This window comes from Cynocephalus volans, chromosome 4 (assembly GCF_027409185.1).
Source record: "Cynocephalus volans isolate mCynVol1 chromosome 4, mCynVol1.pri, whole genome shotgun sequence".
In the NCBI taxonomy this organism is placed as follows: domain Eukaryota; kingdom Metazoa; phylum Chordata; class Mammalia; order Dermoptera; family Cynocephalidae; genus Cynocephalus; species Cynocephalus volans.
The window spans coordinates 110,087,101-110,190,235 of NC_084463.1; the positions used below are offsets into that span (position 1 = coordinate 110,087,101).

At 41.6% G+C, this 103,135-nt stretch overlaps 1 protein-coding gene across 1 annotated transcript; it reads left to right on the forward strand.

Annotated features, from left to right (window-relative positions):
* Window positions 1-10,008: 10,008 nt before the first annotated feature.
* SWAP70 (switching B cell complex subunit SWAP70) lies at window positions 10,009-80,138 on the forward strand. The gene is made up of 12 exons (XM_063095354.1): window positions 10,009-10,209; window positions 28,609-28,749; window positions 45,329-45,502; window positions 55,382-55,609; window positions 57,604-57,750; window positions 59,008-59,116; window positions 60,828-61,009; window positions 67,217-67,324; window positions 68,806-68,972; window positions 75,858-76,056; window positions 77,038-77,134; window positions 77,563-80,138. Exons 1-12 carry the CDS (start codon window positions 10,111-10,113, stop codon window positions 77,667-77,669), a joined length of 1,758 nt encoding a protein of 585 aa, XP_062951424.1. The 5' UTR covers window positions 10,009-10,110; the 3' UTR covers window positions 77,670-80,138.
* Window positions 80,139-103,135: the final 22,997 nt, after the last annotated feature.

Sequence of the window (103,135 nt, forward strand, 5' to 3'; positions counted from 1 at the left end):
TTTGTAGTTTTCATTGTACAAGTCTTTCACTTTTTGGGTTGGGTTAATTCCTAAGTGTTTATGCTTTTTGATGCTATTGTAAATGGCATTATTTTCTTAATTTCCTTTTCACATACTATCCTTTTCTGATTGTTCATTGTTGGTGTATAGAAATGCGACTGATTTTTGTGTGTTGACTTTGTATCCTGCAACTTTGCTGAACTCATTTATTAGTTCTAAACAGTGTTTCTATGTGGAATCTTTAGGATTTTCTACACGTAAGATCATGTTATCTGTAAACAGAGATGATTTTACTTCTTCCTGTCCAATTTGGATACATTTTCTTTCTTTTCTTGACTAATTGCTCTGGCTTCGACTTCCAGTCTACATTGATTAGAAGTGGTGAGAGTGAGCGTCTTTGTTCCTGATCTTGGAGGAAAAGCTTTCAGTTTTTCACCATTGAGTATGATGTTTGCTATGGGTTTGCCTGGCTTTTGGAATCAGTTTCCCCTTAAGAAACTCTCTCTTGGATCACCTTTCTGACTGCAAAGACCAAAGAATCTTAGCTAAAATACCAGTCTACATTCCCCTTTTTCCTTCATCTCCCACATGCTTATTTTGTTTTTGGCTTATGCACATGTAGTTACCTCTCTCTGGAATGTCCTTCCTTCCACTCTACAGCTATCTGTGGACTTCCACTAATTCTCAAGACTCAACCTCCACTTCTTTTTTTTTTTTTTTTTTTGTCTTTTTCGTGACCAGCACTCAGCCAGTGAGCGCACTGGCCATTCCTATATGGGATCCGAACCCGCAGCGGGAGCGTCACTGCGCTCCCAGCGCAGCACTCTACCAAGTGCGCCACGGGCTCGGCCCTCAACCTCCACTTCTGATAAGCTTCTCCAGACTCTTCTCTTATCCCTATCCTCAATGGGTCACACTGACATGGATTTTCATGCATTCAGTGTGGCAGTGGATCTGGCCTTGGTCCCAGTGGAAAACCATTAAATCAGGATTCTGCATGGAATGTGTTGTTCGGCCTAAGCTCCAGCAAGTGATGTCTGAGAAGTCTTTCAGAGTTAGCCCTGTCACATAGTTCTTACTATTAAAAGATCAGATTTTGCTGCTTTTGCACCTTGAGCAAACCATCAGGCCTCCGAGTCTTTGTCCTTGTTGGCATCAGAACGTTATTCTTCTCCTTTTCCTTGTTCATCACTATCACCCCTCCCATTTGGATGGGCTATAGTGAATAGCTCATGCTTTCACAGCTGTTATTATCTTATTCATTCCTCATAATAACCCTCTGAGGCAGAGAGGGATGTTATTTTTGCCAGCAGAGGAGCCTGCAATCTCACCTGGCTCTGAGGACATGGTGTAGGCCTGACTCCCTGCGGCTCTGCTTAAATAACAGGTCTGGCTTATGAAACCTGCCGTGGAACCAGAAACTTCCTCTCTGCCCCACAAAAGCTGTGGGGTAATGGCAATAATGAAGATGTTATCAGCTGCTGCTGGACCCAGTGGACTGGGACTGGACAGCACTCCTACACTGGCCAACTTCAGTCACAGACACTCAGCATTTTTGCTTCCTGCTGCCAGATTGTAACCACTGATTACAGAGTACTTCAGGCCTTTGGGGACAATAAGAGCTCTATAGAGCTAACAGCCTGGCGTTCCTAGCTTATTAGACTCAGATGCCAGCCTCTCCAATTTCTCCTCATGTCTCAGCTTTCTTTCCATTGTTTGCTACACTCCAGCTACACTGGCTTTCACTTGGGTTTCTTGACTAAACCATTCTCCTTTCAATCTGTTCTGTCTGAAAGCCTCTTAGCCCATTTTTTTTGTCCAGATAACTGCAACTCATCCTTTTGGATTTAGACTCATTGTCAATTCCTCATCTGCAGCCTTCCTTGATCCCAGTAGGCTATCATGTTCACCTGTACACACTCTCCTATCAACCCCTACTTTGTAGCACTTAGCAGGAAAAGACAGCATGGTCTCGAATGCAATCCAATGCGAAGGAATGCCATTTATTTGTAACACTTAGAGAGCCATGAATAAGTGTCAGATATAACTAAGCTAAGCCTGAATAAAAGAGCACAGTCCATGTAGCCAAGATTAACTAAAAAATCTTTCAAGTCCTTTATTTGTACTTCTGGAACACTAAGGAGACATGTGGTGTCCTATGAGACTTCTTAGAATCCCCCCTTTAGCCCTTTCTCATCCACTGCCTTCGCATACTACAACTGCTTTTATTTTTTGCTCAACAACTGCCCTTTCCCCCAAAAACCACTGCACTGTGGTCTTCCTTTTTTCTTTCTTCCTAAATAAAACAGTTCAAGAACCAATCTGGGAAGGCAGGTCCCTCCTTGGAAGACAGGGGAGGAGAATACTCTGAGTAGGCCAAGACAGAATCCTCTCTGGTGGCCAGGAGAAGGAAACATTGTCTTGTCACTGCTGCTTGGTTATCTAATGCTACATAACTTAGTGGCGTAAAACAACCACAATTTTATTATTCGCATGGTCCAGTGGGTCAGAAGTTTGGGCAGGGCACAGTGGGGATGGCTCATCTTTGCTTCCCAATGTCTGAGGTCTCAGCTGGGTTGGCTCAAATGGCTGGAGATAGCAAGGACAGCTTGACTGGGGTCATATGTCTGAGGCTTCAGTTATTCTCCACATAGAATTTGCTGGGGCTACCATGCCCAAAATGGCTCCTTCACTCACATGTCTGAAGTCTGGGCTGGTATAGCTGAAACAGCTGGGAATGACCAGCCTTGTTGTTTCTGTGTAGACTTTTCATGTGGCTTTAGCTTCTTACAGCATAGCAACAAGGTTCTGAGAGGAAGCATTCCAACAGTGAGAATTCTAAGAAATCCAGGCGAAAGTTGAAAGGTTTTTTATGACCTGGCCTCAGAAGTCCTGGGCTGTCACTTCTGTCATATTCTATTGGTCAAACAAATCATTAAGTCCAGCTCATATCCAAGGGGAGGAGAATTAGACTTCATCACTTGGTATGAGGAGCAGTATATGTCTATAGGGAGAGATGGACTTAATGACAGCCATCTCAGGAACTATCCACCACAGTCCCCACCCCATCCCAGCCACCACAATTCATGTCACTTTCATGGACTTGGCTTGAAGTCCAGGATGTCATATAAATTAGGTTCAGGTATGAAATGGGTTTCCTTGTTTGCAACTCCTCTTGATCTGGACAACTGTGAATTAAAGAGACAAATGCCTTGGTGGTCCCCAAGACCACCCCTAGATTCAATAATTCACTAAGAGGAATCACAGGACTCAGCATATAGTCATATTCATGGCTAAGATTTATTATAACAAAAGGATAAAGAGCAAAGTCAGCAAAAGGAAAAAGCATATGGGGGCAATATCCAGAGAAAACCAGACACAAACTTCCAGAGCCCTCTTCCAGTGGAATCACATAAGACATGCTTGAGTTGTGAAAACACATGTGAAATGTTGCCAGCCAGGAAAACTCATTAGAGATTCAATCTCCAGGGTTTTATTGAGGATTAGTCATACAGGCAGCCTCTGCCTGGCATGTACATATATTGCAGACTCCCAGAAAGAAGGCAGGTGTGCAGCAGAAACCTTATTGTTTGTACAAACTGTTTAGGCATGGAGAGTCACTTTTATCAGTTAATGGTGGGAACCTTCCCAAAATCTATGTTCCCAGTTGCTAGCCAAAGACCAAACTTATAGGCAGACTTTTCTAAGGATAAGCAGGCAGGCCTGCTATGTTAACTTTTTTTTGCACACTGCCAACACGTAACAGTGATATAATGACAGTAAAACTACAATAAACTCTCCCATTCAAAAAGGTAGAGGGAGGAAGGATGAGAAGCACATAGTAATCACTGGCCCATAGCAATTCTGAAGTCCATCTAGGTACATGTTTCTAGTTTCTTCACCAAGGACCAGTCCTGCTCTATGGGAGTGTTTCTCTGTGGTTCTTGACTCTTCCCTTTGGTTTCTTGGCTCTGCATTTAGTTATTCTTCCTTTCCATAAGAAATAGCCTGTGTTTGCAAATGAGTTGCTTTCTTATAAAGTTGGGTGCTCTGAAGCCTCTTTTCATTTTAAACTATCTCTGTTCTTTTCAATCCAAGTTGGTGGTGCTTTTACCAATACAATTCTATTAAAAACATGTGGGTTTTCTATTAATAGTATTGCAGTTCACTCTTAGACAAAAGCCACACCCTACAGTCTCTTAAAGACAATCTTTTCCTTGTATGTAGAATCCAGGTACTCTGAGATAATGCTCTAAAAACTCTTTGAGCCTTTTTGTCTAGTTTGCAGTGCCTCTGAATCATACCCTTTAATCTTACAGCTTTTTCCAGAGCTGAAAAAAAAATCCTGAGATGATTTTTTACTGAGGCCATATTTCATTTGAAGTATGCTTTATTTATTTATTTATTTATTTTTTACATTCTATGATGTGAAACAGTTGGGAAGGAGGGGGAGAGGGTAAAGGGGAAGGAAATAGGATGGAAGGAGGAAGGAGGAGGGGTGGGGTTGAGGCTTGTGGCAACCCCCTCATTCCCACAGGGGAGATCGGGGGGCTTCCAGAGGGGGCTTGGTCATTGCCAGGCTGAGTGCAAATGTCAGGGTTGTGTGGCTAAAGCCCTAGCTCCCCACCACCTCAGCTTGGGAGCCGGGGGCACTTCTTGTGGCAGCTTGGTAGTCATCATTGGGCTGCTTGTGGGTGTTGGGGGGGGGCATGGCTGAGGCCCAAGGGCCTCCACTCCTCTGACCCAGGAGAGCCCAGGTGCTTACTGTGGTGGCTTGGTGGTTGTCTCTGGGCTGCTTGTAGGTGTCAGGGGGGTGTGGCAGAGGCCCATGGCCCCCCACTGCCACAGCTCAGGAGAGCCCAGGGCACTTCCTGCAGAGGCTCAGTGGTCATCCTGGGCTGCTTGTGTGTGCCAGGGGGTGTAACCAAGGCCCAAGGCCTCTGCCCTTGGGATTGGTTGCGGGTGTCAGGGGGCATTGTTGAGGCCCCCAGCTCTCCCCTCTCTCTGGCTTGATAGCCCAGGGGACTTCTGGTCCTTCTAGGTGTTATAGGTGTTCTTTGGTGATGTGAGACCTTTACTAGTTAATATCAAATTTTGTTTCTGGTTCTGGGTATTTTGTTTTTTCTTTCAGTTCTGTATTGGGTTATTTGCTCTTCCCACCACTTAAACTCTGCACTGGAACTAATCTGTAGTCCTTTGCTTACTTCTAAAATGGGGGAACTTCCTGTGGGGATCAGCACTTGAGCTCTGTGGTTGAGCTAAATTGTTGCTTTGCTGCTGATTCCCTGGGGAAGGCTTTCTGTGCAGCTCAGGTTTTAATGGTTGACTTTATAGGTACTTCTGGGTCTCATGAGAACCAGTACACCTGGGTTGTGTAGAAACTCTGGTCTGGGCATGAGTCTTTCAGCAAACTGCATCCCCTGCAGTTCTATATTCCTGACCAGTCTCCACTGAGTGGTCCTATGCTGAATGGGGGGTGGGGGGGCAGATCAGCTGTCTTTGCTGTGCCCCAGTGTTTCCCCAGTGGGCCCGTCTCCCCCACCACCTGCACTCTAAGCACTTTCCATGGGATGAGCTGTGCACTGGTCCCTTGCAATGACTCACAGGCCTCTGAGTGGCTCCTTTTTTTTCAGTTGTTGTGGCTCCTTGTTCCTAAGTGGGTCCATGGGTATCCTATTAGTGGTCTTGTTTGCCTGGGGGCCACCAAGGCCTTCTTCTCCTCTGCTGCCTCCAAGCAACTTCATCTGAAAGGCACAGCTGAGGCTTCTGCCAGCTCTTGCTCCATGTGCTCACCAGTGCCAGCCTGGAAGTGGCCAGGATTTAACATGGTTGGAGTAGTTTTTTTTCCTGTCATCCTGGCTTCTCCCACCTTCATGAATCCGTAGGTCTCTCCTCCTCTTCCCCTGAGCTCTAGCAGCCCCAGCTTGGCTGTCGTTGCTTTTTAATAGTTGTAAATTGGTTGATTTGTGGGAGAGAGTGATGCTGAGGACCGTCTATTCTGTCATCTTGACCGGAAGCTGTATGCTGTATTTAATCTTTACTGTTGTGTCATTTCCTGCTGTGAGAGTCTTTTGGTGGTAGAAACGAGGAATCAGAAACAGCTTTATTTTTTAACTTAGCAAGTCTTGGCTTCTTTACATTCCCTCTAAATTCTGAAGACACCACTTGACAATTTCAACATTCCGATTGGAAATCTCCTTAATCAAATCCACGAGATTGTTAAAGTGCCTTTTCCATTTTTCATTACATACCCTATTTTTTTTTACATTACTTCAGGCAACAGCGTTATTAAACTTTCTGTCACTGTATAACAAGCATCACCTTTAATCCAACTGTATTAGTATGCTAGGGGTATCATAACAAGGTACTACAAACTGGGTGGCTTAAACAACAGAACTGGCTGGCTTAAATAACAGAAATTTATCGCCTCACAATTCTGTAGGTTAGAAGTTCAAGATCAAGGTATTGGCAGGGTTGGTTCTGCCTAAGGGCTGTGAGGAAGAATCTGTTCCATGTCTTTTTCCTAGGTTCTGGTGGTTTTCTGGTAATCTTTGGTGTTCCTTGGCTTGTAGACCCATGACCCTTATCTCTGCCTTCATGTTCACATGACGTTCCTCCTGTTCCTCCTCCAAATTTCCCCTTTTTAAAGGACATCAGTCATATTGGATTAAGGCGCATCCTAACATCCTTAGTTTAACTGGATTACCTCTGTAAAGATCCTATCTCCAAATAAGATCACATTTGGGGTACTGGGCATTTGGACTTCAACATACGAATTTTGGGAGAACACAATTCAACTATAACACCAATCTTCAAAGACAATTCCCTCACTGTCTTTCAAGACTTCCCTTGAGGACCTTTTAGCTTCTGACCACCCCCTGTTGAAAGCCAATGACATATGTTTTTTTGTTATAGCAGAATCAAAGTTCACCAATGTTAGTATATCATTTATGAGCTGATCAGGAAAGCAGCACCACGATGTAATAAATGATTTATTACAGGGATTAGATACAAGGTAATTGCAGGAGAAGCTAGGGAAGAAAAGGTCTGAAAGGAGATAGTTGGACAATCAGAGAAAATTCACTAATTAGGGATCACAAAGGAACGCTGGTGAAGAAGTCTATAAAAGGCTGTTGGTTCTGCATCTAGTAATGGCCTGAAGTTGATAGGTCATCAGGGCTTGCAGTCAGAAAGAAAAGTTGGATTGAAGTGGGGGAGAATGAGGATAAACTAGATTTCATAGGACAAACTAGAACCCATGAGAACAAAATCGAATTCATAGCTATCTCTTACATCAATGAGCATGTGATCTGTAGCATAAACTGATGGAAGCTACACATGTGCCTTGCCTCAGGACTTGGAGAAGCTGAAAAAGGAAGTATGGTGGGAGATGGAGGAGTTGTGGACCTGATGATGCTTTGCACCAACAAAGTGTGTTAGTAGATCAGTAACAGCGCTATTATCTGGCCCCTACACAAGGGCCGCTGTTTTATATGCTCCTTCCAAACCTTACACAAATTTCTCTTGTGGCCAATTCTATCCTGGAATAATATTGGGAAGGTGAATTTGAGGAACTAAATTCCAGGTCAGCTATATTGACACAGTACAAAATCACCACATCAGCTGAATTATGAACAGTTGTCAGAGACTATGATGCCATGTTTCATGCATTTTAGCTTCTTATTTAAGCCTCGTTATCAGTCTTGCAAGATAAATATTACCACGCCTATTTTACATGTGAGGAAATGAAGCCTCCTATGGGGAAGCCTGGATTCTGCCCCATATTTGTGTGGTAGCCACCTTCCAAGAGTGCCTGGTATTCATGCCCTTTTGCAGTTCCCCTCCCACAATAAGTAGAGTTGACCTGATAAGGAGAACGTTGCAGAAATGATGGTGAATGACTTTCAAGGCTGGATCATAAAAGGCACTACCTTCTACCTTTCTCTTTCTTGGATCACTTGCTCTGGGGAAAGCCAGCTGCCTACTGTAAGGACACTCAAGCAGTCTGTGGACAGGCTCAAATGGGGAAGAGCTGAGCCTTCTGTGAGCAACCAGTCAACATGAGTGCAGCATCTTGAAAGTAGATTCTCTATCACCAGCCTAGTCTTCAGATGATTACAGCCCCATATTTTGACTGTAACTTCACAAGAGACCTCAAGTCAGAACTATACAGCTAAATGGCTTCTAAATTTCACTCCCAGGGGCTGGCTGCTTAGCTCACTCGGCAGAGCATGGTGCTGATAACACCAAAGTCAAGTGTTTGGAACCCTGTACCAGTCAGCTTCCAAAAAAAAAAAAAAAAAATTGACTCAGAAAATATGAGATAATGTCTATTATTGCTTTAAGTTACTAAGTTTTGAGGTAATTGGTTATGAAGCAATAGATAACTAATATAATCTGTTAAATTCCAAAGCACAGCTTTTTCCATGACATCATGCTGCTTTAAAAGTTTTTTGGATTGTGAGAATGGGGATTACAGAAGAAGTAGGAATTTAGAAGTTCAGAATGTCCTGGCCATGTGATTTAAAAAAGGCTTTGAAATATGTTTGGTGTTTCCAGATACTCAAAGAGAAGGAGTGTCATCTAGTGGTTAAGCTGAACCTTGAGAATTAGGAGAGTTTCTTTTTTGTCACTCCCAGGGTCAGCTGAGTTAGCATGAGGAAATTAGTTTTTGCTGACTGGAAGACTTAGGCTGGAATTGGGGAAGATAAATGACAGAAACTGGATTCTATTAGTGCAAGAAAAGTCCTGACACAAGGTGATGAAATGGGGTGTAACCCCCAGGGTTGTCACAGTGAGGGGCTGACTGTCTCTTAGCTTCTGCCCCTTCTCTTCAACTGGGCCATTTCTTTCTTCTGCCCCACCAGGTTCCCTTTTAACCTCAAACTCATTGAAGCAGCTTCTTTTTCTGCTCTTTCTAAATCCCCCTTCCTTATGATGACCTTTTCCTTTATTTAAAAAAAATAAGTGATATATGTGTGCATTTAGAAACTTAAAGAAGGTAAACAAAACCATACTTTATCTGAGAACCACCTTTTGAAAACTCTTGGTATTCATTCTTCTCTCCATATTGTCCAGATTTGGTCTAGTATTGGAGAGGCACTGTGCTTGGTGACTTAATCAGATCAAAATCAGCCAGCAATAGTTATTATCTAGGATGCTAGCACTGAAAGAACCCTTCCAGAACACCTTATGCAACCACGCTCTTTTCATGTGGAGAATTTGAAGCCCAAAGAGTTCAAGTGACCATTGTTAACAGATATTAATTGAACAGCTACAATCAGGATGACGTTCTTCTAGCCTTGAATAAACTCTTTTAAATAGTCCACCCATTCTGATTAGTAAGATGGGTGGATTGATTAGCTGGGGTCCTCCCGGATTTCCTATTATGCAAGCACACAAACATCAGGGACAATAGCATTACCCGGGTCAAATCCTTCCTAAAATGTGAACTGACCCTCAACATCTGGGGGTTAGAAAGAAAAGGTTGCCCGACCCTCAGACTTCTAAACCTATCTTATACCTCGACTCCGTTTCCCCGGGCCCAGTACAGAGTAAGCATCAATAAACGTTTGCGAAAGGACGAACCAACTTCCTCATAAGTCCTTTATCGCCTCTCCTCCCGCTCTGCATCCTCCCCCACTTGGGACTACGTTAGCACGTGAGCCCCTGTCTGGCCTCCTCAGACAGTGACTCCGTCCCCAGGGCAGACCCAGGGCTCCCCTTTCTACTGCGGGGCGCCAGCCAGGGCCGGGTAGGCTGCTCACCCCATCTCTCGCGCTTTTCCTCCGGATCGGGGGCATTTTCGGGGGGTGCTCGCGAGCCGGTCTGGGAAACTTTAGGGAGCCTCGTGGTGGTGGTGTTCACCGCCCCAGCTAGGAGATCAGAGGTGAACCTACCCGCGACCCCGCGCCCCAGCAGTAGCACGCGCGGCTCTGGGCGGGCGCAGAGTGGGCGGGGCCTGTCGGGGGCGGAGCCTGCCGTGGTCAGGTGACTGCGCGGCGGGCGGCGGCAGCCGAGGCTGAGGGGCGTTAGCCGCACCGAGGGGCCGGCGGAGCAGGCGGGGCAGGCGGCGCCGGCGGGTGCAGTCGGGGTAGCAGGGCCGCGGCCATGGGGGGCTTGAAGGATGAGCTGCTCAAGGCCATCTGGCACGCCTTCACCGCGCTCGACCTGGACCACAGCGGCAAGGTCTCCAAGTCCCAGCTCAAGGTGGGCGCCCCCGCGCTGACCCCCCGTCCGGCCGGCCGTGGCGCGCTCTCCACTTCCCTCGGGTGGCAGTCGGACCAGGCGGGCGGTGACCGCAGGAGGGGCGGGCTGGAATGCGGCCGGGCGGCCTGCTCTGGACGGAGGGGGCAGAGACCGGGATCCGGCGCTTTCTTCTTCCCTTTTACCTTCGGGTCGTGCTGTCAGGCGGGTGTGTTAGTGCCCTCGTGAGCGGGGAAAGGCTCCCAGTGAGCTGGGAAAGGCTGGGGTGGGGTCTGTGGGGAGCGAGTCAGGTTCCCTGATGGCGCGGGGGGCCCACAAAGTTTCGGAACTTGAGAAGGAGGTGGGACACGCCGTTACACAGCCTTCCCAGAGTATCCATCCACCTTACTCTGGGAGAGGAAGGGACTTGCCCAAGGTTCCTGGGCAGAGCCTTGTGCAGCCCACGACCCCACACCGGGGCGGTCCTCCAGACGGCCCGCTGCACCCGAGGCGCCTGGGCAATTCAGAGAAACGCCCCAGAGCCCGACTTCCAGCGTCCTCCTCCTTTGGGAGGTTTTGGCTGTGAGGGACAATTTCCGACTTGTGAAGACCTCCCCGCCCAGCGTCCTCTGGTCTAGAACTAGTCAAGAGGGTGTGCTGTGTCCTGCAGGGACCTTAGTTCCGGTTGAAGAGCACTGACAGATCTTTCTGGCGCGCGGAGTCGTTATGGTGACTGCCAAAGACCCCGTCACTCAGAGTGTAAGGTATAAATAAAGGAATGCTTGTACACTGAGTAACCCCAAGCAAGGAAAGTGGCACTCAGCCAGGAGAAATTGGCAGCTTCTTGAAAGTATAAAATATAGAAACAGACAAGAAGAGCCATTCACAGGCGTTTTTGAATATACACATTTTGGATCTGAATGTCTGGTTTTCTTAGCCTCTTCTGGGAATCAATTCCTGGAGGCTGGATTTGCTTTGTGTATTTTTTGCGGTCATCAGTTTGTTCTCGGGAGTAGAGGCTTTTATGGCAGTAGGGCTTAGCATCTCCCCTTGTCTTCCTTTTACCCTCCTCTTTTTCTCATCCATAGAATCATAGTCTGGAAGGGTCCATGGAGATTATGTTCTTAATTTTTATTTTACTTTATATTTTTAAAATTATCATACAGTAAAATTGACTTTTTGGTGTATAGTTCTGTGAGTTTTAACATGTGTGGGTTTCATCAGTTTCGTCATCCCCAAAACCTTCCTCATCCCAAAAAGCCTCCTCGTGCTGATCTCACCCCCAGCTGCTGATAAACACTGATCTGTTCTAACTGCTATAGTTTTGCCTTTTCCACAGTGTCATGTAGGTGGACTCTCATAGTGTATAACCTTTTGAAACTTGCTTCTTTTACTCAGCATAATGCCTTAGAAAATCAGCCATCTTGTGTGTATCAATATAATTCTTTTTGTTACTAAGTAATATTCCATCATATGCATGTGCCATAGTTTATCCATTCATCCTTGAAGGTTTATGTAATTTCCAGTTTCTGGTGATTATGAATAGCTGTATTTTACTTTTTAATGTTTTTACTTTTAACTTATCTATACCACTATGTTTAAAGTGGGTTTCTTGTAGATAGTGTGTAGCTGGGTCTTGTTTTTTATTGATTCTGACAATCTTTGTCTTTTAATTGGTATGTTTAGAACATTTACATTTAATGTAATTATTGCCATGGATTGATTTAGGGCTACCATTTAATTATTTGGTTTCTATTTTTTTTAGTTTTTTGTTCTTCTGTTTCTCCTTTCCTTCCTTCTTTTGGATTATTTGGATATATTTTAATGTACCATTTTAATACTGAGCTTTTGACTCTATTTCTTTGTGTAGTTTTTTTAATGGTTGCTCTAGGAATTACAATATCCACACCTAACTTTTCATAGTCTATTTAGGAATAGTATTTTACCACTTTAAGATGAATGTAGAAACCTTGTCAACATATAGGTCCATTTACCCTCCCTGCTTTATGCTGTAATTGTCATATTTATTAATGTACATACATTGAAAACCCCAACAGACAATGCTAATTTTTGTTTTCAATCATCATTTCTATTTTAAAGATTTTAAGAGAAGAATAGTTTATTCTTTTTTCCTAGGTCTTCCTAGACTACCCATTTATTTTATAGATATGGTATGTGAAACTTCTGAGATGTTTAGTGATTTGTGCAAAGTCACAGTTGTAGGCATAGCAAAGTCTAGAACTAAGATTTTCACATTTTTGAGCCAAAGTTTCTTCATTTTCTTCTTTTTCAATTGATGGCATAAAAGAGATGTTTTCCTATTGCTTTTGTTGTACTCCATTCAAACTTGTCTTTGTGTTTGTTTATAAGCAAAAGTGTCCAGAGGATTCTTGACAGCAGGCTTGGCAGGAAGTGTTAAATTTCAGTTCACAGCCTTCCCCACAAGATGTTGATAGGCAAATCTGTGATTTTATTTTGTCTCTCCCTTGTCTTTGTAAGAGACATTGGGTTTGATTTAGTTCTGTTCATCTTGCCAGTGTTTGTGGAATTGAAAATATTACAAAATATTAAAGATTTTCTATTCAAGTGTCTTCGTGTTTAACTCTGATGTTCAGTGTTCAGTTGGATAGTAGAGTTTCTGCCTTAATTTGTTCATTCATTCATTCATGCAGTAATCTTTTGTGTGTCTACTGTATGTAAGGTACCATGTAATTTAATACAAAGGTTAGTATTTTTAGGCTTTTAAGAGTTAATATCTTCTTGGAGGAAATATGTAATTGATTTGTTAGGAACAGATTAAAATATACATATCCAAAATGATGGTTAAAATTTATCACTTTGGAAAGCTATATGGGTATTCTAAAATATTTCTGACACGTGTTTTTGAATTGCCTTTACAACTTTTGATGCAGGGAATCGATACATTAACTAAATATATAGTGGACACTTCATGTGTTAGATACTGTGCCCAATGCTAGGGTGATATGGTAGTAAAAGATGGGGGAAAAGAAAGAAATACAAATCTTTGCTTTCAAAGAGTTTAAATTTTGGTAGGCAAATTAAGAGACTAAGCAACCATTAGAGAAGGCACTCGGTCTCTATATAGATATAGGTTATATTTCTCAGATACAGAAATATAGGGTAGAAGATACTGAGAGGGGCCACGAGATTTTAGAGGAAGAGGTGATTACTTCTTACTGGTGAGATTACTTCATGAAAAAATCTTTTTTGAATAAACTCTGAAGGAAGCTGGGATTTGATTAGGTAGGAATGTGGGAGGATTAAGCCCATTCTATTCATTCATTCATTTAATGGATATTTATTGATTGCTATTAGCTCTAGGTGACCCTGTGAACTATTGCAAGGGACAGGAATTAATCAGGCATTTTGGGGGATTTCTGGGTAATTTATTTTGAGAATAAGAATACATTTGTGTGTTCTTGTTGTGTAATGGAGAGAGTTATTGCTGGTGATAAAGCTGTAGAAGGAGATTGGGGTTAATGCATGGAACTTTGAATATCAGGCTAGTTAGGTAGATGCCAGGGGGACTCCAAGTTTTCTGAGGCGTGATTGGCCATGATCAGAAGTACACTGTAGAAAGTTACATGGGAAATAGCATATGTGCTGGCCGGAGTGAATTGACCAAATAGGAGTTAGGAAACTATTACAGTAGCCCAGATGAGATGTAATGGGCCTAGAGGAAGTGAAGATGGACAAAGGAGGAATGGTCCATTGGTGGGTCAAGGAACAGGCCTTAACCCATGATTGGGTGTGAGGAGAAAAGGAAAGGACAGACCCAGAAATGCCTCAATTTCAACTATGGTTGACCAAAGTGGTTTTTAATGGAAGTGGGAAAGTTATGAGAAAGAGCTGTTTTGCGAAGAAATAATAGTTTTGAATATGTAGAGTTTTTTTTTTTTTTTTCATGAGGTCCTTGATGGATGGATATTCAGCTGGAGATGATGTCCTTGGCAATGTGGGGCCATTGATACAGAATCTAGTAGTTGAAGCTTGGAAAAAGGAGAGAAGAGAGTCTTGAGAAATGGCTAGAGTAGGTGATGAGTAGAAGGAGAAAAGCCAGAAATCAGAGATAAGAACCACTTTGGGGCAACACTGGAGCTGAGGGAGAAGAGAGGTTTAAGGAAAACATGTCTCTTATCTCTGAGAGTCGATTTATTATTTTGGGTGTTGTAAAGTAATGAAATTGATTTTTTTTCCTTTCCATAGAAATTATGTATTTCTTTTCTAAAGAGAAGTTGTGAAAAGTTTGGAATATTGACATCATCTTGGAAATAAATGTAGTTTTTACATTTATACTTTTATACTTTGTAGTATAGTACTCATTTAGGTAAATGTGTTTGAGTCACCGCTATAATTAGTAAATATTGGCCTTGAGGGTCACCAGTGTAATATAACAAAAGATTATTTTTATACCTAATTTGTATTATTAACTAATAGCATATTTTTGAGTAAAACAAAAATTATTACCTAAAATAATTTTGAAACTTAAAATCCAAAGGAAAAAAAATTGACAACATAATAAAATAATATATTATTTTACTCTTTCAAACATAGACTTTCATCAAACTTATCAATATAATAAAAATATAGAACACAGATTTTAAAAACCACTTGTGATTGCATAAGCTAAACTAGAAACAGATGTTCAGTGGTAGTCACAATACTGCTTCATTGTTGAAACAACTAGGCCTAAGTTCATTGCAGGTCAATAATCTTTTTGAATCTTCATTAAAGCACCCTCCCCTCCATTTCCCCCCCAAAAGGAACCACTTCTGCCTTGCTTTTCTTACTTTGATTCTTTCTCTCCCTTCCTCTCAAATCTCTTTGATTTCCTTGGTCTTTTTCCTGGCAATCTGTGCACTCTCCACTGGGGGTGTCTGTCTCTGGCTCTAGTGTGGCATTTCCGGTGCCGCACCTGAGTTGCAGTTGCACAGGCCTTCAGCCCTGCACCCAGCCCTGTGCACCCCCATAGAAGCATTAGCTTAATTTGCAGTTGTGTTGTTTGAAGGTAACTAATTATTTTACTGTCATACTGATTTGGTGTTACCCTTTTTTTTTTTTTTTTGACCTGTAAGGGGATCGCAACCCCAGGCACCGGCCATCCCTATATAGGATCCGAACCCACGTGGCCTCGGCGCTACTAGCGCCGCACTCTCCCAAGTGAGCCACGGGGCTGGCCCTGGTGTTACTTTTTCAGACTGAAATACTGAAGGACAGTAGACTAAGTGATTGTTTAATTAAGCTTTTTCTAATTATGTAGAGACCTATTTACTTTCCAGTAGTACTGGTGAAGTATATAGCAATAGGCTAACGGTGTGGAAAGAAACCTCCAGAAACACATTCTCTACTTGCTTTGAAACTTGTATTCATGAATAGTCCCTTCTTAGAAAATCGTATTAAGACTGTATTACTCATTTTGAATGCAATTTTAGTATACTCTCTGATAACTGATGGGAGATTGAAAACTACTGAGAGATTGATTAAAACTTTTCTTTATATCTATATAGGAAGGTGCTAGGTACGATAGGTAGCTGAGTAAGTGTGGTTGAATGAATGTAAGACATTTTTTTCACCTGTTTTTTCCTTGATTTCATTTTGGTGTTCATGCTTTTTTTGTGTGTCTCTCTATTTTTTTGAATGAGGGACATTTGTATGTGTATACCATATTCTAGGAAACCTTATTAATATGCCACCTGAAGCCAACATACTGTTAGTTTTAGGGTATAGTATAAATTTGCAGAAGTCATATTATTTGAAGTAAAGGCAATAATGGTTTTCTTCTCTACTGATATTTTAAATTTATCTTCACATTATTTAGAATTTCAGTGGTCTTGCTGAAAGATACTAAATCTCCAGTGTTACTTAGAAATAAGAAGATAAAAAATGAAGGTTATTATTTAAACAAATGTATATTTAAAAAATTTTTGAATAATTCATATATACACGATATAAAATTAATAAAATTCAAAAGGGCATTTACAAAAGTGAAAAGTAAGTTTCTCCCAACCCTTGGCCCATACTAGTTCCCTGCCTTGGGGGTCGGGGGTAACCATTATTTACAATTTTTTATGTTCTTTCCTGAGGTCAAAATATGCCTTTAAATGAACACTTTTATTGTTATAGTGTTTTCCTCTCAAATGTAGCGAAATCTAGTGGTATTTTTGCAATCTCTATTATAGCTTTATTTTGCAATTATGGTTACAGTGTGAATTACATGTCAGTGCTAGGAAATGTCTTGAAATAAGCTTATTGGATGTGCATTTTTATCCTGTTGTTTTTAGAAACACAGCTTTTTTTTATTGTACCTTTTTGAAGTAAAAAAGCTTACAACTTTAGTGAGGATCTAAATGAAAAAAATTTTTTGAGAAGCAACATGAGTAGTTTGAATATTTATTATTTTCTCAGTGATAGATTTTCAACTTAATATTTTTTATTCTTCTCCTTGTAATTGATTTGTGTATCTTGTGAATAATATTGTGTGTTCTGTTCCCATGTAGACATTTATCCTCAAAAATTTTAACCTTGCTAGGTACAAAAGTAATTGAGCCAGGCGGGCGGTCAGTTGAAAATATAAAGGTAGCAAATTGCAGTGAAGGGCTTTTAGTGTGTGAAACACAGTGTACAAAGATGTGGTTAATTCTGTGAACTTGGCATGTGTAGTATTCCCTCCTTAAGCTATTGTGTTTTGTTTCTGATAATCCCTATGGTAAAAGTTGTTTCCGTTGAGGAATTAAAAAAAATCTAATTTAAAAACTGAGGTTAGGGGATCGGACTCATGAGTAAGCCTATTAAAGTCTTTGTAAATATTTTTTATGCTTCACCAAAATAAATCAGTAAAGACAGCTCTCTAAATAAAGAGAATATCAAAAATTTTTAAGTCTTAAAATTGTGATAATGAATTTTGGGTTATTTCCATTTTCCCACTTGCTAGAAACCCTTTTCAGTGAGATAACTTGGAAATTTTTGTGTTTTTTTTTTTAAATACATGTAAATTTTTGTTTTATTGAAGATAACATGTTAATATCCAGTGCATTTCTGATCTTATGACTCAGAGCTCTTAACCCTTCCTGATCCCCATATGTATTTCCTTTGGGGTCTCACCACAGTCCCAGAGGTACATAGCAATGAAGCTGGAGATGGAAGAGGCTTTGTGTGACCTTTTCCCACATACTGAGTTTGCTATCACTCAGTAGGTATTTCTCATTCCCTCCCAACATGAAGTTATTATATAGAACCTTAGGCCTGTTAGTGATAATTAATACATCAGAACTCTGCTGAGTACTCTGACTTGCCTCTTCAGTCTCTCCTGCAAATGTCTCTGTTCTTTTTCTACAACATAAGCCTAAGGTAGGCCTTTGCCTCAGCTTTATCTTCCCCAAGGCTGCATTTTGTAAAACTATTTTTGTGCTCTACCTTCTGCTTTATTTCCTTCTTATCATCCCACCTTTATGTTCCTTCTTTTTTTATTAGAAGTTTATATCTACTTGAAACTCTAGTTCTCAGCAATTGATGAAAAGGTTGGAGGAAATCTGCACATACTACTTGAATTTCATATAAGGAGATCTTGTAATTAGGGAGAGATTTCTGTAATATTGGAAAAACTAATTTTTTCATCTATGCTTTCTATACCTTTTGCTTCCTTAGGAATAATTAGCTTTACTACATTTGATTTGGACCAGGAGAGAGGTATATGTGGGCATGATGTACAAGCCAGAGGAAGTGGCACTAGTTAGGATAAAAGTTGTTCTGGTTGTATGGTCAGTGTTAAAAGATATTGTGTTTTACTGGATAGGCAGCTCTGGGAGGATGAAGCACTATCTGCCTTGCCTGGCAGTACATCCCCATCTATTCTTTCATAGCGTGATGAGCTCAGCCAGATGGCTGTTGCACTGGAGTTGCACAGGAGCTGGTGGACAGCTAATTCAAGTCTCAGTGACTTTCTTCAGTGATGACTTGAGAAATGCTCTTAGGTAATGGGACACCAAACAGTAGATAAGATTAGACTGGAATTCTGAGGTCCTTTACCTGGATAAACTTTGGGAAACTCACTTTGCTTCTTGTATTTTAAGATTATCTGTTAAATGGGGATGAGATATAACATGCATGCTTGAATAGATAGAGATCACAACCTTTATGTGTGACAACTTGCCATTTATTTACTACCAAACACTGATTTTGAAAAAAATTAATCTATGAAACATTGTATGAATTTGAATGTTTCAGTCTGCCAAGGAACTTTTTGTTGGGCACTCTGGGGAAGAAAAAATATGCAACATTGTCAGTTACCTTGAGGAGTGTGGTTTTTTAAAATATAAAAAATACACTGGATTTCAAAGACTTGGTAACGAAAAATGTGTATTAGTCCATTTTGTGTTGCTATAACAGAATACCTGAGACTGGGTAATTTATAAAGAACAGAGGTTTATTTGGCTTACATTCTGGGACAACTGCATCTGACATGGGCCTCAGGCTGCTTCTATTCATGGTGGAAGGCATCAGGCAGCTGGTGGGTACAAGCAGATGACATGGTGAGAGAGGAAGCAAGAGAGAGAGAGAAGGTATCAGGGTCTTTTAAACAACCAGCTCTCATGGGAACTAATAAAGCGAGATCTCACTCAGGACCCCCTTCCTCAGGGAGAGCATTAATCCATTCATGAGGGATCCACCCCCATGACTCAAACAGCTCCCAACACTGCCACATTGGGGATCAGATTTCCACATGAGTTTTGATGGGGACAACACATCCAGACTATCAAAATGTAAGATATCTATTTAATAATTTTTAAAATATTGATTGCATGTTGAAATTATAGTATTTTGGATATATTATTAACATTAATTTCACCTGTTTCCTTTTACTTTTTTTAATGTGGCTTTAAAAATTCTAAATTTCACATGTGGTTCACATTATATTTCTATTGGACAGAGCTGCTGTAGATGTTCAAAGTCAATAGAGGAAGAGATGCAGACAATTGTAGAAAAGGAAAGTTTCATGGAGAAGGTAGAACTTTAGCTGTGTTTTTGAGGGAATGGGGCAGATCTTGTCTGGTATAGTCACAGCAAGTCGGCAAATATGGTTGTGGCATTGTGGATAAGAGCAAGAGCCTAAACTTGGAGTATTTGTGAGCAGAAAGGAAGTACTCTGGGTGGAGTAGAATGTTTTGAGGTATAGTGGAAAATTAAGATTTAAGGGGAGATGGGGCTACATTTTAGATGTTTTTGAATGTTCTTGCACAGAATAGATATTTAACATATCCATCTGTTGACTGACAATCTATGCTAGAATGACTAGTTCAGAATGATCCTATAAAGAGGGGAAGTCATTAAAAGTTTTCGGGCCGATATCTGACAGGTATAGTTTTAAGATTTTTCTGATGATGTGGTTGTGATGATCAAAGGTGAGAGGCTGGAGATGAGGAGACAGGTTAGAGGGCTGCAATGAAATCTGGGTAAGTTGGTAAGTGCTGGACAGAGGTGATGGCTGTGGGAATCAATACAGATATGTTCCCTACCCTTATAGAGTTTAAGGACTTGTGAGTGATACAGACAAGCAATTCAAGTACAGTGAGATAAGGAAAGTACACAGTACTGAGGAACACAGAGGCAGAGAACCTACCTAGCCTGGGGCTAGGATTGGAGGAGTTAGTTCAGAGAATGCTTCCTAGAGGAGGAGACATTTGTCACTAAAGGACATGTGAAATTCCCCTATAAAAACACATGATGAAGGATTTGGAAAGTAAAACCCTTGGAAGAACAGGAAAAGTGTCAAGAGAGAGAGCACTGGTTGGGAGTTGGTAGACCTGTCTGTGCTCCATTACTTGTTTGTCCATGGGAAGTCACTTCTCTTTGCTGGCCTTCAGTTTCTCCATTTGTAAAATATGGAGTAGCAGATGAGATCTTCAAGATTTGGCCTTCTAACTGAACCTTGTAAGCTTGATGTATTTACCATGGTTTGGGAGTGTCTTTGTTAAGGGCCTTGGAGGGGAGAATGGGGCTTGGTACTGAGGGAGAGGAGCCCTTGTTTCCCTAGCCTCAGACTCTCTGATTAGCCTGAAGGTGACAGAGCAGCTCATTCAGTAGAAGAGAAGAGTTGGTGTTGGCTGGGGCTGAATTAGATCCAGAAAAAGGACAAACTATAAGAAAAAGAGATATAAGGACACGTGTTTTTCTGTAGTTTTGTTGTTACGGGAATAGTGATATGAAAGTCAGATTCAGGGTAGTAAACCTGTTTTGGGAAGGAAAGGTGATGAACTCTCCTTTGGATCTTTTGGATGTAAAGCAGATTTAAGAGTAGAAATCTCTAGTACTGGTTAGTGGTATAAACCAGAGCTTATTTGAGAGGTCAAGATCAGAAAGAGATCAGAGAGTCATTAGAATAGAGGTGACTTAAAGTTATCAGAATAAAAGCACTTTCTAAGAACAGCATAAGGAGAAAGAAGAACTCAGGGCTGAAAATTGGGCTTTGGGAAATGTCCAGATTGGGAGAATGAAGGTGAAGGATATGACTCTATAAAGGCAACTTTGAAAAACGTAGAAAATGGTGTGTCATGGGACCAGAAAAAGTCTCAGGGGGTTAGGGGGGCAGTGATCCAGACTGCCAAGTGCCAGAAACTTGGAAGAGTGACTTGGCCAGAAAGTATCAGTCTCAGTTTGGGTTCTCCATGAAATAGATGCTAAGACAGTGTTAGGAGTGCAAAAGGGTTACTGGGGAGAAACACCTGTGGAACAGGGGAGAGGAAACAGGATTAGGAAAAGGAGCTGTCAAACCATGATAGAGATTTGGCAAAACCAGGAGGTCTGGAGCAAAGATTGCCTGTTAGGGGAGTCCCACAATGGGGAGAAGTGATACCACCACTCTGCTCAGTCATTGGCTGAGGTGGACCCTGCAGGTAGTGGGAGGCTGTCGGCTAACCACAATCCTTGTAGCTGGATGACATTTCCTTTCTTGAGGGGGCACTTGAGTGGTACATCTCTGTGTCTACCATAGAATCCTTTTGAAAAAGCAATTTCAGGAGATCGATGGGGATTGAAGCCATATTATAGGGACCATGATGGGTCAAGGTGGTCAGAAGATGGGGCAGCAGGGGTAAACCTCAGATTTGTGATCTTTACCATTACCTTGAGTGATTAGACAGATTAAGGCAGGATATAGGATATCTAACTCAAAACCATCTGCTGTGATGTCCACAGAATATATACCACTGAACTACAGTATATGCTACTGGATTACATTCTAATGGAACCACCTTTAAGAAGTTTTAACATATGAATTTTGGAGGACACATTTAGACCATAGCAAACCTCCAGCCCTATTTAATATTTTTACATAAATATGAAAGCTTCATTTTTTTCTGATTTTAGACATAATACATAGAATATTCAAACAATACATATATTAAAGTATAGAGGCAAAGGTAAAACACCTGAAATTCCACTACCAAAGGCAGATGCAATTAACTTTTTAGTGAATATCTTTTCTGATGTCTCTCTCTCTCTCCTCCTCCTCCCCCCAAACCAGCACGCATATGCATACCCACAAATGCATATATACAGACATATATATTCTTTTATATAAATAGGATTATATTTCGTATGCTTCTGTAACCTATTTTCTTGGACTGGCTGGTTAGCTCAGTTGGTTGGTAAACTATTCTCTTAAGTTTTGTGTTAGGATCATCTTTCTATATCAATGTGTATAGATACAGATACCATCCTTTTATAATGGCTGTGAACTGTTTCATTGTGTTGATGCATTGTGCATTATTGACCTGTGTTCCTATTCACAGGTTTTTGAGATGTTTTGATTTTTTTTTCAGCCAGAGATGCTGCTAAACATCCAGCAATGCATAGGACACCTCCCTTTGCCTCCCAAACAAATATTCAGCCCAAAATGTCAGTTGTGCTGAGGTTAAGAAAACCTGTACCTTCTTCAGTGTTGGGTATTGGCAGTCTTTATTCCCTTATATCTGCTCCACATCAGGTATTGTTACTCAGGCAAAAAGTGTATTTGCAGGCTCTTTATATTTACATTTTTTTGATTACTAATGATGTTAAGCATATTTTCCTATATTTCTTTTTTTTTTTTTAAAGTAAAGAAAAGGATGGAATTTAATCTTTACTTACAGAACATTGCAGGATATGAAACTCCACATAGAAATAAGAGGTCCATTCAGAGGACAAGCTTTATACAGTATGTACAGTGTAAAACTGTGCAAATATAGTTTCTTTGTAAAAGGTGCTATAATAACAAACTACATTTAAAAAGAGTTCTTAGTGGAGAAACAGTAAGACACACTTATACTAAACACAGTATACAGCAAACAACTTTATCCTCAGCTTTACAGTCTAAAAGTTAAAGGTCCCAGGAGTCCCATCCTGAACTTGTAAGGCATCCTATATTTATTAGTCATTAATTTCTTTAGTGAATTTTCTGTTCATGTCTGCTGTTTATTTTTCTATTAGGTGTTCATCATGTTCTTATTAATTTCCAGGAGTGATTTGAATATTGGAGCTATTAGCCTGTTTGTTTGTTTATGGTATCTTTCTTTTTAAAGGGAAAATTTTAAAAATTTTATGTGGTTAAATTTATCAGTATTTTCTGTTTAGTTTCTGAAGAGAGCTAAATTGGTGAATTATCCAAAATAACTTATTAAGGATGGTTCAGTTAGAGTGTAATCCCATTGCAGTTATGTATTTGAGATACCACTAGCATGTGAAACAGAATACAATTAAACCCTGAATAGGAATTCATCAGAGGGGGTGAAGGTGTGGGCAATGGAGGTTTTCTAGAGTTTATGAAGAATGGCCCAGTTAAAGGATGTGACTAGGCAGAAGGGGAATGTTTCCAGCACAGGACATCACTGTGGGACAGACAGGAGACTCGGGTTCTAGTCCCTGCTTTGTTACTAATACTGTGTGATCTAAGCCAAGTCTCAGGCCTCAGTCTTTTTATATGTGAAGTAAGGAGACAGGAATAGATACTGTTAAAAAGAGAATTTTGTGAAAGAATTTATTCAGCATTTATTGAAAGCCTTCTGGATTCTGGGCAGCATCTTAAGGTGCTATTGGACTGCAACAATGATAAGATATGGGCCTATCGTTCAGAAATTAACAGTGTTATGGAAGAGAAAAATCATGTGTGGTAGTGTAACAACAGAGGTACAGACTGCTTGGGAAACACAGAGTGGGGAAAGACTATCTTGGTGTTGGGTGGTGAAGGCTACAGAAAGAAATGGTGTTTATGTTAGGCAGAAATGGAGGTGGGGGTGGTTTGAGCAAGAGCCCAGCGGAGGAATGGTGTAGGGTTTGCTTGGGGTACAGTGAGTAAGCTCATTTGGCTGGATTTGTACCATTAGTGCAGAGGGGTAGGAAGAAATAAGGCTAGAAAGGCAAAGTGGGCTGGCTTGTGAAGTGACTTAAATGCAGAGCTCAGATACATCCTTGGCTTTTCCTTCTGTAAGCTTCTGATGACTTTTAGGCAAGGGTAATAACATGATGTAAGTAGCACTTGAAGATTAATTTGGTTTAAGTGTCTAGGATAGTAATTGATTTCATCAGGGATTGAGAGAGGGCAGTGTCAATGACGACCTTGAGATTTTTTAGGCTGAATAGAATAAAGATCATTTAAGAGAAAGCAAGCAAGACTTAAGCAGTGATAAGCAGGACTAAAGGACATTGTCAGGAAGGGGAAAATGACTCCATGTGATAAGGGTCAGGACTTCCAGTAGACAATGCTCTTAAGGCACGGCATAGCGGTGGTAGGAAATTGGTCATTCTGGTTCATTGTCAGGAAGAATTTTCTGGTAATTAGCCATTAGCTTGAAATTTTATTAATCAGACAGGAATTTTCATGTTTTAAAGAAAGATTGCCCATTATAAATTATAATTCTATAATTGTGTTGATTCAGATAAGTCTTTTGGAATAGAGATCCCCACCCATTTTTTTTCAGTGTTGAATCTTGCCCATTACGCACATCCTGTACAGGGAAACTGTGTGACTGGGAGGCATGTTTCAAAGAAACTTTTAGAATCTCTGCATCTTTGGGAGGGAGGAGGGTGAACATGATGCACTCGTGTGTTACAACAGTGTTTAGTTGTTCAGCATCCTTGATTTTATTTTCATGATAGCTGGAACAGAATGCTTAAAACGGGTAAATGGCAAAACACTGAACAGGAGCGGACCACACGAGCAGAGCTCTTGCAGTTAATTAGTCACCTCTTGTCAGCAGAGGCCCTGCAGAGGCAGTAGCAGACAGCTATGAAGGAACTGGAGAGATGAGTTTCTGGCATGGATACAGATCTTTTATTGTGGTAACAATAGTTTATTCTTCCAACCAGGGGAATGAGAGCAAAGTTGCCTAGCACTCATGTGGGTGCTAAAAGAATGGCCTTTGGAAGAGCAGACATTTGAAGAGCGATAAATTCAGCTTTTTCAAGAAACCTCCAAACACTCTGATTAGAGTGATTCAGTGGCAGTCCTTTTTCAAATCAAGAACTTGTAGTCCTCTTTCTTTTTGATTGCTTTTGTCTTGATCTGCTTTTCAGCTTCCTCATCTGGAGAGGGGGCTAGTGCCTCTTGGAACAATTTCCTCTAAAGGTGGGTGCTGAGAGATGAGGGCTCCCAGGGAGAGAATGGTCCCAGATTGTTGGGTGCCCATAGTTCTTTGCCACTGGAGTTAACTTGGCTCTGTTGAATAGTGCCAGTCATCATGTTGGGTCTTAGGGAACTGACTGGATGGAGTTGGGGTAGCACCAGTGTGTCACTGTAACTTAGAAACAAGATGTACGCATGTCCACAGTGTCATCTTTTAGAGGCAGGGCTGTCTGTTTTTCCAGAAAGAGAGGTAAGGTGGCACAGAGAGTAAAGGACAACAGAGTGAGAGGCTTGGATTCTAATCCCAGTTTCACTACACATAAAACTGTGATTTGGGGCACATGTCCTAATCTCTGACTCAGCCTCTTCATCTGTAAAACAGCCAATGGTATTTACTCTCCTAGTGGAGAGACTAAAACAAACAATGGGTGGTATGAGTCTACTCTAGAAAGGATAAATTGCTGTATACACTTATGGTGCTTTTACTTCTTTTTACTAGTTTACATTATGGACATCAAAATTTTGGTTTCGTTATACATTTTATTTTTTTATTAAAAATGACTTGATATTGTCTAAGTTTTTTTAAAAATTACTGATAAAAAGTTCTAAAGATAGCATATGTTTTTTTTTTCTTTTAGAAACACTTTTTCATTTACTTTATTCAGTTTGTTTTTACTTTATTTGAGGAAGATTTCCCTTTTCTAGGCCTTACTAACTGATGAAAAAAGCTATAACAACACTAAACATTTGTTCTGAATTATAGCTTTTTTTGCTGAATTCATGAAATGAGTTTGGGTTGACAGGGGTTGGGCTCCCCACCCCCCTGTTACCCCAAATTTTAGAGAAAACTGGAAATCCTCATTTTGTAGTACGGATACTGAGACCAAGTGAGTAAGTAGCAAAGCAGGAGTGGAGCTCAGGTCTCCTCCTCCAGGACCTTTTTTGCTGTAATTTGCTGCCAACCTCACAATCTGCTTAACTAAGTCAGATGATTAAGGAAATGATCACTGAATTCAAATATCCCTGTATTTAAAAGAGTGCTGTTTAGTTATCTGATGCTGAACTCTAGAGTTCAAACATAAATCTTCCTCATTGGCATCACTGAATCACACCAAGCACCTACATATACAAAGAGCATTGTTGTTGACTTTAGAGAACTGAAAACAGTGTTTCTTATTACTAGAGAGTGCTGGACCAGGAATTGCAAAACTTGAGTTCTGATCTCAGTTTGGCTTAGTAACCTTAGTCAAGAAAAACAAATTTAATCTGTTTGAGCCAGTTTTCACCATTTACAAGATGAGAAGGATGACAATATGACATCCAAGGTTCCTGCCAGGACTTAGTCGAAGGATCTATGAAACCCAGAGGCAGAGGACATGGAGGGTGTCAGGGAGACAGTGTTTTCTTTTTGTTCCCAAGGACTTTGCATTAGTCATCTACTTCTCTCATGTTATCTCCCTGTCTGGAAAGTCTTCTAGTTGCCTCTATTCCTATGCAAAAGCTATTCTTATATATCCTTTAAGCCCTAGGTTACATTTCACTTCCTCTATGAAGTCATTGTAGCACACATTATTTCTCCTTTTTTGAACTCATTTATTACCCTTACATCTCACTTATCCATTAATCATGGTACATTGCTGTGGAACATATCTTCCTTTTATACTTCATCTATAGGCAGTAGGTTAATGTAGAAGAAAAAGAACAGACTATGAAGATAAATAGAGTTAGCTAGGTGATCTTAGGCTGGCTATTCTAAAAAATATGTATTTAAAATTTTTAATAGGTAGTACATTTTCGAATAGGTAAATTTTTTTTTCTCTAAAGCTTAATAAAAAGGGGAGGTGCAGTGAAAAGTCTTCTTTTACCCCTGGTCTGCCATCAGATTTGTTTTCCCTCACAGTTATTAGTTTCTTATGTATCTCTCCAGAATGTCTTATTTTTTTCTTCTTTTTCTTTTACACAAAAGATGGTGTACTCTCAGGTATCTTGTTTTTTTCACTTAATTTATCTTGGAGATCTTTTCACATCAGTACATAGTGAGCTTCCTCATGGTTTTTAGTGTTTTAAGGATATGCCATAATTTAACCAGTGGTTTGGAATTTTTCTTTAGTAAAGTCTCAAATGATTTTAAAATTTGAATGATCTTTGAGCCTGATCTGAGAAATATGCTCTTCATTTCTCTAAAACTTATATTTCCATGGTACATTACAGTTTTTAAGCACTTTACGTCCTTGAAATCGATCCTCAGAAAACCTCTTTGGGGTAGATAATTACTGTATAGGTTTCACTAGGTAAATAGAGAAAGGAAATGTCTGTTTAGGATTTTGCTGACTGTGGTGCAAGATTCTTCAGTAAAAGCTCCACCGTGTTCTTTTCATGTGCTCTACTGGCAAGTAGAGGGTTTGCCTGAGAAACACAGCCTGCTTTGTAGGGGCTGATGAAAGTCTTCATTACTGCATTTATAACCACTTGTGAATTTACTTCCTTTCCTTTACCTACTTCCTTAAAACCAGTAGAGCATGTAGAAAAGGATCTCCACATAAATAAGCTTTGCGAAACAAAACAAATTTAGAAAAAAGATATGCAAATGTTCTCTTTATAGATTAAAAATTTTTAGTCTTAAATCCTAAATAAAATATGTGTATGCAGAAAAATGTGACTTGCTTAATGGAATTGAAAGTGTTTATTGAGATGGATGTGGCTCCTTAAGTAGTCAAATATTTAGGGCCGAGAAAAATAGGGAATATTTTAACCTGGGATTTGACATCTAGGAAGATCCTCTGTTAAAGAAAGTACAGCCTTAGCTATGTAATTTGTCCTGTTCAGAATGCACAAATGAAGTGGAAGTGACTTAAGTTTTATTTTTAAATTTTTATTTAATATAAAGCAAGATTGGTACTGAGATTGGCCAGACTGCTAATTCAGCTACCTTGATGTTGAAGTGTTCACTTAGGTTATTGCAAGACCAGTAGCCTTTTACATGCTATGGAATGCAGCTTTTCTATAAAATATTTTCAACCATTTTGGCAGCTCCTGAGATATTTTTGCTATTTATTTTTCTCCTATTTCTAAACTGGGCCCTTGATTTCTTTCTCTTTTTATATTTATGTTCTTTTATATTCACACTAAAATTTAGCCTAGAGTCATAGAATTTTAGAGATGTTTGGACACTTAGAGATTACTAGTAAATATTTGGTATACGAGGGTACTTCAGAAAGTTCATGGAAATATTTGTGTTATCTTTCAATTCAATTTTTCCAAGAAATTTTGGAAGTACCCTCAGATATGTACATTAAATTGGCCCCTTCTATTGAATAAGTGAGAAAACTGAAGTCCAGAAAGGTTGGGACTTGCCCAGGTCAGCTACCTTATCCAGAACCCCTGGCTGCAGCTGCCCAGAACCAGGTTCTTTCTCCAAACAGCTCTAATTGGCTGACTCTGCTCTACTTTGGGAAAAGTTTAATTTTGAACACATTCTCTTGCTCTTTTCCACCCTTTTCTTTCTAATGAGGACCAATTAATAAAAGACTTCAAGGAGTATTACAGTCACAGATCTTGCATGGAGTGTGGCTCATAATAGGCATGTAACAGAGACTTGTTTGAGGTGAACCAAAACTGAGAAGGGAATGAGAGAGAATCACGAGTAACAGGTGGGAATCTGGCAGCTGAGCTGTACTCACCGTGTATTTGCTAGTTTATTTTCTGTCTTTTTCTATCAAGGGCAGAGTGCAGTATGTTGTGTTCAGACAGTGAAGGTGTCATGTGCTGGGGAGTAGATGCCTTTCACCTGTTCTCTTTTTCCCCCTTAGGTCCTTTCCCATAATCTGTGCACGGTGCTGAAGGTTCCACATGACCCCGTTGCCCTTGAAGAGCACTTCAGGGATGATGATGAGGGACCTGTCTCCAATCAGGGCTACATGCCATATTTAAACAAGTTCATTTTGGAAAAGGTACGATTCTAACCTTTTCTTGCTTATAGCATAATTTGATTTGCGCATTTCAAGCAAGCCCCAGAGCCCCTCTTTGGTGAGTTCACTAAGGAGTTGAGGTGGGAGGCATCGAGAGATGTCAGCAAGGAAGAAAGAATGAGAGACTGAGATACTTCCTGTTCCTCCCTCTCCTCCACTCTCTTCTAAAACCTGGTTTGGTATTTTTCCAACTTGTTTCATTCTTTGAAGTTAAGAACTGTTTTGTGTTAATCTGCACCTGTCTGTTCTCAGGGTGCTTTTTTTTTTTTTTTTTTTTAAATCTGGTTCCACATGTATTGGCAATGGTTTTTAAAGCCTGGGTATGATGGAGTAAAATGTGAATACTAAAGTTGATGATAATTACCTTTACTGTATAGATATCACACAGCAAATTTTTTATTCTAGACGTTTCAGGGTACCACTTGAATACTTCCTCTGGGGTATGTTCTGAGTAAGGATGCTGTAAAAACCTGTCATGTGTTTGGAAGCCGAATATAACCTATTGGCGTTTGCTGCCATGTTCAGTTTTTCCTTTGGGTTGGATAATTAAAAATTGACACAAGAAAATGTTGAATTTAATGTGTGTAAAAAGGAAATTATTTAAACTGATGGTACATTTAAGTAAATTTTAAAATTGGTGATTAAAAAATTATTAAAGGTAGTACATGCTTGCTATTAAATAGGCAATTAATACAGAAATATATGAAATAAAAAGTGAATATTTCTTTAATCTTTGTAGTCTGATTCTGTAGGAGTAACTACTGCTGCTGAGAGTTTGGCGAATATCTTTATAGACCTTTTTTGAATTACATGAAAACACATGCAAACACCCCCCCACACCCTTATATAATACATAGTGTTTTGTTTCTATACAAATGGATCATACTATACATACAGTTCTGCAACTTACTTATTTTAACTGAACAATATATTAGTGTCATCTTTCCACAGCATGTACATTTAGTTTAGATATGAAAGTAATCATTTATTCATAACAAAAGTTTGGGAATTCCTGCTTTTTGCCTGTTTATAACACCAAGCATGAAATTTTTTGGCATATTTCAAAAATCCATTTCAAAAAGTGACAGTGATACTTTTAAATTAAAAATAAAGTACATTTAAAAAACTCTATTTTCCCATCACCTACATACCACAATTGCTTACATATTTTTCTAAGGCTTTTTTAGATTTTTATTGCTAGTTATATGTATACTTTTTCTATAGTTTAACATCTTTTTACAATCGCAAAGTACAGTAATTAATGTTTATAACAATAATTTAAATTAGTAGTTTGAAGAATGACAGAATGTTGGGATTCTTTTTAAAAATCATGAAAAAGTATGTTATATTTTTCAGAAATTTTGAAGGAAAGATGGCCAGAATTACAGTGTGTTCATTTGTGTAGTACCCTTTATATCTGTATCTGTTATTCCATATCAGCCTAACAGTACAATTTCCTGATCTTTCTTTGTGTGTGCATGTGTATATATATGTTTTATATGTCATAAGTGTTTCACTATTTCCCCTGCAGAGATAATAGCATTGCCTCGATCATGCTTTTTTCTCTTCTTCATATTATTTCTTTTTTAATTGGCAAATAAAAATTGCAAATATTTATGGTGTGTAGCATGACGTTTTGGAATACGTATACACTGTGGAATGGCTAAATCAACTAAGTAACGTGCTTTACCTCACATACCTTTTATTTATTTGTGGTGAGAATACTTAAATTATCTCTTTAATAATTTTCAAGTATATAATACATTGTTGTTAACGATAGTCATCATGTTGTATGATTATGCTTTAAGAAAAAAAAAAAAAAAGAAAGAAACCACATAATAAGGGAAATGTAAGATCTACTTGAACTCACAAAAGCCACATATTGTATAATTCCATTTATTTGAGATGTCCAAAATAGGCAAATATATAGAGATAGAAAGTGGATTAGAGGTTGCCAGGGACTCGGGGAAGGGTAGGAGTGGGGAGTGACTACTGAAGGGCTTGGGGTTTCTTTCTGGGATGATGAAAATGTTCTAGAATTAAATACTAGTGATGGTCATAAAGCCCTGTGGTGAATTTTACAGAATGTGAATTATATCTCAATAAAAAAGATTTAATCACATTGTACAGAAACTGATGTGTAAGTGCTCAAAACTTCACAGTATGATGCTGTATTAGTTTCTGGAGCTATTTTTTCTGCTGCTGTTGTGTTCATTGATCAGGTAGCTCATTTGGGTTAGATAGTTGTATTGTAGGTAAATATGTCTTACATTCAGCAAATATTTGTTGACCTGCTGTCTGCGTGTGTTTAATCTTAAAAATTATAGACAATAAGCAAAATTATATCTGTTATGAAAAATTATAGAACATACTGGGAAATTCTCAGAAACCTGGAAATGTGTTTGTTTTCAGTGCTAGAACTTGTGTGGGATGGGCCAGTGGATAGAGAAACACGGTTTAATATCTTGAAGTGTTGTGCCCTACTATTGCATTTTGTTCTCCATAGTGTAACATTCTTTAAATCTCTTGAATTTTAAGTTTTAAAATGTTCTTTGTTTTAGTATTTAGATATTTTAAAGTTTCGTAACTGGGGGAGAAAATATAGTAGTATTTTCAAAGTCCAAAATGAGCCACTAAATTTGGAGAAAAACTTATTCTCGGAATGAGTGAGGATGTGATGGAACAGTGAGCCCTTGTTTATTATTGCTTAGCCACCTGGAGTGGAATTTTGCCAGTCCTGCAATCCAAGTAAAGCAGCCAAGGTTTCCATGGTGTGGGTTTAAATTGAGCAAAGATTAGTGTCTTGTTTTGAAACTTGGTTGAAAAAATGTCAGTAGTGACTGACGAATGTTAACATAAAACTTAGAAGTTGTCATCAGTTGTGCAAAGAAAATATGAAATAATGATTAAACATTCGTAGGGTATGGTTTCATATATACATACTTCTCATTTGATGGTCATGTTAATCCTGTGAGGCAGAACCATAATTATCCCCATTTAACTCAGGAGGAAACAGAGCCTAAGGTCACTAGGGGTCGATAGATTTTAACATAAGCCATTTAACTTCTCCATCAGTGTTCCTTTAACTGTACTATTGAGGGATTAATTATGCCTTTCAGAATTATTATGTTTTTTTCCAGTTCTTTGAATACATAGGGGAAATACTCGTATTATTGGTGGAAAGCAAGGATAGAGTTTTGTAAAAGCTATTCTGATAATCTTAAACCATCTCAGTTTCCATCTATTTCTCTAAGGTTCTTTCGCTAATGTTTTAAGATGATTCTCTTTGAATTAGTGTCTGGTGTTCCTTACTGTTCTTTCTTGGTCAGTTTTTTTCCCAGGTTGTTTTAGGTGTTTTCTGCCTTTGATTGGGAGAATTATTCTGAAGGGGTTAGGACCAAGATATAAATTATATCGAAACTCACTTTCCAAAGAGTAATTTTTACATTTGGTTTCTATATTTACTTCTTTATAATCATTCCTGTTGTTCATCACATTGATAGAATTTATTTTCAGCTTTCCTTAAGACTTCAAATGATTAACATGTCTGTTGCTGTTTTACCAAATATTTTGCCTCCCCTGAGTGTTAACTTTTTTGTTTGTTTGTTAAATTCCTTCTTCAGTAAAAGAATGGAATTCTATAAACATGTAGGAAGAAACTTCTGTGGGCTTTTTTTCTTTTTCTTTTTTTTTTTTTGGCAGAGAGACACACTATACCTGGATTATCTGACAGGGAATAATTGAAGAAAGTGGTATTTTGTTACCTTTCTACTATTTAGTCCCAATAAACTACATCACAAACTAGTTCTGCTTCAGCATATTTATGAGGCAATCTAATTGTTTCATGAGATTTAATGGCTGATTAGACTTGCTGGTCTGAATCATTGTCAGTTCTTTTCCTTAATTGTACATATTAAGGCTTGGTCTGGGGCTGGTCAGTTAGCTCAGTTGGTTAGAGTATGGTGCTGATAACACCAAGGTCCCGGGTTCTGTCCTTGTACTAGCCAGCCACAGCCATTAAAAAAAAAAAAGAAGGCTTGGTCTGGGCTATATGATTAAAACCAATAATCCATTGGCAACATCCAAGTTCTAATTGGGGAATCTGCTGCTTTCCAACAGATTCCTTTTGTTTTGTTTTGTTATGTTTTTGAAATGTACATGCACACAAAAGAAAAACACACAAAGAAACATTTCAGTTCAATATATTGCCTCTCATCTAGAAGCTGGCAGCCTTTGCATTTGCTTTTCTAGTCTGACATTTATGCTTTTTTCCCCCTGCGGTGTACTTTTCTTACCAGATGCTTGCTGATCATGTGTTAGTGACAGTTCTTGCATAAAATGTGGTTTCACGTTTCTTCTGTTAGTTAAATGACTATGCCTTCAGCGCTCAAAATACTTCGAATGTACGCCTAACGACCATCGTTTAATAGAAGTGGTACCACTCTTAAACACCCAAACCCATGCTTCTATTTATTTATTTACTTAAGTTTATTTATTTATTAATATTATTATTTTTTACATTCTAAGATGTTGTTGCAGAGCAGTTGGGGGGTGAGAAGAGAAGGGGGAAGGAAATAGGCTGGGAGAAGGAGGAAGGAGTTGTGGCCATGGCACCTTCAGCATGGGAGACTAGGGGGATTCCAGTGGTGGCTTGGTGGTCATCACTGGCTTAGTTGTGGGTATCGGGTGGGCATGGCCGAGGCCTTTTGCCCCCACTACTGCTCTGGCTTGGGAGCCTGGGGCACTTCCTCTGGTGGCTTGGTGGCTGGGCTGGTTGTGGTTGTCAGGGGGCATGGCTGAAGCCCCCAGCCCTCCCCCTTCCCTGGCTTGGTAGCCCACGGGGCTTGCAGTCCTTCTAGGTTTTATAGTTGTTCTGTGGTGAAGTGAGACCTTTATTAGTTAATATCAACTTTGTCTCTGGTCTGTGGGTATTTTGTTTTTTCTTTCAGTTTATTCTTCTTTGGATTATTCGCTGTTCCTACCACTTAAACTCTGCACTGGAACTAATTTTTGTCCTTTGCATACTTCTAAAACGGGGGAACTTCCTGTGGGGACCAGCACTTAAGCCCTGTAGTTGAGCTAAACTGCTGCTTTGCTGCTGATTCTTTGGGGAAGGCTTTTTGTGCAGCTCAGGTTTTAATGGTTGACCTTATATGTACTCCTGGGTCTTGTGAGGTCCAGTACACCTGGGTTGTGTGGAAACTCTAGAGAGGACCTCAGACTTTTCAGCAAACCACACCCCCTGCAAATCTTTATTACTAACCAGTCTACACAGAATGGTCCTGTGCTGATTGGGGTGCAGATCAGCTGTCCATGCTGTGCCCCAGTGTTCCCCTGGTGGGCCCATCTCCCCCATTGCCTGCACTACAGACATTTCCCATGGGATGGGCTGTGTGCCCGTCCCTTGCAATGACTCTCCGGCCTCTGAGTGGCTCCTTTTTTCAGTTGTTCTGGCTCCTCACTCCTGTGTGGGTCCACGGGAACCCTGTGAGTGGTCTCACTGACCTGAGGGCCACCAAGGCCCTCTTCTCCCCTGTGGCCTCCAAGCAACTTCATCCAAAGGGCACAGCAGCAGCTTTTGCCAGCTCTTGCTCTGTGTGCTCACCAGCACCAGCCTTGAAGTGGCCGGGGCTTGAAATGGTGGGAGCGATCCTTTCTTTCTCTCATTATGGCTTCTCCCACCTTCATGAACTCCGTACGTCTCTCCTCCTCTTCCCCTGAGCTCTAGTGGCCCCAGCTTGGCTGTTGTTGCTTTTTAATAGTTGTAAATTGGTTGATTTGTGGCAGAGAGTGACACCGGGGACAGTCTATTCTGTCATCTTGACTGGAACCGCCCCAAACCCATGCTTTGCACGGTTCTTTCTTATTGTCCTTTAACCTATGTTATCTTTTCTTTCATTGATATTTGAAAGTAATGTAGTTTTAATTTAGCACAGTGACCAAGTTGGACTCTATATTTTCATCATATTTGTGAAGCTATAGAGGACTATGAACTTCTGAGTGAATAGGAGGTTTCATGCTGAGAATAAGGATGACTTTATGTTGCTGAATACTTTGACCAACAGTATAAGTGTAACAGTCATGTAGTTTAAAAAAATATTGTTTTTTAAAATAACACCTGTATTGAGATATAATTCACATACCATGCAGTTTTCCTGTTTAACATGTATAATTTTGTGGTTTTTAGTATTTTCACTATTTTGTGTAACCATCACCACAATCAATTTTAGAATATTTTCATCAGTCCTTCCCAAAAAATCCCATGCCCATTAGCAGTCACACCTCCCTTCCCCAAAGCTCTAGGTGAGCACTAATCTACTTTCTGTCTGTATGGATTTGCCTGTTCTGGACATTTAACATTAATGGAATCATACAATATGCAGTGTTTTGTGTCTAGCTTCTTTTGCTTAGCATTAATGTTTTCAGGGTTCATCCATGGTGTTGGATGTAACAATATATCATCCTTCCTTTTTATGGCTGAATAATATTTCATTATGGATATATACTACATTTTGTTTACACATTCATCAATTGATGAACATTTGGGTTGTTTACTTTGGTGCAACCATGTTGACTTTCTCTCAATTCCTCACATTACCAAGACCCTTCCTGTCTCAGAGTCTTCAGACATGCTGCTTCCTCTGCTATAAGGTCTCCTTCACCCATAAAACGTAGCCAATTCTTGTTCATCCTTTAGATCTCGACTTGATTGTCACTTCCTCAGGGATGTGTCTCCAGATAACACCCCTCTTCCCAGAGCTAACCAGCTCTCTTATAATGTGTTCTCATAGTATCCTGTGCTTTTCTGTCATAGCACTTACCAGATGTCATCATATCAGTGGTTGGGTTGTTGCTGTGTTGTTTAGAATCTAATTCTCCCTCTAGAGTATAAGTTCTGTGATGGCAAGGACTGGCTTGCTGTTGTCCAACTCTTATCACAATGACTGGCACCTGGTAAACCCTCACAATTATTTGAATGAATGAATGAGCAAATGCACACTGCATACTAGGCAGAGGGGATGCAAAGATGAATAAAATATAGCCTTTGATTTCACAGAGTTCATGATTTTGTGTGAGCCTTAGTGAATATAGCTCAGGGAAGAGTTTGAGGTTAGAAATGTATGTGTGGCATATAAGAGCTCACCCCTTTTCCCTTCTCTGATTTCTTGGCTCTTGTATTTTTGCTCTGGTTTAAACAGTTTTATGAAACTGTTATTTTTTCCATTGAGATGTAATTCACATAATATCTACCATTTTAAAGTGTACAATTCATTGGTGGTTAGTATATTCACTGTGTTGTGCAGCCATCATCCCTATCTAATTCCATCATCCCCCAAAGAAGTCCCATATCTATTAACAGTCTGTCTCAATTCTCCCTTTCCCCAATCCCCTGGCAACCCCTAACCTGTTTTCTGTTTCTATGGGTTTGCTTATTCTGAATGTTCCATATTAATGGAATTATACAATATGTGGCCTTTTGTTTCTGGCACCTTTAATTTAACATGTTTTCAAAGTTCATCTATGTTGTAGCATGTGACAATACTTCATTCATTTTTTATGGCTGGATAATATTCCAGTGTATAGATGTGCCACATTTTGTTTACCGATTCATTGGTTAATGGACACTTACCTTCTTCTTCTTCATTTTTTTTTTTTTTTTACTATAACCATCCTAGTGGATTGAAAAGCTATTATTTTTAAAATTGGTAAAGAGTAAATGATTGACTGATGTAAGAAACAATCCCTTGCACTTTGTTTTACATCTTCCTGAAACAACCCCTTATCAACCAGCCCTTTGACATTTCTGTTCACTTTCTAGCACTGACAGAAAGATTGTAGAGCCTGACTCTACTCTGCCTTCACCTGCACACCCTTTATTTGCCCTTCAGAATTAAGCTTGATTTGTACCCATCCTCCATCCTCACCATCTGAATCAAATTTCAGGACACCCTGTATTCCAGGGTGCATTTGCATATACTGTTAGTTTGTCTTCCTCATTATACTAGATTTTATTTTATTAATTTATTTTTAAATTTTTATTGAATCATAATTAATTATACATATTTTGGGGGTTCAACATTGAGATATGTTGATCAAGTCAATATTACTAGCATACATATTTTTACAAATCATACTTCTTTTATGCCCCTTGTCTAATCTCTCTCCTTCCCCCCTCTCCCCCTCCCCGCTCTAAACATAGATTTCTTTTCTCCCTCTGAAAGAGTAATGGTTACTCTGTTGATTTGTTGCCTAGATGATCTGTCCAATGCTGAGAGATGTGTTCAGGTCCCTCAATATTATTGTAGAACAGATGCTTCTTCTGTCACTCTGGAATGTGCTTTGTGGAGAGAGACATCCTCTTCTTTTCTTTGGTCTCTGCTGGTGACTCTCCTTGTGTCAATGCACTCCAGTGGCTGGCAGACCATCTGCATGTGGTTGTGGCATCTAGCTGCTTTTGCGGCAGCTGTGGTTACTGTGGTGGCTGTGGTGGGCCACCCACATGGAGGTGATGTTTTTGGCATGCTCCTTGGCACTGGCAGTGTGCCTGGTTGTGGGAGGGGGGTTTGGTCCGCGGCTCCAAGCCTCAGGTCCCTGGGTGGGCCCTGAGGTGCTGGTGGTGTGCCTGGTTGTGTGTGGGGGGTCCGGTCCCTGGCTCCAGGACCCTGTGCAGCCCCCGAGGCACTGGCAGTATATCTGGTTGTCAAAGGGGGGTCTAGTCCTCAGCTCCATGCCTCAGGTCCCTGGGTGGGCCCTGAGGCTCTGGCAGTGTGCCTGGGCTGGAACTAATTTTTGTCCTTTGCTTACTTCTAAAGTGGGGGAATTTCCTGTGAGGACTAACACTTGAACTGTGTGGTTGGGCTAAATTGCTGGTTTGCTGCTGCTTCCCTAGGGAAGGCTTTTTGTGTAGCTCAGGTTTTAATTGTTGACTTTATAGGTACTTCCCATTCTCCAGAGACTTGGTGCACCTAGGTTGTGTAGAAACTCTGATCGGGGCCTGAGTCTTTTCATCTAACTGCACCCCATGCAATTCTATATTCCTGACCAGTCTCCTCTGAGTGGTCCTACGTTGATTTGGCGGGCAGATCAACTGTCCTTGCTGTGTCCCAGTGTTCCCCTGGTGGGCCTGTCTCCCCTACCGCCTGTGCTGTAAACCTTTCCCATGGGATGGCCTGTGCTCCAGTCCCTTGCGATGACTCACTGGCCTCTGAGTGCCTCCTTTTTTTCAGTTATTGTGGCGCCTCCTGTGTGGGTCCACGGGAACCCAATTAGAGGGTCCACCAAGACCCTCTTCTCCCCTTCTGCCTCCAAGCATCTCCATCTGAAGGGCACAGCTGTGGCTTTTGCTGGCTCCTGCCCCCAGTGCTCACCAGCTCCAGCTTTAAAGTGGCTGTGGCACAAAATGGTCGGAGCGGTTTTTTCTTTCTCTCATCGTGGCTTCTCCTGCCTTTATGCAATTCATTGGTCTCTCGTCCTCTTCCCCTGAGCAATAGCAACCCCAGCTTGGCTGCTGTTGCTTTTTTATAATTGTAAATTGGTTGATTTGTGGGTGAGAGTGATGCTGGGGACTGTCTATTCTGCCATCTTGACCAGAAACCTTTTATACTAGATTTTAGAAACTAGAAACTCTTTAAAGTAGGTACTGAGCCTTATTTGATGTGGGACACTCTCCCCCCAGCATAGTGACTAACCTGTAGTACACAGGTAATAAGTTTGCATATGCTTAGTTCTGTAGTAAAAAACAGGTTCTAGAATACATGTCTTGAGCTGCATTTCAGCTCTGTGACAGATATAGATGCAGACATTACTGCACTTTATACAAGCAGCAAAGATGGTCTGTTCTTTTCCCCATCCTACACAAATATTGTGTTCTGTATATACTCTGATAAGCACCTTGTTTTTTTCCCTGCTTTATCTTTTCTTTCTTTTTGGGATGTGATATGTACAAAAGAATATATGTAGGATATATAAAAATTATAAAGCATAATAATAAAATGAACATCTGTGAATGTACTGCTCATCTCAGGAAGAACATCACTAATATTGTTGACTCCATCTCAGTGCTCTTCCCTTTTCTCATTTCCCTGTCTCCCTCCAAGAGGAAACCACAATCCTGAATTCAGTGTGTGTTTTTCTCTCACATTAGAAAAAAGTGTTACCATATATGTATATCTTAATATATGGTTAATTTTTGTTCTGGGGACTTATAAAAGTGGGGTTGTGCTCTGTGTAGTCTTTTGTGACTTTCCTTTTTCACTGGACATTGTAAGATTCTTCCATATTATGCACTTTGCTTCATGTTATATCTTGGTGATTGTCAAATATCAGAACATGAAGAAATTATGTTGTTTTTTCCTGTTATAGCTCTGTATATGGTCAGAACATCATATAATTTAATAATAATCAAGTACTTTGTAGCATGTTTTTATTTAGCAAGATTCTTCCACATGTATTTCTTTATTCTTATTCTTAGAACTTTGAAAACCATTAGTTTTAGTTTATGGTATGTGAATAATAATAATTGAATAATAATTGAATAATAATGCTTTACGTACTGTTTGATGTTGAAAACTAATGGATTTTGTACTTTTAAAAAAATTGTGCTAAAAATCCATAACCATAAATTTACCTTCTTGACAATTTTTAAGTGTACAATACAGTATTTTTTATTATATGCATGTCGTTGTACAACAGATCTTTAGAACTTTTGTACAACAGATCTCTAGAATTTTTTTATCTTGCATGACTGAAACTCTATACCCATCAAACAATACTCCTTTTCCCTCTCCCCCCAGCCCTTGGTAGCTGCTATTCTACTGTTTTAATGAGTTTGATTATTTTAGATACCTTCTATTATAAGTGGAATCATGCAGTATTTACCTTATTTGGCTTATTTCACTTATCATAATGTCCTCAAGGTTCATGAATATTGTAGTATATGACAGGATTTTCTTCTTTTTCATTGTACATATGCTCATATATCACATACTTGTATTCTTCATCCATTCATCCTTTGATGGACACTAAATTAGGTTGCTTTCACCTCTTGGCTATATATAATCCTGAAGTGACCATGGATGTGAAGTGTCTCTTAAAGGTCCTGTTTTCAGTTCTTTTGGATGTATATCCAGAAGTGGGATTGCTGGATCATATGGTAGTTCAATTTTTAATATTTCAAGGAATTTCCACACTGTTTTCCATAGCAGCTGCACCATTTTACAATCCCACCAACAGTGTACAAGGGTTCCAGTTTCTCCATATCCTCACCAACCCTTTGTATTTTCCTTTTTTTTTTTTTTTTTAATACTGGTCACAATAACAGATGTGAGGTAATGTCTCATTGTGCTTTGATTTGCATTTCACTCAGGATAAGTGACATTAAGCATCTTTGCATATACTCACTGGCCATTTGTTTATCTTCTTCAGAGACATCTCCATTCAAGTCATTTACCCATTTTTACATTGGGTTATTTTTTTGTTGTTGTTGTTATGGAGTTATAGGAATTCTTTGTGTATTATGGATATTAACCCCTTGTCCAATGTATGGTTTGCAGATATTTTCTCCCATTCTGTAGTTTGTCTTCTCACTGTTGATTATTTCCTTTGATGCACAGAAGTTTTTAAGTTTGATGTAGTTCTGTTTATCTGTTTTTGCTTTGTTGCCTGTGCTTTTGGTGTCATATCCAAGAAATCACTGCCATTCCAATGACATGACACTTTTCCTCTATGTTTTCTTCTAGGAGCTTTATAGTTCAAGGCCTTACATCTGCATGTTTAATCCATTTTGAGTTAATTTTTGTATATGGTATTAGGTAAGAGTCTGTCTTCATTCTATTCCTAAACTGGGTATCCAGTTTTTCTAACATCATTTGTTGAAAAGACTATCCTTTACCCATTATATATTCTTGGCACTCTTGTCGATGACTGTTCGACCATATATGTGGGATTTATTTCTAGGTTCTTTATTTTGTTCCATTGGTTTGTATGTCTCTCTTTATGCCAGTACTGTTTTTATTACTATAGCTTTGTAATATGTTTTATAGTAAGGAAGTGTGAGGCCTCCAGCTTTGTTCTTCTTTTTCAAGATTGTTTTGGCTATTTGGGCTCCTTTAAGATTCCATATGAATTTTAGGATAGGTTTTTCTATTTCTGCAAAAAAAATCATTGAGATTTTGATAGGGATTGCATTGAATCTGTAGATTGCTTTGGGTAGATGAACATCTTAACAATAAATATTAAGTCTTCCAATCCATGAACATGGGATGACTTTTCATATATTTTTGTCTTTAATTTCTTTCAGAAATGTTTTGTAGTTTTCATTGTACAAGTCTTTCACTTTCTGGGTTAGGTTGATTCCTAAGTATTTTATTATTTTTGATGCTATTTTAATTGTATTGTTTTCTTAATTTATTTTTCAGTTTGTTCATTGTTAATGTATAGAAATGCAACTGACTTTTGAGAGTTGATTTTGTATCCTGCAGCTTTGCTGAATTCATTTATTTGTTCTAACAGTTTTTTTTTGTGGAATCTTTAGGGTTTTCTACATATAATAAGATCATGTCATCTGGAACACAGATAATTTTACTTCTTTCTTTTCCATTTGGGATATTTTTATTTCCTTTTCTTACCTAATTACTCTGGCTCGGACTTCTAGTTCTACATTGATTAGAAGTGGTGAGGGTGGGTATCTTTGCTTTGTTTCTGATCTTAGAGGGAAAGCTTTCAGTTTTTCACCATTGAGTATGATGTTAGCTGTGGCCTTTTCATATATGACCTGATATTATACTTTTCTTAAAGGTGTAAATGTCATCATTTAATATGCTTGTAACTTTGAACATGATTAAACTAAAGAGAAATAGTGGATTTGATTTTAGGGAAGGAATGAGGCAAACAGACAACTTACTAAAATTAAGTAAAATACAGGGAACATGGATCAAAATGCTACTACTTATTTCCTGGGCAAATAATTCATGGAGAATTTGCTTGGTTTCAGTTTGCAGACCCCACTGCAATCTGATGTTCATCCAAACTTCTTGGCTGTCTTGAAGGAACTTCAAGATATTGCAAAACCAGCGGTCTTTTCTTAAACACCTTTTCCTTGATTTCTCTGTAGCATTTGGCTACATTCTTCTTAACTGTTTCCTTGCTCAGTTTTCATTTCTTTGTGTTTTTTTGCTATTTTGACTGCTCTTTCGTCATAACTCCTCTTTTTCCTCTTGTTTTATAAATGTGGGTATCCCTGAGGTTCTGTTTTTGATCCCATCTCTTTTCTTGCTGTATGTTCTCCCACAGCTATCTCATTGACTAACCGTCATGGCTTCAGTCATCATCAGTATGCAGTTGATTCACAAATCTGTCTCTCTCTTATATTACAAATTCACTTTGGATAGCTACATCTAAATGTCTTACCAGAACGTCATGTTGAAGATGCCTATAACTAAATATGTTTTCTTTCTTTCTCCCTTGTCTTGTGAATACCATGATCTAGGTGCCTACTCCCCAAAATCTCATGCTTTGTATCCATCCCTCTGTCCTTTATTCCCAAGATTATACTCTAGTTGGGACCCTTAATGTCTTTTGCCTGGTAATCTTCTGATCTTCTTTTTTTCTCCCTGCACCCTTGTACCTACTGAAATCTACCTTATATAATTCTGTTAGTATAATTTTACTAAAACGTAGAGCTAATTTTTACTCTTAAATCAGAAACCTTTTTTGGTTTTCTCTTGTACTTAGAGTAAAGTTAATTCCCAAATGTAGCATATATCTGACTTCAGATTGCCTCTTGTGTTTGATCTACCATTGTTCCTGTACCCATGTCAGCCCAACTCAGCTACTCACCGTTCCCCAAACATGGTTGGTGTGCTGTTGCTGCCAAGCCTTTGCTCATGCCATTTCCTTTCCTGTTCTTTGGAATACCTTTCCTTGCATTCTTCAATAGCCTTTAAGGTCCACCTCAAATACCATCTTTTCTACAAAATACTAATCTGGACTGTGTGTGACTTGTTTATTTTCTGTTCTAAAATCCTTCAAGTGGTGTTTTCCTACAAGCTGTTTCTTGAAATTATAAAGGTCTTTGTGATTTGGTCTTTGTTTGCTTTTCTAGCCATGTGTCTAGCTACTCCTCCTCAGGAACCCTATGGTTCACCACACAATCCACATAGAATCAGTTCTTGTTCCTCAGAGTGAGCCTGTATGCTTTCATGCCCATGTCATTTCCCCTGTGTGGCATATCTTCCACTGAGTGTTTTTTTAGGAGTGTGAGCAGATAGAATTGTTGGTGGTGGTGGCTTTTGAACTAGTTCTGCATAGATGTCCTCCATCACATAGACAGCCTCCATCTACTGACTTCTACAAGCATTTTGGCATAGTGGAAAGAGCTGACATTTGAGCTTTAGTTTAAACTGTGGTTTTGATATTTACTAGCCATGTGAACTTGGTAAAAGTACTCAGTTTTTCTAAATGCTTTTTCCTGATCTGTAAAATAGAGATGGTAATTAAGTTGACAGGACTGATACAAAATTTAAGTGAGAACCTGTGTATAAGATGCCTAGCATATAGTAAGCCTTCAACAAATGATATTAAGGGGAAAAAAGAAAAAAACTGCTTTCCCTGCATGGAATCAGTTCTGTTTGATGGGGGCTTGGGAAGTGGTGCTAGAATGAGACAGGATGCTGAAGGCAGAGCACAAAGGATATCTTCCTACTTCTGGGGGACTGGTTTGCTAACCACAAATTCCAGTTAGAGATCAGGTGAAACTTCTCCCTGCAGTAAGCTAGTGACTTCTTCCTTATAGTACACATAACACTTTGTTCATATCTCTACAAGAAGAAATGCTTTGCTCATATTGTCCTGATGTCCACTTCTCCTCCTCCAGTACATCTTCCATATTGTCCCAGAATATGGCTTTTAAAATGAAGATTGTGTTGCTTCCTTGAACTGTTTCAGTACACATAAAGTCCCAATTCCTTAACATGAGTGATAAGGCTGTTCATTATCTGGTCTTCACCTACTTCTCTAGCCTCATCTTTCACTGTTTTCCATGCAGTGGACACTTGCCTTTTTTTTTTTTTTTTTCTGTCTAGCATCTGAACCTTTTTTCTTATGTTTGGGAAATTCCACAGGGTCTTAATGGGGAACAGGACCTGTCTCACCTCAGAAACGAAAAGTTCAGATACTCACTTTCCCTGCTCCTCGCCAGCTAGAGAACAGGAATGTGACCCAGTCTCAGCCAGTAGGACTGAGTGACACAGAGGATCAAGGACAGGGGCAGTGGTAGCAGTGGTAACAGTGGTGGTGGCTTCATGTTACACTGGCAGTGGTGTCTCCACCAGCCTGTTCCTGTGAGTGGTTTCAGCTGCAGTTCTCGCTTCCTACCCTGCTTTGATACTGGCTAGTTTCAAAGCCTAGATTTTCCAGCCCTTACACTGGATCTGTGAAGTTACCCATTTTGTAAATTCCTTTTCTGTTTAAAGGAACCCAAGGTGGTTTCTGTTACTTGCACTTATGCAGAGCCTTGACTCATACAACCCTCCAGCACCAAGTGCCCTTTTCACGTTAAACTTCCTACAGCTCTTGCCAACTGATCATGGTAGTCTCCAGTCCACCTCTGGGCTTTCTTATATTCTCTTCTACCTGGAACACCTTTTATCCTATTCTTGATCTGGTTGAGTCTTGATGGTCCTTTAGGACTCAGCTCTTGTCATATCACTCTTTCTGCAAATCTTCCCCCAAATCTCAAGATTTTGTTAGCTCCTCAGCGTTCCTACAGTTGTCCTCTGTTTATCTCTATTATAGTACTTGGCACGCTATATTGTAATAGTCTTTATGTTCCTTGGAGACATGGGCTAGTATTATGTTGAGTATCATTGCACTGTCCCTAGAAATAATAATCACTATCTAAATTTTATTTGTTGAATGGGTAAAAAGCTATTGAATTTTACAGTTATGTTAAAATTTGTCTACTTGTACATCTGTTTTCCCTAATAGACTGTGAACATTCTAAGAGCACAGAGTTGTTCATCTTTATGTCCTTAATTTATAGCACAATATTTGGCTTATAGTAGATGCTGAGGGAATGTTGAATGCATAAATTAATGAATGAATGAGTGAATGAATGAATGGCAGAGCTGTCTTTTTACAATTTCAGTTAAACAGTTTTTTCCAAAAGAAGGTATCTTCTTTGCACCGTGTAGGTAAAAATGAGGTATCTGCATGTGGCTTGCACTGAGTAATTGTCATTCTTAGCTCCTTCTGTATACTAGTATTGGTAATCTATTTAGGAAAATAATGTGTATATATGAAAAAATAACTGTTTGACTGATCAGTATTTTATGTAATAAGTGAGTGATATGAGTAGGTGTTGCTTCAGTGTCCGGCTAAGTATAACATTCTTCATTGAGCCATTGAAAGTGTAGTACCCAGAGCAAATATGAAGGACGTGGCTATTGGTTAACTGGATTGATTAATATGGAAGCCTGAGGGGACTTTGTCTTTCTATTTTTCTTGGCTTATATACTGCATATTTTGGACTGGTTCATTGGGGCTTTTCCTCGTTCCTTTTTAGGTCCAAGACAACTTTGACAAGATTGAATTCAATAGGATGTGTTGGACGCTGTGTGTCAAAAAAAACCTGACAAAGAGTCCCCTGCTCATTATGGAAGAAGATGCATTTAAAGTATGGGTTATTTTCAACTTTTTATCTGAGGACAAGTATCCATTAATTATTGTACCAGAAGAGGTAAGGTGTGACTTTGGGAGTTTTTACATGGCCATCTTAGCATTTAATAGACCTGGCTTGGAAGGATTTGGGTTAATTCAGTATAGATATGGAAGGAGATCCTTGACTGGTGTTTTTGGATCAGAGGCAAAACAACTTGAATCCAGAAGCAGCCCAAACTTAGTGATTTTGGGGGCATGTAATACCTCTAGAGGTTTGCAGAGAGGGTGAGACTCTTCTTCTCTAAGTTGCTATGATTAGAAATGAATCTCTCCTCCTGTCCAAACAGTCTCTGTTCAGTACAAGTCACAATATAATTTTCTGTCTACTTGAATATTGGCAAAATCATACTAGCTAAGTGATGTTATATGGGAAACACATAGGATCCGGAATGTTGTTCTCAAAGCCATTTTATGTGAGTAAATACTGTTCTTGTTTTCAAAGGCCAGGATGATGACTTTATGTACTTTTCAAAGTAAAACAGAACATCTGCTTGTTTGGTTCTGGGTTATTTTCCCTGAACTTCCAAAAGAAAAAAAAAAAGGAGTAAGATTTCTGTGCTATCTTACTGCCCTAAAAAGTCATGCATGTAATATGTGCTTATTACAGTAGAAAATTTAGAAAAGACTAGTAAAATGAAGATTAAAGTCAGCTGTAGTCCCCCCACTTTAAAAAAGTCATCTATAATTCCTTAACCTTGGATAAATTATTTAACCTCCTGAGTCTTAATTTCCTCATTTATGAAATAAGGCTAACAATAATGTTTACTCTAAGGTTTGTGAGGTTCTGTGTTTAAAGGACTTAGTTCAGTGCCCGGCATATAATATGTACTCAGTAAGTATATTAACTCCTATGACTACTTTTATTGCACACATTTTTGCACACCAGACTGCTTATTTCCTTAGGATAAATTTCCAGCAGTGGAATTCTGTGTCATAAGAAATGCAGATTTTCAAGGTATTAGATGAATAAGGCAAAATTGTCCTTCAGAAAGGCTGCACCAATTTACACATCTAGCAGTAGTGGTTCAGAGTGTCTGTTTTTACCCATCCTGCCAGTATTGTCTAGTCTGTGATTTCTGTGATTCATGTTCATGTTAGGAAAATAATTAGAATCTGTTTAAAAGTTCACACTGCAATATTTATTTAAAATCAGCAAGCATTTATTGATTGCCAGCAGTAAGTGAGGCAGCAAGGAGAATACAAATTGGAAAAGATGATTTCCTGCCCTCAAGGAATTTACAGGTACTGAGGAGGAAAATAAGTGTAGTGCAAAGCAAAATAGAGAAAGGGAAAATTTATTCCAGCTTGGGGCAAGTAAGGATCAGGGAGGGCTTTTTAAGAGAGACCATATAATGTAGTGGTTAATGGAAGATTTTAAACTTTTTCAGACAGGGGCTAGACAGTAAATATCTGAGGCTTTGTGGGCTGTCTGGGCCATACTGTCTCTGTCAAAACGACTCAGCTCTGTTGTCTAGCATGAAAGCAGTCGCAGACAGTATGTGGCTGTGTTTTTTTTTTTTTTTTTGTGGCTGTGTTTCAATAAAACTTTTATTTATGGATGTTGAAATTTGAATTTCATATAATTTTAATGGGTCATGAAATATTATTTTGATCTTTCCCCCCAATCATTTAAAAATGTAAAAACTATTCTTAGATCATGAGTGTGTAAAAACAGATGATGAGCCAGATTTGGCTGGTGAGCTAGATTTAGCTTGTGGTCTGAATTTGTTGAGGGAAGGGCTCTGGAGTCATGATTTCCTGGGTTTGGATTCTGGCTCCATCCCTGTTCACTAGTTGTGTGACCATGGGCAATTTACTTACCTTGTTTTTGCTGCAGTTTCCTCAGCTTTAAAATAGGGATAATGCTAATATCTATCTCCTAGTGTTCTTATGAATATTAAATGAGAAGAGTGCCTGGCCCTTAGAAAGTGCTCATTAAGTGCTAGCTATTATATTTATGGAGAAAGTAGAACTTATACTGGGCATTCAAGGATGGGAAAGATTTTGAATAATGGAGAAGGCAGAGAAGAATTCTGGATGGAAGAAACAGTGGGCAGTGTTACATGAGGCAGGAAAGCAAGGGCATGTTCTGAAATGAGTGAGGTATCCAGTTTGTCTGAATTCCCGGTCAGGATGCTTATTTGGGAACAGCCAAACTGGCTGATTTAAGCCAAAAAAGAATTTTTTGAAAGGATGCTGAATAGCTCACAGACTCACCATGGTGGCAGGAAAACTAGGTGTGGAGGCCATGCAGCCTGGTTTATACCGTCACTATACTGGTCACCCCAGTGAGGAGCCACAAGGAAAATGCTGCTGCCATTAGAGGGTAGGTGTTGCATGTGTACTGTGGACCATCGCTGGCCCTGGATATTGGGTGCTGCCCAGGAGCTCAAATCTTCTTGCACCTGTCCTTGCTACTAGGGAGGGTTCTTCATGGTGCCCACTTCCCAATTCACAGTCAGGAGATGATGCATTTAACTGGCATGGCCTAGGTCAGGCGCTGTGTGCTAGGTGAGGGAGCTTGGAAAGGACACATTTGCAATTTCAGCTTCTACATTGGGAGGTAGGCAATTCCCTGTACAAAAGAAGGGGATTAGATGCTGGGCTGTCAAAAAAGAATAAGAGATGTTTTTTCTAACTGGAACATGATGGCTATGAAGAAGAGTTGGTGATAGAAAAGGCTGGAGAGTTTTTGACTTTGTCATGTAGGCAGTGGGGAACTGTGAGCCATGGATGGTTTTTGAGCAAGAGAGTTATTGGTGAATGGATGAAATGTGGAGAGATGGGAGATGGGAAGTTGAGAGAAGGTAAGTGGCACTGAGGACTAAAGTACAGTAGTATCAGTGAGAATGGAAAAAAAAGCCAGATGAGAGGAACCTGGATGTCACAGGACCAAGTGCACAGTGCCTGGCTGTAGGGAAGTATAGGCAAGTTTCTGGCCTGGGCAGCTGGGGGTAATATAGTTTATTCGTTTAAAGCATGGTCTTTGAAGTCAGACTGACTGGTTTGAAACCCAGCTCTACTACTTGTCAACTATGTGGCAGATCACTCAATCTCTTTGTTTGGGTTTCCTCATCTGTAAAGTGGGAATAACTACTTTCTTCACTGGACTCTTGTAAGCACTGAAAAAGTTGATGTATGTGAAGCATTTAGCATAGTGCTTGGACCCATGATAAGTGCTCACTAAAAGCGATGTGTTTGTGAATGACAAGATGATGTACAAATTGGGGACATGATGCATGAAAATGGGTTTGGTACATTTGACATTTTGGGTGGAACATCCTTGTGGAACTGTCCTGTATTCAACTGGAAGTGCACATCTAGAGCTTGTGAGAAGCCAGGGCTGGAGAGAGATTGGGAAACCACGGGAGTAGGTTAGATGAAGAAGGAAGAGACTAGTAGGAGATGTGAGGGCCAGGGACAAAACTGTGGGACCATTTCTTTCTTTCCTTTTTTTGGTGGCTGGCTGGTAGGGGGTATTCAACGCCTTGATCTTGGTGTTCCAACATGGTGCTCTAACCAATTGAGCTAACTGGCCAGCCCTTGGGACTGTTTCTGTGGCAGCAAGAAGAAGTAGGTTTAGTAAAAGGAAGCTGAATTGAACAGGCGGTGAGGTAGGAGGAGAACCAGGGGAGTGTTGAGTCCTGGATGCCAAAGAAACAAAAAGTTCTAAGAAGCAGATAGTAGTTACTGGCATTAGATGCTACAGAAAAATTATGTGGTGGTGAGTGAAAAGTTGCCCTTGGATTGAACAATTAGGTATTGGTAATCAAGGAGAAGGCAATTTCACTGTAGTGGTGGGCATAGTTTCTTAATGCTTAATAGCAATAATGATGTAATTGCATACTATGTTAAAGGGAAAATAAAAAATAAAACATGCTATGGCATTTTTGTCCAAGGAAATTGTCTAGCCTAATACAGAGACGTAGGGAATGGACTATTGATAGATGTAGAAAAAAATGTACCAATGGTATTTTTAAAACTTAGCTGCTGCTTAGAAGGATTATGCAAATAAAATCTCCAGTATCGTCTTTTAAGACATTTTACAGTTGCACTCAGTGTTCCAAATTTATTTGTATTTTCTTTGGAACTGAAGGTGGGGTGGGTCTCTTACCCTTGACATTTTGGTGTTTTTCCATCACTAAAATTTTCATGATGAGCGTGAAAGTGACCTTGTTCTGATTTCAAAATTAGAAATTAGTGAGTAGGGAGACTTACTTTATTCCCTGAGGCAGCACTTGCTTAATGTGGAGGACTTGTCATTGGCTTGATTTCATCACTGAGCTAAAGCCTGTGAAGGGAGCCAGTCAGCATCAGCTTCCTGACTGCTCTGCCTAAGAAACTCAAAAGATTTCTGTTCAAGGGAGCCTGAAGACCTGGGACCCCCATGAGCCTTGACATGTGCCATGACTTTATCCTTTCTGCAGCCCAGAGCCCCGGCAGGACTCCTCAGCATGTTTACCTTCATCTTTGCAGGATGACAGGAATGTCTTAGTCCTCTTTCAAAAACAAGTTAATCTCATTTGAGAAAGGAACTACTTCTCTTTGATTTGTTAGAACAGCCAGGCAACATACCTTGTCATGTTGTTGTTTGGACTTATTCTGTACTTTGATGGCCTTAACTCACTCAGCATTTCTTCTGGTTACAGATTATTCTTCTGTGGCCAGGAATGCTTGTGTGGAGAAAGAAGGGATCATTGGGACAGACTTATGTGAAGTTTCTTTTTGTCTAGCTGCTGAGTCAGCCTCCTGAGGTTTAACACATGGACTTGTCTTAATTGAGCTCTTAGCATATCACTTGGCCTTTGACCAAGTGTTGCAAACTGAAGGTCACATTATATTATGGAAAACATATTCTCTGTTAAATTTTGCTTCCTTTCGAAATAATTTAGTAACATTAAAAAGACTGTTTGAATCATTTTACTTACATATTTTAATAAAATTTAATGTGAAAACATACATTTAAAAAATAAATTTTGAAGTATCATGTCTTAATTTTTCATGAGTATATATACCTTGGGTAATTTGTAATCTTATCAACAGTTTTTAGGCCTTATAAATTTAAATCCACCTACTATAAGGATCATTTGTATTTGGTGTAAGTCCAGAGTGTTTTTTAAGAAAGATTTTTTTCTCCAGCTTCAATTAATACTACGTAAGATAAAACAATGGCAGTAAGTTTGCTTTTCATTCAGTTTTCCGTCACCCAAAAAGTAGTGTCAAGAATGTTAAATATTTAAGTGACTTACATGGTGAAGTTAAGATGTTTCTACCACACAGATGTCAAGAAATAGTGTGTGCTCATTTGAGTTGGTTCCATGATTCTTGTCAGATGATATTCCTGGAAATGTGTGTCTGTAAAATATAGTTTTTATTTAGTATTCATTTCCTACAGAACCAAGAGCAAAACAGGATGTCTCTCTTGTGGACTTATTTAGAAGAATTGCCTTGATGTAGTCGAAAATTAAAACTGAAAGAGTTTTACTAGGCCCTGAATGAAATAAAAGCTGAATTGTTGATAAGTCAATAAATACCCCTTTTAATGATGACAGGCAAAGAACTTTTACAAAATAAATTTTGGAGCCAAAGGCCTTGAAAATCACATGCAGCTTGAAAGTTTATTCTTTGTTATTTTTGGTGAAACTTGCTTGGAAGGAGGAAGTAAGCTGCTTCCTGAAACTGAATGAGCTCTTAGAATTGTTGCAGACCACTCAAGAGCAGCACGTGATTTATTATTTGGTACGATTGAATAGTGCAGAATGGGAGAGAGAATGTCTCTCCTTGGCCCAATACAATGAATCAAAAGGTCCTATGTTATGCGGTTATGATACGTATATGATTGTGTTGAAAGTCAGCAGGAAATGAATCTAGATTAGTTGTCTGGCACAGTCACTGGGAATACTGAACAGATAGATGTTGGGTTCTGATGCCAACATCACAAAAGGGCTTGGGAGGGCACCTTCAGGAAGGTTCAGGATGAGTCCAGAAGCTGCCTCTAGAACTGAGTTTGATAGTAACAGGCACTTTCTCAATTACAGACATTATGAAAGATCATCTGATTTTGAAGAGGAAGCTGAAGCTCAGAGTGTGAGGGGCTTGGGTTCATTCATAGTAGTAGGTGAGGAAGAGCTTAGGCTGTTTCCTGATGTGTGCAAATGGTCAGTCGTCTGCAGCAGCTTGTCGTGACCACTTGTAGTCATCCTGTACATACATGTGGCCGTACACATGTGCTTCCTTTGGCCTTACTACTAATGCTTCTAGTTGTGCCTGTATTCCCTTTACCCCAAACTGTATTCAGGCCCATCTTTTTGCTCCTTTAGGGAGACTGAACTTCTGTACGTGTTAATGCCACTAAGTTATTTTACCTTGAGCAATTATTTATCTTAATGTACTTTTTTGACTCTTTCTTTTGTGTATCTCTTCAATCACTTCTTGACTTTAATCTTTTTATCCTCTTTGCTTTTCTGTCCCTTTCTCTTCTTTCTTCATCTTTTCTCTGTCCTTCTTAACCATTTCCTTTTTCTCTCTTCCACTGTCTATCCCTGTTACTTCTATTTGAGCCAAGAAAGTATCTAGTAATATCTGATAAGCTTAACAGTAGATGATATATCTCCAGCAAGAGAAAGGAAAGACCTAAGTGTGTTTTTCTCCAAGTAAACATATGTTGAATACCTGCCATGTGCTATTTTTAGTGTATAAAATAATTTCTGTTTTAGAGGAGTTTATAATATCTTATTGGATTAAATCAATAGAATTCTTGATATTTTTTGAACTTGTGGTATTTTGTGAATATATGTTCCTTTGCACACATGTATTTCCATTCTTTTTCTGTTAAACTGTTATTTTACAAACAACATTATAACCGAATTAATGGAAATGCAAAGAAGAGAAAGGAGAAAAATTAACTCACAATACTATTTGTAACAAATTAAACTTACTGTATCTGACAGATATTTGTCAAAATATTTCCATAACCTTTATGCAGTGCAAGTCATTGGTAAATTTAATTTTGCATTCTTCTTCACTTTATGTTATTTCATAAATGCTTTCTTAGATATAATTTTAAATGGTTGAATAATAATTCCACTCAGGACAGAAGGGAAGCAACATAGATGGAGTACTTACTATGTGCCAGGCATTGTGCATATTGCTCTATATTTGTCTCATTTTATCCCCATAATAGTTCTATGTGATGAGCATTTTTTTTTATTAAAGCATAGTTGGTTATACATTTTTGGGGGGTACAACATTGACTACTATCATCTGTGTACAACATGTGTTGATCAAATCAATATTATTACAGTGTTAATTATTACAAATTGTACTTATTCTTTATGCCCCTTATCCAATCTCTCCCTGTCCTTCTCTCCCTCCCCACCTCCTGCCTCTAATAACCATGGATTTGTTCTCTCCTGAAAGATTGACGTTTGTCTTTTGATTTGTTGCCTAGATGATCTGTCCAATGCTGAAAGAGGGGTGTTCAGGACCTCAACTATTATTGTAGAGTGATGCTTCTTCTATTCTTCTGGAGTGGGCTTTGTAGAGAGAGACGTCCTCTTTTTTTTTTGGTCTCCGCTGGTGACTCTCCTGGTGTAATGCAGTTGAGTGTCTGGTGGGCCACCTGCATGATGGCTGTGGCTACTTCTGTGGCATCTAGCTACTTTTGCAGCAGCTATGTCTATGGTGGTGGGCCACCCATGTGGAAGTGGTGTTTTGGGCATGCTCCTTGCCTGATTGCAGATGGGGGGATGGCCCTTGGCTCCTGCCTCAGGACCCCGGGTGGGTTCCATAGTGTGCCTGGCTGGGGGGGTGGGGAGAGGCTCTCAGCTCCATACCTCAGGACCCCAGGTGGACTCCATGGTGTGCCTCTGTGATGAGTATTGTTATGCCCATTTCATAGGTAATTGAGGCTTAGCTTAGTTCATGTCAGCTTAGCAAACATTAGTTGAGCTCTGCTATGTTCTAGGTATCATGCTGAGCTTTGGGGATTCAAAGATGAGTGGGACATGGTCCCTCCTACAGGAATTCAGAAAATGGTGGAGAAGCAAATGAGTAAACATATAATTTCAAATGCAGTGTGCCAAGTGCAGTGACATAGAGGAGGGAAACCGACCTGGATTAGGGTTGGTCAAAAGATTTGCTACAGCAGTGCTTCTCAAACTTTAGTGTGCATATGGGGTTCTTGTTAAAATGCAGATTCTGATTTGGGGGTCTTTGGTGGGGTCTGAGAATCTTCATTTTTAACAGGTTTCTGGATGATGATGCTGCTGCTGGTCCACATACTTCACTTTGAGTAGGAATATCCTAGAGGATGTATGACATGAACAAATACCAGTTAGCTGGGGAGAGAAATGGGAAAGTGCATTCTAGAGAGATGACAGAGTAGGAAAAGATGTAGAAACATTAAAAAAGTGTCTTAAGTGGATAAGCTACTTATAATATGTGGTAAGTGTTGGCACAGTACAACTTGCTAGCTGAATCCAGCCACAGCCTATTTTTGTGCAGTCCATTTTTGTACAGCCCAATTTTGTGCAGCCCGTGTGCTAAGAACAGTTTTTACATTTCTAAAGGGTTGAAAACAAAAAACAAATCCCCCCCCCACTTGTGATAGAGAAGCACAAAACCTAAATATTTTCTATTCAAACCTTTTACAGGAAAAGTTTGCAACCCCTCATCTAGGGTATTGGTGGTATTGGTGGAGTGTCAAATCCAGGTGGGGCATAATGGAAAGAGGCTGGGGTGATCATCGTGGAATGCAGAGGAGCCTGGCCTTTATCTTTGAGGACGTAGGGAACCAGGAGATTTAAGGAGAGGAGTGTCAGGCTCAGGTTTTTGTTTTATGAAAATCCTTCTGGCAGGATATAGATAAAAGGGAAGCAGCGTTGGAGGCAAAGATACCAACTAGGAAGCCTGAAAAACGAAGCCAGATGGAGTAGGAGGGATGGATTTGAGAACTGTCTGGGACAGTATTCTTCATTCTTTTCTGACTGCAACCCATAGGAAGATAAATATTTTATATCATGACCCAGAACATGTAGGCACATGCACACACAAGGCAAAACTTACCACAAAACAGTACTTGCCTTTATTGCGGATAAACTCAAATGTTTTTCATTCCATTCTCAAAATGCTGTTTGCTATCCATTAAGATGATTTAATGATGGGCCATAACTGACAGTTTGAAAAACACTGATCTAGAGAAGTAAAAGCAGCAGGATTTTCTTATTGATTTGATGTGAGGGGGTGGGGAACAAGAATGCTGGCAGGGGTGAATGTGTAAATGGTGGTGGTCCCAGCTGAAATCAGTAATACAGAGGGAAGACATTTGGAGGGTAGAGACGATTCATTTTTGGACGTATTGTGAGAGCACTGCAGGATACTCAGGTTTTCTAGAAGATTTACTAAGCTTTTCTGGCTCAGGTGGGAGATTCAACCATTGTTTGTAACATTGTCAGTGTTCTAACAGGAGGAAGCAGCGTGAATTTCAAATACTTGGCTTATGTGGAAAATTTGTAAATTGGGGAATAACTTGTACACACTACTTTGAGATGTTTGTTTAGTGCTTGCATGTTCAGTAAGATTAATGTTCTAATATATTGAAATATTTATCTGACAGAGAGTAATCAGATCACAATTAGTTTGTGTATGGTTATGTATGTGCAAGTATACTATACATTAGGGGGTCATCTGTTTTTGATTCCTGTATTTATTCTAGACTGATATAGACTAGTGGCATTTTATCCATACTCCTCTGCCCAACAGTAGGAGATTCTTTAAAGATATGCACTTTTGGAAGTGTAAAGAATATTTCCTAAGTTGACCGTATCAGGGTAAATAACATAAATATGTTAAGAAGTTATTTTTTTTAACTAAGAAATATTATTTTTTCCTTATATAGATTGAATACCTGCTTAAGAAACTTACAGAAGCTATGGGAGGAGGTTGGCAGCAAGAACAATTTGAACATTATAAAATCAACTTTGATGACAGTAAAGATGGCCTTTCTGTGTGGGAACTTATTGAGCTTATTGGAAATGGACAGTTTAGCAAAGGCATGGATCGGCAGACAGTATCTATGGCAATTAATGAAGTCTTTAATGAGCTTATATTAGATGTGTTGAAACAGGTAAGGATCCTGTAACACTGCTTTTTTTTCTCATCTTTAAAATTTGACATTTTGAAATTAATAGTATTTTCATCACCAAGATGAGCATAAGTCACTTATACTCTTACACTGATTTAGAATAGAAATAAAGTTGCATATTTTTCCAGTCTTGCACTTTCATTTTAAAGAATTGGTGCAATTTTAAAATATAGTTAAGAATTAGGAAGTTACTATTTTGAAAGAACTGTTTAAATAATCACGTTTCCAAACTATTTGTAATGTACCTTCATATCATATGCACATCCATACCCACTGATCTGGAAAGATCCCTATAGCATATTGTTCAGTGAAAAAAACAGGTTGCTGGACAGTAGTTATCCTGTAACCCCTTTCATGTAACGTGAGGTATGTGTGTAGAGCTGTCTGGAAGGATGCTCGCCAAACTGTGACTGCCTCTCGATTGTGGGATTTTGGTGAATTTTATTTTATTCTTTATTCCTTTATGTTTTATTGGACTTTCTATGTGATTTTATATTATTTTTCTAAAATTAGAAAAATACCGTTACTTCTGGAAAAAAGAAATACCTTTATTATAACAAAATTGCATTTGTCTTAATTAGACTATTGTCTTTGTTTTCTCATCACCCAGCATAATATCTGATACATGAGTACATATGGGAAGCTTGGTGCTCATTAAATAGAATTCTTTTTGGTGGATCTTTCAAACTTTGTATGTTATTATATTGAATAATAACTCTGACTTGGGATTTCCTTACTTTGCTCCTTTCTTTGTTCAGTTGGTGATATTGTTGTCTTTACTCTTTTTTCCCAGTGGAGCCTGTCAATAAACATTAATTGAGGCTTAATTTGTATAGCTTTTTGGTGCTACAAAGAGGTATGAGACATAGTCTCTGTCTGAAGAGGACTTCTAGGCCCATTACTATGGCAGGATATAGGACTACAGTTGAATTGCAGTATGAATAGTTTTTGCTTAAATGTCCGAAGATTAGGAAACTGAACATGTAATATGATTAGAACTTAGTATAGTAATCAAATGAAACCTACAATCGAGTTACTGTTATATGTTTAATGATTTGTATTGTCTGCCATAGGCTATCAGCACCTGTTGATTTAATATTGAAAGTAACAGCTATTCTCATATAATCTTGAAAGGCTTTGGCCTATAATAAAGTATAATTTTGCTAAAGTAAAAATTTGTATTCCATACCTTGGAGGCTAATATGTGGGGAAGGAAGTACAGGGCTAGTCTGAGCTTAGAAGCCAGTATCCTAACTCCTGGTCCAGTATATTTTCTGCTCATCTGGAACAGAGTTCATCCTCCAGAATAGTGAGAGTTCAGTTAGAAAGGTAGGTTGGTACCGGAGGGTGGAAATCCTCGAATATTTGGTTGAACAGATAAACTCAGCCAAGCTGACACCTTTTAGCATTTTCATTGATTGAGGTTTTAATTTACTGAGAATCACTGTTAGGCATTCTTTTTTTTTTAAAGGGAATAGACAAAATAGTATAATGAACTCCCATATGCCCATCACCCATCCCTAGTAACCACCAACATATGGCTAATCCTGTCCCATCTACTTTTACCTCTCCTGTATTATTTTGAAGCAAATCCTAGATATTTCATTTTATCTATAAATATTTCAATAGGTATCTCTAAAAGATAAGGAATTTTTTAAAACCCAAGATGCTGTTAACATCAAGGGAGTTCTAAATCTATTATCTGTGTATCACTTTGGGAAGGAAGTTATCTCTGAAGTGTCTGAAATTATATGCAAACTTTTGTCTGCATGTGTTTGCATGAATTTGACCAAATATAGTGTCCCTGGTCTTCATAGATTCTCAAAGGGTCCATGAACCACAAAGCACAAGACTATTGATATTCATGTATTCAGGACCATGTATCAAATAATGGAGTAGGCAAGAATATCAAAGGTGACATATCAGCCCTTACAAATATAAGGACAAACATTTATATCAGATTTAATCTTTCATAGGGTTACATGATGAAAAAAGGCCATAGACGGAAAAACTGGACTGAACGCTGGTTTGTACTAAAACCCAACATAATTTCTTATTATGTGGGTGAGGATCTGAAAGATAAGAAAGGAGACATTCTCTTGGATGAAAATTGCTGCGTAGAGGTAAGTCTATTGTTCTTTACAAGATTACCAGGTGCTGCCCCCTGCTGCTGAAGTAGTTTCTTAACTTCTTCCTTCTAGACTCTAGATCCTTAAGATAATCCCAAATTTTACATTTCCAAAATAATATAGTCACACAGTTGCCATAGTTTCTGAACCAAAAATTAAAGGGAGCCGACAAAATTTTTTTCTAATGTGAATTTATTTTCAGTCTAATACTCATGAACAAAGTATAGTGATTAAGTCTAATTTATTTGAACATTTAAGGGATCATTTACTGAATAAAATGAAGTTAAAAAATAGATTATAAAGTAAAAAAAAAAAAATTCAGTGAGACAATATTTAAAATCATTAATATACCAGAAAATCTGGGATATTTGACTACAGTAAATAAAAGAAGATCGGCTCAGTTGGTTAGAGCACAGCCTTATAACACCAAGGTCAAGGGTTTGGATCCCTGTACTAGCCAGCCGCCAAAAAGAATAAAAATATAAAAGAAGATCTGAACACTACATTTGAATATTTTAGGTGATTTTCAGGACACTTTATTTATACCTACTAATTCTGTAAAGAAGTAAAGTTTTCAAGAATATACATTTTTGAGTTTTTAATTTTTACATGAACTGTCCCTCTGTATTTGTTGAAGAACATTTGTCTAAGATCACATAATCTATAATATATTTTGATGAATGAAATGGTATAGATATATTAATATCTTGGGGTGTGCAGTGCCCATGAAGCAGTCTTCTTAGATTCAACTAAACAAGGAGACCTACAAGATTACCATAGGCCATACCAGTCTACTCATAAAGATAGAGGACAGGAACCACAGGTTGCCAGCAATAACACCCCAGATGCACAGAGAGGAAGCTACATCAGGCAGGTGTAGAAATCACCCTGGCTTAGAAGTCTCATGTTCCATAGGAAACAATTAATACCTCTTGTAACAACTCCGCAGATGTACCTTCTAGAGTTCCTACAAGGGACGTGCTCAGATTACAAGAGTTGCTGCACTCAGGAAAGCCCAGGGCCTGGCATCCCTGTCAATTGTTTATAGTTCTCCCAGTCCAGATGTAGTGTACCAATCTGGGGTCATTGTTACCATAAATAATGCTGCCTAGCAGACAACATTAATAAATCAGTAATATGCATTTATAGGTATTTTTCATTAACATTGCGTTTCAGTCAGACTTGTATAAATAGTTAAGATTAATTTAAATACTAATAGCTTTAAAGAACTGATTTTGCTTCCTTTTTTAGTCTTTGCCTGACAAAGATGGAAAGAAATGCCTTTTTCTCATAAAATGTTTGGATAAGACCTTTGAAATCAGTGCTTCAGATAAGAAGAAGAAACAGGAATGGATTCAGGGTAGGATAATTTTTATTATTTACTGTGCTATAACTTGAGAGGTCTGACTTTCTATTTTTAGATCTCATGAAAGATGCTAAGGCATTGTTTCCTCATTGTCTGTAGTTATTTCTGTGTGTGACATACATAGTAGCTGAAAGAAAAGAGTTCTCAAAATTTTCATCAGTTTCATTTGCATAATGAACTTGTCTATGGTTATTTCTGTGTGACATACATAGTAGCTGAAAGAAAAGAGTTCTCAAAGTTTTCACCAATTTGATTTGCATAATGAACTTGGGAAATTTTCAAGGCGAGATTTTAGTTTTATTTACTATTTAGAGAGTACAGAATTTCCCCTTTTAAGGATAGTGAAGAATGTCAAAGTGACCATCTTGTGTTTTTTGTAATACGTAAAACAGGAGGAATTATGCAGTTGCTTTTGAATACTTCAAGTGATTTTAAAGTTTCATTACTTCCACAAGAAATCATTAGTTTCAAATAAGTATCTCAAGAACACAAACGTTTGAGTTAATAACTTTTAAACTAAAGTTTTACCTTATTCCAAAACTAGTATAGAACTATATATGAGATTTTTGTTTTTTAATCCTGAAAAGGGATTCTGAATATTCTATTCTTAAACATAGATAAAATTATGTTATATTGGATTTTGTGGTCATTTTGATGTAGTTCAAGAGTTTGAGGCAAGTCTACCTGGGTTTGAATCTTCTTTCGTGGGTCACTTGATTTGAGTTATGATTCTGTAGCTGCTTTCTTCTTCTGTGAAATGAAGATAATAATAGTACTTACCTCTCAGGGTTGTTGTGAGGGTTAAAAATTAGATAATTACAGATGTATTTGCACGTTTTCAAAATGACATATCATTGCAGAAATGTTTGTGATAGATTGCAAATAACCTAACTGTCCATTAGTTGGGAAATGGTTGAATAAATTATGGGATATAGTTACACAGTGTCGTACTATGAGGTTCTTTATGTGCTAATATGGAAAACTCTCTGAGATAAATTAAGTGAAAAAACTGAAGCTCAGATATCCTTTCATGCTTTTCAGATTTGAATGTGAAAATATTACCTATTCAAGAAATTAAATTTAAGTAATGAAAAATATCAGGAAAAAAGATTTCATGTGAAAGATAATGCATGTAAAGGATATACATATTCTATATCCTTTAGATGCATAATAGGAGTCTGTATGAGTGTTTTCAATAAATGGCAGCTACTGTTGCCTGTTATCTTCTCAGAAAGGGAGTATATAGGGAGGTGGTTTCATAAGGCGTAGATGAGGGGCAGACTAAACTCAGCAGGTCGCAAATCATATGTCAAGAAACTTTAATTTCTGCCCTTACAGTGTCTTATTCTTATTTGGCTTTTTGAGAAGTATAGAGAAAAGAGTTGAAAGTGTTGTCATAAGTTCTTAAAGTGTGTGCAATATTTCTGAATCAATTGTGTCACTTTAAGCACAGATATACAGTTTTAGAATTTTGGAGTTGGAAGAGACTATAGATTCTCTCTTTCATTTTATAGAGGAGGAAACTGATGCTGCAAGAGGTAATGTGACTTGCCCATGATCACACCACTATTCACTGGTAGAGTCAGAATCTATACTGGGTCTTCTGACTCCCTGCCTGGTTTTCTTCCCACTGTACCATTTGCATGATAGACTTACAAAGAATAAAGAGCAATTCCCATTTTTTCTGAAACTTCACTTTTTATAGCAATTCATTCTACTATCCACCTGTTGAAGCTGGGAAGCCCCCCACCACACAAAGAAGCCCGCCAGCGTCGGAAAGAACTCCGGAAGAAGATGCTGGCTGAGCAGGAGGAGCTGGAGCGACAGATGAAGGAGCTCCAGGCTGCTAATGAAAACAAACAGCAGGAGTTGGAGACTGTGCGGAAGGTGGGAATGGGCGCTGGGCTGGATGAGGGCTCTCCATTTCATTTTGGAAGCTACAGCTACTTTGATTTTACCAGGACTAGGTTAGTGCAATTTTAGGGAGATGTTTTTGATGAACTGTGTTCTCAGGAGTATATCCGGACCACTAGGTGAGACATACTGGTTTTCCAGCCTGAAAGTGTAAGGATCTCAGGGCAGCAAAAACATCTCATTGACTAGGAAGGCTATTTATATGAATAATGAACATATTTTGTCTGAGAAAGATGGGAAATCTCGTTTCCCCGAGAATGTTAAGGGCATTTTTGGTGATCGGGGCAGGGTCTGTTGCTTTTTTAGTTTTTTCCCTTTAGCTCCTATCTTCATTCATAAGACTCATAGTGCAGAACATGGGTTTACTTACTATTTGGAGTCAAAGATACAGTCTAGGTCTGCTTCTCCTTCCATCTCAAGGCTAGGAGGTCAAATACCATAGGCTGTGTAAGTTTGTTAACGTTCACTAGGAAACCTTGCTCCTTGGTTATGTCATGGTTCTGGGGGTCGTAGTGAGTCTCCCAGTGTGTGAGCCTGGTCTTTATTTGGGACACCTCTAGGCTGATCCTGTCTGCCTTGAATCAGTAAGCACCTGCTAACCACAAGCTCAAAGACCCTTTTGTGCCCTTCTGTGTAACACCTTTGCCTTGGGATGTGGGAGTGGCTCATAGTCCGAGACGCCACAATACTGATGGGGTTCAGTCTTTGCAAACCATGGAAATGCCACACTTTGTGCTGAGCTTCCTCTGCGTAGACTCATAAAGAAAGATTTTAAAAGGTGTGGCATACAATCTTAGAAACAATTGTTATTATCCAGCACATGTACTGTCTAAAAGCAGCTCCTCAGTTCTTATTGCTCTTCCCCCCCCAAATCACTCTTACATCTTGCCTCTTTCTGCTGCAATATATTTTCTTTAAAAACTCTCGACAGGCTAGGCTGAGCACCTGCAGTATGTGATCACTGCTTCCTCCCTCCATTGTGCACACATCAGAAGTAGATATTATGTGGGTGGGGGTGAGGTGGGGAGCTGGGGCTTGGTGTCCTTTTTAATAATTTGTTAAAATTATGAAATAGGTCATATCTGCAGAGGAGAGAATGAAATATGTGTATACAAATAATCATACGGTGAATACCCATGAAACTACTACCCAGGTTAGGATAGAATATTGCCAATATTTTAGAAACTATTTTTTCTTTCTTTTTAACTTTTTAAGATTTGCAAACAGTAAGATTCACGATCTCTGTATAGTTTTATGATTTTTTGTATGTGCCTAGATTCTTGTAACTACTACAAGCAGAATATAGAACAATTGTGATATCCCAAAGAATTCCCTCTTGCTTCTCCTTTATGTTCAGATTTTCCCCTCATCCCTGGAAATTGCTAATTTGTTCTCTGTTCTATATTTTTTCCTTTTGCAAATTGTCGTGTAGGTAGTATCATACAGAATATATTTTAAAAACTGGATTCTTTCACTTAGCATCATGAATTTGACATTCATCCATCTGATGCCCTTTTACACTCTTAAACTCTTTTAAATTCTGCCTTCCAGGAGCATGTAAGTTACCTGCTATGGGTAATGTGAATGTATGCGTGGTGTTGGCAAGGAATATACCCAGATAACTTTCCCACTACCAAGGATTATAGAATTATTCAAGTGACAGATCTAGGATTCTTGGTTAAGTGCTGATATTGATTTTCTTTTTATTGTCAATAAATACAGTTTTCCAGTTTTTCATTGAAGCATTCTTAGAAAAACACGGCTTAGATGAATATTTTAATCACCTGACATTAGATTACATATCTGGGTTTTTAAGACTTGACAGACTTTATTTAATCTGAAGGAATAAGAAATCATGGTAGTTTTTATAAGTTAATAAATTTGTTTAAAGGGTTTGCCCAAATGTTTATTATTTCTACTTTTGTTTCTTTTAAAAAATATAATCATTTGAATAGGTTCAAAAATTAAAAAATACAAAAATTTCTCTTTGTAGAGAGATCTTTCACCTCCTTGGTTAAATTTATTCCTAGATATTTTATTTTTTGGTAGCTATTGTAAATGGGCTTGCTTTCTTGATCTCTTTTTCTGCTAGTTTGCTATTGAAGTATTAAAACACTACTGATTTTTGTGTATTGATTTTGTATATTGCAGCTTTACAGAATTCATTTATCAGCTCTAAGAGGTTTTTGGTAGTCCTTAGGTTTTTCTATATATAGAATCATGTCATCTGCAAACAAGGACAATTTGACTTCATCTTTTCCAATTTGGATGCCCTTTCTTTCTTTCTCTTGCCTGATTGCTCTGGCTAGTACTTCTAGTACTATTAAATAGGAGTGGTGAGAGTGGGTATTCTTGTCTTGTTCCTGTCCTTAAAAGCTTTTCCCCATTCAGAATAATATTGGTGGTGGGTTTTCATATATAGCTTTTATTTTATTCATATATTGAGATACTTTCCTTCTATACCTAATTTTTTGAGTCTTTATGATGTATGGATATTGAATTTTGTCAAATGCTTTTTCTGTGTCTGTTGAGATAATTATATGGTTTTTGTCCTTGATTTTGTTGATGTGGTATATCACATTTATTCATTTATGTGTGTTGAACCATCCTTGCATCCCTAGAGTGAATCCCACTTGATCATGGTATATAATGTATATATAATACAGCAGTATTCTGTTAATTTTTTGTTGAGGATTTATGTGTTTATCTTCATCAGGGATATTGGCCTGAAGTTTTCTGTTTTTGTTGTATCTTCATCTGATTTTGGTATCAGAGTGATGCTAGCTTCATAGAAGGAGTTTGGGAGAATGGCCTGTGTTTCATTTTTTTGGAATAATTTTAAATGGATTGGTATTAGTTCTTCTTTGAAGGTTTGGTAGAATTTAGCAGTAAAGCCATCCAGTCCTGGGCTTTTCTTTGTTGGGAGACTGCTTTAATCTCATTGCTCATTACTGGTTTATTCAGATTTTCTATTTCTTCTTGGTTCAGTCTTGATAGTTTGTATGTGTCCAGAGATTTATCCATTTCCTCCAGGTTTTCTAATTTGTTGATGTGTAGTTGTTCATATTAGTCTCCAATGATTCTTTGTATTTCTGTGGTATTGGTTGTAATGTCTCCTTTTTCATTTTGGGTTATTTGGGTCTTCTGTCTTCTTTTTTTATTTAGTCTAGCTAATAGTTTGTCTATTTTGTTTATCTTCTCAAAAAAACAAATTTTTGTTTCATTGATCTTTTGTGTCTTTTTTTTTTTTTTTTGGTCTATATTTCATTTATTTATGCTCTGATCTTTATTTCTTTTTGCCTACTAATTTTGGGATTGGATTATTCTTGTTTTTCTAGTTCTTTGAGATGTAACATTAGGTTGTTTATTTGAAGTCTTTTTGTTCTTTTGATGTAAACATTTATTATAATAAATTTTCCTCTTAGTACTGCCTTTGCTATATCTCACAGGTTTTGGTACAGTGTATTTTTATTTTCATTAGTTTCAAGAAATTTTCTGATTTCCTTCGTCCTCTTTAATTTCTTTCAGCTGTGTTTTGTAGAAATAAGTAAGCATTGCAATGAAAACAAGCAAAGGATGTGAACAGGCATTTTACAGGAAAGGAAATATATATAGTCAATATACATATATGAAGAGATGGTCTACCTCATTATTGATCAGGGAAATGCAAATCAAGAGAAAATTAGATACTATTTACACCCGTTCAAGTTCTCAAAAGTTAAGAAGTCTGACAATACCAAGTGTAAGAGAAGATGCAGTTCAACAGGAGCTCTTCTGTATTGCTGGTAGGAGTGGAAATTGGTGCACCACTTTGAAAAATAGTTCAGCATTATTTTGTAAGGTTTAATTAACATTTACACAGCCTTTGACGAGTAATTCCACTTCTAAATGTGTACATGTGTGTATGTATATGTACTTTTGCATCAGAAGACATATGCAAGAATATTCATGGCAGTACCATTCATGATAGCAGAAACCTGGAACAACAACCCAAATGCCCATAAACAATAGCAAGAATATAAAAGTTGTAGTTGCATTTACCCAAAGGAATATTACTATTAAAAACAACTACAGACACACACAGCAATATGAATGAATTTTAGCAATATACATTGACTGAAAAAAATACCAAAATATTATATATGACAAGGCATTTTTATTGAGTTAAAAACAACTAAAATTAAACAATGTGCTTTTTGGAACATGTATAGACAAAACTATAGTTTTAAAAAAACAAGGGCTGTTAAACACAAATTTTGGTTAGTGATTATCTCTGGTAGGAGAAAGTAGAGAATGGGGTAAAAGAGCAGCTCATAGCTAAATACAAGTTATTGTCAATATAGTAATTCTCAATTTGGGTGATCATTCACTTGCGTTTATTATTTTAAAATAACTAAATGAATGAATTAAAATATAAAAATAAAATAAAGATACAACAAGGCATTCAGTGAAAAGATTTCCTCCTGCTTCTTTCCTCTTTCCGCATAGTTCCCATCCCTTGCCCAAGGTAAGCAAATATGAGTATACATTCTTATTTTCTCATGTTTTATTTTATTTTATTTTTTAAAAGATGACTGGTAAGGGGATCTTTACCCTTGGCTTGGTGTTGTCAGCACCACACTCTCCCAAGTGAGCCACAGGCCAGCCCTTTCCCATGTTTTAAACACACAAAAGTACATACTCGGGCCGAGCCTGTGGCGCACTCGGTAGAGTGCTGCGCTGGCAGCACGGCGACACTCCCGCCGCGGGTTCGGATCCTATATAGGACTGACCGGTGCACTCACTGGCTGAGTGCCGGTCACGAAAAAACGACAAAAAAAAAAAAAAAAAAATGTACATACTCACCTCACTCTTCTGCATCTAGTTTATTTCACTTAATATATTTTTGAGTTCTTTTTATATCAGTATAAAAGTTTATAATGAGGGCTCAAAGAAGGGCTCTTCCCCTAGTTCTTTCTGTCAGACTTTTGGCTGGTATATGGTTTACTGTGTTGCTCTCATAGAGCTACCATCCTTTTAATTCCTTACAAAATCTCCACTGTTTTTGAGAGTGCCCTTAGGCTTGTACTTCCTCACACTTTCAAATAAAGTCAGTTCTTTTTGGGAGAGCAGCAGAGCCTGACTTTCCTCCTATGCGAAACCTCTGTGCCGTGTTCTAGAGCTGGGGATGGAGATAGTGGTCTGCTTCTCTTGGAGTGATACTCCTGCTTTATGAGCCTGTCACTGGGTGGACGTGGTAGGCTTTGTCTTCTCCACTTGCCTCTCCCTGTGTGGAACTTCTGCCTCACAAGCGAGTTGGGACAAGGGTGATGAGGCCCAGTATTCTCCGCCTGTCATAGTTGGGGTAGAGCTTCCACCCTCTGGGTGGTGTGTGGGGCTGGTGGAAGAAGAGAGCCCCAGATCTCTCAGACACCCTGGCCTGGAATAGAGTTTCTGCAACATGGAGCTGGGCAGGATGAGAAATACCGGCAGCCTGCCCCTCCTGGGGAGATACAGTAGCCCTAGACTGTGAGCTGAGAGAACCCTTGTTCTTGGTTCCATCTGCCAGGAGCAGAGCTTCCTTCCCACTGACATTATGTGGAAGAAGGAGGGGAGTGCATTGTGCCTCAAAGCATCTCACTATTCTTACTGAGATTTAGTAGATTTTCTTATATAAATGTTCTTTATTTGCTGTATGCCCTTAGGATAATTTCTAGAGACTTTAAATGGTTGTTTTTGGTTTTTTTAATTAAGATATTTTTCACCAGTTATTGTTGTTTTGCTGAGGAAAGGGTCCACAGAGCTCCTCATGCCACCCTTCTGGAAGTTGAGCTCTGGTAAAAGTTTTAAGGACTAATGTGTAGGATGACAAAACTATATAGAAAGAGCTCAAGAAATAGCTCTCAGACCTCATGAATGCAGTTACAAATGAATTTAACTCAATGACCATACTGAAATCTTCTTTGCGAGATGTTGTCCAGACTTATCAATCGTCATTCACTTACCTAATTTGTTTTGTATGTTAACTGGACAAATTGTTGGAATGGAAATCCAGTGGATCTAAAAGTTTTTATTCTGTCTTTATTGAATGTTAAAGAGTGTTTGGCTTCTCCCATATGCTTAAGTGTGACCATCTCTCTCTCTGATGTACTTCCACTGTAACAATCCTGCTTTTCTGTGGATGGGTTTTTGATTGGGTAGAAACTGGAAGAAGCAGCATCTCGTGCAGCAGAAGAGGAAAAGAAACGCCTTCAGACTCAAGTGGAACTACAAGCCAGGTTCAGCACAGAGCTAGAGCGAGAGAAACTCGTGAGTACCATGTGGCTGAGAAAGCTGCTGCACTAGCTCCCAGAGCCAGCCCAGGTGGTAGAAAAAGGCCGTTTTATCAGCTTGATGCTGACCTGCGGTGGACCACTGGGGAAGTTATGTGTTTGCTCATTCATTCGTTACTTATTGAGTACCTTCTATCTATAGGCACTGTGCCAAAGATGTAAAAGACATAAATCTCCTAAATAGAAATTTATAGAATGGGGTGATAAATGCTTGATTATGGTAACTGTATGTCCTGGTTTGCCTGAGACAGTCCCTGTCATCCTGATATAATAAGCACTAAAAATGTCTCTTTTCATTCTCAGAAGAGTTTTGGTTTAGAGAATATATAGCTATGGAAAAAGTAAACATAGGTTCCATGACATTGCTCCTTTGTAATGAGCAAAGTGGGGGTTCTGAAATCGTGAGGACATCTGGATTCTGGTTTGCTGCTCTTGGCAGCTCTGATTCATCTTAGAGGCTCCCATTCCCAAAAGACCCAGGATCCTAAGTTAGCTGGTTAATTGGAACACAGGTCTTCTCACATTGAGTGACGCTCTGTGGGAGAGTGCTGAACCCAGTACCTAAAGAGATGCTTGTGACATTTCCTTTAGTCACTTTTTGTTGCTTAGAGTTGAGAGAGATGTGTTTGTGTTATGAGAGAACAGCACACAGAGGAAGGCAGATGTGATGTAAAGAAGCAGTGCTACACACTCACTGCCAGAAGATCTGGCCTGTTCCCTCTCTGCTTCTTCTTACTGAGCTTTAGTTTTCCTTCTTTAAATTAGAGGATTATCATATGATCTCTCCTGACTCTTATGAGGATGAAGTGAGCTAATGTGAGTGAAAATATTTTGTAAACTGCAGAGACATACGTTAATGTGTATGATATTATATTTAGGATGTCCTTGCCTTTTAATTTTTAAGGCAGGGGTTCAAAACTCTTTCATTCAGAAGGGAAACCATAAACTTGTTAAGACACTAACTTAAGTGCATGAGTTCCCCCAGGGCTGGAGGTGCCCTAGGGAGGGAGAGAAGAAGGGAGGCACCCAGGTAAGTGGGGAGTGCAGGCTAACCTTTCCTTTTCCCTTTATTTTAACACTTTGCTGCTCTGACTGGCAAAGGTTCATTCCTTTTAGAGAAGACTCTGTTGGTAAAGAGGTTGTAGCTTTAATACAGAAAGAAATTTTTAAGAGAAATTATACAGAGGAACTTTTTTTTCTTGATTTGAGTCTTAAAATGTGGAGTGGAAGGGATGGAACATATACCAGGGCAGGAACACAGCATTTGTATTGTGGTTTGTTTTCCCCAGACTCTTTTATGGTTGGTCTTGGGTGTGGTGCTCTTGAGGACAGGGCGCCACCACCGTGACAGGCTGCAGCCATGGGCTGTGGGCAGCCCCTCAGGATGGAGGTAGAGGGGAGGCTTTCCCTGAGGGAGAAGTTAACCTACGTTTAAACGTGACCCTTTTATACCATCAGATCAGACAGCAGATGGAAGAACAGGTTGCCCAAAAGTCCTCTGAACTGGAACAGTATTTGCAGCGAGTACGGGAGCTGGAAGACATGTACCTGAAGCTGCAGGAGGCTCTTGAGGATGAGAGACAGGCCCGGCAGGATGAAGAGACGGTGCGGAAGCTTCAGGCCAGGTGCCAGATCGGATTGCAGACTTTGCCCTTTTGTACTTTGCTTGATCTGATAGTTTCTTGGAATGACTAACACCCGGGTGGAGGGGGAGGAGTGTCTCAGCCCTGGCTGTGAATGAGCTTGAGGTATTGTCCAGACTAGGGAGACCCTGGAGACTTGGCCAGCTGAGGTATTTATTCTCATTCTGGGGCTAAAGAGGGGCCTTGTATCTATTTTAGAGCAGTCTAGTGGGTATATTTTATGGGGTACCCTTAATCATATTCTAGAATGTCCACAGATTCAGGATCAACTTTGGTGAGAACTTGGCTGCTACAACATGTTCCACATCAGAGAGGGCCCTTGGTGTGGAAGCAAGGACCTGCTCAGACTAGAGTTGCAGCCACATTTTGGGGTTAAGGAGGAAATATGCAGTTTCTATTTGGTCATTCAGGACTGGCAACATTCCTTCAATGACTACTTGAAATACCAAGTTTAAAAGTTTTTAAAACCTAGTGGTTTTTTTTTTTTTTTTTTTTTTAAACCTTAGAGCTTTTAAGGTCATATTTACTGTTTATGGTAGTCTTGTTCTCAGATGAGAGCTCTCAATTTTGGGTCTTCACAGCACCATGGAGGACAAAGTAAAATGAAGACCCCAAAGGGAAAATTTGAGCTGTCCTATTCCAGTTTTTAACTTGCTGCCGCATTTGCATTCTTTAAGATGTCTGTCAGGGGGGCAATACTAAAAAATATTTTAGTATTTAGCTAGTAGCAGCAGCTGGTCAATGCAGATATACCTAGGCTTTGAGCTGTGACCCCCTGTTGTGAGAGTGGTTATGAAATGAGCCCTTCCACATGTGGAATAGCAAAAGGTGTTTATTTAATCTTTAGGTCAGAAGACTAAAAGTGACTTCAAAAATAAATTAATTTGGTTTTGAAAATTTAGATTCTATGAAGGAAAAAAATGATCTTCCAAAGAGAAAATTAGGTGCTTAGCATGCTACCTGGCATTTATAGGCCCCACAGGTGTGTGTTCATTTCACTGTGGTGTTACCAGATTCTTGAAACTACCTTCCAGTGCCATTGAGCAGTGAGTGATGTTGGCGGAAGATCCACTGTATGGGAAGGTTCGAGTCCCATATGACTTCCAGAGAGTGCCATTCTAAGTGACACTAAATATTTTTTGAGCCACTTGATAATATATGCTATGTTGGGAGCTTACAGATTGTCCTTGTGCAGAGAATTCACAAGTGAGAATTCACTGCTATATGTATTACTGCAGTTTTGAGGAAATTTTATTATAACACGACAAAGGGAACCAGATAACTCTAGAAATATACTAAAGTGTCAGTTATTTAGTGTTTATAGAATGAGTGATGTTTTGAATAAGGGATAGTTTTGTATAATTGAGGCCAGTAGTTTTTAACCAGTGATATATGTCAAAATCACTTTATAAAGCTTTTAAAAAATACAGTGTGGGGTCTCTCCCAGATTTGCTGTATCATAATCTCTGTGGATAGGATACAGGCATGAGTATTGTTATTTAAAAAGCTCTGGCTAATTATTTCGTACACTCTGATTTAATCAAATAGCGAAATGGCTTCAACCTTTTGAATGCAAATATAACTACTACATATAGTTCTATTCTAATAAGCTGAAAGTACTGCACAAAAATTTAACTTTTTCTGGGTGTGCAAAGGCCATTTCATGAATATAAGTATTTTACTGTTATAAATCATTTTTCTTCTAGGTTTTTGGAACTTGAAATGGACAAATTTGCCCCCTCTAGTGGTCATTTTTAAGTGTGACAAATTTCTCTCTTTCCCAAAGTCACTGAAGGCTGGGCCTGATTCAGAGAGACATTCTGTCAGATTGGCAAAGGTGGCTTGCTTGTTCCTTGCTCCTCACGATAGGCCTTTCTGGGTATAAAAAACAAGGGAAGTTATTGTTACCAACAGACCAGGCTCAGCTTGCCCTCTTGCACTAAACGAATGACTCGAAAATCCAAAAGTTGGTGCAAGGATTGGAAGGTTTATGCAGAATTCCGGTACTCATCTAAATGTCTAACCAAGCAAACAAACAAAGAGAAAAGAGGAGCAGTGGGATCCACTTTATCCTAGACCCAATCGGGAGGGCCAACCTATTCCACTGACACAGTAATTGATGAAAGCAGTTGTCCCCACTGTTGTGGCACAAACAAGAAAAGTACCTACTAGATTTAAATCAGAGAAACAAAGCATAGCCAGGAGCCCTCCAGGGTGCACCTACATCGTAGCAGATACAATCCAACCAAGCAGCAGAAGAGGGCTCAGAAAATCAGAGACAGGTAAAGAGAATTTTAGTAGCTTCTGGACTGCCAGTCACTGTGCGGCGTGGGAATCCCCATCACTCTCATAAATCCCCTGTCGGGGAATCTGCTCAAGCCAGATCTTCATGGTATAGGACTGGCCTTCCCACCTTTGCTAGTCACCTGTCAGGGCAAGCCATTGCTGGCTGGAGGGAGCATGCTTCTCACAGGTTGAGAGGAGTTTAAGTTGTAGTTGTCTGGCAGTCACTTTAAAGAGGAAGAAAAGAAAAGGGGAAGAAAGGAGAGTAAAAGAGAATAAAGCATTGCCTTGTCAGAATTTAGGCTGGGGCTCCAGGAGAGACTTACCAGCAGCAGAGACAGGGGAGCAAAATTGTCCCAGTGGCCACTTGCCTCTTGGAATTGGAGTCCTCTCTGGTGCCCAAAGCTTTCCAGTTTTCACTGGTGACTGAATTAGGCTCTTGGGTCCCAAAGTCATAGAAATGAACAGTGTACCCAGCGGTAAGGCAAGCGGCACTTTATTAAAAGAGGAGAAAGACTTATGCATAAGGCATGTAGAGACAGTAAAGCTAGCCCCCTGAGGGGAGCTGTTTAGAGTCTTTTATAGGGAAAGGAGTTAAGGGGTACAGGCCAGCCTCACTGGAGGTGGTCCATTCTGTTCTTCCTGGCTGTATCATGGGCGCATGCTCGTTTAGGGCTTTGGTCCTTGAGCCTGCTCTGTAGGTCCAAGATGGTGGTGGTGTTCATCATTGTCACCCCAGGAGGGTCATTGTAGGGGTCACCTGGAAGCTTTGCTCGCATGCGGGAATTCCTAAAGGGGTCTTAAGGTTAATCTGTAACTTAATTTTAACAATTACAGTAAAAAAGTCTTGGGTAGAGGTTTTGCAACTCAGTGAATATCTGTTTCTTCGCTTTTCTCTTAGTCTATTTTATCAGGGTGGACCATGGGGTAATCATTTGCCCTGGGGGTCTTATGACTGAGGAGTAGAAAAGTAACAAAGTGTCCTCTGCAGGGAAAATGGAGTCACTTTGGTTCATAGGCCTAGCCTTACTCAGTTTCTTTATAATGGAGTTGATTTAGAAACATAGGCACTAATGAAATGAAACATAATCTTAGGCCAAGGGTATAGGTAAAGGGCTTTTTAGTTAACTCTCCTTCGTCCTTTCTTAAAGCAATAGGAAGTCATTCTTGGACTATTTGACATCTCATTGTTCTTCTAATGGATGGTCCATTATCTATCAGTGCCTTAAGTTTCCCCAGAGATGGTTTTTAAGGTAAATTATTTAAATACAGGCACTTTGGTTTAAGCCATCTGGGTCTTGTAATTTTTGTTATTAAAATTGAAGTTTATTTTTTGATGTGTTATTTATCTAGCCTCTTCTGAACTCAGAAGAAACCATTCATTTAACATTTGGAAAACTCAAGTTATTGAAAAGTTCTTGAGGCTGAGCCATAATCTCCATTATAGCTTTCACCCACTAAAGTTTTGGATTTGTGAGGCCCAGGAGCACACCTTAGTCGTGTCTGTACTCCTAGCCATGTAGTGCAGTGTCTGACACACAGTAAGTGCCCAGGGATTTGAATAAATGAATGGATCCAAGGTCTCCTCATTGGGGCCACATGGAACAACAGTCTCTCCTCCATGTAGTGTGATACATTTCATGTGTTTGAAGGCAGTTAGGCGCTGGGCTCTGGAGTGAGGTCTGGGTTTGATTCCCAGCTCTGGTATTTCTAGTTGTGTAACTTCAGAGAATTTGTTTCACTACTTTGAGCCTTCAGTTCCTTATCAATAAAATAGGGCAATTGCCAACCTTGTAAGGTTATTGTGAAGATGAAATGAGATAATGCAAAGTGTTTACTGTAATGTCTGGCATTTGGTAGTCAAGAGTGTGTTGCTTTCTGTTCTTTTATCTCATTTGCAAATGAGCAAGTTATATAATGTATAGAATGTCAAAATAAGTATTCAGAAAAGATGTTGATAGGCAAGAATGTTTTTAGACCATGAAAATAATTTAAAGTATCCACAGAACAAGTACAGGGTCCAGGAGACTTGGCTGAATAGCAGTTCATTTGAAAAGATTGAAGGTTTCACTTCCATGTGATGTGAATGGCAAAAACCTCATACACTCTTACGCAGCCTTAATGAATGTGACGTGTCCAGAGCAAATGAGGTAATAGTCCCACTGTAATAATATGAGCTGTTACTTACTCACCGCTTGCTATGTGGTAGGCATGTAAGTACCTCCTTACACACATTATCACATTTAATACATCAACAAACCTCTGATGGTAGGTATAGTCTCCTATTTCTTTTTTTATAAGTGAGGAATCCAAGGCATGGAAAGAGAGTGAGGCACTGAAGTCTTTAGACAGAGGTCATGTTTGCAAACCATAGAACCCAACTTGGATTAGCTGAAGCAATAAAATAATTAATGGGAAGTTTCTTAAATAGTTTACCAATTCCACAGAAAGTTAGTGGCCAGGCCTTAAACACAGGCAAGAACCAAAGAAAGACAAGTAGCCCAAACTATAGCCCAAACCAGGCCATGGGAAGAGTCCAGTGGAAAGAGAATGCCACTGATACTAGCCTTGGTACTGGCTGTCACTCGACAGTGGATGTTGCTGCTAACAGCAAGATAAAGTCTCCACTGTCTCTGCTCCTTTGTGTCAGTTGCTTCAAAGTCAAAGTTCCAGAAGGGCCATCTGCTTAACCAAGCCCAGCTCATGCTTCTACTGCACCCTGGCTGCTCAGGGGTGGAAGGGCAGGTGCCTGGGAGATGGGAGTGGGAGATGTGCTCTACCTTCCATCAAAACTCCTACTGTGGCACATTCCCTAGACACCTGAAGGGGGTTCAGATACTGGACAGCCTAAACACCTGCAAATGTCCATTCCCCCTCCATACTTTTATCACTAGAATGAAAAAACAGGGGCTCTTCTAGTCTTGTTCACTGTTGTATCCCCAGTGCTGGAAATGCACATAGAAGGTACATAATAAATACATCTTAAATGAATGAAGAAAAACTGCACTGGTCAGACCACATTTGCTGTGTTGAGTTCAGTTGTGGACATCATACTCCAAGAGACATCTAAGGATCTGGAACGTGTCTCTAGAATGATATTGAGACTGGAAGCGGGGCCCCAGTAAGCGGGGGGTGGGAATGGTCTACTTGAAGAAGGGTGTTGTCAGTGGGAAACAAGAGCTGCTTTCCAGTTGCTGAAGGACTATAATGGGGAAGAGGAGCAGATTCGTCTTTTGTCGAACAAGGCATAGTGGATGGGAGAGCTCATCTTAGAATAAGGAAGAACTTTCTAAGGATTGACACTGCCCATAAATAAATAGGCCTGATTCATGAGTGTTGGTAGCCCATCACCTGGAGTATTGGAGCAGAGTTGGATAACCACCTTGCGGGGGGGTTGTAGAGGGAATTCTGACATTGGTATGGGTGGGGGGGCAGGGTTTGAGGATGGAGCAATTGGGGATGGTTGGATAAGGGCTGTATCATCTGTTACTTTATTCCCTTTGTTATTGATTTTAGAAGAGCAGACCTGCCATATAACTTGACTTGGTGTGGCTTGTTACCATAATACTGATGACCACACCACTAGCTATGTATCCTTTCCTGGGTTGGTATCAACAGTTGGAGTGCAGGTTTGGGCTGTATATTAGTTTGTTTAAATACCTACATAGTCGGATATTCTCAAACAGGTGGCCTGTTATTGAAAGATAACATTGTGGAGTCACACAGACCTGGGTTGAAATCCATTATGACCTGTGCAACATACTTTTAAAACCTGTGATTTACTGTCACTTCATCTGTAACTTAGTGATAATACCTTGCAGGATTGTTGGGGGATTAGCAATAATGTAGCTAAAGTGCCTGGCATGTAGTAATTGTTCAAAAATAAAATATTAATCTGCCTTGGTTAGCTTCTTCTCCCTTCATATTCATTACCTTAATTATCAGCTTTTTCCTTGGTAATAGATTTTTTACTAGGTGAAAAGTGGTTTTTTTTGTTTGGTTTTTTTTGTCTTTTTTTTTCGTGACCGGCACTCAGCCAATGAGCGCACCGGCCATTCCTATATAGGATCTGAACCTGCAGCGGGAGCGTCGCTGCGCTCCCAGCGCCGCACTCTCACGAGTGCGCCACAGGCTTGGCCCGTGTTTTAATGTTGTAGCAACCAGGCAGATTTCAAAACTTGGCTCTGCCACCTGGCAAGTGGATGGTCTAGTACAGAACTCTTAACCTTTGTGCCTCGCTTTCTTCATCTCTAAAATGTGAATAATAATAGCACTAAGTTGATGGTGAGGATTAATGGAGAAAGTACACTTGACTCTTATCTCTGTTCCTAGCATACATTAAGCTGTGCATAAATTTTCTTTCTTTCTTTTTTTTTTTTCAAAATGGGATGAAACCAAGAGAGCTTTGGAGCAGGACACATGGGCCACTTTACCAGCTTTGTGAATATGAGCTTTTCTGGCTCTTCGATTCCTCCTCGTAAAATGACCACAAACACTCTCTTCTCTAAAATGCCTCCCTTATCTGCTGGGTCAGGTGTGGTGACGCAGGCAGAATTTGACCCCAAGTTCTCCTCCACATTGTAGGTTGTTGGAGGAAGAGTCTTCTAAGAGGGCTGAACTAGAAAAGTGGCACTTGGAGCAGCAACAGGCCATTCAGACCACTGAAGCAGAGAAGCAGGAGTTGGAGAATCAGCGCATCATGAAGGAGCAGGCCCTTCAGGAAGCGATGGAACAGCTGGAGCAGCTCGAGTTAGAGCGGAAACAAGCACTTGAGCAGTATGAGGTGATTAAACTCATCCCTGAAAACTTGTGTATTTAAATTTTTAAAAAACATTTTTCAGTAATAGAATATTTGCTTAGCTGTCAGAATGAAGCTTTAGTAAGAATTTTGATTAGCTGTGAGAAGGAGGCGGAAGTTTTTACAGAAGATAAGGTGTGTCAGTCAGAATCTAGTCAGAAGACAGAAACCACACAGTAATTCAAACAGGAAAGTTTAATATAAGAAATGATTAACTATAACAGGGGATTGCCTATTAAGCTGTAAAGAAAACTAAGAATGTAGGAATGGCAGATATAGGAAGCAGCCTCTAGGATTGAGGCAGAGACCCCAGAGAAAGAACAAATCTGGAAGAAGGTCCCTTGCTCCTTACCCTAAACTCCAGTGCTGTGATCCACACCTTCTTGCAGTGGGCCCACGGACGGCAGAAAAGTTTGCTGAGGTGCTGTGCCAGCAGGATTCACTGGGTGAGCACCAGGGGTGTCCTGAGTGCCACAGAAGCTCACTGAGTGGAACATGGAAAAATAGCTCTTCCTCCTTGTTTTTCTTCAGTGCCCTCTACTGACAAAGCTTAAATGGTGCCAACTAAAGAGAGTATTATTCCAGTATCATAAGCAGGACAGTCAAGGATGGATTTGGAGCTAAGAGGCAGTTAACTGTAACTGGTACACAAGATCTAATCTCACAGGATAGACTAATTCATCTGTAATTAGTGTAAATATGGGTGGGAGAAGGATAGACTTCGGAATCACATGGCCTGGGTTTCGATCCCGGCTCTACTCTTTTCCTGTGTGATCTCTGGCAAGTTATTTAACTTCTCTGAATCCTAGTTTCCACTCTGTACAATGAGGATAGTTCCTGCTTCTTAGGGCGGCTGTGAGGATTTAATGAGGTAATCCACAAGCATATAGTAAATGCCCAATCATGGTTATTTGGTTCTTCAACTACCTGTGTGTCTTCACAGTCCAAAATTCACTTTTGTTTCAGGAAGTTAAAAAGAAACTGGAGATGGCAACTAATATGACCAAGAGCTGGAAGGACAAAGTGGCCCATCATGAGGGATTAATTCGATTAATAGAACCAGGTAACAGACTCTTTATTTTTTTATTTTTATTTTTTGCTGGCTAGTACAAGGGTCAAACCCTGGACCTTGGTGGTGTCAGCACCATGCTCTAACCAGCTGAGCTAACCAGCCAGCACAGATTCTTTATATTTATTTTAAATTTATTTTTGCATATTTGAATTGTGCTAAACCCCCCCCCCCTTTTTTTTTAGCTCAAATGTACAAAAACCAAGCTATTTAGGGTAAATTTCTTTTGAATAACATACTCTCTGATAGGTAAGATGGGATAGTTAATCCCTTTTGTATACAGCTTCTAGTTGTTTGGGCTGGTATGGATGCTCCTCAGGGAAGAAATAAAGTAGAAAAGTTACTATTTTGTCTGTGGAGAAATGATAATATAAGTTGCAGAATTTAATACTTCCTGTACTTAAAGCATGTTTGTCTCTTAGGTTCAAAGAACCCTCACCTGATCACTAACTGGGGGCCTGCAGCTTTCACTGAGGCAGAACTTGAAGAGAGAGAGAAGAACTGGAAAGGAAAAAAAAACACGGAATGACCGAATGTGGCAGAAGCCGTGTCAGTTATGTAGATACTGAGTGTGGCTGGCGAGCTTTATGCTAAAGACAAAAGAAACTGGCTTTGCTGCTTCTAAATCTTCTTCCTTCAGGGTCAAAATTGACCTATTAGGGTCAATTTTCTAAGGAAGCCTTCTTTATGCTTTTGCAAGTAAGGGCTTCCCTGAAAAGAGAAAAAAAAGTCAATATTGTCAAGCCCTTTATTTACTCTTTCTTTGAAAACTCCAGCTTCTGAAAATTACCTTTTAGCTCTCTCAGATTCTTTTCTGGATGAGGCAGCATAGAGACAGCCCAGTCAGCTCCGTCATCTGCAGTGTTTGGAGGGCAGTGAGGTATAGGTGCTCGGGATCACTGGTAATCAGAACCTCTTTGGACTGGTGTCAGCTCTTCCCTTTGGCAGCATGTTTCCTTCTCCAAGTATGTGTTTTTTAACTAGATTGGCCAGCCTGCTTGCCATTCCATGCCCCTTGACTCTGAAGGAGAAGTCATGGAGTCACTGCCATTTTCTGGTTGTCCTTCTGGAATGTGATCTGGTTAGTGGAGGTTTTCCAGCTCCCTTGGCTCATGCTCTTCAACCTGATTCTTTCTTGCACACTCGCTCACTCTCTAGCAAATGATGTGCTACCAAGTATATGCCAGGCTGTGAAAGGATTATGTTGAGTCATAGAAAGAAGCTAGTTTGAAATAAAAATTGGAAAATTTATAAAGCAGATTATATTCACATGGGCAATGAGAAATTGACTGTATGTCTGCTAGTTAGATTCAAAATGTCATAAAGATGATGGCATGTCATTATATTAGCCAAGCTATGATGTTAGCCTTTGTTAGGTGGCAGAATTTCTGCTTTTCTCCTTTCTCCATGGGTGACAGTGGAGAGAATGTGCAGTAAAAATAACAGAGAAATTAGAATCATAGTTTCTATGCATCTGATTTGAAAGAGGTATTGAGGAAGGTTTTCATACATGATCTATCTTTGGATTGAGAATAATATTTATGAAATTAAGCCTTCCAACGCTGGTTATAATGATAAGCAGCAGTAACTCTGTGGACAGCAATGATGCTTAAAATTGTAAATAAATATGAGGATAATTCAGTTGCAAAAAAGGCAGAATTCAGTGGAATGGTTAAAGTGCTCTCTCTACAAGTATTCAGTAAGAACAGAGAACCTCATGCATTCTTACTCTAGTGCTTGCATAAAAGTAGTAAGGAAGCTTTTCCAAAAAGATATACACATCTAGAGTGTATGATTTTAGAGATTTTAATGTATGTATTTATTTACAGGAGAGGAAACTGGAATATAATCCCATAAATTATCACTTTTTATGACTGGAAAATATTTGCCAGTGAAATGGTCTTTTGAAATTTGTCTTAAGGATTTTGGCTGTTTAATAAAAATGTGCCTTTATTTAATAATCTCTCATAGTTGTCTTTATAAAGTTTTGATTATTATCTAAAGTATATTTGTATCATGTGCCTTTGAAATTTAACAGCTAATTGGGGTGTTGATTTCTGCCCAGCCACTTACCAATATTGTCATTTTTATTCAGTAGCTGGCAGGTATATTAGACCAAGGAGACCTAGCGGAGGGATGGACCCTCTCCTGTGGTTTGATTACACATCACACCAGGGGACTCCAGTATCCCTTATAAAGAATGAGGAAAAGATACTTGACAAAGAAGCTAATGACGGATGTGAAATCTCTGGTGTGGAAACAGTGTGGGCTTGGGAGTCAAATAGCCCATGCATGGGGTGGGTGCTGATGGAATAAGTCTATTTCTACTTCGGGGAACTGGTGAAATAGGCCACACACTTTTGCAGAATGTCCTCCTTAAACCTGGCTGGTGCCACAGCTGCAGTGAAAACACGACGTGGGGCTTAGATGCTCTAGCCCTGCTCCCCACCAGCCCCTCACTGTCTGGCCCAGGGCAGTGCACCCGAGGACGGCCTGCTTTCTGCTCACATGTGGAACTTGACTATCCCAAGCAATTATGTATGTGGTTGTGCTGAAGGTTTCTATTTAATGCATAGTATTACTGATTTGCATCTTTGCTTTAGTGGCACTATCTCCAGCAGGCAAAAGTCCTTTTAAACAGTGCTTTGGCTGAGAGAGATTCTTATGAGTCAAAGACAGCACAAAATGAACTAAGTAAATTCCATTTGGAATATTTTAATATTAACTGAATTCCTCTTAATATGTAAACCGGTTTCAACTGTCAAAGTGCTGACAGATCCCTTGGTTTACTTTTGTAATTAGTGTACGAGAAATTTCAGGAGTGTTGGAGTGCTTGTCATAACCAAGCCTTTTCCTTAATAAGTAGGTATATGATCATTTACAGGAATTATGCATGAAAAAAAGTTTTAAAAATGTATTTTTGTGATGTGCTATGTTGAGAGGGAGCCAAATATAATTTCCAGACATACTTCTTATCTAAACATTGTACAATGTAATATGGTCAACTTTCCTAATTTTTTTGCTAATTTTCCTAAGATACATTAAAAATGTTTTATATATATATATAAAAATATATATATATTTCTTTTTTAGTAAAATGGATCCAGTAAGAAAATGATAAATACCAGAACATCATGCATTTTAAACTGTCTGATTTAATAAAACAGTGGAGTAAAGTTGTGTGTATGTATGTGTATTTTCACAAAATGAGATGGACTTTGGTTTAGGGACACTTCCTGAAAACACTGGGTTTGGAGTTTAGACCCCAAGAAGTTAGCTACGGCCTCATGTTTGCTGTTGAGTCACTCATGTGGGGAAGCCGTGGCTGACGTGTCAGCTCACAAACGGGAACTGATGAAGATGATTCCTCCCTCGTTGTTGCTGTTACCTCCGAATCCTCTTACCTCTGTTTTCCCAAATTTTTTTTTTATGCCTTTCAGTTTATCTTTCACCAGAGTAAACTGTGTGGTTTTTAGTTTTGGTTTACGTGGTTGCCAAGATTAAAGTGCCTATTGTGGACTGAGCAGGCCCACTCAAGCCAGCTTGATTGTGTGTTGGAAAACCGATCTTTTCCTTCTAGAGGGAGGGAGGGAGGGAGGGAGAGAAAGAACACTGGTTGGTGTTTTTTAAAACTGTCCTTTCTCTATTGCAGTGGTTCTCAAGTATTGAAAGGAAAAGGCGATTTTGCCCTCTGGGGGACATTTGGCAGTGTCTGGAAACATTCTGGATTATCTCAGCTGGAGGGAGCATTACTGGCATTCAGTAGGTAGAGGCCAGGGATGCTGCAGAACATCCTACAATGCACAGAACAGCCCCTATTAACAAAGAATTATCTGGCCTAAAATGTCAGTGGCTTGGTTAAGAAAACCTGCTTTTCAGAAAGGCAAGTTTCGTTATCCAGGACACAACAGTCTCTTGGAGTTAGGGTTTCCCTTTAAAGAGTCTCAGGAGTCAACTCTTTGGTACGAATGGGGCATACCTGGAAGAGAAAGATTCTGTTTGCTCCGTGAGTTAGCAGAGAGCAGGGGGCAGGAGCTTTGGCACACCCAGCATGGGGCGTTGTACTTCAGAAACTCTGTAAATGCCTTTTCAACGTAGATCTGAAGGGAATTGCTTTGCATATGTTTTAGTCTTTCTGTGATGCAGGTTGCTGAGGAGTGAAGTGTAAAGGCTGCCTTGACCCAGATTTTATCCCATGAGTGGTGAGACACAGGGTGGGTCTGTCAGCACCATTCAGCAGCTGGTGGGGAGTGAATGTTCAGATTTGCTGCCCAAGAGGCGATGCGTCCGGTACAGCACCGGTGCGTGTTCTAGCTGGAAAAGCCTTAATTGTATGTTTAGGGTAGTCCCAGCCAAGTACAGCTGCCCGAGCGGGGCGGGGATCGGCTGAATAACCTCAGGCTGTATGGGAGCACGGAAGAGGCACTCCACAGCTTTTACCAGTGCACAGTAGGTGCTCAAATTTATTGAAAGAATCAGTCTTGGGAATAATTTAAGGAATATCTCTCCTCTCTCCCCTCTGCTTCCTTATTTTTATATTCAATTTGAGACTGTAAAAATCACTCCTCAACTTCAAGAAACTATTTGGCATTATCTACTAAAGTTAATGACAACACCTACCCTATGGCCCAGCAGTTTCACTCCTAAGAGAAATGAGGCTTATGTCCACCGAAAGACCTGTACAAGCTGCTTTGTTTATAGTGGCCCCAAACCAGAAACACCCCAAATATCCATCAGTAGGGAATACACAAATGAGTTGTGGTATAGTCAGACAAGGCATTCAGTCAAAAAGAACCTATTAGAGACTCAACAACATGGACAAATCTCGCAGACATTATGTTGAGCAAAGAATCCAAACACAAAAGAACACCTACTGTATGCTTCTGATATATTAATTTCCAGAACATGCAACACTAACCTGTGAATCTAGAAGTGAGAATGGGGGTTACCTAGGGTGGAAGGGAGTGGTTGTTGACTGGGAAGGGACACAAGTGAACTTTCTGGAATGCTGGAAATTGGTGGTGGTTACATATGTGAAAATCTATCAACTGTACACCTGACATTTGTGCAGTTTACTGTCTGTATCTGTAGTGCCTCTAAAATGTTAAAACTGGCTAGTCCCTAGAGATTAGCTGGTCCAAAACTTTCACTTTTCAGAGAAGGAACTAGAAGGGGACATGCTAAATCCACACTGAAATTTCTGGGTTATTCAGCAACAATCAACGCAGAAGACAAACTTTTTCTGTGACCAAATGTGTGGGGATCTCCCCCCATCAGCAAGCAGGCCACTAATTCTTCAGCGGACACCAGCTGGGTGTCCTCCAATTCAATTCTGACACTATCTATCTAGAGATAGTGTGAGATCCCACAGGTTGAGGGCTCAGTCCTCAAGACTTCCCCCTCTCCCCACTTCTGATGCCAGTTGCATGCTACGGGTTGTTTTACTGGTGTTTCTGACCAACTGGCTATAAAGTGGGGTTCCCACAACCCCCTCCTTGGGTTCAGTTAATTTGCTGAGTAGATCACAGAACCCAGGGAAACACGTTTACCCATTTATTATAAAGGATATTACAAAGGATACAGATGAAGAGATGAACGGGGGAGGTGTGAGAAGGGACTTGCCACCACCCAGGAACTGCCACAGCTTCAGAAGCTCCCTGAACCCTGCACTCTTCAGTTTTTATGTAAACTTCATTACATAGGCATGATTGATTGAATCATGGGGTGCTGGTGATCACCTTAACCTTCAGCCCCTTGCCTCTCCCTCTACAGAGGTCGGGGGGTGGGGCTGAAAGTCCCAACACTCTAATCCTGGATTGGTCTTTCCAGTGACCAGCCCCTTCCTGAAGCTACCTAGGGGCTGCCGGCCATTAGTCAAGTCATTAGCATACAAAAGACATTCATCAGTTTGGAGATTCCAAGGATTTTAGGAGTTGTATGTCAGGAGACTGGGACAAAGGCCAAATATATTTCACAATATCACACAGACCCTTTTCTATGATGCTGTTCATTACACCATCTGCATTTTATTTCTCAGTGTGTTTCCTTCCTCCATCACTCAACTAGTTGTCATGTCCATGTGTCACCCCTCACTCAGGGGAGGGTGCTGACCCTTTCTAGGCCTTGTTTACAGCCTCCACTGACCTGAGGTTGCTGAGTCTTTGGCCCTGGGTAGTGGGAACATCTGTGGTAGACATTAAATTCCAACTGGGGCTAGACTCAGCCTCCTTTTCCTGTTCCCACCACACAGACGCAGTCCATGGTCTTGTAGTGTTGTGCACCCACAGGAATGCAGGCCTTCCTCTTTGTGTCCACCTCCTCAACAGCAGTCCACAGGGGCTGGCTGAGGGCAGGGGGAACCTCAGGAGTGGGCAGAGGAAAGCTTTTGTCCAGCAACCCCCATTCTGGTCAGCCCCCAGTCCTGTTTCCTGTCCCATTTCACGTTACCTTTCCCCCCCAGGCAGCACTTTCTGCCTTGACCAGCAGCCCACGCTGCCTTTCAGAAAGCAGCCTCCTCTGCTCTCAGCTTCCCTGTTCCTCCTGATGGGTCAGCCACAACTATCCTGGGCCAGTTCTCACTGGAAGACTGTCTGCCCACAGGCTGGTTGCAGGGGACACCAGGACACTGCCTCCTGCACGCTTATCTGTCCTCAGCTCCCCTTGGGAGTCCAGGTCGATGAGAGACCAGCATCACTGTCCAACATTGCCAAACTGGGTTCTCTCTGTTCCCACTTGGAGGACATTTGTGTCCAAAATACTTGTTTACAAGGAACACACAGGCTATCCAAAAAAGGCGTGGAGGTGGAAAGACTTCACCCCAGAGCCTCATAGCCCTGTCTCCTTACTGCTGTTACTTGGAAGATGGCTAAAGGACAGAGTGGGTGGCTTCTTTCTAGAGTGGCTGCCCTCCCAGCCTGGGCTTACAAGTGGCAGTGCTTGAACCCCCCTCCCCAGCCCCTGACTCTGGCCTTTAGGGTACTAAGTTGGAAAGGAGCCTGGATTTCAGAGTCAGACAGACCTGGGTTCTGGTCATGGTTCCACTTTACTGCGTCCCCCTGAGTGGGTTAGGTTCACATTATGCATTCTCAGAAGGAATGCTGCACAGGTGATGTGTCCTCCTCAGGTGTCACACCTGGAGGCACATGATGGCCATCAGTCCCTCACTGGTGAGGATAACCTGCTCAGGTTTCTCCACATTACAGACACATTCCCCCAACCCTGATGTTTTGTCTCGCGCATTTTCTTTAGAAAGTCATGTGGAGAGGGGCTTTCCATCTCAGCTGGGCCAGGCCACGCAATGGGGATTTTTGCAGGTGGACCGGCAAATTCTGAGAAAATCCAGCGGGTGACTGTGGTGGGTCAGTCATGCAAGGATATTGGAGAGTTTGGGAAATCCAGAATTTCCACAGGCAGGTCTGTCACTTCTGAGGTGTCCTGCAAAGGCAGGTACTTGGCAAATGTTTGAATGGATGAGTGAACCAGTGAGGGGGGTGGCCCTCAAACACCCCACTTCTCCAGTCGCACCCGCTCTTTGCAAGTCCCCAGTGAGACTGAGGAGTAGTTCTCAAGGGCCTGTGACTGTCACCTCCCTGTAAACCCCCAAGGACCTCCAGCCTCTGCTCTCCCCTTGGGCTCCTGTGGAGGCCAAAGCTGTCCTCCACTCCACCTCCCCGGGCCTCAGCCAGCAATTGCTGCTTCCACTTCCACTTGTGACATTCTGGCTGCTTCTGCCTCTGCAGCAGTGGGGTGAGGCTCCCCACTGGCACTCAGCTCTGACGAACCTTCCCAAAGGCAACCAGAGCTCCTCAGAGCAGTAATGGCCTTCTCATCACTTTCCAGCACACGGCACCAAGTGGGTCCCTAGTCAATGCAGCTTTTCAGTGGCCCCTTTCTGAAATCAATTCCTTGTCTTCAAATATACCGTGGATCTAGTATCTCAGGGCTCAATCAGAGCTTGAACCAGACAACAGAGACCAACCTGCATCTCAACTCTTGAGAGATTCTGGTCTGTTCAGAGCATCTACCCCACCCTATCCTGAGGTGGGGGACCCTTTTTCCTTCCTTTCTTCTTTAAGAAAGTTAATCCCAGAATATGTGAAAGGTGGACCCCAGTGCCTCCAGTCCCAGTCTCCATTTCTCTCAGGGAACCCTGGGCGTCTTCAAACAGATACTAGAAGGCTATAAACTTCCGGAATTCCCTTGATGGACAGGTTAGTTAGGCCCCTTTTCTCTTTCTGCATATGATTAAAAATAAATAAATAAATAACTTTTGTAGTTTTTTTTCTTCTCACCAAGTAATACAAACCCACTGAGGAAAACAGAAAAAGCAGGTATCAAAGAGAGTGAGATGCTTCGCTCTAATCTCACCTTCCCCTTCCAGAGCCTTCCAAGCCTACACTTAGTTTTATTTGTAATAGGAACACGCGGGTTGCTCACCCACCCCCGCCTCCACAAGGGCCACTCCGACGGCAGGTCCTGAAGTGGTCCCAGACCTCCCGGCACTGAAACGCTCACAGTCAGGGGAAAGGGACCCTGCGTGTGTCCTGCGCACGCGCGGCCGCCAGGTGGCAGGCGTGCGCCACGCTGCGGGTTCCCGCCCGGACCAGGCGCCTGGGCCCGGCCTGGGCAGCTGTCGCGTGAGCCCCCTCGGGTCCTGCTAACGGGTGAGGAAGGCCACTGGCGCTGAGCGCCTGCTGAGAGCCTGCCTTACGTGGTCTCATTTTATCTCCCACAACCCAGAAAGTTGGCGCGATTTTCTTATTTTAAAGGTGCGGAAAATGAGGCTCTGGAATCTAGGCAGGTGCCGAAGGGCACACGGGCAGTGACGGCTCTGGAACAGCCTAGGTGTCCCGACCCCAGGGCCTCTCCCCGCCGTTTCCCGCCGGTGCAGGCCTGCGCCTGTGGGGAGGTGGTCGGGTCGCCTCCCCGTCCCTGCTCAGGCCCCTGAGGACCTCCGCCTGGGAGCCCACGGGGGGTCTTGCGGGCACCTAGCTGGTCCTTGGCCACGACTGCAGGGACACGCACACGCACGACCCCCGGCCCTGCCCCTCTGGCTGCCTGGGACAGGCGCCGCCCCTCCCCCGCGGCGTCCTCCGCAGACCGGGCTGGGCTGGAGGCGGCCGGGAGGGGGCGGGGGAGCCGCCGAGCAGGGCCTGCTTCCTGACTCCTTTGACCCTGGCGGTCCCTGCGGAGGCCCCAGCAAACCCGGCAAGGTCATCTAGGGCGAAATTCCAGCCTGAGCCCTGAGCAGTGACTTCAGTTTTCCCGATAAGGCCCAAGAAGGGACGCGGAGTGTCCTCCCCACACCCCACTCTGTCAGCACCTCCACTCTTGCGAAGCCTCTGCTGCAGACAGCCTGACTCGAGAAGAGACAAAGATAGACTCGGGACAGATAAGGACAGAGACAGCAGGGTAGATGGGGCAAGGAACTGGGAGGCAAAGACCCGGCAGAGGCCGATGGGGAGGGATGGGCAGTGGGGCTTGGAGCCCGGGAGCTCGGAAACGGCCCCTGGATTGCGCTTGCTCTGAGGCTGTGATCGGGCTTCAGAAGATGGGGGACGCCATCATGAGGGTTGGGACTGAAGGGTTTCTTGGTGTGGCAGAAAAATGGGTTGGGCCGGCAGCCTGAAGGTCACAGCTCTGTACCCTGGGGCTGGTTCCGTGTAGGAACCTGGGACTGGTGGATGAGGGGTGATGGGAAAGTCAGTGTGGAGCTTGCTCTCTGAGCCTCCAGGAAGCCAGACAAGAGAGGTCGAGGGAGGCAGGGACCCCATCCCCGTGGTGGAGGGGGCAGGCAGGGGACACAGGGGGCAAATGCAGCTGGGCTGGTGCTACTAAGTTTCTCCTGGTACCTGGCGGACCCCTGGCTCAGAACTTACTCCGTGCACACTCCGTGAGAGAATATTTGCACCCAAACACTGGCTGTTTGTCCTGGAAAGTGAGCAAGGCCACAGTCACAGCTGGCCTGTGGGCTCCCAGTCTCCATGTGCAGCTGAGTCACAACCACTTCCCCCACCCCCTGGGGAGCAAGAGCTCGTTCCTGCACTCACAGACACAGATCCACACAGGTACCACAGATGCCATGAGCAGCTGAGTCATAGCTACCTCCTCAGAGAGCACGTGCCTGCACGCACTTGCACACAGGTACCCACAGATGCCACATAACCCGATCCTGAGTCACCATCACCATGGAACCCTGAGGGAGGGCACCCAGAGTATGTTCTGCCATCCCTATTTAGGCACAGATACCCATATATACACAAAAATGTTTACGTGCCCAACATATATCCTATTGTGCCTGCCACATTATACTAAGGGACCAGCAAATATTTGTGGAATGAATAATTGAGTGAACAAATGAATGAACGAATAAACAAGTGAAAATATGAGTGACAACCCCACTGCTTAGATACTTGGTGAAATTGGGGCAGCTCTGCAGGGTGGGTCCTGTACTCTGTGTCTGTAGGGAGTTGTCTTGCTCCAAATATAGCCTCCGTGGGCCGGCAGGGAGCCAGGGCTGCGTCCCAGACTGTGACTTCACTGGGCCTGAGGCCCAGCCTCTGAGGAGTTGAAGAATATTAAGAGAAGAGGCCCCAGCTTTCTGTAGCCAGGGCTGAGCTGTGAGACCGGAGTTGTGGGGACTGTGTACTCTGGAAATGTCCCTTGCTCAGGGACTTGAGCTGTAATACTGAGGGCTCTGCAGATGGACCTGGACAGGACTGGTTCAGAGTTGGGCTTCCTGGGAACTCCCTGCCCCTGACGGCTTGGGCCGGATGTACAAGAGGCAGGCCCCATGTGAGAGCTGGGGCAGACACAGTGCCTAGACCCGCCTGGAGGTTGCAAAACCAAGGACCCTGTTAAACAGTCTCTCCTCTAGGCAGGGCCTGCCCTTCTGGCCTGGGCTTGCTCCCTTGAATCTTCTTTTCTCGAGGCCTTGGGCTCTGCCCTAATTCATCATCTGGAGTATTGCAATATTACCCCAACTGGTCTTTCTGTCTTTAGACCTCCCCCCTCTAATCCATCTTGGTCACAGCTGCCAGAATTGTTTTTCCAAAATACAGATCTGACTATATAACTTTTCTGTTCGAAATCCTTCCATAACTCCCCAGTGTTTAAGCAATAAAGCTGGATTGCCTCAGCCGGGTGCTGAGACTCTTCATAACCTGGCTCCACTCTGCCTGGATGTTTTGAAGGCTGATGCATGGACAGATAGTTGTTTGGTTGTATGGATGGATGGGTGGACTGTAGGGTGATGGACACTTACAGGGCTGAGTGGACTAGTGGACTATTTGTAGACAGATAAGTGGATGCACAGATGATTGGGAAGGTATGTAGGGATGGAGAGCTGGGTAGACGGATGGTTGGAAAGATACTGTTCAAGTCAAGGCTATTTTTGTTGGGAGGAACAAAAACCCCAAATGTCCTCACTAAAGAGGAGAACGATTGTGAGAACACAACAGGCACCTTGCAGACCACACCGACATTCAGGCCTCGTGAAGACTGGAACAGGGAAGTCAGGAACGGTGGCTCTTCTCTCCCCCCTCTTGAGGACCTCAGGGTGGCTTCTCCCTGCTCTCTGTGTGCTCGTTCCTCTCAGCCGGCTTCCTCTGCTCGGGTTTTCTCCCCACGGCCCAGCAGCTGTCCTCTCGGCCACCCTTACTCACTCCTTCCACAAGCTGCGATCACATGCTATCGATGTGCCTGTTTGCACCACCACAAAGCTCCTATGTGGTGAAACACGTACAGTGAACAAAACCAAGTTACTGCCTTTATAAGGCATCCTTCTAATAGGCAGTTACATGTGAGCTGACAGTAAATGCTGTGGAAAAACCAAGCAGGGTAAGGAGTGTGGGAGGTGCGTGGAGAGGGGCGGGCTTGCTGTTGCCGAGAGGATGCTCAGAGAACGTCTCTGCTATGGTAGTGTTTGAGCAGAGATCTGGAGAACGTGAGGGGTGAGGCATGAAGATACCTGGGGGAAGAAGGTTCTAGGAAGAGGGTTTGGCAAGTGCAGTGGCCCTGAGGTGGGAACTCTCTAGGCGTGTCTGAGGAACACGAGTGGGTCCAGCATAGCTGATGTAGCGTGAACAAGGGGGGGGAGGCGTGTGGTAGGAGCTAATGTCACAAGGGTAGCAGGGGACAGATCGTGAAGAATTTTGCAAGCCATTGTGAGGACTTAGACTTTTACTCCAAGAAAGAGGGGAAGGCATTGGAGGATATTCAACTGAGAAGTGACATGATCTTACATTTTAAAAAGGACTTCTCTGGCTGCTGTGCTGAGAACAGACCGAAGGGGGAAAGGCTGGAAGCGGGAGACCAGTTAGGCTACTGCTCGGCGGCGGCAGCGGGAGCGTGGTGATGAGTGGTGCGGTTGGGATGTGTTCTGAAGGTAGAGTTATGAGGATTTGCTGAGGGATGGGATATGGGTGAGAGAGAGGAAAATTCAGTCAAGGAGGACGCTAAGATTTTTGACCAGAGCAACTGTAAAGACAGAGTTCCTGCTTCTGAAGAAGAGAAGATTTTCTTTTTTTGGAAGGAAGGACAGGAATTTAATTTTAGTTATGTTCAGATTGCGATGCCGATTGATATTCAAGTGGATTAAGGATAGTTGACTATATGAGTCTGAGGTTCAGGAAGGAGGTCTGAGCTGGAGTTGCAATTTGGGACTTATCACCATTTACATGGCATTTAAAGCCATGAGATTGAATGAGATCATTTAAAGAGAGAGTGTAAATAGAGTTGAAAATAGGTTTGAGGAATGACACCTGGGCCCACTCTAGTGTTAGAGGTTTGGGAGAATAACCACCAAAGGAGACAGGGAAGGAAGGCCAGTGAGGTTGGAGTGAACCCCAAGAGACCATGGAGTGAAGGAAATGTTTGCAGCAAGAGGGAACAAATACGGTCAGAAGCTGCTGATAGGCCAAGAGGAGCATCGAGAGCTTGGCCTGATGGAAGACAGCAGTTTTAGTCCCCACTGTCACGACCAGACTTCGCATGGCTCTCAGGTGAGGCGGCCCCTGCTCGACTGTGGACAAGGAGGGTATGTGGCCACCTAGCTTCACCCTTCAGCAGAGGCAGCTTTACATTTATCTTGGAAAATGAAGGTTTAATGCAGGGAAGTGGGGGCGTGCCAGCAGCACCCTGTCTCCTCCTGAGCTACATGGTCGCTGTGAATCCCCCTCCTTCAGGGCAGAGATACACAGAGGGTTTAATGGAAAACTGGAACAGTAGCTCACCATTGTTCACAATGGATCTGGAGCTTGAAGTGACCTGACTTCTCAGTAATTCTTAACATTCACACTCCCTAAGAAGAGAGTGTGTATGACTGGCTGACTCTATCACCATTCAATACAGACAACGTCTTTTAGGCAGAGTTTTCTTTATGTCAAGCTATTGAAATTATATGTGTACACATGACTGCAATAGATCTATATCTATATAATATGTCCGTATCCATATACAACACACACACAAGCTACTGTATATACACTATATAGATAATATGTATATAAAATTACACACACACACACACATAAATACACAAACACAGTTGCCTTTCGTTGAGGCAAGAACCACCCCCAGTCTAATCAGGATTATCCAGGGGAGTAGAAGTGATTTCACTTAATACACATGATATGATCCTGAAACTATGCAGAAAGAAATGTTTGTGTCCATTTTCCTTAGAAAGGGGAGGTGGGTGTGGTGGGTACTAGAGGATAAATACTCTTTTCTGTATAAATGGGTTGTGAGAATAGTGAACGGATGACTAGATACATTTGCATTATGAATAAATGATGACTATTCAGGCTGATGAGCCATCAGATTAGGCTGGCTAGATGCGCACAGGTGGCTGGACACAATGATGAAGTGGACGGTTAAATGAACCCTCTGTGAGCCAAGAACGGGGCCTCACCAGACATGGAATCTGCTGGCGCCTTGATCTTGGACTGCCAGCCTCCAGGACTGTGAGAAGTAAATTTCTGTTGTTTATACACCACCCAGTCTGTGGTATTCTGTTATGGCAGCCCAAACTAAGACAGGTGGCTTAACTGGATTGAGAAACGGGTGGTTAGATGATGGCTCTAGATTGATGGATGTGTGAAATTTAGGTTAATGGACAGCAAATGGAGGGATGGATGGCTTGATACCTTATAGAAGTGGTGCCTCAGAATCATCTGGAAGGTTTGTTAAACACAGACTGCTGGGCCCCACCCCTGGAGGTTTTGGTTCAGTAGGACTGTGGTGGGGCCTGAGAGTTTGCATTTCTAAAAAGAGTCCAGGTAATGCTGATGCTCCTGATCTAGGGGCCATCCTCTGAAAACCACTGCCCTGTGGAATGACCGGGATTGTCCCACACAAGTTGAGCCAAGGTGGTGTAGTCAGGCTGGAATGGAGGGACCTGGGGACTCTGGACTCAGGGTGTCATCCAGCAGGTCTCCAGGTATTCTGTCACTGGCAAGGGCTTAATGTACACAGTAGGCCTAGGGCCCATGGCTCTCTCCCAGAGATGTGGCATCCTTATTTGGGATGTCATGGCCCACCATGCATTTTCTGTCCGGCTGTTTCTAACCCCTGCCCTCCTCAACTAGGGTTGAATAGGTCTAAGGTCATGCACTTGGCCATCCAAGGATGCTGGGCCTTGGCTGTAGGGCAGCCAGCCCAGTGCCCAGGAGCCAGCTTCGCTGGCTCACAGATGTTAGGCCAAGAGGAGGAAACTACCCTCTGAACTGCTGGAAGTTGCTCTTACCTTCCCTAACCTCAGCATCCCAGAGGGGCTTTCCTGTCAGGCCAGAACAGGGTGGGGTGACTCTCGGGGCTGCTTCTGCTCCTCTGGGGGTGGCAGTTTAAACCCCACCAGACAGGAGGCCGTGGGTCGTGTGTTCCCTGTGGCTCAGCCACTGTCTGCAGAGTGGGCCTGCCAGGCCAGCCTGCTTTCTCACAGTTTCTGTTCATCATCCCTGCTTTCTCAGGTGTTGTCAGCCGCTCCTGTCAACGGTATCTCTTTTGTCAACATTTAAACATGCTCAAGTCTCACTTGCCTTAAAAAACAAATGACACCCCTCTCTGACTGCTCGTGCCCCTCCAGCTGCCGCCCTAGCTCTCCTCTCATTCACAGAAAGTTCCTGTGCCTCTCACCTGCCACCCCTTGCTCCACTGAAACAGCGACCCCATGTCATGGTGACCTCCAGGATACTCTGTCCAGACTACCTCTTCTCCAGTGGCATCAAGCTCTCCCGAACACTCCCTTTCCTCTAAACACTCTTCTCCGTCCCTTGCATGGCACAGCATTCTTCTGGTTCTTTCTACGTTTCTGGCTCCCTTTCTCCGTCCCCTCTGCGTCAGCTCATCCCCCTCTACCTGGCCACTAAACATTAGTGTCCTTCAGGCTCAGGCTGGGCCCTCCTCTCCTTACTGCATACTCTCCCCTTTGCCAATTCGTCCATGTCCTCAGCTGTCATCACACATTTGGGAGGCAGAAAAGTAGAGACGGTATCTCCAGCTCGTTCCTCTCTGGATATCCAAATGCTCGGTTTCTTCACTGGGACATCTGAAAGGCACCTCAGACTACGTTTCCAAAGCCAAACTCATGATCTTTCCTCTCCCCACCGCAGCCCTGGTCGTCCCTCGGTGTTCACCATCTCAGTGAAAGGCACCACCATCCATCCAGCTGTGCAACTCAGAAACCTAGGAGGCCCTTTGACACCTCAGTCCCTTAGCCTCTATGGCCAAACCATCGCCAGTCTCTTCACCTTACTTCCTATTATATCTTTGGACTTTGTACAGTTCTCCCCCTCTTCACTGTCCCGTCCTAGTCCAAATCACCACCCTCTCTCCCTGGACCATCGCAACAGCTTTCTAAGTGGTCTCTCTGCTGCCCCTCCTGTGTCCCTCCAACCGATCCTCCATATTGCAGACACTGAGCATGGGCTCTGCCTTGCAGCCCAGAGGCAGGGAGACCAATAGCCTGCAGGAGTAGGGCCTGCTCAGGGTCACAGCAGGGGCTGTGCCCCAGGCTTCCCTGTTCCAGTCTCAGCTGGGGCCCTTTCCAGGGCAGGAAGGCAGATCCACACATAGGCTGGAGGCCCCACTAGACAGAGCTCAGCCAGGCCTCTTTGGGAATGAAGAGGCCTGAAATTTGCAGTATCAGGTTTCGGAAAACACAGGGTCAGGGTCAGCAGAGCAGCTGGTAGTGGGAAGGCCAGGCCCAGCTAATTTCCTGTCAGAAGGGCCCAGAGGCCCCAGCCCCTCTCAGGGCTGGCCACAGGGGAGGAGATGCCGGGAATGGCTCACATTCCTCTGGCTGGGGCTGCACCGAACCTCAGGGGACCTGCAGGGGGTGAGGAGGTGGATCTGCTAAGGCTGGAGTTGGGGGCTCTCTGCAGGCACCAGGCATCTGTTTTTCAAACCTTAGGCTTGGATGAGGCCAGGGACTGCAGAGGAGATGCAAAAAGACCATCACAGCCGTAAGATAAATAAGCCTAACCTCACATTTTACAGATGAGGAAACAGGCTCAGACAGAGCCAGATCCTCTCCAGGATCACAGGGTGCCTGGTTCTTAGCCCTGAGCTCTTTGTTTCTGCTTGCCCAGGCCTGGATTTCCTGGAAGGCCCAGCTGTGGCTGAGCTGTGTGGCAGGGAGAACAGGCTGGGCCTGGCTCCTCTTGGAAAGGAGGCAGGAGCCCTCACCTCCTGACTAGGAGATGAACTTTTAGGTACTCTAACTGTGGGCTGGGTGCCACAGTGTGGGGATGATGTGAGAGGGTTAAGTCCCTGTGGGCCCCTCTGTCCTCTCCCTGGAAGAGGAGAGGACAGAGCTCACTCCACCCACAGAGGAAACTCTATGTCCTGGTCCAGTCCCCAAGAGGGTGGGACCATGGAGGTATGCTCTTGGCCTCGAATGGCCCCTAAGTGGCCTGGCCAGGCTGAGTGTGAGGCAGAGGTCACAGGTCCCCTGTACTCCTAATTCTCTGAGCTGAGACTGGTTGGCCTATCGTGACTGGGGTGAGGGGAGCCAAGGATGCAGTCAGACAAGTCTGGCTTCAAATCTAACTCCATCAGGCACTGCTGTGTGAACTTGAACAAGGTCATTTAACCTCTTAGAAACCATGGACTCCTTAGCTGTTAAAGTAGGAGTTACTAAATTTGGTGGGTCTATGACTTGGGTGGGGGGTCTCCTGGCCACCTAATTCTGTGGGACAACCCCTCCCAGATCCTGGAAGTGCTGCACACTCCTCTCTGCCAGCTGCCCCCACCCCCAGGAAGCATGCGGCCTGCTGGTGAAGTCAGGGCCCCAGGGCCTGGCCGTCCTTCCCCGACTCCCAGCACTTGGCTCGGAGGCTGGGGCCATTCTCGGTTGTCCTAGGCATCAACTTGTTAGTCCTCGACTGTCCCTCTCCACTTTCTCTTCTCTGACCCACCAGTTGGGCTCCAAATCCTACAGATGCCACCTCAGGCATGTCTCTGAAACCTCAGCCCACGTCTATCCAGCCCTGCTCCTTCTCAAGTCTGGGCAACTATGATAGCTCCTAACTGGCCTGCCTTCCTCCCAGTCCCCCTGCCCATTCCGGACCAGGGAGATCTTTCTAAAATACACCTCACGGGCTGGCTCAACTTCTTTTCCTTGCCCCTCCTCCATTTCACCTTCGTCCAGTGACCTCCTTCCTGTCCTTTAATATTCAGCATAAATGTCATTTACTCAGTAAGTCTTCTGTAACCCCAGGGCTGGTTTATGAGCCCCCCACCCCCGTCTTTCTACAGGCCCCAACCTGCCCTCACCCTGTCACATATCTTGCAGGCGTGGATAATGGCTTATTTGACTTTGGGTCCGAAGTACCCAGAACATTAGCACAGAGCAAGCGTTAATAAATGTAGGTTGAATGAATGTGTGATGGACAGATAAATGCATGGGAAGATGGATGCACTGGTTTTGGGTGACCAGCTCATTCATAGTAGGTTCCATTGTACAGTTGAGGGGAGGAGGCTGAGGTTTGGGAGAAGTGTGTGCCAGGTCATGGCTTACCCTGGTGCCTCACGTACTGAGGCCCTGGGCAGGGAAATGATTTCCAGCCGGCTTCCACTGGGGAGGCTCAGGCTCCCAGTGTCGCCCCTGCCCAGGACAAGAGTAGTGATGGGCCATGGCAGGCAACCCCTAGCCCCACCTGGTAAACTCAGCTGCCCCGAGGAAATATGCTGTTGAGAGGTCACCAAAAATTGGTGGAGTCCAGTCAGTGGCCTGTGTCTGAAAGTGTCTGCATGTACAGGTCTAATGTCACTAGTGTGTGTTGCTTGTGTGTATACAGGGCTGCATGTTTGCATGAGTGTGTGTGTCCCCCTTGCCCAGCTTAGACCTTCCATAGCACCACTGCCCCCTGCCTCCCTCTTAACCTCTCCCTGGGCATCCCCCATCCAGCTTCCTTGTCCTGGGCTCCCGCTCCCTGCTTACAGCTCGTATCACTGTGGTTCATTTCTACAAATGTAGTGGCTTAAAACAACACTGATTTATTATCTTACAGTTCTGGAAGCCAGAAGTTCAAAATGGGTTGCTCTGGTTAAAATGAAGGTGTGGGCAGGGCTGTATTCATTTCTAAAGGTTCTAGGGGAGAATCCGTTTTCTTGACTTTTTCCAGCTTCCAGAGGCTGCCACATTCCTTGGCTCGTGTCCTCCTCCCATCTTCAAAGCCAGCAGTGGCTGGTCAAGACTTTCTCCTGTTGAGTCTCTTTCTGACACTCACTTCTGCCTCCCTCTTCCACTTATAACAATCCTTGGGATGACATTGGGTCCATCAGGATAATCTCTCGAGGTCACCTGATCAGCAACCTTAATTCCACATGCAAACTTAATTATCCTTTGCCATGTAAGGTAACATATTCATATGTTCTGGGGATTAGAACATGGACATCTTTGGGGGCCATTATTCTGCTTACCACAAATGGTCTGTGTCTGCTTTAGGTTGTGAGTTCTTTGGGGCCTGAACTGTACACACCCAGACATTCTTTGGGAGTGGTTCAGTGCCCAGCATGCACTAGGTGTTTCTTATATATTTGTTGAATGCATGTGATTCAACCAACAATTTATTGAGGATTCATTTCATGCTGGGTACTTTTACATATATCATTTCAGTTTTTATCCTCATTTATAGGTGAAGAAAATGAGGCTCAGAGAAGTTAGGAACCACACATGGCCAGAAAGCTAGTGGCAGCCAGAAGCTTCAGTGTACACTGACCTCGGGTAGAAAATGCTGACACCTTTGTTGCTTTGGGTCTAGAGCTCCAAAAGAGATAAACTTCTAGACCTGTGGTGATGGCCACGAAAACGCACCTCTCAGATATCAGACTGTACTAACTGATGGCCCAGCTGCTGATATCCATCAATGTTTGCATGAGGCCCAGGGGCTGCTCCCAGCCAGTGACTAGGCTAGGCCCATTCTTGGGCGATGCGGAACTCCCCTACAGGCACAAGGACTCCCCGTGGGCCTTGCTACTTTCTTAGATCTGTACTGCAGCCTGAGACTCTTCCACCCAACCTTCTTTCCTTCCCTCCCTTCTGCACAGGAGTCACACCTGAGTCATGGACTGATAGCCCTCCCAGACTCCCCAGCCTCCTTGCCCACTGTCCCTCACAAGTGTTTCTCCTAGAAATCTCTTGCACATCTAATCCTGTCTTAGTGTCTGCTTCTTGGAGGACCAGAAATAACCCAGGTCTATGGAAATAGTGATGAGATGGAGACTTGGGACTCTCACTCAGAGGAGATGGGGAGGAGGGTGCCATCCTGGTTGATGGTTGCACCACAGAGAGTCCCTGGCTCAAATGCTAAATATCTCACTGGTAGTGACCTGGGAAGATTTCCCAGAGGACAGGATGCTGTCTGTGGCAGGTGTGGCAACTCAGGTATTTGACAAATATGGGGTGGGGGGAAGGACAATTCTTTCAAAAGATTGGCTGGTCACTGTGAATTCTGTATCCATGCCCTGAGAGGTAAAACAGGGTGGGCCACTAACGAGCAGTTAATGGCTAAGTGTGAGAGCCAGAGAGCCTCTGTGGTGCTTTCAAAGAGGCTCTAGTCTCTTGCAGTGCGGGACAGATATAGCTGAGTGGCAGGCACTGAAGATCTAATTGTTAGAGCTGCAGAGCTCCAGAGATGTTTGAATGCTCAGCTGAGGTAGTTATGTGAAAGTTGGGTCCTGGTGGAGAAGATCTGGAACTCTGAAACACGAATTGAGGACATCTGGATGGACGGCCCTGCAGCCTCCCTGACCCTCTGAGCTTGCAGTGGTGGCCCACATTCGTAGTCGGAGCTACCACCTCTGCTCTGCTACAAGATGCTGCTGAGGGCTCAGCCCTGCAAGGCAACAGTTGCTCCCTCAGGAGCTGCCCCCATTTCCTCTCCTGGCTGCCAAGGACAACAGTTATGGTTGAATTCCAGAATGATCTGGCTGGGGACATGCTGGGCCTGATAAGGAAGGAAAAAGACTATACTGTGAGAGAATAGTAAGAATTAACCATCAGCACACGGGCAGGAGCCAGGAGTACTCCTGGGATTGTTTTTTTTTTCTTTTGGCGGCTGGCTGGTATGGGGATCTGAACTCGTGACCTTGATGTTGTAAGGCTGCGCTGTAACCAACTGAGCTCACCAGCCAGCCCGAGGTTGGGTTTTGAGAGTGCTTGATTAAGGCCACTGGCATGTAAGATTGGATAAGCAAGAACTCATGGACTTGAGAGCACTTTCTGGAGGCACAAGATATAACACCCTACCCAGGGGATGGGGCAGACTCTCTGCTGGGGTGGCTCTTAGAAATCTGGGAAAAGTGGTGGCCAACACTCAGCGAAGTAGAAATACCTGAGTTCCCCTGGCAGATGGTAGAGAAGAAATAAAAAAGCTGAGCAAAGTGAGCATGCTGGAGTAGATGTATCATGCAAGGCCAGTAATGATGGCAAGGACAGAGGGGCAGATGAGGGGGCTTGACCCACAGAAAGTTGTGGAGAGGTTAATAGAGCATGGCGTCCTTTGGGGCAAAGTAGATGGGCAGCCAATAAGGCTCTGCTTAACATTTACAACCAAAAAAGAAGACAGGAACGGAGGAGCAGGAAGCAGAGGCAACAGAAAGTCGTGAGCCTTGCTCAGTTCCCCAGACCTAAGCTATTTTCAGATAGGGAACCACTGACTGAAGAGGTTGACAGGTCGCTAGCAGGAAAGACCTGGTGAAAGTGCAACAAGTATGTAGGATGATTCCTTCAGTTTTTTTCCCCAAAGGGACGTATGGCCATTTATTTGGGTGATGGTTCACTACAGAAAGGGGGATAACAAGACTTTTGAGGACTAGTAGACACAGAGTTTGAGTTGACATTAACACCTGGAGACTCCAAGCATCTGCATGGCCCCTCTTTCAAAGTGGGGCCTACAGGGGCCAGGTAATAAGCAGGGTCCTGGTTAAAGTCTGGCTCACAGTGTGTTCACTGGGTCCATAAACCACCCAGCAGTCCTTTGTACCCGAGTGTTTAATTAGCATTGATGTGCTCTGACAGTTGGAGTAACCCCACATTGGGTCCCTGGCCTACTAAGTAAAGGTTCTGGTAGTGGAGAAGGCCACGTGAAAACTTCTGAAACTGCCTTCTCCCTACTTGCCTAAACTGCCCCTTCCCAAGACAATAAATAAGAATAAAAATGATATCTTAACCCCGGGGGTGTGACAGAGATTAGTGCCACCATTAACAGCGAAAAGGATGAAGGGGTGGTGGTCCCTACCGTGTCTCCATTTAATTCACCAGTACGACCCCTGCAGAGTGATGGGACAGACTGCAGATGACCTCGGGAGGGCCTTAGGTATGTGGTATGCAGCCATTTGGTGAATGTGTTCTTTTCCATTCCAATTAGAAAAGAGGTTCAGAACCAGTTCACATTCACATGGGATAGATGACAGTGTTCACGTACAGTTTTGCCTCAGGGCTACGTCAACTCTCTCGCCCTCTGTTCTAATATAATCCCAAGAGATCAGGACTGTCTGGCCCCCCTGCAGAATACCGCACCGGTTCGTTATATCAATGCCATCGTGCTGATGGGGCAGGATGAACAGGAGCCTTGTCTGCTGGAGGCCTTGGCAAGCCACACGCACCCCAGAGCGTGGCATATAAACCTGTGAAGATTCAAAGACCTGCCACTTCAAAGAAGTCTTTAAGGGGTTCAGTGGTCAGGGGTGTGCTGGGATATCCCCTCCGAAGTAAAAGAACTTGTATCTTTATCTCTTACCACAGAGAAGAAGGAACAGTGCCTGGTAACCTTCTCTGGGGTTAGAGGCAACACATTATGGGTGACATGGAAGGCTGCCCAGTGGTAGGTGGGTCTCATACAGGGAAAAGGATCTATAGAAGGTTCAAGGTGCTATGCAAGCAGCCTGCCATTTGGGTCACACAACTTGGCAGATGCCTTGGATTGAATGTCCTCCTAAAACTTAATCCCCACTGTATCTGTTGAAGGTGGGAAATCCTATTGTGGTAACTGAGAGGTGGGGCAAAGGTGATTAAGTTGATGGTTTAGTGGTGGTCACGACTGTGGTTCTGAGGGCTTTAAAAGGAGAGGCATGAGGAGCTCTCTCTCTCTCTCCCCTCCGCCATTTTCTGCCATGCTTTGCTGTAAAGCCTGCATTGCTGTAAAGCCACCACCAAAGAAGACCCTCACCAAATATGTTCCCTGGACTTTGGACTTCCTAGCCGCTGAAACTGTAAGCAATAAATTTCGTTTTCTTTATAAAATACCAAATTCCAGGTATTTTGTTAGAAGCAACAGAAATTGACTGATACAGCAGACTATGGTGCTGGAAAGGGAAAAGATGTAGCAATGAGCTTATGGCAAGTCCCTGTGGCAGAATCGCAATACAGGCCCCTGGCACCCTGTAGCAAGGCTGCTCCATTGGCAGCACAGGATGTTACACCTTTTGAGAAACAGTCTCTGGCATGTCACTAATTTCTGGTAGAGACAGAATTCTTGACGATGGAACACGAGGTGGGGCATCTGAAACTCCCCATTACGAGTTGGGTTCTGTTAGACACATGAAGTTATAAAGTTGGATGTGCCTGGCAGCAGTCCATCTTAAGACAGAAAAGCTACATCTGGGATTGAGCTGAGCAGGGCCAGAGGACATAAGTAAGTTGCATGAGGAGGTAGCCAGAGCCTAAGCCCTGGCATGTACCTATGGCCACCTGGAGGATCCTTAGCTTGGTTTACAAATGGGTCTCTTGCCTCTTCTGGCCTCCCCTGACTTCCTGCCCACTGGCATTTGCTTCTCAGAAGGCCGAGACTAACACATCTCTGTTACCCCAAGCATGGTTCTTGGACCAACAGCATTGGCACCACCTTGGAGCTTACTAGAAATACTCGTTCAGAATGTCAAGCCCCACCCCAGACCTACTGAATCAGAATCTTCATTTTAACAAGATGATTCAAATAAACATTACAATTTGAGAAGCACTGATTTAGATGACTTGCTTTTTCAGCAAATCCTTTAAATCTCAGTTTGGAACCTAAGTCCTTGCCAAGGTAAATATTTGGAATCACAAAGTGATAGATCATCTGGATCCCTCATTTTACACATCAACCAGCAAATTTAGGGGACTGGTTCAAGATCATGTAGTAAATTAGAAGAGACCCAGCGCTGGAACCCAGGTCTCTTGCTTCCCAGCTCTTCCTGCTGCAGGCTCTGCCATGAACAGGCTACTTACTCCCTATCTGCACTGTCGAGTGGAAATATGGCTAGCTGTGGTATAGTAAAAAATAAATACGCTTGGTTTTTGTCCTGAGTTTCTGGCACACAATTGCTAAAACCCTTGGAATTTCCTGAGTGATAGGACTGTCTTTTGCTATTCATAACAGGCCCTTTCCAACCACACCGGAGTGTATGCTAATGAGGTGTTTCAAGGTGGGTCCTCTAGCCAGCTCCAGGATGGGGGCTGCCACCAGAAAGACCAAACAAGTGAATAGAAGGTATGAACTTTCAGCCCTATCCCCAACCTCAGGGGAGGGAAGGGGACTGGAGATTGGGTTCTAACAACAGTGGAACAACGAGGTCTGGAGAGCTCTGGCTTGGTGACCACATCCAAGTGCGGGGAATATGGTGCTGCCTCCCCAACCTCACCCTATGCATCTCTTCCATTTGACTGTTCCTGAGTTGTCTCCTTATAATAAACCAGTAAATATAAGTAAAGTGTTTTTTCTGAGTTCTGTGACTTATTCTAGCAAATTATCGAACCCGAGGAGGGGGTTGTGGGAGCCTCCAAGTTTATAGCTGGTTGGTCAGAAGCATCAGTGGCTTTTGGGACTTGCAACTGGTGTCTGAAGTTGGGGCAGTCTTGTGGGACTGAACCCTGAACATGTGGGGTCTGCGCTAACTCTGGGAAACGACAGAATTGAACTGAATTGTTGGACACCCACTGTTGCTAGAGAACTGGATAACTGGTGTGGAAAAATGACGTGCATTTGGTATGTCAGAAGGGGTGTCCAAAAAAAGACAACACACTACTCCAAACTGAGATGTGCTGTAAGTGTAAAATATACACTGGATTTTGAGGACCTAGTATGAATAGAGAATATAAAATATCCCATTAATAATTTTTTTGAATCAGTTACTCATTGAAATGGTATTTTAGATATACTGGGTTAAATAAAACATACTATTATTAAAAAATCAGATATAGGGGGGGAGGGAGGAGGGAGGGAGGTTTTGGTGATGGGGAGCAATAATCAGCCACAATGTATATCGACAAAAAAAAAAAAAAAAAAAAAATCAGATATATTACAATTAATTTCATCTATTTCTTTTTACTTTTAAAAAAGATACATATGTGGCTGGCATTATATATCTGTTTGGCATCTCTGCTGAAAACCTTATTGCTTTATCAATACTGCTTTATTCATTGCTTAATAGCCTTGGCTGCCACTGATTAGGGCATTTCTTGGTTATTGGCTTGGGATCAATCTTTCAGAAATTCTTTATGGGATGATGGGGTTACTTCATAACTCTTTAAAAGAGCTCCTGATGAAATATGTGAAAATGTCATATTCCATTGAGAAGCAAACCTGTCTGCCAGTAACAGTTCTAGCTCTGGAGTGGAGACAGGAGGGGGGACTAAAGGACTTGGGCCTAAGGGGTTGGGAAGTGTGACCTATGCTAATGAGCTCCCTTGTGTCTGCATCATTCAAGATACCAGCTGTAGAAAGGCATTGCCTCAGGAGCCACAAGTAAGGAGGGGTCCTGTTAAGGCTCTTGCAGTGTAGTAGGCCCTGGTCTTTCCTCTCGGAACCCAGTGTTCTTCTCTCCTTCACAGACAGCGAAGACCTGAGGAATGAGGGGCATCCAGATACTGATGCTGTGAATACAGCTCCTGCTCAACCCCAATCCCAGTTGTTTCCCTCCTGATTGAATCTCAGGGACACAGCAGGGAATAACAGTAGGTCCCAGGGCCAGCCATTAAGAAGAGAGGCCTAGGACCAAGGAAGGTCCTGAGGACCCTTGGCTAGATCAATGTGCTCACCAGACTGAGAAAACTTGAAGGCTCAAAGAGGGGGATGTCACTGCCTCACCTTGAGCCTCTGTGGCTCTTGGGAGCCCTCTTGCCTGGCTCAGAGAGGGTTCCTGGATGTCAAAGGACTTAAAGGTTCAGCCCTGGCTGAACTGGTGAGAACTGGCATTCCCTGTTGACTACATGAGGTAAACTCTAGGGGCTTAACTAGAGGAAGTGTTCTCTAGAACTGAATGCATTTATTATTCATTTGTGCTATTTAACAATTCCCTGAAGCAGAAAAATCTGCTACCTGACAAGGCTTCCAATGTCTCATGTCTAAGATTTTTCACAAATTGCCATAGGTGGTAAAGCTGTGACCTGAAAGAGATAAGGGACTTAACCAATGTCACACAGCTTATTAGAGGCAGTGGGGGGCGTTGTGGCGGGAGTGAGAATCTTGGCCTCAGGTTCCTTACCTAAAATCTTCAGGAGTGTGTCCAGAACCC

Excerpts from the sequence above, each read along its gene's own strand:
- SWAP70 (XM_063095354.1), top strand. The coding sequence starts at position 10,111 with ATGGGGGGCTTGAAGGATGAGCTGCTCAAGGCCATCTGGCACGCCTTC. Across the intron at positions 45,503-55,381 it reads TAATTATTGTACCAGAAGAG|ATTGAATACCTGCTTAAGAA; the intron begins GTAAGGTGTGAC and ends TTCCTTATATAG. Across the intron at positions 59,117-60,827 it reads GAAACAGGAATGGATTCAGG|CAATTCATTCTACTATCCAC; the intron begins GTAGGATAATTT and ends CACTTTTTATAG.